Raw genomic sequence first — 144,179 nt, forward strand, 5'->3', positions numbered from 1 at the left:
GAGAGAGAGAGAGGGGGGGGGGGCAGACAGATACAGAGAGAAAAGGACAACAACGGAGAAGGTAACCGGTGTTCATGTTTATGAAAATCAGCTCTTAGCTAATTAAAAATCCCAGAAAAGATATTATTATTGCTCTAGCAAAACCTAAATATCCGTCTGCTTGTCAACATCCTGTAACTTTAATTCGCAGAGTGATCCTTTTAAAGAGATGGGAAAGTTTGAAGCATATGTACCCGACACTGTGTGTTATTGCCAAAAATAAAATAAGATACTAAATAGAAGTTAAGAAATTTTAATGTTGCTGATTTACAAATACTATTTTCAATGCATAAGAACTTTTTTATCTCCGATCTTTATTGTAATGTAGGTTTAGTGTAATTGGCCAGCTCTACAGAATTTATTTATCTAAAATGCAATGAATATGCAAAAATTTCGTTTATAAAAATTAAATCATGGAAGGAGGTTGTATATGTGGAAGATATTTAGGGACAATGAAAAGTTTCAAATAGATTACGTAACGATAAGAAATATATCGAATCCATGTTTTAAACTACAAAACATTTCCAGGGGCAGAGAGGAATTGGGGCGATAATTTATTGGTTTTGAACTGCGAATTCAAACTGATGAAACTGTTCAAAGGCAGGGGGGTGGGACCAGGATAAATCGGAAGAAACAGAGGTTGCTGAGAGTTTCAAGCGAGACGTTAGGTTACAACTGATTGACACAGGAATAAGGGACACAATAGAAGACTAATGGATAATCCTGAGGAATGAAATAGTTAAGACAGCAGAGTACAAAATAGGTAAAACATAAGAATCAAAATATTCTTACACAAGAGATATTAAATACAACAGACAAGAGGAGAACGAGCCTTGTCTCTTAACATACGCTTCATTTAGACGTCCGCCCAATAGCCAAACTTATTAGAGGTATTTCATGATTCTTACTGAAAATTGTATATTTTTTGGTCTTCAAAGTTACTGTAAATCAATATTTAGTGGACAAAAATATGGAAATTGTATAAATTATGTGATAACATAATAGCTTTAAACAATAATATGACTCCCTCTCTCTGTGTCTCCTCTCTCTCTCTCCCTCTCTCTCTCTCTCTCTATTCCCCTTTCTCTCTCTCTCTCTCTCTCTCTCTCTCTCTCTCTCCCTCCCTCTCTCCCCCTTTCTATGTCACTCAATCTCAATCTATGTCAGAGCGTGCCAATTGAGTGTGTGGCAAGTCATCTCATACATGTGCTGCTTACCCTCTTTGTTCAATGCTCGGAAGGATTCATTGAAAGGGGACCGGCCGGAAGTTAGTATCTGATTGATTAGGTGATTATAATATTAATATTTCACAACGGATAACGCGGGGGTGGGCTCAAGCAACCAAGTGGGCAAGTAATTAATTTCGACGCTCTAACATAATCTATATTTTCTAATTTAAGCTTCATTCCCGCCAGATTATCATGACTCAGACATTTAAAAATGAAACTGAGAGTGTGGCATTACTTTGAAATATTGGTAAGCGATGTTGTTTCATTTTCTGCCACTACTTGGTGGTTATTTTATTGAGATTACTGGACATGTGAGTTTTGGAGGAAGGCTTTGCGTTTTCCGTGTGGCCTCGGATCTTGTCGTCAGCCGAAGGCAGACAGTGAACATCATTAGGAGTGGTCATCTTCCCCAGGGAGATGGGCAGTCCTTGTGGAAATGAGGTTGTCGCCTTCTTTGTGATCTTCTGGCCCAGCTATGGACACGTAAACCTTGCTGCCATTGTGTTCACCAGAGAATTATTGAGTATGATCTTGTTGCCTTTTCTGCACTAACGCCGCAATACCGACAGGCCACCATAAGAGAGGTGGTTACCTTCCCTCCAAAATTTGGTCATCCAATGGAACTGAGTCACTTCCATCAGAGACTGATCAATCGAAGAGACACTGCTCTAGGTCTCATGTTAGTTAATGTGCATTTTATGCTCCAGGAGTGGGAAGTTTCTGCTGGATTCCCCCACGTTTTTTGTGAAATAAGAATATTTTCATCTTTCACATTGTTAATAGCATTGCGACATCCCCTCCACGTAGAGGTTTTGTGAAAGTAGAGGTTTACAGAGGGAGAAGTAAGTGTCGGCAATTCGTGTTCCTGTCTCTTTTGCAAATCGTTTCCAGATGGCGTCTGGTACTGATGGGTGCGCACTTTGCTGATCTTGAAGAAATTTAAGTTTGACAATCTGTGGTAGCACTATCCTACTCTGAGCAGCTTGCTGCTTACTCGTTTTGGCATGCAGTTTGATTATGATTTGTGATTTGTCTCATTACCGTTGAAATTGTTAGCTGCCCAGATAAGAATAACATGTTGCATTTTCTCCATGCCGTGTTCTAGATAACTTGGTTCCTCCTCATAGTGTTAGTGTCATTTTGTTTCAATCAAATCCAGATTTTTGGAAAACTTTGCTCACTGTAAACTACTTGTGTGTTGTGTCCAATAATTAGAGCACATAAAAATCATTATACTCAGACTTGATTGAAATTATAAACCCCTTTAAATTGTTCTACAACTTTTCCATAGTTATGCGGCCCACTAATAACGAACATAACCTGTTGCACAACAAAGCTTGTTGTTCTCACTGTGACAGTGTTATCGTTGTGCACAGTGACCAAACTCAACGATCATTTGCTTTTCAGTTAGGGTAACGAGCATTGTACACTCTCGACTTGTTTCATTATAAGACTGTTAATTGATTAGGGAGAGCAGTGTCGAGTTCCCTGTGTGTTGTTTCATGGTTGTTTGGCTAACGACGCGGTAGTATTCAGGCGTAATAAGCATTAACATTTTATAGCAACACCACAGCGTAACGTGCGTCGAGGGTCACTATTCACGTAAACAGCATAAACTTTCAACAGAAAGTTCAAAATGGCTAAACAGGCCTGGCTAGAGCGCGAATGCTAGGCTTCAGAAGCATACATAACTAGGAGAAAGATAAATGATACCTATAGGAAGCTTAAAAAAGCATTCCGAAGAAGGAGCTGCAAGAGTATTGAGAACTCAGATGGCCGGCCACTCTGCGGTTCTAGGCGCTACAGTTTGGAGCCGAGCGACCGCTACAGTCGCAGGTTCGAATCCTGCCTCGGGCATGGATGTGTGTGATGTCCTTAGGTCAGTTAGGTTTAATTAGTTCTAAGTTCTAGGCGACTGATGACCTCGCATAGTGCTCAGAGCCATTTGAACCATTTTAGAACTCAGATGGCATGCCAGTACTAAGCAAACGGGGAGAAGCAGAAAGGTGGAAGGAATATATTGACGGTCAGTACAGGGTAAATGATCCAATAACAAACAAAGAAGGGAAAGCTGGAAGGTGTAAGAAGTATAGAGAGGGACTGTACAAGTGAAATGACTCTGAAGACAATATATAGAAAGCATAGAGGAAGTACGACGGGCGTTCAATAGGTAAAGCAACATATTTCTTTTCTGAAAGCATTTTCGTTTCATTCAGGATTCCAATCCATCATATTATTCCCCACTCTTTTGGCTAGAAAACCCTACTTTCAACACAATCTCCATTCAGTCCAACGGCCTTACACCACTTTGTATGGTATTGTATTGTATTGAACTGGGGACCTGGAAACGACAGAGAGGCTTCATCCCCGCCGTAGGCCTCAGTGGTTCACAACCCAAAAACGGGCTACAGAGTCCTCTCACCCCACCACCGCTCCACACTGAACCCAGGGTTATTGTGCGGTTCGGTCCCCAGTGGACCCCCCGCCCCAACGAACGAGTGTAGCCGCGAATGTTTGCGTGGTGTGGAAGAATAATTATGGTGTACGCGTACGTGGACACAGTGTTTGCCGCAGCAATAGCCGACATGGTGCAACTGAGGCGGAATAAGGGGAACCAGCCCGCATTCGCCGAGGTAGATGCAAAACCGCGTTAAAAATCATCCACAGGCTGGCTGGCACACCGGACCTCGACACTAATCCGCTGGGCGGATTCGTGCTGGAGGCACACCTTCTCGCCAGGGAAGCAGTGCGTTAGACTGCACGGGTAAACGGGCGGGCTTACACCACCTCACTGGGAGGTCCTGTATACCTGCAGGTCGACGTCGGAACCAACGTCTTGCTGAATCAGTGATCTCCCCATCATTCACGCACTGCTTCCTGCGGAGTGCGTCCTTCATTGGACAAACAGATCGAAGTCGGAAGATGCGAGGTCCAGAGTGTAGGGTGGGTGAGGGAGAACAGTCCAAAGAAGTTTTGTGAGCTCCCCTCGCGTACAGAGACTTTTGTCAGGCCTTGCTTTGTCATGGAGAAGTTCGCTTCCATTTTGTGGTGACGGACATGCTGAAGTCGTTTCTTCAATTTCCTGAGGGCAGCAAAATACACTGCAGAGTTGATCTTGCACAATGAAGGAGGACATCAAACAGAATAACCCCTTCACAGTTCTAGAAGGCCGTCACCATGACTTAACCAGCTGACGGTGCAGTTTTGAGCATTTGCTTCGTAGAGGTCGTGTTGCGCCGTTTCATCACCTGTGATGCCGCTCGACAAAAAATTGTCACCATCAGACTGTTACAGTGCAAGCGTTTCCGCACACATGGTCCTTCGGTGCAGTTGTGCAGCGAGGTGTTTGATTGTGATCCGTCGATCAACGTGAATGGGAGTGTCCTCGCATTCCAACACTTCAGGGGTCGCAGCTGTGTGAGGCCGGCTAGCAAGCGGAACATCGGACAGGTCTGCGCGATCTTGTTGTGGTGATAATGCCTTACCCAACGACTCCCAGTGCTTTCGTTCACTGCCAGTTTTTCATAGACATTCTGCAACTGCCTATGAATATCTATGATGCTCTGGTTTCTGGATACATCGGTTCCCGTAAGATCACCGAAGTGAAGCACTGTCGGACGTGGCCGGCACATGGATGGCGTGACATCCAGTTGCCATGCGCTGTTGCCATTTTTCGGGGTGCACTCAGCCTCGTGATGCCAATTGAGGAGCTACTCGTCCGAATAGAAGCGGCTCCGGTCAAAGAAAACCATCATTACGACCGGGAGAGTGGTGTGCTGACTCCACGCCCCTCCTATCCGCATCCTCAACTGAGGTTGACACGGCGGTCGGATGGTCCAGATGGGCCACTTGTGGCCTGAAGACGGAGTGCCGCTGGTTTCTCGCCAAAAGGAACTCAATCACAGCTCTTTGCGTTGGAACGCAAAGCCACTTTGAAGACTACATATAGCGCCGCCACAGGTCGGAACTTAATGGAACCATAGGGGCTGCAGCGAGAATATTCCACTATGTTCCACAACAAATTTTGGATTTTTACTACAGTTACTGACCGAGGGAAAATGTGTTGCATTGTTTATTGAACGCTCCGCCTAGACTAAGTTGAGATGGGAGATACAAAACTGCGGGGAGAACCCGACAGAGCTCAGAAGCACCTAAGACGAAACAAGACCCCTGGAGTAGAATACATTCCCTCAGAATTTCTGATATCCTTGGGAGAGCCAGCAATGACAAAGCTATTCCACCTGAAGTGCAACATGTATGAGGCAGGGAAACAGATTCAGATTTCAAGAAGAATGTAATAATTTCAGCCCCAAGGAAAAGAGGTGCTATCAAGTATGAATATTACCGAACTATCAGTTTAATAAGTCATGATTGCAAATACTAACTCAAATTATTCTCAAAAGAATGGAAATACCTATAGAAACCGAATTCGGAGAAGATCAGTTCTGGTTCCTGAGAAATGTTGGAACATGAAATGCAATACTGAGGCAGCAAAGGACTTGGAAGAGGAGTTGAATGGAACGAATTGTGTCTTGGACAAAGATTATAAGATGAAAATTAGCAAAAACTAAACAAGGCTAATGGAATGTACTTGAATTAAATCAGACGATGCTAGGGGACTTCGATTGCGCAGTGACATAGTAAAAGCAGCAGATAAGCTTTGCTATTTGAGCAGTAAAATGCTGTAACTGACGAAGGGAGTAGACTGAGTGTAAAATGTAGACTGGTAATGCGAAGAAAAGCGATTCTGAAAAAGAGAAATTTGTTAACAACGAATGTAAATTTATGTGTCATGAAATGTTTCTGAAGGTGTTTGTCTCTATTGTAGCTTTTTAAGGCAGTGGAAGTTAGCAGTTTAGACGAGAAGAGAACATAACCTTTTGAAATGTGGTACTACAGAGGAATTCTGAAGTTTAGATGGGTAAATCGCGTAGCTAATGACGAGTTACTGAATGCAACTGAGGAGAAAAAACCTCCAATATAGCATTGGAGGAAAGGCTCAAATGGCTGTGAGTTGCAGAAGTTACTCTGAGATGAAGGAGCTTGCACAGGATAGAATAGTGTGCAGAGCTGCATCAAATCAATCAGTGGACTGAAGACCACAACAACAACATATTATCTCTTCTAACGACGAAATCTGAAACAGTATGGTCAACCCACGTTGTCGCTCAGGTTGAAAAGATTAAAAATAAACGAAATCAGAAGCAGATTAAAGTAGAGGCACAGAACAGAAGAATGTGCAGTGCCTCCAGTCGATATCCGTCGTAAGGTATGCCCAAGAAAAGAGAGCATCGGTATCTGGAAATAGCGTTTCAAAAATTGGACGATATATTTGAATTGCCTCTTCTAATGGTTTAGAAATACATTCTCTGCAAACGTACCTACACATTTTAACACAACGAACTTGCAGGAAATGTGTCTGTTACTCAGATAGTTTCACTAATGACATTACAGCTACCTGTTTAACCTGTTAAAATGTTTTTGGTGCTACAGGCTGAACAACAGCTTCACCAGCAGTACAGCAAGAGCATAGTAGAGAGTTCCAGTCTGTTAACTAGGAGCGTGGTCAAAAATACCTCCATAGTACTTTCAGAGCCCAATAGAGGGAGTCTTTGTCCTTCATGCAATGTCAATAAAATATTAGTTTATTTTGAATTCTTGAATGAGGATTGTACAAGTTTTCTGACAGTTTAAACCCACAGATTTATATGTGCTTCATACCCACTGCCAAACTTTGGTTCATTGACAAGAGTGAAGACAGGATACTGCAGGACGACAATGATCCGAAGCATCGCACAAGGCTTTGCAGCGACTGTAAAAAGAAGACGTGTGTAGGTACTGGATTAGCCCTCACACTCGCCTGACGCTTATCCTATTGAAAATGTATGGCCGCACATAAGAAGAAGCTGGAGAAATGAAAGACCTTCACTTTGGAACGGCTGTCAATGCAAAATCGACGCATTTGGAGGTCTCTTCAACGCGAATGCGTGGAAATCTTGGTTTCAAGCAGACCTCGAAGGTGCCAAGCAATTATCGACGCTGAGGGTGACTGGACGTATTATTAATCGTAACTGCATTTTTCTTTTGGTCATATATGATGATGTATACGTTTTAGTTTTCTTTCAGATAAATTTGTCTACTGATTAACCCGATCACCATCTTACTTAACAGATTGTATATCAGTGCACAGAGCCACTGGTGAGGTGTCCTAATAAATCGAAGCGTAACGTGTTTGGCAAAACAAATTCTGCCTTTATTCAATTGCATACAGACGGTCCTAAGCTAACAATTATACAAAGGGACTATATATAAGATACCTGTACTGAACTTCTGCCCGAACATTTTCTATGGAACAGAATCACTCTTCAGTTGTCCGCGAATCGTGGTCTTACGGTAGCGTTATCGCTTCCCACGCAAGGGGTCCCGGTTTCGATTCCCGGCTGGGTCAGGGATTTTCTCTGCCTCGAGATGACTCGGTGTGGTGTGTCTTTCATCATAATTTCATCCTCATTCACTCGCAAGTCGCCGTAGTGGCTTTAAAGAACTTGTAGAGCGGCGGCCGAACCGCCCCGCGAGGGTCTCCCGGCCACCAATGCCATACGCTCATTATTATTACTTTGCAGTTACACAACAGGGAAATTAAACGCAACAGGATATGTATACGCAAGTGACTAACGTTAAGTCCCTAGCAGTGAAACTAAAGTTCACATAAGGAATAATATTCCAAACAGTTCCTATTATCTCCTGCATAAATGAATCAAATTAAAAAGTGACCAAGCAATGGTGTTCATTCAAGATAACAACAGGTTTATTGCCAAAAAAGAAAAGCAGGAGTGACATTGGACATGAATAGGTAGAGACATGCTTGATTACATACAAGCTCCTGTTTAACGAGATGAAGTACGTATTGATGTAAGGTTGACAATGTTGGGAAGTGGTGTATAATTAACTTCTACTCAGACTTTAACTATTGATAAGGCGATCTGACTGACTATTTCGTCTGATAGTGGTTGTGAACTGGAAGTTATCACGATGTGCATAAATTGGACAGCAACTGCTGCTGTTTGAAAGTGCACGTCGTGGATGGTGGAACTTCACCTTAAAGGTTCCGAATGTGCCGGAGCTGCGAAGTGCGGCGACCAGTGCGCCTCTGCATGGACTGGGCCTCCGTCTCCTTCTGTCGTTCCAGGATCCGCGACTGTCTCTCCCGATCAAACCCGAAGATAGGAGAAAACTCACCTTGCGGCCAACACCTAAGCGAATAAAAACATCAGGCCAAAGCCTGAATCGATCTGCTAATGGTCACAGCTCAAATCTCTCTCTCCAACTTCTCAGCATCTCCACAATCATCACCAAAAACATTCCATCTGGAGTACTTTCGGAAAACTAAAACAACCATCCACAATGCGGCAGCACTTCAGTACATCAAATGCATAATTCACAGCCCTCAGTACAGCCTCCGTGCCATAGAACCGGCGTCCGCCAGTGCGTCTTGCGCGACACCATTGGCGTCCCAGTCCAGACGCCGTTTTCCCCGCTCGGAATGGAAGCAGCGTGGCACTAGTGCCTACGTGACTTTAAAAAATGACTGTCCCAGCCCCACTGTGTCCGACGTCCTGTCATTTCTGCCAATTTCATCCTCCATGGTGAAGGGATTTTACGATACTAATAGATACGAATTTCACAGGAAGGGCCACAGGAAAACATCAGGAAGTTACCTACAGTATCTGAAGAATGCACTCTCCCTGACAGAAAACAATTGTCTGGGCGCTGGTCCATCGCGACTTGGCTAAAGAAGTTGGAAAAGATTGTGCCACAAACCCTGGGACCAATTACTGTGGCCCACTGAGACCACCTCCTCTGCCGGTGGCTAGGTGACCCCGGCCGCTCAGCTAGTGTCCGCCAGCGTGCGTAACTGCCCAGTCAGTCTTGTCACTTCTGTGCAATTAACTTTGAATGAACTCAGTACACAACCACTGCCAACCCTCTTTAATAAACATCATATAAATCACTGTGTCATCCAACTCGATACAAGTGACCTAACTGCATGGGTCCACATGAACTGAATTAATAAAGTGAAAGAAAGTCAAATCCATAAATTTTTGAGTGGAGAGTGCTGCATTTAAATCACGGCAGCAGGAAATAGGCTAGAAAAAATTCGAGCTCCATTTTTACTGTTACGTTAATTACTCAGAACAAAGGATGGCGAAGACTAGGGTTCAACTTAGCTATCCTCAAAACAAAAACGAAACATAATGATCCAACACCCAACACGCAAACAACATGAGGGATCCCAACAAATATTGACATATATACTTCACTGCTGAATACAGGCTGAAGGCTATGCTAAATGTGGTTGTCTCTTTCTATATAAGACTGAAAGCATATGAGACACAGTTACACAATCAAACATAGATGGAGGTATCCAGCATGACAACACCCTAGCTCCTTTACTGAAAACAGAGTAGAAATTTTCTAATACAGTTCATAAAATATACTGAAGGACCTCTGCACTTCTACAAAATATGGTCTCCCAGATTGCAAACGGAAGAAGTACAAAATAAATTAAACTGACAGAATGTCCAAACAATCGATAATGACATTCTCAGCATCACACACATACTAAGAAGGCAAACGCAACAAAATATGTGTGTGAAAACTGAAATGTGAAATGTGTAAACAATAACGAAAAGTGGACAGATGCGCAAGTACAAACTGTAAATTAAGGTATATGTTGACCGAAAATGAACATAAAATTAAATGCAAACAAACAATCATGTGATAAACGTGTGTGAAATATGACATATGTAAACAATATACAAAAGTGGCCAGGTGTTCATGTAGAAGCTGTAAATCACAGTCTTTGGACAAGACATATACATAAACATATAAAGAAATGCAACCAAATAATTGCATTAGAAACATGTAGAACTATAAATTGTGTCATAGAGTAAATCATATTAACTATGCAACGACAATCGCAAGTAATGAAATAAGCAAATGATATCCAAAATTATTAATTACACATGAGAAGAAACTACAGCAGTGTCATGACTGTGGGTTTATTGTGAACAAAATGCAAAATCATTTATCAGATGCGCACATCATAAATGTAAGTCTAAGAATAGTGTAGGTTGCAATAAAATACTAAAACATAAGAACAACATGTTACACAAAAATGGAAAAAATGAATTGTCACCAAGTTCAACCTGAAACATTACAGTCATAGCACTTAAGGGATCTCAAGAACCCATCCAAACCATCATTACCTTGTGACTGTAGCATCAAGAAAGTGTAACACGTCTTCATAACCATGATTTTACTCTGAGTGTAAATTTCACGTAAACGAAGTGCTGAAATGGAGCTAGAACTTCTGGGCAGATGTGCTCTTTAGAGTTCTTGGGCATCCTCACAGTTGTACATCTGGACATAACACAGCTATGGCCAGAAATATACATGCTTACTGCCCGCCTGTGGCAGCATGGACTGGGATGATTGGCTCTCGTTAACATAGTGGCAGAGCAGCACCCGAGAGTTAAAGTTGTGACAGTCTGGCGGACAGTAGGACTGGCAAAACATAGTCGTTCCTTGGCAGCAACCTGTCTAAAATAAAGTTTATTTATTTATTTATTTATTTACACGTCTAGTTCCGTAGGACCAAATAGAAGAGCAAATCTCCAAGGTCATGGAACGTGTCAGTACATGAAATTACAACATAAAATTAATAACAAATAAAATAAAATGTTTATGCACCCATAAAGTCAAGCCATGAGTTTAAGTTAACGCAATCAACAGTATAACAAAAGAATCAGCTTAATTTTTTAACGAACTCCTCAACAGAATAGGAGTGACCCATGAGGAAACTCTTAAATTTCGATTTGAAAGCGCGTGGATAACTGCTCTTTTAGAATTCTTGTGGTAGCTTACTGAAAATGGATGCAGCAGTATACTGCACACCTTTCTGCACAAGGATTAAGGAAGTTCGATATTAATGTAGATTGCAAAATGGTTCAAATGGCTCTGAGCACTATGGGACTTAACATCTATGGTCATCAGTCCCCTAGAACTTAGAACTACTTAAACCTAACTAACCTAAGGACATCACACAACACCCAGCCATCACGAGGCGGAGAAAATCCCTGACCCCGCCGGGAATCGAACCTGGGAACCCGGGCGTGGGAAGCGAGAACGCTACCGCACGACCACGAGATGCGGGCTGTAGATTGGATTTCTGCCGAGCATTGACTGAGTGAAAGCTACTAATTCTTGGCAATAAGCTGATATTGTTAACAAGAATCGACAGTAAAGAATATATATACTGAGAGGGCAATGTCAAAATACCCTCACTAGTTACTGCCCGAACTGCCAGTTTCTGAGCCAAAAATATCCTTTTAGAATGGGAAGAGTTGCCCCAGGACATAATACCATACGACATAAGCGAATGAAAATAAGCAAAGTAGACTCATTTCCGTGTCTGACGATCACTTACTTCAGACACCGTTCGAATAGTAAAAATGGCAGCATTAAATCTCTGAACAAGACCTTGAACGTGGGCTTCCCACAATAGTTTACCAACTATCTGAACACCTAAAAATTTGAACTGTTCACTTTCACTAATCATACGCCCATTCTGTGAGATTAAAACGTCAGGTTTCGTTGAATTGCGTGTTAAAAACTGTAAAAATGTGATTTAGCGTTAGTCTATTTTCTAAATGCCATGAAATATTTTAGAATTACCCGTAATACTGGAGGGCATATCATTTATATACGTATGGAACAGGAGTGGCCCAAAAGCTGATCCCTGAGGCATCCCCCATTTGATCATACCCCACTCAGACTCCACATCACAGCCGTTCTCAACACTGTACATAACGACCTTTTGCTATATGTTGTTAAGGTAAGAGGTGAACCAACTGTGAGCTGCGCCCCATATTCCATAATGGTCCAACTTCTGCAGCAATACTTTTGTGATCTAGACAATAAATCGCCTTAGTTAAATCAAAAAATATACCTAGTGTTCGAAGCCTTTTGTTTAACCCATCCAGTACCTCAAAGAAAAGATAATATAGCATTTTCGTTTGTTAAACGACTTCTAAAGCAGAACTGTACACTTGATAGCAAATTATGTGATATAAAATGGTTAATTATCCTTATATTTACAGCCTTTTCAGAAACTTTAACAAACACTGATGGCACAGAAATAGATCTAAAACCGTGTACTTTATCCCTTTCTCCCTTCTTATAAAGCCGCTTTACAACTGAGTACTTTAAGCATTCAGAAAACTAACCATTCTTAAAGAAAAAATTACAAATATGGCTAAGCACAGGGCTAACATGCAGCACAGCACTGAAATATTCTGCTAGATACTCCATCATATCCATGAGAGTCCTTAGTCTTCAGTGATTTAATTATTGATTCAATCTCCCCCTTGTCAGTATCACAGAGTAGTATTTCAGACACCAGTCTCGGAAATACGTTTTCCAGGAGAGTTATATGATTCCCTGTAGAAATTAATTTTTAATTAACTCACCAGCAGTGCTCAGAAAATGATTGTTAAATACTGTACATATATCTGATTTATCAGTAACAGAAATACTTTCACTACGAACTGACTATATAGTCGACATTGTACTGCTGACCCTTCCTTTACAACTGACCATATGTTTTTAACTTCATCCTGTGAATTATCTATTCTATTTACGTACCACATACTCATTGCCTTCCTAATAATATTTTTAAAGCACCTTACAGTACTGTTTGTAATGGGCTACTGTAGCTTGATTCTGACCACTTCTAACATTCTGATAATTCCCACTTTGTTCTACACGATATCCTCGTCCCACTAGTCAGCCACCCAGGCTGCCTTTTATTGCTAGTACCCCGTTTTGAACGTTCTATTGGAAAGCAACTCTCAAAGAGCATGAGAAATATCTTAAGGAAAGCATTATATCTGTCATATATGTTATCGGCACTATAAACATCCTGCCACTCTAGTTCCTTAACGAGGTTTAAAAAGCTGTCTACTGCCGCTGGATCGTGGCTTTCCTACATAGTTTGTGATTATATGTGACATTTTTTGAGTACAAAAGCCTTTTCTTGTTAAAATTTGTACAACGGGGTCTGAAAGGCCATTTACCCTTTTACTAACAGAATGTCTATCTAGGAATGAAGAAAAAATAAAAACATTGTCTATGGCTGTGCTACTGTTCCCCTGCATCCTAGTTGGAAAAAACACAATCTGTATCAGATCATAATATGATTTTAGGAGATCTACCAACATCCTTTTTCTTGCACAATAATATACAAAATTAATATTGAAGTCACCACATATAACTAATTTATGGTACTTCCTATAGAGTGAACCAAGAGCACTCTCTAGCTTGAGCAGAGATGCTCTGAAGTTAGTGTTAGGATACCTATAAAATACGACAATTAGAAGTTTAGTTTTCAACTGCCCATACACTTCATTCAAGTATCTGTTCAGTGCAGTGTCGTGATACATCTACGGACTGAAACGGGACACTGTTTTTTTAAGTACATGGCTACTCCCCCATCTCGCAAGGACCTCCTTGAAAAACAGTCAGCTAATCTGCATCCTGGTAATCGAACCCTCTGAATTGTCAGATTATTTAAATGGTGCTCCGATACACCAGTAATGTCAGAGTCAACATCTATAAACAGTTCATTACCTCTTATATTTTGATGAAATTCCTTCGGATATTTTGATGAATTCCTTCTCTACTTGGATACCTGACCACACTGAAGGTGATTCCTTAGTTAAAGGAACTTCCTATAAGCAGGTATACATATCAGCTGACTTCAGTCTAAAAAAGATGCAGCTCTAACACCAAATACTATAGGAATTTTTCCATAAGTGATCCCACCACCACCACCCACTACACTGTCACCTATAAGCTTTGCCAGCCTCCCCTTCCCATACCTGCTGAGCTGCAGGCCATGCCTAGTGAAACCCGATCTATTGATAGACTCAAGTGGCACCACTACAGTGTGACCCATGCCCTCTGCTATCAGTGCCTTCTCCAGCCCCATGTTAACATGCCTAAGAGCTGCATTAAGATGAGGCCGATCATGACGCTGAAACAGTTGCATGAAATTCACATTAGTGCCACCAGTTTGTGTAGCTATCTTTACCAGGTGACCATCTACATCATATTTCCCGTCTCCAGCAAGACTATTCCCTGCTCCACCCACAATCACTACCTGATCCTCTTTCGTAAAATTTCTGCATATCGCCCCTATGGTGTCAATCACCTGAATCAACCCTGCACTAGGCTTCACAATGCTAGTGACCTGGTACTCACACCCCAACACTTCCTGCAACTGCTGGTCCACACCTCTACCGTACGAACTCCCTAGCAGCTGAGGACTGCTGCATGTTTCCTACACCTACAGCTACAAGTGTCTCCTCTCCACTCAACTCTGACAGTTGGCCAAATCTATTGCATATACGCAAAGTACAACTGTCTGAATACCACCTCTTCCTCGCTGCCTTTTTGCCAACTGCCAGTTGTCATTCCCCAGCACCCTTCACCCTCCTCAACCTTTCTAGTTCCTCCTTTGCGCGCTGTAACTGCACCTGAAGGACACAGATCTTACACTCCTCTATCAACTTATTTCTACTACAGATTCTGCATTCCCAGGAGAGAATTTCGCTGGAATGCCTACTGGCTTCCCCACTACATTACCCCCAATGGAAATACTTTGAACAAATCCCACAACGTAACCCACTATTCAGAAACCTACGACAAAGCCCACATTTATCACTGTTGGTAAAATTTTGGAGTTACGGAAAAAAACTAAACGTCTACGTTACCTAAGTTCAATTACACCAGTAGAGCTATTTATAGAACTAACACTAGTGGTCTCGAAATTCTCCCTCTCCTGAGAAAGCAACAAGTTTTGTTAGTACTGCTAAACAACAACTAATACCAATACCGACAAAACTTCACACAATTTATTAGCTAAAACCAAAAATTAAAGCGGCACTGGAACACTCAACGAAGTTAAAACAGTGAATGAAAATTTTACTGAAATATTTCAATAGGAACAATGAGAAGCGTCAGCTGAAAACTATCGCACGAAATTTAATAAACGACTTCAACGCACAGAACACTCTAAAAAACACAGTGAGCAAACGTTTCCAAAAGTTTATTAAACCGTTATTTCGCCAGAAACAGCACGAAACACCGTTGAAAACTACTAAATTTAATAACTGTATAACAGTACACAGACAACTTTGTCAGACAACAAGTTTGTTTTTGTGGCCATCCTCCGCAGCAAGCAAATAATACTTGTTTTGTAAATAAAACTGCCTTTTCCTGCTGTTAGTTAGTTTATTTATCCCATTCGCGTATCGCCTTCTCCTGTTCTAAGGCATCATCAGTGGATCAATAACGATACAGTTTTGTTAGTTTTAGATTATCAAACAGTTCACTTCGCGATTTTTTGGTAAAAAAAGTAATTACTTACGATTTGCTGATCTGTGTTTCCTCACGTCTGGTCTGGAGGTCGCACTACCATTTTTATCACTGCCGTATAATCACATCATTGTGTTCTCGGCTTCCACACGCTGTTCACCATGTTTCTCACTCTTTTTTTGTGGTGGACTATTGTTCCTTTGTCACTCGATATAACTATTTTGTCGTACACTTTCTGGTATATGTCAGCAGGTATACAGGGTGGTCCCTTGATCGTGACCGGGCCAAATATTTCACGAAAAAAGCGTCAAACGAAAAAACTACAAAGAACGAAACTTGCTAGCTTAAAGGGGGAAACCAGATGGCGCTAAGGTTGGCCCGCTAGATGGCGCTGCCATAGGTCAAACGGATAACAACTGCGTTTTTTCAAAATAGGAAACCCCATTTATTATTACATATTCGTGTAGTACGCAAAGAAATATGAATGTTTTAGTTGGAGCACTTTTTTCGCTTTGTGATACATGGCGCTTTAGTAGTCACAAACATATGGCTCACAATTTTAGACGAGCAGTTGGTAACAGGTAGTTTTTTTAAATTAAAAGGCAGAACGTAGGTACGTTTGAATATTTTATTTCGGTTGTTCCAATGTGATACATGTACCTTCGTGAACTTACCATTTCTGAGAACGCATGCTGTTACAGTGTGATTACCTGTAAATACCACATTAATGCAATACATTCTCAAAGTGATGTCCGTCAACCTCAATGCATTTGGCAAGACGTGTAACAACATTCCTCTCAACAGCGAGTAATTCGCCTTCCGTAATGTTTGCGTATGCATTGATAAAGCGCCGACGCATGTCGTAAGGCGTTGTCGCTGGATCACGATTGCAAATATCCTTGAACTTTCCCCACAGAAAGAAATCCGGTGACGTCAGATCCGGTGAACGTGCGGGCCATGGTATGGTGCTTCGACGACCAATCCACCTGTCACGAAATATGCTATTCAATACCATTTCAACCGCACGCGAGCTATGTGCCGAACATCCATCATGTTGGAAGTACATCGCCAATCTGTCATGCAATGGAACATCTTGTAGTAACATCGGTAGAACATTACGTAGGAAATCAGCATACATTGCACCATTTAGAATGCCAGCGATAAAATGGGGGCCAATTATCCTTCCTTCCATAATGCCGCCCCATACATTAACCCGCCAAGGTCTCTGATGTTCCACTTGTCGCAGTCATCATGGATTTTCCGTTGTCCAATGATGTATATTAAGCCGGTTTACATTACCGCTGTTGGTGAATAACGATTCGTCGCTAAATAGAACGTGTACAAAAAATCTGTCATCGTCACGTAATTTTTCTTGTGCCCAATGGCAGAACTGTACACGACGTTCAAATTCGTCGCCATGCCATTCCTGGTGCACAGAAATATGGTATGGGTGCAATCGATGTTGATGTAGTATTCTCAACACCGACATTTTTGAGATTCCCGATTCTCGCGCAATTGATATGATATGCGGATTAGCCGCGACAGCAGCTAAAACACCTACTTAGGCGTCATCATTTGTTGCAGGTCGTGATTGATGTTTCACATGTGGCTGAACACTTCCTTTTTCCTTAAATAACGTAACTATCTGGAAACGGTCCGTAAACTTGGATGATGTCGTCCAGGATACCGAGCAGCATACATAGCACACGCCCGTTGAGCATTTTGATCACAATAGCCATACATCAACACGATATCGACCTTTTCCGCCATTGGTAAACGGTCCATTTTAACACGGGTAATGTATCACGAAGCAAATACCGTCCGCACTGGCGGAATGTTACGTGGTACCACGTACTTCTACGTTTGTGACTATTACAGCGCCATCTTTCACAAAGTGAAAAAAGTTGTCCAACTAGAACATTCATATTTCTTTACGTACTACAAGGATATGTAATAGAAATGGGGGTTTCTATTTTTTTTTTTTAAAAAAAAGGCAGTTGGTATCCGTTTGACCTATGGCAGCGCCATCTAGCAGGCCAACCATAGCGCCATCTGGTTTCCCCCTTCAAGCTAGACGAGTTTCGTTCTTTGTAGTTTTTTCGTTTGATGCTTGGCGCGGTCACTATCAATGGACCACACTGTATATCAGTTACAGTGTAACACTTGTGAAGGCACATAACAGGGCAAACAGGAAGAACATTTGATGTCAGATACAAAGAACACATGAGAGCCTGGAAATATGGGACAAACCACTCCACATTTGCAGAGCACCTAAGAGAAAATGATCACAAAACAGCCGCTAGAGAAGATGACATGAAAATAATTAGAATAAAGAATCCTATCCATGCAAGAGAATTACCACATACAGAAAACCAAAGCAGAGGGGAAAGACCTGTTGAATGACCAAGTACACATGTCAAGCAATTCATTATTTACACTAACAGATAAAATAATAGAATAACCTTTTCAAAAAGTATTCATATATTAATACTGTCCAATATAATAATAATAGAACCTAACATCTTTACACTCACTCACCCATGAAACCCTCCACAGAATATTGAAACGAAAAGTTAAATCAGCTGTCTCCAAAGATTTCAACCACTCGCTAACAGCTTGTACACCGACCTCCCCCCCCCCCCCCCCCCTACTCCCCCCCACAAAAAAAACCTTGTCGGCTCTATCCCCTTATCTATCTTACTCATACACACACACACGGTATAAACATCATAAATAGAAGTTAGTCTCGAACATATACTTCGTTAGGTTGGCAACAAATAGGTAAACATACCAAGGAAGAAGAAACACCTAATGGAGTCGCAATATTTACGTTGTCAAAAACAGTGTACGAGAAAATAGTTGTATCGAGTGACAAATGAACAATAGTCCACCACAAAAAGAAGTGAGAAACATGGTGAACAGCGTGTGGAAGGCGATAACACAGAGATGTGATTATATGGCAGTGATAAAAGTGACAGTGCGACCTCCAGACCAGACGTGAGGAAACGCAGATCAGAGCAAATCGTAAGTAATAACTTTTTTTTTACAAAAATCACGAAGTGAACTGTTAAATAATCTAAAACTAACAAAACTGTATCGTTATTGATCCCACTGATGATGCCTTAGAACAGGAGAAGGCGAGACGCGTATGGGATAAATAAAGTAACTAGCAGCAGGAAAAGGTAGTTTTATTTACAAAACAAGTATTTATATGCTTGCTGTGGGGGATGGCCACGTAAACAAACTTGCCTATCCTTTTGACTCCACGACACACTCTACAGGTACAAATTTCCAGTTGTGCCCTAAAGACAACGCACACACTTTTTGGAGACGTCATAAGCGCGCTCTTTCGTACAGAAACAATGATTCTAAGCGAAGTCATGAGAAGGCAGCACACGTCACATTTGCAAAACATGTGGATGCAGTATGACTGACCGCAAGCCAGCCTTTCAAAATGCAATCAAGAATTGAAGGCTATCATTCGTGTAGTATGTGTATAACTTATGTAACAGAGTACCAGAACTACATCAAGAAAGCTGAAAAGTGATTCTTACCTGTTTCACTTCGGAAACTTCACAAACTTCTACTATGTGTTTCTGATACAACTCTGAGGAAAACTACGACAGTGGCTTGCTGATCAGTATCGTCAACTGTAAGGAAAACAAGCTGCGCTCCCCTTTGGAATTGGGCACTCTTTGGTAAATTTACCCTAATTAAATTAAAATTATCTGACTTCATATTAGCTCTACATGCCAAAACCTAATCCTGCCAGACACTGATTTAGACTCGATATTTGTCCAGCATTATTGGCCTGACTGTGTCGCAAAAAAATCGAAAGCAGTTCTGAATCCTAACAGGAATGACAATTTACACTACTGGCCGTTAAAATTGCTACACCACGAAGATGACGGACAGGAAGAAGATGGGGTTGATATGCAAATGATTAGCTTTTCGGAGCATTCACACAAGGTTGGCCCCGGTGTCGACACCTACAACGTGCTGACATGAGAAAAGTTTGCAACCGATTTCTCATACACAAATAGCAGTTGACTGGCGTTACCTGGTGAAACGTTGTTGTGATGCCTCGTGTAAGGAGGAGAAATGCGTTCCACCACGTTTCCGACTTTGATAAAGTTAGGATTGTAGCCTATCGCGATTACGGTTTATCGTATCGCGACATTGCTGATCGCGTTGATCGAGATCCAATGACTGTTAGCAGTATATGGAATCGGTGGGTTCAGGAGGGCAATACGGAACGAAGTGCTGGATCCCAACGGCCTCGTATCACTAGCAGTAGAGATGACAGGCATCTTATCCACATGGCTGTAACGGATCGTGCAGCCACATCTCGATCCCTGAGTCAACAGATGGGGACGTTTGCAAGACAACAACCATCTGCACGAACAATTCGACAACGTTTGCAGCAGAATGGACTATCAGCTCGGAGACCATGGCTGCGTTACCCTTGACGCTGCGTCACAGACAGGAGCGCCTCCGATAGTGTACTCAACAACGAACCCGGGTGCACGAAGGGCAAAACGTCATTTTTTCCGATGATTCCAGGTTCTGTTTACAGCATTATGATGGTCGCATCCGTGTTTGGCGATATCGCGGTGAACGCACATTGGAAGCGTGTATTCGTCATCGCCATACTGGCGTATCACCCGGCTTGATGGTATGTGATGCCATTGGTTACACGTCTCGGACACCTCTTGTTCGCCTTGACGGCACTTTGAACAGTGGACGTTACATTTCAGATGTGTTACAACCCGTGGCTCTACCCTTCATTCGATCCCTGCGAAACCCTACATTTCAGCAGGATAATGCACGACCGCATGTTGCAGGCACTGTACGGGCCTTTCTGGATACAGAAAATGTTCGTCTGCTGCCCTGGCCAGCACATTCTCCATATCTCTCACCAACTGAAAACGTCTGGCCAATGGCAGCCGAGCAACTGGCTCGTCATAAGACGCCAGTCACTACAGTTTATGAACTGTGGTATCGTGTTGAAGCTGCATGGGCAGTTGTACCTGTACACGTCATCCAAGCTCTGTTTGCCTCATTGCCCAAGCGTATCAAGGCCGTTATTACGGCCAGTGGTGGTTGTTCTGGGTACTGGTTTCTCAGGATCTATGCACCCAAATTGCGTGTAAATGTAATCAAATGCCAATTCTAGTATACTATATTTGTCCAATGAATACCCGTTTATCATCCGCATTTCTTGTTGGTGTAGCAAGTAGTGTGTACAAAGTGTCTCATTTAGTGAGAAGGTATGTGGGGTAGCTCTACTGATCTTCTGCCCCAGAATATTCATCCATCAGTTAGACTTCCGTGAAATTAAACGAGACATGATATTTATCCGAAAATGACTTATTTTGGGTCCCTAGCAGAAAAACTGAAGTTGACACAATTAAAAAATAACGCCTATTATCCCCACCATAAATGAATCAAATTACAAAGGTACCAAGGAATTGCAGCTTCTGAAATAACAAATGAAACTGAAGTCAACAATTGATTTATTACAAATAAACAAAAATGACGTTGGATATGAATAGGCATAAACAACCTCGTTTATGTACACACTCCTGTTAAATGAAATGAAATATGGAGTGATACGCGGTTGACGAAGTTGGGGAGTGGTGAAACATTAACTTCGACTGAGACTATAACAACGGGTAATGCAATCTGACTGACTACAGCGATTGCCAACATAAAAACTGCAAGATACCTCCTTATGCCTTCCCCCATGAACCATGACCTTGCCGTTGGTGGGGAGGCTAGCGTGCCTCAGCGATACAGATAGCCGTAACGCAGGTGCAACCACAACGGAGGGGTATCTGTTGAGAGGCCAGACAAACGTGTGGTTCCTGAAGAGGGGCAGCAGCCTTTTCAGTAGTTGCAGGGGCAACAGTCTGGATGACTGACTGATCTGGCCTTGTAACAATAACCAAAACGGCCCTGCAGTACTGGTACTGCGGACGGCTGAAAGCAAGGGGAAACTACGGCCGTAATTTTTCCCGAGGGCATGCAGCTTTACTGTATGATTAAATGATGATGGCGTCCACTTGGGTAAAATATTCCGGAGGTAAAATAGTCCCCCATTCGGATCTCCGGGCGGGGACTACTCAAGAGAATGTCGTTATCAGGAGAAAGAAAGCTGGCGTTCTACGGATCGGAGCATGGAATGTCAGATCCCTTAATCGGGCAGGTAGGTTAGAAAATTTAAAAACGGAAATGGAAAGGTTAAAGTTAGATATAGTGAGAATTAGTGAAGTTCTGTGGCAGGAGGAACAAGACTTCTGGTCAGGTGACTATAGGATTATAAACACAAAATCAAATAGGGGTAATGCAGGAATAGTTTTAATAATGAATAGGAAAATAGGAATGCGGGTAAGCTACTACAAACAGCACAGTGAACGCATTATTGTGGCCAAGATAGGAAGCCCACACCTACTACAGTAGTACAAGTTTATATGCCAACTAGCTCTACAGATGACGAAGAAATTGAAGAAGTGTATGATCAAATAAAAGAAATAATTCAGATAGTGAAGGGAGACGAAAAATGTAATAGTCATGGGTGACTGGAATTCGGTAGTAAGAAAAGGGAGAGAAGGAAATGTTGTAGGTGAATATGGACTGGGGCAAAGAAATGAAAGAGGAAGCCGCCTGGTACAATTTTGCACAGAGCACAACTTAATCATAACTAACACTTGGTTCAACAATCATAAAAGAAGGCTGTATACATGGAAGAAGCCTGGAGATACTGACAGGTTTCATATAGATTATATAATGGTAAGACAGAGATTTAGGAACCAGGTTTTAAATTGTATGACATATTCAGGGGCAGATGTGGACTCTGACCACAATCTATTGGTTATGACCTGTAGAATAAAACTGAAGAAACTGCAAAAAGGTGGGAATTTAAGGAAATGGGACCTGTATATACTAAAAGAACCAGAGAGTGTACATAGTTTCAGGGAGAGCATAAGGGAGCAATTGACAGGAATGGGGGAAAGAAATACAATAGAAGAAGAATTGGTAGCTTTGAGGGATGAAGTAGTGAAGGCAGCAGAGGATCAAGTAGGTAAAATGACGAGGGCTAGTAGAAATCCTTGGGTAACAGAAGAAATATTGAATTTAATTGATGATAAGAGTAAACATAAAAATGCAGTAAATGAAACAGACAAAAAGAAATACAGACGTTTAAAAAATGAGATCGACAGGAAGTGCAAAATGGCTAAGCAGGGATGGCTAGAGGACAAATGTAAGGATGTAGAGGCTTATCTCGCTAGGGGTAAGATAGATACTGCCTACAGGAAAATTAAAGAGACCTTCGGATATAAGAGAACCATTTGTATGAACATCAAGAGCTCAGATGGAAACCCAGTTCTAAGCGAAGAAGGGAAAGCAGAAACGTGGAAGGAGTATATAAAGGGTCTATACAAGAAACGATGTACTTGAGGACAATATTATGGAAATGGAAGAGGATGTAGATGAAGATGAAATGGGAGATACGATACTGTGTGAAGAGTTTGACAGAGCACTGAAAGGCCTGAGTCGAAACAAGGCCCCCGGAGTAGACAACATTCCATTGGAACTTCTGACGGCCTTGGGAGAGCCAGCCCTGACAAAACTCTACCATCTGGTGAGCAAGATGTATGAGACAGGCGAAATATCCTCAGACTTCAAGAAGAATATAATAATTCCAATCCCAAAGAAAGAAGGTGTTGACAGATGTGAGAATTACCGAACTATCAGTTTAATAAGCCACAGCTGCAAAATACTAACGCGAATTCTTTACAGACGAATGGAAAAACTTGTAGAAGCCGACCTCAGGGAAGATCAGTTTGGATTCCGTAGAAATGTTGTAACACGTGAGGCAATACTGACCCTACGAATTATCTTAGAAGCTAGATTAATGAAGGGCAAACCTACGTTTCTAGCATTTGTAGACTTAGAGAAAGCTTTTGACAATGTTGACTGGAATACTCTCTTTGAAATTCTGAAGGTGGCAGGGGTAAAATACAGGGAGCGAAAGGCTATTTACAATTTGTACAGAAACCAGATGGCAGTTATAAGAGTCGAGGGACATGAAAGGGAAGCAGTGGTTGGGAAGGGAGTAAGACAGAATTGTAGCCTCTCCCCGATGTTATTCAATCTGTATATTGAGCAAGAAGTGAAGGAAACAAAAGAAAAATTCGGAGTAGGTATTAAAATCCATGGAGAAGAAATGAAAACCTTGAGGTTCGCCGATGACATTGTAATTCTTTCAGAGACAGCAAAGGACTTGGAAGAGCAGTTGAACGGAATGGACAGTGTCTTGAAAGAAGGATATAAGATTAACATCAACAAAAGCAAAACGAGGATAATGTAATGTAGTCGAATTAAGTCGGGTGAGGCTGAGGGAATTAGATTAGGCGATGAGACACTTAAAGTAGTAAAGGACTTTTGCTATTCGGGGAGCAAAATAACTGATGATGGTCGAAGTAGAGAGGATATAAAATGTAGACTGGCAATGGCAAGGAAAGCGTTTCTGAAGAAGAGAAATTTGTTAACATCGAGTATAGATTTAAGTGTCAGGAAGTCATTTCTGAAAGTGATTGTATGGAGCGTAGCCATGTATGGAAGTGAAACATGGACGATAAATAGTTTGGACTAGAATAGAATAGAAGCTTTTGAAATGTGGTGCTACAGAAGAATGCTGAAGATTAGATGGGTAGATCACATAACTAATGAGGAGGTACTGAATAGAATTGGGGAGAAGAGGAGTTTGTGGCACAACTTGTCGAGGAGGGGGCACCGGTTGGTAGGACATGTTCTATGGCATCAAGGGATCACAAATTTGGCATTGGAGGGCAGCGTGGAGGGTAAAAATCGTAGAGGGAGACCAAGAGATGAATACACTAAGCAGATTCAGAAGGATGTAGGTTGCAGTAGGTACTGGGAGATGAAGAAACTTGCACAGGATAGGGTAGCATGGAGAGCTGAATCAAACCACTCTCAGGACTGAAGACAACAACAACAACAACAACAACAACAATATCATCGCTAGTCTGACTGACTCTTCTGAACTCTACATGTCATGTGTGGTCTGGCGTCTCCTTACCAGCAACAGGCCCCACGTTCAAACTAGTCAATTTCCTAAAAAACACGCTCAGAGTGTCGTTGCGCGAAAGTTTTAGGGAGACATGACTTAGGACAATCAGACACCACACAGAATGTTAGAGAATGGCGACCCTGCCATCATGGTAAAATACCATGACTGAAGGGCGACCACATGCCTAACTAGGTCAGAAAAACATCTTGTTGAAAAATTTTTGTAATACAAATTATTTTCCTAAAGTTATGAATTGTCGAAAACAGTAGCTGCAGCGATAGACAGTAAAAAAGTATTCAATAGAACGTGAGACATTCTAGCAGAGACAATAGCATAATTAAGTTATGAATTTTAATATTGTTAGAAATAAGTTTTCTCTCCAATGGAAGCGCACAGGTGGCGGATACATCGTTGACAAGTTCGTTCTGACCCTAAAGTAAGTGAATGGATTGTCAAGTCGTGTATGCAAAAAATTTATGAAACGCGTGAGATCGTATTAGCGCATGCTGACACGAAGTACGGCGCGTGAATTGCTTTTAAAACAGAAAATAAGGGATTCGGAAAGATTAGCAATGGCAGATCGAGACCTTGACCGAATTGAGGTAGAGACCCAGCATTAAAATGGACAGAGAATACAGGACAGTACAACAGACGATGCAGTATCGCGAGAAATAGGACAGATAACGCACCATAACGAGGATAATGTACGTCAAGGCATAGAAAACGTAAGTCAGCATCGACAGAGGAGCAGGAAAGTAGAGAGACAGTCGATGAAGATTCTAACTTGCGTCTTGAGTACGTAGAACCCATAGCACAAATAATCAGAGCTTCCTCACCACAGAGTACAAGGAATGCGAGCAGAAACGTGTCACCGCACAGTTCAATGCAATCGGTTGCGAACCAACACTTGGGCGAAAACACAGAGCGTAGGACATTGGAAGAAAACGCAATAGGACCCACCAATCTGGCAGAATTATTACAATTAATGACGGAAACCATGACAAGACAAAATAAAGAAATTGCGAACCAAATTAAAATTCAGACTGCAGAAAAGACGAAACAAATTGCAGAAACCACGAGACAAATGCGTGAGATTAAAGAACAAAACAAAAAAATTCAGTTACACCTAAGTCATATTGAAGACGAGGCAAAAGAATCTCGAGAAGTGACAGGAAACTTAATAACAAGTCACAATCAGTTGAGGACAGACATAGACAAGTGAACGTACAAACATTGCGTAATGACACTCAGGACGAGATCAAAACATTACGTAACATCACCCAGGGAGAAGTCAAGAAACTATAGAAACAGATAAACGTAATTACTAGACAAGCAGCAGGTACAGCGCGTGAAATTTTTGAAAACAGTGTGTTACACAAACGTATCACAAAAGCAGCGCTGAAAAGATATCATAACCGCATGGTCAAAATAGAAGCGCAAACGAAGCAACAAATTCAGAAATTGCGAACAGAGTTGTTGCAAACCATTGAAGAGCGTAGTGAACAGGATAGAACAAGCACTGAGTCTTCAACCACAACGGTATCTGTAACAACACCGGAAAAACAAGCAATTAACTAAGATACCATGCATTTTCGATTCCAATCACAGGCGGAAAATAAACATGCGTGAAATCAGACAGCCTGCACCGCAACAGACACGTTTCGAAATTCTTGATGAACAAACGGCACCACAAACACATGCAGAACCACAAATGTATGTTTCAAGACAGTCTGGATCGTGCAATGAAGCGGCAAGGTTAGCCAGACAAGATACCGAACCAATACGCGACAATGGAAAGCCAGTTCGCGAAGAGTACAGTGCAATGCATTCAGCTACACGTTCAAAACCGATGGAAGAAAATTACTGTGTACCACTTCAACGATACTAAGCAAGGGTACGCGAAAGTTACAGTGGACAATATCCAATGGATCTACCATAACCGGAAAGAACGACGGGAGGAATGATCAGAAACAAAAGTGGCGAAGAATCACGAATTTCTTGTGGAACTATGACGAAGTACGACAACGATCATTTCTAAGGGCATCACACACATCCATGCCCGAGGCAGGATTCGAACCTGAGACCGTAGCAGTCGCACGGTTCCGGACTGCAGATCCAACGGAGATCAGCGTGCTTCGTTACAGGATCATTTAGTAATCGCGAAAGCGTCACGGAGATCACAGATAAAATCCAGTGGAAGACTCTGCAGGAGAGACGCTCAGTAGCTCGGTACGGGCTTATTGTTGAAGTTTCGAGAACATTCCTCCACCGAGGAGTCAAGCAGTATAATGCTCCCTCCTACGTATATCTCGCGAAGAGACCATGAGGATAAAATCAGAGAGATTAGAGCCCACACAGAGGCATACCGACAATTTAAAACCTGGTTCCTAAATCTCTGTCTTACCAGTATATAATCTATCTGATACCATTTAGTTTCTCCAGGGTTCTTCCATGTATACAACCTTCTTTCATGATTCTTAAACCAAGTGTTAGCTATGATTAAGTTGTGCTCTGTCCAAAATTGTACCAGGCGGCTTCCTCTTTCATTTCTTAGCCCCAATCCATATTCACCTACTACGTTTCCTTCTCTCCCTTTTCCTACTACCGAATGCCAGTCCCCCATGACTATTAAATTTTCGTCTCCCTTTACTATCTGAATAATTTGTTTTATTTCATCATATATAACTTCAGTTTCTTCGTCATCTGTAGAGCTAGTTGGCATATAAACTTGTACTACTGTAGTAGGTGTGGGCTTCCTATCTTGGCCACAATAATGCGTTCACTATGCTGTTTGCAGTAGCTTACCCGCATTCCTATTTTCCTATTCATTATTAAACCTACTCCTGCATTACCCCTATTTTACTTTGTGTTTATAACCCTGTATTCACATGACCAGAAGTCTTGTTTCTCTTGCCACCGAACTTCACTAATTCCCACTATATCTAACTTTAACCTTTCCGTTTCCGTTTTTAAATTTTCTAACCTACCTGCCCGATTAAGGGATCTGACATTCCACGCTTCTGATAACGACATCCTCTTAAGTAGTCCCCGCCCGGGGAGGATGCCATCATCATTTAATCATACAGTAAAGCTGCATGTCCTCGGGAAAAATTACGGCTGTAGTTTCCCCTTGCTTTCAGCCGTTCGCAGTACCAGCACAGCAAGGCTGTTTTGGTTATTGTTACAAGGCCAGATCAGTCAATCATCCAGACTGTTGCCCTTGCAACTACTGAAAAGGTTGCTGCCCCTCTTCAGGAACCACAGGTTTGTCTGGCCTCTCCGTTGTGGTTGCACCTACGGTACGGCTAGATGTATCGCTAAGGCACGCAAGCCTCCCCACCAATGATTTCAATGTCAGCTCAACTGCACACCCTGTAAAAGAATCTTAATACTAACTAAATTTAGTGGAAGGGGTTCAAGGCTCTCCTATTTTTAGTTAGCTGGTAAAATAACGTCGAAAAAGCATTTAACTTTACCATTGGAAATTTTATTCTACTCACAAAACAAAGTTTATAAATTGCACTATTGATAAAAGGAAATATCTTAATACAGGATGATAAAAACCAACTGCGTTCAACAAAAATGTGAACGAATATTCCCTGAGTGTGTTTCCAAGTTCTACAATGGATCGAAGGATAACCTATGCTATATCATATCTATAATCTAGGTTTAAATTAAGTTTCACAAAAGAGAAAACTATCAAAATGGTCTACGGTGACCCTCAATTATCTTTAATTACTTATCTAACATGTCGTGAATTACAGTGGCTGATGTGGCTTCTCAATAATTACATAGTAGAAAAATCATCGCGTTTCAGATTTTAACTTAAGTAGCAAATGTGAACACCATGAGCTTCAATTGACGATCGACACTAGTATTACGTAAAAAGGGGATGTAACAGATGAGACTTCTGCAGTTCTGAGTGAAGCTCAAAAATTGCGGCATCCCGTGCGTTCATTACCTTGTCAGTGTTCGTCAGGGGGCGGCGGGCGGCACAGCTCCACGCACCTCGCCGTCTCGGAAGCAATTCTGGTTCAAATGGCTCTGAGCACTATGGGACTTAACATCTATGGTCATCAGTCCCCTAGAACTTAGAACTACTTAAACCTAACTAACCTAAGGACATCACACAACACCCAGTCATCATGAGGCAGAGAAAATCTCTGATCCCGCCGGAAATCGAACCCGGGAACCCGGGCGCGGGAAGCGAGAACGCTACCGCACGACCACGAGCTGCGGACGAAGCAATTCTCTCCTAACTTCTCCTTACTACAATTTACCGAAGTTGGTTAAAAAAAACTATCTGGCTGTGTTTTCATCTGACCAATCAGGGCCTCAGTGTTAACCTCAAGCTCCGCCTACAAAAATTCTGCCTATCCAATGAGAAACGTTATACTTTTCGTGGTGGGGCAATGTTTTTAACGTTTCCAACGTAACAGAGACGCGAAAAGTCTCACGCTAAAACTTGCAGCTGGTGTGGCCCTTTTAGTGTTATCGTAAGATCTATACTGTTCTTCTGGATGGCTCTATCTTTTAATATGGACTGGGGGGGGGGGGGGGGGGTGGTCCTGGTGGTTGACTAGTTACGTGGGTGTCCGTCCCTTATCGTACGGCCTTCTAGCTTAACACGGTTCTGCTCTCGGTTCTGTTGACGTTTCTTCCCTCGGAACTGCGTCTGTTTCACGGTGGAAAGGTATGACACGCATTTAGCCGTTCTTGTGTTAGTCTGTGGTATTCCATTTGCTCACTCGTTGTTCGTTTTGCGTTGGTTAATTTAATGTCAGGATTTATTCGGAGCTATGTGACATACGGCCAGATTTGCGTATAATGTCAGGGTTTTCATGGAAAGTGTTGGATTTGCCTGACACCTTACAACATGGTCTAGAATACATTTGGCAACTATGTGACCATCGATTTACATCCTGGAGATGTTGAAAATTGTCCTGCTAAATTCACTTGCATTTCCTTGTCTAAATAATCTGAATGATTTTCACTTAAGGTGTAACACTGAGTTGTCAAATTTATCATTCGATTCCAGGAAGATCATTTCACACGGACTCTATAACTAATCTCTTTTTTTAACATTGCGAATTATCTGTGAGCCGGCCGGAGTGGCCGTGCAGTTCTAGGCACTTCAGTTTGGAACCGTGTGACCACTACGGTCGCAGGTTCGAATCCTGCCTTTGGCATGAATGTTTGTGATGTCCTTAGGTTAGTTAGGTGTAAGTAGTTCTAAGTTCTAGGGGACTGATGACCTCAGATGTGAAGTCCCATAGTGCTGAGAGCCATTTGAACCAATTATCTGTGCTAGCAATCAAATATCAAAGATATCGTATTCTACTTTGGCCAAGTGGTAATGTGACCAGTTTATGAAGGGAAGCTGCTCTAGCTCCAGGTTTTAATCTCGCTGTGGACATAGACAAGTTGTCTACTTTTTACTTCTACCTGTACGGCCTTACAGGTTTCCAGATCGATAACCAGTAAGGAAATCTTAACTTCTCCAGGTTAACACTTATCGCAATCTCGATTTAGTACCCCTAGGTTGAAAGGCAAAAAATTTAAGAAACTGGTGCGTTGTGCCCTTGTTAAAACCTATATTTTTCTGCTTTTTAATTTTTCAGACTTTTGTGAACGCACAGTTCGATTGATTGTGTGTGGTATTCAATAACCAAGTTTCAATTTGGGTATACTCGAACAGCCACATTGATATATCTTCGCGATAAACCCTAAATTCTTCTTGGATATGACACAGGACTTCATATAGAAACAGAACATGTCAGGATCAATGCATGGTGTCTTGCGCGGACTTATATTACAGATACTATTTGTTTTATTAAATTAGACTTTTCTCGTAAGGGTATCGTGGTAAGTTATAAAGCATTTCTATTAGAACATTGCATATTTTATAGCGCTTCTCGTTGGAGAGAAGTTAATCGTCAATGACACGTTCTCTAATACTTCCTGAAACAGGTTCATGATGCTCAGGCAGTTTTGGTTTCCACGCCTGTAGTAATGAATTGGTTCGCAGATAAAGATATCGTCAATCCAAGTTTAAAGAAATTTTAGTGTTGGTTGTCCGATAAGGAGCGAGAAAGGTAAATGTGTGAGAGCGCTAAATCAGAAAAATAAATGCTCCAGGGACTGCTTTCCAGCCAAGCTACTGGATAGCTTCTTTTGTGGAATCAGTAAAATGTAGACTGGCATTCTCGTACAGCAGCAACACTTGTTACGGTTTCCTTGGTCGCTTGTCGTATGTTGCGATCTTCAGGCGTCTCAGTTGTTGGCCAATAGATGCATAACACATTTTGAGCACTGGTGCTGGCCTCTACTTCAGATACTTTTTGTTAGGACCAACTATTACTTTCTTTTTACGAAGTTAATGTGCAGTGGTTCAAATCCCCCTCAGACCATCCTGATTTAGGTTTTTCATCTTTCCTTTAATCTATGGAGGCAAACACTGAAAACTTTCCTTCGAAAGGGCACAGTCGATTTCCTTCCCCGTCTTTCCCAGTCGTGACTTCCGCTTCGTCTCTAATGATGGTTGCAATTCATCACATTCGTGGCCGGCCGCGGTGACCGTGCGGTTCTAGGCGCTCCAGTCTGGAACCGCGGGACTGCTACGGTCGCAGGTTCGAATCCTGCCTCGGGCATGGATGTGTGTGATGTCCTTAGGTTAGTTAGGTTTAAGTAGTTCTAAGTTCTAGGGGACTGATGACCTCAGATGTTAAGTCCCATTGTGCTCAGAGCCATTTGAACCATCACATTCGTCAGGAATCGGGTGGACCATAGAATCAAAGCCAGATACCCTTCTTGAATACAGCAAATTCTGCGCGTCAAAACGATCCTTATTGAGAGGAGATGAGAAAACTATTTTGTCCTTTTTTTTCGTCGCCCGTACCCCATACACGACATATATGTTTCCAGTTGACTCTTCTGCCTGCAATGCAATCCACAGAGAAGAAAATTTCACAAATGGTGAAATTTTTCATCGTTTCACGCTTACTTTACTAGCGCTTCAACAACAATTATCATAACCGTCAAATGGGCAACATCCAAAAAATCACCGCTACAATAATTATACAGGATGACAATTATTGGACTATATGAAAAAACTTAAATTAGTTACAAACTACAGCGTGCATAACTTTATTGAACATGTAAACGTCACTACAGATATTCGGTTTTAGGTTATGACATGTTCGATATGCCTGCCATCGTTGGCGATGATGTGGCGCAAACGAATAGCGAAATTCTGCATGACCCGCTGAACTGTCTGAACTTTGACGCTGTCGATGACCTCATGCATGACTGTTTTCAGCTCAGAAATGGTTTTGGAGTTACTGTTGTGCATCTTGTCTTTAATATAGTCCCTAAAAAGGAGTCGCATGTGTTCAGATCCGGAGAATATGGCGGCCAATTGAGGCCCGTGCCAGTGGCCTCTGGGTTCCCCAGAGCCAGAATGGCGTCCACAAAGTGCTCCTCCAGGACATCAAACACTCTCCTGCTTCGATGAGATCGAGCTCCGTCTTGCATGATCCATAATTTACCTTATTGAAATCAGGATCACTTTGATAATGGGGATGAAATCATCTTCCAAATATCTTAACGTACCGTTTGGTAGTCATCGTGCCATCAAGGAATATCGCACCGATTATTCCGTGACTGGACATTGCACAGAGCACACTCACCCGTTGAGGGTGAACAGACATCTCGATCACGAAATGCGGATTGTCAGCCCCCAAATGCTTATTGACGAACCACGAATAAAAGTGGGCTTCGTCGCTAACCACACCATACTAATTCCCATCATGCCCCAAGGCCAACCATGCAGTCTGAACGTCCTAACGCAAATCGTTCACAAGTTATGACGATTTTATTTCATATAGTTCAGTAATTGTCACCCTGTAAGCGACGATTGATAAATATACCTGGGTGACGACATCCTAAACAAAACCTCCTCGAACTTGTGTACCAATCTTCTTCTTTCAGGTAAATTTTGCCCTGGTGGATTTTATACTTCAAAATTCTTCACATAATATGCTGCTCGAAAAAGGTCACTACCCACTTTCCTACGCAAATATGCGTTTCGGGAAAGTGAAGAAAAGATTGTGCTAGAAATTTGGCCTTTGCGTCTACACTGCGCCAGATTTATCATTAGACGTAAAATTTTTATCCCACCGGAGCAGTTCAATTTCAAATAGCTTTTTTACACCAAACATTTTATGTTATTAATGAACCAATCCTCACAGAGCACTTATTTTTACCATATTTGGACTTGAGATGTGTAAAATATGGTTGTGGACTGCAATTCGAACTCAGATCTCCCCTTTCGCCGAGTTGGACTCCTTCGAGACGATCCAGTTTTATCGTTTCGTTGTTTCCACAATATTCCTAATTCCTCATAGCCTCCAATAAAGGCGCGCGTCTGGGATCAAACCCTGCCTGGGGGTAAAAGTTTCCAACGTGTCATTTCAAGTTTTAGCATGCGCATACGGAATTAATAGGTGAAAAATAAATTCACTTTTAAAGTTTCCCCATGCGTTGTCAACAATAACGACTGATGCTCGTATCGACTCCAGGTCAGGGATAGAACTTTTCATCGTCTGCTCCTAGTTATTGCTGACAAAGAGTTCGACATTCAACCACTGTTCGTGGTAGTCAACAACGATGATGTGTGCAGGGTTCGACTCGCATTCAGGACAGAACTTTTTGTCACATCATTTCCACTTCAAATTCACATGGTATACTGCCAAAATAAACTGATATTTAACGTCTACCCGTGGCTATAAAATAAAGACGATATGTACTGGCTTCGAATCCCGGAATTGCAAAACTTTTTATTCTCGTCATTTCGTTTTAAATTATCTCTCTGCTGGTGAAAAATTTCGATATCTAACGGTTAATTGTGCTTAATTTACAGTCCGATTAGATGCTAGGTTCGAATCCCCGCCCAAAACATACGTTACATAATGTCATTTGAAATTTAAACATGCACACACTTTGTCGCTTGTGATTGACACCATATTTACGATCTTTCATGATTAGTTAACGGGAACAATAGTAGCTGGATTGAAGGGTTGGATCTGCGTCCAGTACAAAAGTGCGTGTCATTTATTCCAAGTAAAAAGTTGTTTTTTGGTAACTCGTTTATTATAATAAATTTGAATTTACACTTATTAAGGACTGTATCATCTCTAATAACCTGTATGGTAGCCATACAAAGCAGTGAAAAGTAGTCTCTTGTAGTAATCATTTTGTATAGTCAAACGACTGCACCGGAAGGAGGGCAGAGGACTTACAAGACATTTGCTTTATGTGGGTGGCACACAAATCAGGCGGAACGCAACTCAGATCACTCAGATTCTTTTGAGTGTGATAGTACATATACACAAAAAATATAAATTAGGAGTAAAATGCAATCTAAATTTATGTCTGTTAACTCCATGATATAGATAACAGAGTAAAAGAAATAAATTGTTTTATTAATAACAACTTTTACATTTAAATTCCCAGCCCTTCATGGCATAGCAAGCTTATAATGTCTTAGGTTCAACCAATGCATAGCTACCCTTATACAAATACTGAACACCTTGTCGTCATGGTTACCACACAGGACTTGCATATGATAGAAGAAGGGCTCAAATCTCCGTTAGGCCATCCAAATTTAGGTTTTCTATGGTTTCCCTAAGCTGTGTAATGCATTGGCTTCGTTTGAATATAACAAAGACGGTGTTTGTACAATTTGAGCTGGCATTCCATCCCTTATTACCTCTTCGTCGACGAATCGTTAAATTTTAATCTTACTTCTCCTTCATTGCATAAACAATGATAATAAACAATGCAAAAACAAATAATGTTTCAAGAACCAATCTGAACTATACCAGATCATAAAAAGAAAAGTAGTTTTCTAGTAAATTTTATGTTACCAAGAATTCCAGAAAAAGAAATGATTATTATGCAGTAAAATGGGCAAGGAGTTACGGAAGAGGTTGGTTAAATGCTTCATGTGGTGTGATGTTCCGTGGACTTCTGCAAGCTGGACATTGAAGAAGAGAGGTTCAAATGGCTCTGAGCACTATGGGACTTAATATTTGAGGTCATTAGTCTCCTAGAACTTAGGACTACTTAAACCTAACTAACCTAAAAACATCACACACATCCATGCCCGAGGCAGAATTAGAACCTGCGACCGTAGCGGTTGCGCGGTTCCAGAGTGAAGCGCTTAGAACCGCTCGGCCACCCTGCCCGGCTGAAGTAGAGAGGAAGAGATAAAATTGAAGCATTCAAGAGATAAGTGAAAAAAGTGAACAGTGAAATTATTGAAAGAGTAAAGGAACAAAGGTCTCTTCTAAACCTGGTTAAGGAAAAGAGGAAAAACTAGGTGAGAAGTACATAGTGTAAGCGCCCCGGTGGTCCCGGTCGCCTACGGTGGACTGGATGCCGAGCGGTGACCTCTCCAGTTGTCAGGATGCTAGGAAATGACTGTGGACGCGTCAGAAACGCCAAAGAAACATTATTGATTCAGAACACCTTTATTCCTGCCGAGTGCAATGTGGCCTGCGTAACGCAGGCTGTCTGAGCATGGTGATATCAACGACCTTCCCCGAGTCCTCGCTGACTCGGAGCGATGACACCAGCTCTGGGCCTCAACAGTCTTGCTAGCGCAGCGACGTGCGCTGTGACGTAGCGTGGAATGCCTTACTTCGTACTTCGGCCGAGCGTGGCTGGCGGCGCCCGGCTGGCCGGCCGGCTCGGCGGCGGACAGCAGGAGGCTCCGGGTTGGAGCCCCGGCGCTGTCGGCACGAGAGGCGTTCTCGTAGTGTGAAGTGCACTCTATCCCACCCTGTCTTCTTCCCTGCTCCTACTGGTGGCTCGTCCGTGGTGGACGGGTGGAATGGGCTGCAGTCCCCCAGAGTCATCGGCTCACCCGGTTGTGACGGCGGATGCACAGGGCCTAGGCCCCGCCCGATCTCGACGACGGCTCACTGATGTGGTCAGCATTAGCGGCGATCGAGTCTGCCGCGATGTCTGCTAATCCTGGGTTGATGATTGACAGTGGCAGCAGAGAGGACCAGAGCTGGTACTGTCCCCTCACGTCTGTTGCTGGATGGGTCGCCCTTACTGCATCTCCTTAATAAAGCTTAACATGTCGATCACCGAACTGAGCAATACGCACCGACCCAGTACACATCTAACTGCAAGTGCCTTGTTGCTATAAAAGCTAGCGTATTTAAAGAAAGTACGAGCGACGTCCTGACGTCATGATCGTTTGTAATGAACGCATTCGTTCCACTTACACTGCTGGTTCATCTGTCGTACTCGCCCCTTAGGTGTTCTTGCGACAAAGTTACGTATTGTTACGGCAGACTTACGCGAAGTTGTGAAATGCAATACAGCTGACACTATACCTTTCTCTTGCACTCTACGAAAGTCTCCGTCTGACACAAACTCGTGTGCTAAGCAATTCTCTCTCGACTGTTGTATGTAACCAGGCCATTGCCCTTGCGTGACGACACATTCCGCTACGTGTTCAAAATGGTTTAAATGGCTTTGAGCACTACGCGACTTAACAGCTGTGGTCATCAGTCGCCTAGAACTTGGAACTAATTAAACATAACTAACCTTAGGACATCACACACATCCATGCCCGAGGCAGGATTCGAAACTGTGACCGTAGCAGTCGCGCGGTTCCGGACTGAGCGCCTAGAACCGCGAGACCACCGCGGCCGGCCGCTACATGTGCAATCCTCTTACCTCTTGGCTAACCTACTGCCTCTGGCTCTCGGCATAGGCAACGAAACTTCTACAACATTCCACGTTCCCAACTCTTTACTATTTCGCAACACTACAATAGCGAAGAAAATGAATGCTAACAACTGCTACAGGAAGGAGAAGAATAAAAATACTGGATGAAGTGAAAAGAGCAAGATAGCAAACTATGAAGCAGCTGTCCTGGAACTAGGTCAGATGGAGACAGCAGTGATTTCAGGAACCGGCCAACAAGCAGAAAACCTTATTATGATAATAATGATGGAGCAAAGGAAACTTCATTGGCATATCTCCAACTAGCCTGCAGTTTAATTTTTTATACCACAACAAGCTGTGATGTTTCTCATCAAGATATATGCCACAGGGTAAGCTTTACAACCTCTGATAAAGGCAGGCACTGGCAAAGATTTCTTCTTCAGATTAAGGTCTTTGGAAAAACAATGCCAGCGAACTAGTCACTATTCTGTGACTCGAGAAGCACACTGTAAGACAAAGATAAATAAAGAAACCATGCACAACGAAGGAATTGTCTGAATAGGACTGAAATTAGTAGATATGATTTACATTTGCAGACAAACAAGTGATTACGTTTTCAGAAAAACTGGATGGTTTATTCAAGAGAAAATTGAGCAAGTCAGTAACGGGTCGGTCCACCTCTGGCCCTTATGCAAGCAGTTATGCGGCTTGCCATCGAATAATAGAGTTGTTCGATGTTCCAGACTGAAGCGCCTAGAACCGCTCGGCCACCTCGGCCGGCTATTTGTAATTGTACATAGTTTGTGGTTCCCAAAATAAAGCTATGCATCATGACTTTTTAGACAAATTAACACTTTCAATCCTCATCTGATAAAAGTACGTCGGCAGCTACAAATGTGAAGAAACTGTCCCGGCGGGGTCAGGGATTTTCTCTGCCTCGTGATGACTGGGTGTAGTGTGATGTTCTTAGGTTAGTTAGGTTTAAGTAGTTCTAAGTTCTAGGGGACTGATGACCATAGATGTTAAGTCCCATAGTGCTCATAGCCATTTGAACATTTTTGAAGAAACTGTTGTTGACTAAAAATATTTGCTATCTTTCAGTAACCTTATATTTTAATATAGTGTATAACAATACACGGAAAAGGACGGAAGCCAGAGAGTCGTAGTAAAATGACGTAAAGCTGTAGTGCATTGTTGTTGAGAGACGCCGAGAGCAGGTTTAGCCGCCTAATACAAAAGGTTTATCTTTCCTTCGTGCACAGTTTTTCCTTCGCGAAGTGTAAGTGTTGTCTCTTCAGATGTAGTGTACCTGATAATTGTTATTTGTTGTTGTGGTTTTAAGTCCGAAGACTGATTTGATGTGGTTCTCCATGTTACTCCTTCTGAAACTATTTACTGTAATCTTCTCTTTGTCTCCCTCTACGATTTTTACCTCCCACACTTCCCTCCAAAATTAAATTGTTGATCTCTTGATGTCTCAGAATGTGTCCTATCAACTTACCTCTCCTTTTACTCAAGTTATGCCACACATTTCTTGTTTGCCCAGTTCTGTTCAGTATCTTCACATTAGTTACGCGATCTACTCAATTAATCTTCAGCGTTCTTCTATAGCACCACATTTCAAAAGGTTCTACTCTCTTCCTCTCTGAACTGTTTATTATCCATGTTTCACTGTCATACATTGCTAGACTCCAGACAAATATCTTTAGAAAAGACTTCCTATCACTCAAATCTTTATTCGATGTTAACAAATTTCTCTTCTCCACAAACGCTTTTCTTGCCATTGCCAGTGTGCTCGGCCATCATTAGTTATTTTGCTACTACTTTTAGTGTGCATCTGCTTGCCTTTCATCGCACTCGACTCTTATAACTACGGTCTGCTTTTTGTGTAAGTTGTAAATAGCTTTTCGCTCCATGTATTTTGGCCTGTTCCCTTCAGAATTTCGAAGAGAGTATTCCAATCAGCATTGTCAAAAGAATTTTCAATGTCTGGAAATGCTATAAACGTAGGTTTCCTTTCCCTTACGTACGTTGCAAGAGAAGTCCTCGGTTCAGTATTACCTACATTTCTCCGGAATCCAAACTGATTTTCCCTAGAGCTGACTACTAACAGTTTTTCCATTCTTCTGGAAAGAACTGATGTTAGAATTTTGCAGTTATGACGTATGAAATTGATAGTTCGGTAATTTTCACACCTGCCAGCAGCTGAATCGTGTCAGATCTCTCTGACTAGTCTGCGCTCTTACAAATTCAACGAAAGAAATCAAAATAAAGAGACGACTGATTGATACTGGGGCAAGGCGCAGCAATTGTTTGTGGTTCGTGTGTCACTGGTTCTCTGTTACCTAAATTTTATGATTCACATTACCCTCATGTGTTGACAGTTCGTGTCAAACAAACACTGAACATAAAATTCAAGATCTGTAGTGCTTTTGCTTAAGGCGGTCTGCAAAATATATGTAGTTCTACTGTATTTCAGTAAGCCGACGTCACGTTGTTTCAAAGCTCCTGCAGGCGTTTCTAAGTGTATTCCATGATAGTCCAGGCAGTTGGAATGATAGACTTATCTTTAGGTATTTACCTGCGTTCAGTATTAATCTACATCTGCGTGGATACTCTGCAAACCACATTTAAGTGCCTGGCAGAAGGTTCATCGAACCACCTTCACAATTCTCAATAATTCCAATCTCGTGCAGCGCGCGGAAATAATGAACACCTATATCTTTCCGTACGAGCTCTGATATCCCTTATTTTATCGTGGTGATCGTTCCTCTCTATGTAGGTCGGTGTCAACAAAATATTGGTGATTGGAATTTCGTGAGAAGATTACGTAGCAACGAAAAACGCCTTTCTTTTAATGATGTCCAGCCCAGACCCTGTACCATTTCTGTGACACACTCTCCCATATTTCGCGATCATACAAAACGGCTGCCCTTCTTTGAACTTTTTCGATGTACTGCGTCAGTCCTATCTGGTAAGGATCCTACACCGCGCCACAGTATTCTAAAAGAGGATGGAAAGCGTAGTGAAGGCAGTCTCCTTAGTAGGTCTGTTACATATTCTAAGTGTCCTGCCAATAAAACGCAGTCTTTGGTTAACCTTCCCTACAACATTTTCTGTGTGTTCCTTCCAATTTAAGTTGTTCGTAATTGTAATACTTAGTAATATTTATTTGAATTTACGGCTTTTAGATTAGACTAATTTACCGTGTAACCGAAGTTTAACGAGTTCCTTTTAGCACTCATGTGGATGACCTCACACTTTTCGTTATTTAAGGTCAACTGCCACTTTTCGCACCATTCAGATATCTTTTCTAAATCGATTTGCAGATTGTTCTGATCTTCTGATGGCTTTATTAGTCTTTAAACGACAGCGTCATCTGCAAACAACCGAAGACGTCTGTTCAGATCGTCTCCCAAATCGTTTATATATATAAGGAACAGCAAAAGGCCTATAAAATACCTTGGGGAACCCCAGAAATCACTTCTGCTTTACTCGATGACTGTCCGTCAACTACTAAGAACTGTGACCTCTCTAACAGGAAATCACAAATCCAGTCACATAACTGAGACGATATTCCATAAGCACGCAATTTTACTACGAGCCGCTTGTGTGGTACAGTGTCAAAAGCCTTCCGGAAATCCAGAAATACGGAATCAATCTAAAATCCCTTGTCAGTAGAACTCAACACTTCACGGGAATAAAGAGCTAGCTGTGTTTCACAGGAACGATATTTTCTAAACTCATGTTTAATCTTAACTGTAATGGCCTCGTGTTCGACGAGGCGCTGGACTCCAACTCCGTTTTGGGATGTAAATCTGCCTCAAATTTTTGTAAGTTGTATTTATTCCTCTGTCTTTAAATGTATCGATCTTCTGATATGCGAATCATTTATTTCTGCTTGACCATATTATTGTGAGAAGGCACGCGTTATAGTTGCACCAGAAAACGCAATTCACATAGGCTTGTGAAGTGTTAGGATCCCTCCTCCACCCGCCCCATTTGACATTCAACTTGGGAAAGAGTCACAGCTATACTCGTAGGGCAGCAAGGCAGAAAGTACGGTAGAGAGAAAGAGAAAGAGAGAGAGAGAGAGTGATTCAGAGAGAGCGAGAGCTAGAGCGGGAGGGAGGGAAGACTGGGACGGGACGGGATACGGAGTCTGCTTTGTCCCGTCGCTACCTGTAGCCTGTAGCCTCCAGCCTGTTGTTACCTGATTAGCGCGGATTACTCGAGCGCTCGGCCGCCACCGGAATATTTATTGAGGTTCCACAGAGGGGGGCATCAATTAATTAAAGCATCCTCTGTGGGGCAGGGGGTTTCCCACGCATGCGCACTGGTGCCCTCGTATTGATCCCCGCCACTTGCCGCCTGCGACGGACAGGAGCAGCTCACCACAACAGCCTCCGTTCCATTTCTTCCTCTACGCGCGTCGTAAATTAGGGTAGTTGTGGCTCGACATATCCTTTCGCAACTACAAACGTATTTTAACAAAGCCACAACTGGTGAAAAGATGAACATGTTTTGTGTGTGCTGTTTCTAGAGCATTGTCACTCATTTCCAGGAACGCTTTTTGCCGGCCGGGGTGGCCGAGCGGTTCTAGGCGCTACAGTCTGGAACCGAGCGACCGCTACGGTCGCAGGTTCGAATCCTGCCTCGGGCATGGGTGTGTGTCATGTTCTTAGGTTAGTTAGGTTTAAGTAGTTCTAAGTTCTATGGGACTGAAGACCTCAGAAGTTAAGTCTCATAGTGCTCAGAGCCATTTGAGCCATTGAACCAGGAACGTATTGGTTCTGTTACCGCAAAATTATATTGATACATATCTAAAACATGCCACTTTATCAAATCGAGTTGGTTGCGGACAGATGTAGAGTCACATGTTTTCGTGTTATCTCTTGATGAAATTCTTTTGCGTGTATGAGGGCCTGGCTCGGACTTTTGACAGGCTCAGGTCCAGTAGCATTTGCTAATAATGAGTATAAACGCATATTTTAAAAACTGATTAAAGGTGAGTAGTAGCGGTATTTCGTACCTGAATTACGGGGATTTTAATCTCCAAGGATTGAGGCTTGCTATACTGTTCTTAACTTCATTTTCCGTCTGTAATTAAATTGAAGTTCGGTTGCACCACCAGCAGTCAAATGTGTCATATTTTTAGCACAACATGTTTCGGGTCTACGTTCTCCCATTATCAAATACTATCAAATGTGGAAACCAATAAATAAATTTCAATACGATACGTACCGACCATCATCGGAAATATTTGTCTTCCTGTAGTATAACATACCTCAAAGCTTCTATGCCAATAGGCACTGTCAAAATTGGATACCTAGCAGCTACATCTACATACATACTCCGCAATCCACCATACGGTGCGTGGCGGAGGGTACCTCGTACCACAACTAGCATCTTCTCTCCCTGTCCCACTCGTAAACAGAACTAGGAAAAAATGACTGCCTATATGCCTCTGTACGAGCCCTAATCTCTCTTATCTTATCTTTGTGGTCTTTCCTCGAAATGTAAGTTGGCGGCAGTAAAATTGTACTGCAGTCAGCCTCAAATGCTGGTTCTCTAAATTTCCTCAGTAGCGATTCACGAAAAGATCGCCTCCATTCCTCTAGAGACTTCCACCCGAGTTCCTCAAGCATTTCCGTAACATTCGCGTGATGATCAAACCCACCAGTAACAAATCTAGCAGCCCGCATCTGAATTACTTCTACGTCCTCCCTCAATCCGACCTCATAGGGATCCCAAACGCTCGAGCAGTACTCAAGAATAGGTCGTATTAGTGTTTTATAAGCGGTCTCCTTTACAGATGAACCACATCTTCCCAAAATTCTGCCAATGGACCAAAGACGACTATCCGCCTTCCCCACAATTGCCATTACATGCTTGTCCCACTTCATATCGCTCTGCAATGTTACGCCCAAATATTTAATCGACGTGACTGTGTCAAGCGCTACACTACTAACGGAATCTTTTAACATTACAATATTCTTTTTCCTATTTATCTCCATTAATTTACATTTATATATATTTAGAGTTAGCTACCATTCTTTACACCAATCACAAATTCTGTCCAAGTCATCTTGTATCCTCCTACAGTCACTCCACGACGTCACCTTCCCGTAAATCACAGCATCACCAGCAAACAGCCGCACATTGCTATCCACCCTATCTAAAAGATCATTTATGTAGATAGGAAACAACAGCGAACCTACCACACTTCCCTGTGGCACTCCAGATGATACCCTCACCTCCGATGAACACTCACCATCGAGGACAACGTACTGGGTTCTATTACTTAAGAAGTCTTCGAGCCACTCACATACTTCGGAAGCAATCCCATATGCTCGTACCTTAGTTAGGAGTCTGCAGTGGGGCACCGAGTCAAACGCTTTCCGGAAATCAAGGAATATGGCATCCGTCTGATACCCTTCATGCATGGTTCGCAAGATATCATGTGAAAGAAGGGCGAGTTGCGTTTCGCAGGAGCGATGCTTTCTAAAGCCGTGCTGATGCATGGACATCAAATTCTCTGTCGCAAGGAAATTCATTATAGTCGAACTGAGAATATGTTCGAGAATCCTGCAACAAATCGATGTTAAGGATATTGGTCTGTAATTTTGAGGATCTGTCCTTCTACCCTTCTTATATACATGCGTCACCTGCGCTTTTTTCCAGTCGCTCGAGACTTTACGTCGGGCAAGAGATTCGCGATAAATGCAAGCTAAGTAAGGAGCCAATGCAGTAGAGTACTCTCTATAAAACCGAATTGGAATCCCATCAGGACCAGGCGATTTATTTATTTTCAACCCATTTAGCTGCTTCACAACCCCATGGATGTCTTTCACTATGTCCTCCATACGGGAATCTGTACGAGACTCAAACGGCGGTATGTTTGTACGATCCTGCTGCGTGAAAGATTTCTCAAATGCTAAATTTAAAACTTCAGTTTTCGTTTTGCTGTCTTCCGTTGCCAGGCCAGACTGATCAGTGAGTGACTGGAAGGATGCCTTCGACCCCCTTACGGATTTTACGTAGGACCAGACTTTCCTTGGGTTTTCAGCAAGATCTTTTGCTAAGGTATGATGCTGGTAGTGGCTGAATGATTCGCGCATCGCTCTTTTTACAGCAGCACGAATCTCTACTAACTTTTGCCTGTCCTCATTCTCCCTATCTTTCTTGTACCGCGAGTGCAACTGCCTTTGCTTCCTGAGCATTCTCCGAATTGCGCCGTTAAACCACGGTGGGTCTAACTTGCAACGTCAAACATAAAGCTCTTCTTGGAACATCTCATGCTGGCGTGTTATACTCTCAAAGCACAGCTGTAAACTAAAGGCAGCCGCTATCTTTGGTGCCGGCCGGAGTGGCCGTGCGGTTCTAGGCGCTGCAGTCTGGAACCGAGCAACCGCTGCGGTCGCAGGTTCGAATCCTGCCTCGGGCATGGATGTGTGTAATGTCCTTAGGTTAGTTAGGTTTAATTAGTTCTAAGTTCTAGGCGACTGATGACCTCGGAAGTTAAGTCGCATAGTGCTCAGAGTCATTTGAAACATTTTTGAGCTATCTTTGATAGGTGAAACCTTTAAAGCATGTTATACTACAGGATGATATAAATATTTTATATGATGATTAGTGCGTGTCGCATAGCCATTTATTGATTGGTTTCCTTGTTTGACAGCATTTGATAATGGGATGATAATCTCGCAACTTGTAGTATTAATACAATCACACATTTGACTACTGGTGGCGATATATTCTCAGTAACGATTCATAAGACAGTTATAAGATGGCTTCACAACAGGTAAATCAGAGCTAGTAAGCTGCTACATTGCAGTCTTCCATTTTATCTTCTATTCTGTGAAATCAAGTAAAATTGCCATATTTTTGAATAAGGCTATCAGGTGGAAATATGTTTTCGCTTAATTCTCTTGTTCGTATGGGGACAAAATCTTCATTCATGATTGCAGCGTCTTCACTGCAGTGGTAAATGACAGCTATTGAACATGCCCCCTCTCCCCCTCTTCCCCCCCCCCCCCCGAGTCTCTCTGCCCCCCCCCCCCCCTCCCCCGAGTCTCTCTGCTGCTAAGTCAATGTCACCATCAGCTTCAGACGTCTTGAAAGTATTGATACCTTCTCTGTCATCATGTAACACTGCTTACAGAATGAACTAAGCATGCAGTAAACGCAGTCTTATTAAATTACTATAATAAATGCCAGGTATACAATACCTGATCAAAAGTATCCGGAGATACGTATGTAAGATATAACTGACCACTAGATATCACGAGAGGAGGATAGCAACAAATTCTGCTGTTCCTGCTTCTCTACTGACGACCCAACACGGGTTGTTCAAAAAGTGTCTCCGCAGTGCCGTATGATTGTTCGCCTACCTGGGTTGCTTCCCTTCAAGTGTACTCTCCCAGCATTCCACTGTTCCGTTTATCTCAGCCAGCGTCCGCAGTATCGTTTGTGTGTGTCGTTACGTGTTGACGTGAACGTCTAAGTTTAGTTCCTTTGTTCGTTTGTTTCGTTTTTGTCACTGTTACAATGCAAACCATTGAAGAACGTGTGTTTTTAGACGATCAAGTTTTCAAATCTGGCGGTAAATACACAGTTTCAGTTCGTGAAACATTTAATTCAGTTTGCCCGGAGACAACAGTTCCACAGCGCGATACTGTGTGAGATTTGATTAACAAATTTCGAAGTACGGCTTCAGTGACAGATGCACCGAGAAGTGGTCGTCCTAGCGTTTTGTCTGAGGATAAACTACTCGATATTTCCGATAAAATGTCCACGAGTCCGAACAAGTCAGTAAGAAAACTCGCCCAGGAAATCGATGTTAGTGTCGGAACGGCCCACACAAATGTAAGGAAAAAATTAGAACTTTTCCCATACAAAGTGACAGTCGTGCAAGAACTGAAAAATAAGGACCATGGCAAGAGACTGCATTATTGTCAATGGTTCAGAAATTTCGTTCAACAAAATGGAAGGGATGGTTTTAATGAAACGCTTTTCACTGATGAGGCGTGGTTTCACTTAACCGGGTACACGAACTCGCAAAATTCTCGTATGTGGAGTACTGCAAATCCATTGTGTATTCGTGAGGAACCACTTCATTCTGTGAAAATAGGAGTTTGGATTGCAATTTCTAGACGTCGTATTGTGGGTCACATATTTTTCAACGAAACAATAAACGCACAACGATACTGCACTGATATTCTCTGCCCATTCATAGGAGAAGTTGTCTTAAGTGAAATACTGAACGATTAAAAGAAAACAGCCCTCAGTCACTAATTTTTAATGAATTTAACCGGGTTTCGACACTGCTAGAAGTGTCTTCCTCAGAATTTAAACAAAAGAATGGTCTATAACAGGGCCACAGAATTATAACTAAAAACGCATGATACAAATTATAAGTACGGGATTATCGTGAAAGACTGGCAGTACTTATACGTCATTTATAAAACAATAAATATACAAAAAGGGCATTAGTCACAAAGATTTTTAAGATAAAAAACTGTGATGGCGAGCCACTAAGGGCTGCTCGTTACTTCCGTGGTGCAGGTTGTATACGGACCACATACGAGAATTTTGGTTTAAATTATGAGGAAGATACTTCAAGCAGCGTCGAAACCCGGTTAAATTCGTTAAAAATTAGTGACCGAGGGCTGTTTGCTTTTAATTGTAACTATTCACGGTCTCTGAACGTGCAGCACTGTACAAAATTTTTGAAATGATGAACGGTTATTTTGAACAAGATGGCGCAATCGCGCATACAGCTCACGTTTCAATGTCACTGTCTGCTGATGTTTTTGGTGATCGCATAATTTCACAGGGTTTTGGCCTCCACGATCGCCTGACTTAACACCACCTGACTTTTTCTTCTGGGGTGCAGCGAAAGCAACTGTCTATAAAAACCGTCCAAAATCCATCAATGATTTGAAAACTGCAATATCCACGTTCACTGCTTCTGTTACAGGAGAAATGTTACAGCTTGTGTTTGGAAACATGATTAGACGAATTGAATTGTGTATTCAACAACAGGGGGGACACTTTCAACGTTTAATGTGAAAATTTGTAAGTAAAAATGAATATTCAATAAATTAATACCTTGTATTTCACTGAGTTTCATTTCGGTGTATTCACAGAGGCATACGGCACGGGCGGCTAGCAATCATACGGCACTGCGGAGAGACTGTTTGAACAGCCCGTGTTGGGTCGTCAGTAGAGAAGCAGGAACAGCAGAATTGGTTGGTGAGGATAGCTTAGTGACTTCTAATGTGGACTACTCATACATTGGATGTCACCTGAACAACAGATCCATCAGGGAATTTTCAACCTGTGCAGAGCTGCCCAGCTCTAATGTTGGTGATGTGATTGTGAAGTAGAAACGCAAAAGAAGAATCACAGTTAAACGTATACCAGGCGGTCCTGTCGAACTGACGGACAGGGACAGTTTAACATTACGGAGGATGGTTCCCAAACATCGCACGACATCGGCTGAAAGAACGACTGGTGAGTTCCAAAATGTTACCAGCAGTCCAGCTAAATCAATGACTGTGCTCGACAAGTTAAATAGAATGGGTTTCAGTGGTCGATCAGATCCTCATAGGCCACGCATTTGTGCAGTAAATGTTTAGCGATGCTTCAGGTAGTGCAAACAGCGACGCTACTGAACAGTGAATGAACGAAAAAGAGTGATTTTGAGCAATGAATCACTCTTAACACCATGGCAATCCAATGGAAGGGTCTGGTTTTGGCGAATGCATGGAGAATATTCCTGCCATTAGTGTAGTGCCAACAGTCAAGTAAGTAGGAGGTGGTGTTACGGTGTGGGCGTATTTTTCGTACTAAAGTTGTGGTCACCCTATTGTACTGAAGGAAGCACTTAATGCGGAAGGATATGAACAATTTTACAGCATTACGTACTGCGTACAGTAAGGGAACACTTTGGAGATGATGCACGCAGTCATAAAGGAGCATAAGTGAGGCGGTGGTTTGTGAACAAGAACATTCCTGAAACGGACTGGCATGCCCAGAGTCCGAACTGCAACCTACGGAATACCTTTGGGAAGAGTTAGAATGTCGACTTCGCTCCAGACTCAAGCGTCCAACATCTCTATCTTCTCCGGTTTCAGTTACTGAGGAAGAATGGGCTGTCGTTCCTCCACAGACACCTCACTGAAAGTGTTCCAGCGGGGTTTAAGCCATCATAAAGGCGGAGGGTGGACATATCCCACATTACTGTCTTCTATACTAGTGGCCATTAAAATTCCTACACCACAATGATGACGTGCTATAGACGCGAAATTTAACCGACAAGAAGACGATGCTGTGATATGCAAACTATTAGCTTCTCAGAGCATTCACACAAGGTTGGCACCGGTGGTGACACCTAAAACGTGCTGGCATGAGGAAACTTCCCAACCAATTTCTCATACACAAACAGCAGTTGACCGGCGTTGCCTGGTGAAACGTTCTTGTGATGCCTCGTGTAAGGAGGAGAAATGCGTACCATCACGTTTCCGACTTTGATAAAGGTCGGATTGTAGCCTATCGCAATTGCGGTTTATCGTATCGCGACATTGCTGCTCGCGTTGGTCGAGATCCACTGACTGTTAGCAGAATATGGAATCGGTGGGTTCAGGAGGGTAATACGGAACGTTGTGCTGTATCCCAACAGCCTAGTATCACTAGCAGTCGAGATGACAGGTATCTTATCTGTATAGCTGTAACGGACCGTGCAGCCACGTCTCGATCCCTGAATCAAAAGATGGGTACGTGTGCGAGACAACAACCATCTGCACGAACAGTTCGACGACGTTTTCAGCAGCATGGACTATCAGCCGGAGACCATGGCTGCGGTTACCCTTGACGCTGCATCACAGGCAGAAGCGCCTGCGATATTGTACTCAACGACGAAACTGGGTGCACGAATGGCAAAACGTCATATTTTCGGATGAATCCAGTTTCTGTTTACAGCATGGTGTTGCATCCGTGTTTGGTGACATCCCGTGAACGCACATTGGAAGAGTGTATTCGTCATTGCCATACTGGCGTATCACCCGGCGTGATGGTATGGGATGCCATTGGTTATACGTCTCGGTCATCTCTTGTTCGCATTGACGGTGCTTTGGACAGTGGACGTTACATTTCAGAAGTGTTACGACCCGTAGCTCTACCCTTCATTCGACCCCTTCGAAACTCTACATTTCAGCAGGATAATGCACGATCGCATGTTACAGGTCCTGTACGGGCCTATCTGGATACAGAAAATGTTCGACTGCTGCCCTGTCCAGCACATTCTCCAGATCTCTCACCAATTGAAAACGAGCAACTGGTTCGTCACAATACGCCAGTCACTACTCTTGATGGACTGTGATATCGTGTTGAAGCTGCACGGGCAGCTGTACCTGTACACGCCATCCAAGCTCTGTTTGACTCAATGCCCAGGCGTATGAAGGCCGTTATTACGCCAGAGGTGGTTGTTCTGGGTACTAATTTCTCAGGATCTATGCACCCAAATTGTAATCACATATCAGTTCTAGTATAATATATTTGTCCAATGAATACCCGTTTATGATCTGCATTTCTTCTTGGTGTAGCAATTTTAACGGCCAGCAGTGTATTAGTGTAAGGTTATTCCTGATAAACAAAGTGGATTACTGCCTTCAGTCACTTCATGAATTTTGTGTTGTGCTGATAATCACAAGAGTTTTCAGAATGTCTCACTTGCAGGTGCTTATTCTTCTATACAGTTTTTTTCTTTGTGAGGAATAATCTTTCATTCACACATACTTCTCCACAGCTACTGTATAATTGAGAAATTGTTATTAGCGCAGGCCGCGGTGGTCTCGCGGTTCTAGGCGCGCAGTACGGAACCGCGCGACTGCTACGGTCGCAGGTTCGAATCCTGCCTCGGGCATGGATGTGTGTGATGTCCTTAGGTTAGTTAGGTTTAATTAGTTCTAAGCCTAGAGGACTGATATCCTCAGATGTTAAGTCCCATAGTGCTCAGAGCCATTTGAACCATTTTGTTATTAGCGCATTTTTCCACCAGAGACTCTCCGGAGGCGACATTAAGTAGTCCGGGGAATATTCGCCGATTTCGCTCCGAATAACGTTTTTTAAAATAAAGCAGGCTTTGGCGAGATATTTGAAATCTTTTTTTGTCTCGTCAATTAAGCGTTCTCATTCGTGTTGCCTTTCTTTGTATATATTCGGTGTCCTCTGTTTTTCTAACCTGGTGTTGATCCCCTCAGAATTGAACACAATTCCAGGAAGCGCTGTGCCAGTGCTTCGTAAGCGATCTCTTTCATAGGCTAAGTATTTCCAGTGCCCTACCTATAAGCTACCTGCCGTTTCCTTTAGTGGTTTGTTGTGATCCAATATTTATTGATTTTATAGTAATTTATTTTATTGTTTTATCATTTAGAAATAACATTACGGAACACCGTACGCTGCAGTTTAAATTATTCTTTAGCGTGCGACCGGTCTCGGTTAAAGACCATTACCCAGCACAGTTTGCATTAAAAGCAAGACCCACGCACATTATGTTTAGGCATTGTGTTCTTTGTTGATATACACAGGGTGATTCAGAAGGTTGCGCACAGAGGGAACAGGTGACAAAGGAGTAGAAAGGCAACAGCTTTGAAACAGGAATTTATGGTCTTCTAAGCCTGAATCAGTGAAATCTTTGGAATGTCAGGGTCAACGAGGACACTCAATGTACACGTGTCTTAAGTTCAGGAAAGATAATGTGCTGTTTCTGTGTAATTATAACTGAATGTAACTCGACAGAGCACCTTGATTATTTATTCAAAAATGTTCAAATGGCTCTAAGCATTATGGGACTTAACATCTGAGGTCATCAGCCCCCTAGACCTAAGTAACCTAAGGAGATCACACACATCCATGTCCGAGGCGGGATTCGAACTTTCGGCCGTAGCAGTCACGCGGTCCGGACTCAAGCGCCTAGAACCGCTCGGTCACAGAGGACGACCGATAATTTATTGCTCAAGTACTTGGGGCGTTCAATAAGTAAGGCAAAACATTTTTTTTTCTCCTGAAAACAGGTTGCTTTTATTCGAGATTCCAATACGCCACATAGCATTCTGGCTACAGACCCCTCGTTTTCAGCACATCTCCGTTCAGTGCGACGGCCTTACGCCACCTCACTGGGAAGACCTGTATGTGTGCATGGAGCTACTCTACTGGTCGACGTCGGAGCCAACCTCTTGCCGCATCAGTAACCTCCACATCATCCTCGTACTGCTTCCCGCGGAGTGCGTCCTTCATTGGGCCCAACAGATCGAACTCGGAAGGTGCGAGATCCACACTGTAGGGTGGATAAGGAAGAACAGTCCAACGAATGTTTGTGAACTCCTCTCGCGTGCTGAGATTTGTGTGAGGCTTTGGGTTGTCATGGAGAAGGAGAAGTTCGCTTCCATTTTTGTGGCGACAGACACGCTGAAGTCGTTTCTTCAGTTTCCTGAGGGTAGCAAGCCGGCCGCGGTAGCCGAGCGGTCTAGGCGCTTCAGTCCGGAACCGCGCGACTGCTACGGTCGCAGCTTCGAATGATGTCTCGGGCATGGATGTGTGTGATGTCCTTAGGTTAGTTAGGTTTAAGTAGTTCTAAGTTCTAGGGGAATGATGACCTCAGATGTTAAGTCCCATAGTGCTCAGAGCCATTTGAAACAGTTTTTGAGGATAGCAAAATACCCTGCAGAGTAGATCGTTGCACAGTGAAGGAGGACATCAAACAGAATAACACCTTCAGTGTTTCAGAAGACCGTCATCATTACATTACCGGCTGAGGTTGCAACTTTGAACATTAGCTTCGGAGGAGAGGTGGTGTGGCGCCGCTCCATGGATTGCCGTTTTGTTTCCAGTTCAAAGCGATGAACACCCCTTTCATCGCCTGCGATGGTGTTCGACAAAAAATTGTCACGATCAGCCTTGTACCGTGCAAGCGGTACTGCACACATGATCCTTCGTTGCACTTTATGGTCTTCTGTTAGATGACGAGGAACACAGTGGATTCTCACGTTTGGGTAACCCAACTGGTAGGCGAATGTGTCGGCACTTCAAACAGAGGCATCCAGTTGTGCAGCGAAGTGCTTTTATTCACTGCCAGGCCACCGTGGACGTTCTGCATGCGCCTGTGAATATCTGAGATACTCTCGTTTTTCGCCAAAAGGAACTCAGTGATAATTCTCTGCTTCAAACGCATCTCCATTACAGACGCCAATTTGAACGCTATACATAGCGCCACCACCGATCAGAACTTTATGGAACAATAGGTGTTGAAGTAGGAATATTCCACGATGTCCCACAACAAATTACATTTTTTCAACCGAAACTGGCCGATAAGAAAATGTGTTGCATTGCTTATTGAATGCCCCATATATGAAGGGCTTATTTCAATAGTGGTACAAATCAAATGGCTCTGAGCACTATGGGACTCAGCTGCTGTGGTAATCAGTCCCCAGGAACTTAGAACTACTTAAACCTAACTAACTTAAGGACATCATACACACCCATGCCCGAGGCAGGATTCGAACCTGCGACCGTAGCAGCAGCGCGGCTCCGGACTGGAGCGCCGAGAACCGCACGGCCACCGCGGCCGGCAATAGTGGTACAAGTCCAGTTTTGTTCATTTTAAGATACAGAGTCCTAATGTTAAATGAGAGCTGAAAAATCTGCAGTTGAGATACCAGAAATATTCAAGCATATGGCTTCTTGCTAGAGATTAACCTTTCTTTCTGTTTGTTTGGATCATTAATGTCAGAAGCACTATAATCAGCCGCGCCGAATTAGCCGAGCGGCGTGAGGCGCTGCAGTCGTGGACTGTGCGGCTGGTCCCGGCGGAGGTTCGAGTCCTCCCTCGGGCATGGGTGAGTGTGTTTGTCCTTAGGATAATTTAGGTTAAGTAGTGCCTAAGCTTAGGGACTGATGACCTTAGCAGTTAAGTCCCGTAATGTTTCACACACATTTGAACATTTTGAACACTATAATCAGAAAAGTGCAGGCAATGGACTTGTACCACTATTGTAATAAGCCCTTCATATGTGACGTACTTATCACTGCACATCCCATGTGAGATCGAAATGTATGGCCATCTCTCTTCCCTGATCAGATGCCTCTCGATTTTTCTCTTCTTGTTGGTGCGTATCAAGGGACTCGTATACGTAGAACCATTTCCCAACGAAGAAACACTTCTCGCCAAAATACTTGCAGCGTCTGATGTGGTACGAGCGATGCCTGGCGTACTTGCTAGAGGGTGCTCATAATTTTCTACTAATATGTTATGCCTGTACTGAATTCGATGATTGCCGTTTTTAACACCTTCTGCAATGAGTAACATTCATGAGTAAACAATAGATTATCTTTGCGGAACTTAGTAGGCGTTTCTGCATTGATTATCCTTGTTGTTGCTGACATTCCACTGTCTCAGGATTATTTCCAAGGCCATAAGCCCCTGTTCCAATGTTGTTATATTTCGACTTTTCCACCAACTCCTTCAAAATTATATGAAGATGGTATCTGTTCTTTCGGAAAACACAAGGGTATGCAAAACTTCAGGATGAAGGTAACTTTCGTATGATGTGTCGCTGCCAAATAATATAGCTCGGTGAAACTTGGCCCACACGTTAAAAAAAACTGCTAAAGTGTAGCGCAGAAGGTAACTGAAAAAAAACAAACGGAAATGACACTTTCATTCAAAGACAGTGATTACACTGAAGCCACCGCGATTATGTTGGTCGACTGGACATTGAAAAAGAGGGACATGGTTCTTAATAGGGTGTATGGTTACCACGGACAGCAGTGAATGCTCTGCAACGCGCTCCCATGCTGGACACAAGGTTTGCACGGAGTTCTTATGGTGGAGGGTTCCATACCCCCACCAGCGTGGTTGACAACTGCTACGTAGATGCTTGTTAGTGCATATGGACGTGCTACAAACGTCTCCCCAATGCATTCCACATGTGCTCCGTAGGATTTAAGTCGGGGAATGGGCGGGCTAGTCCACTCGCCAAATATCTTCTCCTTCCAAGAGCTCGATGCAGTCGCGCATTGCCGTCCATAAAAATGGTTCAAATGTCTCTCAACACTATGGGACTTAACATCTGAGGTCATCAGTCCCCAAGACTTAGAACGACCTAAACCTAACTAACCTAAAGACATCACACACATCCATGCCCAAGGCAGGATTCGAACCTGCGAACGTAGCAGCAGAGCGGTTCCGGACGGGAGCGCCTAGAACCGCTCGGCCACAGAGGCCGGCCATCCATAAAAATGTCAAGGCAGATTGCACTCTCGAAAAGACGCACTTGGGAAGGATTACAGTGTCACAATATCGTTGACCGTGTGTGTAGCGTATTCAAAGACTTGGAGGTCAGCAGGCCCATGCAACATTATATCTCCCAACACCGTAACATCTGGATACCAGTTTTAGACAATGCTAGACGTACTTTCATACGAAGAGAGGTGGGAGCACGTAATGCGCCCAGGAAAACTGTCGAACCTGACCATCGTCCAGGTTTTATGACGGCCCAAGGCATAGTGTTGCATGGGCGTACTGACCCCCGAAACTTTGAACTCGGTACACACTCTGATTAACGTTATCGCGACGCTGTACTACTTCAGCATGTGCGTCTTTTCAGAGGTGCATTCACCCTTGACTTCTTTTGGGGGAAAATGAACGAATGCATAGTGCAGCGGAGGCGGAGGAGATCTAGGAACGAGAAGATATTCGGCGAACGTTCTGATCTGCCAGTTCCGTTAGAGTACGCGTGCGACGCTATGAGGAGACATAGAGCAGCACATATGTTGTTCTTTCAGCCATTAGCCGTGAGGTTTGTTGCTTGACAGCTATCCTCTTCATCTCAACGTAACTGCCGCCTTCCACATCACTGACGGCCAGCCTTATTTACTCATTTGCAGGCCTACCCCTGCTATTCTACCCTCTCACTATCCCTTCCACTATAGTTTCCTATGCCCGTCTATTATAAGCGTTCTACACATTATGCATTGTGTTTTCTGTTAGACTCGTTGCAAGACGCCTTTATTCCTTTCACAATCAACTGACGTGAGCGCATACAGCCTTCCTAACATAACTTTGCCTCGTCAATATCTGGAATTGCAACTTACTGAATACAGAAATGCACTATTTACCTGTAAATGAATTATAAATTTTGGAAATCTGTGATAAGGTTTTATGGGACCAAACTGTTGAGGTCAACGGTCCCTAAGCCTACACACTACTTAATCTAACTTAAACTAACTTACGCAAAGGTCAACACACACACTCATTCCCGAGGGAAGACTCGAACCTCCGACAGGGGAGCTGCACGGACCGTGTCAAGACGCCCCTAGACCGCACGGCTATCCCGCGCGGCTAAATGAATTACAGATTATATGCAAGCAAAGCAGAGGGTACATTTCTGCAAAGATACCGATGCAATATGAATTTTCCATGCATTTTGTGTAACCTGGGCGTATTAATCACTTGGCAGTAGCCATAAAGCTCAAAACTGGCTGACCGTTTTAGGCTATTAAATACAGTCCCGTTATGGAATTATGTCACTCAATAACGTTTCAAACGCTTCTAATCGTTTCATTTTGTCTTCCCCTTTGTCCTCGTTTCAGATATCTGCGGTTTACTATTAGACAGCTAAAACTGTTTCTCGAGAACCAGAACTTCCATTACTTCCAGGGTGCTGTAATTCTCACAAAACCTTTGCTGCTACGGTCCCAGGTTCGAATCCTGCCTCGGGCATGCAACTGTGTGCTGTCCTTAGGTCAGTTAGGTTTAAGTAGTTCTAAGTCTAGAGGACTGATGACCTCAGATGTTAAGTCCCATAGTGCTTGGAGCCATTTGAACAATTTTTGAATTTTGTTCAGAAGAGTACTAGGCTGTTCTGACGATCACGTGAAGGTCGCATGTTTTTTGCTTTTTGTTCGTGCCAACCCCCGCAGGCGGTTCACATGATTACGGCATGCGATGCTCGTGGACCACGCACACCAGGGAAGCGGCACCACCTCAGAGTGAGCCGGATAAGAAGTGATGGGTCGCAATGAATGGTGTGGGAATTTGCGCAAAAAACCTGAGAATATTTAACATTTAGGATAGAATATCAAAAGTGGTAGAAAAACGCGAGTATTACAAACAGAATAACGGAACCAGTTCTGTTCGACAAAATGTCGAACTTGATTAAGCTATGCTTCACGGAGTTCTTGCCAAGTCAGATTTGTTAAGTCTCGCGCTTTCGGCGACTTACTCCGTCGTCACCGTCGTAAGCTAGAGACTGACAAATCTGAGGCGGCAATAACTCCGTAAAGCACTTATTCAAGAATGTCGATGCGAAAACCCACGTTCTTATCGCTAATCAATATTGTGCATTAAGTACTTGTCTTGTATATTGACAACTGATGCCGAGAAATAAAGTGAAAATAATAATAATATATAACTTAAAACGTATGACTGTGGCTCTTTTCTTTCATCTAAAAATCAGTTTCCAACAAATTATCAGTATTGCATGAAACCAGGGCTTACCAACACATTGCAGGTGAAACGGAGCATATTATTCGCATGCTCCAAGTGACACTTCTTCATATGTAGCAGGCAGTTCATGACACGCTTCGACTATATTAACTATGGAATCCAGTGCTTGAGAATAAATATTGTATGTCGCAGAATCTTTCATTAACGATTCCTTTTGTAGTCGTCTTACGCCATAAAAATAGAACCGTTGCGGAAATAAACAGTAAAACTGACATTTGACGGACATATACAGGGTGTTTCAAAAATGACCGGTATATTTGAAACGGCAATAAAAACTAAACGAGGAGCGATAGAAATACACCGTTTATTGCAATATGCTTGCGACAACAGTACATTTTCAGGCGGACAAACTTTCGAAATTACAGTAGTTACAATTTTCAACAACAGATGGCGCTGCAAGTGATGTGAAAGATATAGAAGACAACGCAGTCTGTGGGTGCGCCATTCTGTACGTCGTCTTTCTGCTGTAAGCGTGTGCTGTTCACAACGTGCAAGTGTGCTGTGGACAACATGGTTTATTCCTTAGAACAGAGGATTTTTCTGGTGTTGGAATTCCACCGCCTAGAACACAGTGTTGTTGCAACAAGACGAAGTTTTCAACGGAGGTTTAATGTAACCAAAGGACCGAAAAGCGATATAATAAAGGATCTGTTTGAAAAATTTCAACGGACTGGGAACGTGACGGATGAACATGGTGGAAAGGTAGGGCGACCGCGTACGGCAACCACAGAGGGCAACGCGCAGCTAGTGCAGCAGGTGATCCAACAGCGGCCTCGGGTTTCCGTTCGCCGTGTTGCAGCTGCGGTCCAAATGACGCCAACGTCCACGTATCGTCTCATGCGCCAGAGTTTACACCTCTATCCATACAAAATTCAAAAGCGGCAACCCCTCAGCGCCGCTACCATTGCTGCACGAGAGACATTCGCTAACGATATAGTGCACAGGATTGATGACGGCGATATGCATGTGGGCAGCATTTGGTTTACTGACGAAGCTTATTTTTACCTGGACGGCTTCGTCAATAAACAGAACTGGCGCATATGGGGAACCGAAAAGCCCCATGTTGCAGTCCCATCGTCCCTACATCCTCAAAAAGTACTGGTCTGGGCCGCCATTTCTTCCAAAGGAATCATTGGCCCATTTTTCAGATCCATTTTTCGATGATCGTGTGATTGCTTTGGGCTATCCGAAACATACAGGAGGCGGCGTGGATTGGCCTCCCTATTCGCCAGACATGAACCCCTGTGACTTCTTTCTGTGGGGACACTTGAAAGACCAGGTGTACCGCCAGAATCCAGAAACAATTGAACAGCTGAAGCAGTACATCTCATCTGCATGTGAAGCCATTCCGCCAGACACGTTGTCAAAGGTTTCGGGTAATTTCATTCAGAGACTACGCCATATTATTGCTACGCATGGTGGATATGTGGAAAATATCGTACTATAGAGTTTTCCAGACCGCAGCGCCATCTGTTGTTGACAATTGTAACTACTGTAATTTCGAAAGTTTGTCTGCCTGAAAATGCACTGTTATCCCAAGCATATTGCAACAAACGGTGTATTTCTATCGCTGCTCGTTTTGTTTGTATTGCCGTTTCAAATATACCGGTCATTTTTGAAACACCCTGTATATTAACAATGCAGTTGCCTTACCTCTGTGCAAAGAGGCCTCGGATACCGACCGACTACTGTGTCATACTCAGCCGACAGGCGACATTGGATGCGGGTATGGAGGGGCGCGTGACCAGCACGCCATTCCCTCAGCCGTTGTCAGCTTTCGTGATCGGGGTTACTACATTTCCTCCTCAGTCAAGTAGCTCCTCAGCTGGCTTCACAAGGACTGAGTGCACCCCGCTTGCCAACAAAGATCTGTAAACCATCATAGTCACCCATCCAAGTGCAAGACGAGCACAACAGCGCTTAACTTTGGTGATCTGACGGGAACCGGTGTTACCTTTGTGGCAAGACCGCTGATCCGCGGTTGTTTTTTGACCTCTCCTAATTTACTTTCTGCTACCCCTTCCATTATTCAATAAAGTTGTTCCGTGAGGATTTTTATGCATGTGCCATTACACTGACCGTGTGGTACCTTTCGCATACTACTTTCTTCAGAAGCGTAATATGCTACTGCCCATTAAACTTGCAACATCTTGAAGAAGACACGAAACAAACGTCAAGGGTATTGTGTGCTTAGATAAGTAAATTATCAGCATTTCCGCGCAGTTGCACAGAGTAGAGAAAGGCAGTTTACATACTGGTATATGAGGACAGATTACATAGTTGCTTTCTCAATCAGAAATCGTATTTAAATGTTGACTGGTTGTGAGAATATCATGTTGTGCCATACGAAATAAGGTAAAACGTCAATCAGCAACTGCCAGAATTCTACAGGAGAAGTATCGAGGTCGATCTAGACAGCAGTTGACCATTCTGCGGTATTGGTGTTTACGTTAATAGAGGTCCCGAGACTGTCGTGGAAATGTGGAATCGATGGGTCCAGGAACCCCATATTCAACCCCTGCAGGATCTCAGTAGTCCCGGTGACTAGCGCCCGAGAGGAGAGACAATTATTCTCTCAGCCGTGCAGAATTGCACAGCCTTGTCACGTACGTTAAGTCAGGAAATATGCTTCTTTGTATCAAGAAAATTATCCAATAGGACACTGCGACGACATCTGGACCACCATCTGTCAGCATGAAGAACAATATTACGCCTTCGTTTGACGTGGCAGCATTGGTGCAGCTAACAATTGTTGGTTTGAGATGAAAAAAGACCAAACTACAGGCTCATCAGTCCCTAGATTAAGTCCTTCATCATACTATGGACCCATTGTGTCAACAATACCGCCCCTGATTCATATACACTGCTGTCCATCCAAGATGCAAAACCAAGAAGGACTGGAGATATAACAGCCGTATTGATCTGGGAGATAACACGTTGTACGAAGATTATGTGATTAAAAATACTATCCCATGTGAAGTGAGGAAGATGATGAAATCAGTATTGAGTGTTGCCTTCACTGTTGGATATAACAGCTGCTGCACGCCTTGGCATTGAATCAAAGAGGACCTGGAAATGTGTTGGAGTACAGCAGTCCATGATGCTTCCACGTGTTGCCAAAGTTGATCTGGTGTAGCACAGGGTACTGTATCCTGGGCCAGGTGTTCTGCTATCAACGATCAGACGGTTCCGATAGGCGAGAGACCAGGAGAATGGGGAGGCCAAGACAGCAATGCGATCCAATGGGCGACGAAGAAGTCTTGAACATTGTGTGCCACGTGTGGTCGTGCATTAACCTATTGCAGTGTAGCTGTTGGCAAGCCCCGAAGGTATGGAAGGACAACAGGCTCCAGCACTTCAGAAATGTAACGCTGGCAGTTTAGTGTACCAGCACTGCATATTAGGGAGATGCGAGTGTGGAATTCAATACCACAACAAACCATAATACCGGGTGCAGGGCCGGTATGGCAATGCATAAGGGTGCAAGCTTCCTACTTTCAATTGTAATCAAAACTTTAATAAAAATGGGAAAGGTAATGTTAATCAGAACACTTTGAGGAGTTGTAGTCCAAATAACAATAGATTTATTCAATCTTAACATCAAAAGACAAGAAAATGGCTAAAGAAACGCCACACAAACATTTTTATTTGACAAACGCTTTCACTAATATTCCGTCTATGGTGAACAAAGTGATCAGCTGGGGATCATCGGATCATCACACGACACTAACCAGAACTAATTGCTTTACTTGACTTCATACATGTGAATCTGTGGTATGGTCCAAAACCTACGCTACTATCAAGCATCTATACTCTACTATTCCATGTAGAAAAATATGGTTCGAAAGAGCAGGGTGCTCAAAAGCATAGGTTGGACCCCTACGCCGTAGCAGCGAATACTTTACCCTCCTGCCGGTAAGGGTGGCACACCACGATGCGCTAGGCAACTGGAGTCATGGACGGCAGCAATCTGTTGTTAATGGCACGCGCTCGAAAAATGCAAGTACGCAGTCTCACGTTCGACTAATTCAGAACACAGGTACTTCCCCATGAGGCTCTGAAACCCCGGTGGATTCCAGTGTGCAGGTGGACCCGTTTGCTGACCTGCCAAACCAATTTGACTCCGTGTCACGACTATGCGTGACAGAATATGTCAAATGTTTAGACGGCCGAATCAAAACAAATAAGTACACCCACTCATCACTCGTTGTGTACATAATACTAGAATCAGTACCTCTGACGGCTCAGATGGTGACTGGCACAGGCTCTAAGTGGCACACTAGCAAAGGACACAAGTCTCACTGTTTAGGTGAAGACTTGCAGTTCTTTACTAGCGAAGCGCCCAGTACAAGAGTGTCTTCTTCTCTTTCTCTCAGCTTTCCTCGCCAGCTCGGTAGCATAGCACATTAACATCTTAGACTACTCCAACTTCAGTACAGGCCAAACACGAGCCGGAGCGCCACAGTCGAAACAGGGAGACTTTAAAGAGACTTTAAAGTTAATTGGAAGAAAAGGAAAAAAGATTCAGTTTCGCGGCCTCTTTCCCACGGTCTTACACCACGTCTTTTGCTAAAAACATGACCTGGATGGAACCACAGCCCTCCATAAATAAATCGTTATCTCCCTAGTTGTGTACATTTCGAACTTTGCAAAGAACGGCCATAAACTCCCTGAAAGCCTTATGCCTTCACAAATATGTTGTGTACCAGACTCTGCGCGTCTGGGCGCCACTGATCTGTCCCACGGAAATTCGCAGAAACATGCAGTCGTCTCATCGGCTTCCTGCCAAGAGAAGGGCCCATCCCGTGCTTTATTGCCGGTCATCAATGCTCTGCCCATTGCAGCAGCGACTCCTCGGCGCTAGTCAGCCTACCTGGATGCGGCCGCCGACCGACCGGCGCCATCCATTGTGTCTGCACAATGACACCGAGGAAGTCGGCAGTCCGCAATTATTTCACCCAGGTTCCGCAGACGAAATGCTCCCCTCAGCCCTCTGCCGCCTTACGCTTTTACTGCAGTCTTTTAAAAGCGGCACCCTCTTCGTTTAAACACAGGTAAAGCTTACTGCTATTGTTTCATTAGAGCACACAAGCAAGAGCATTAACTACGGCCAACCATTTCATCATATGAAAGTAGTCAGATCATATCGAGTTACACTAATCAAGTAACAAAGATCAACTTCCCTAAGAACATTACGCAGCATAACAGCCGGCCGGAGTGGCCGTGAGGTTCTAGGCGCTACACTCTGGAGCCGGGTGACAGCTACGGTCGCAGGTTCGAATCCTGCCTTCGGCATGGATGTGCGTGATGTCCTTAGGTTAGTTAGGTTTAATTAGTTCTAAGTTCTAGGCGACTGATGACCTCAGAAGTTAAGTCGCATAGTGCTCAGAGCCATTTGAACCACTTGAGCAGCATAACAGTGTATTAGAAGTGAAAGTGCTCTGCAGTCTCTCACAACCTCCCCGTTCCTCTCAAATTCATTCTTGGGGAGTGTCACACTGTAAAGTGTGACACTCCCCAAGAATGAATTTTGACACTTCAGTTGGCTCATTATCAAAGAAATATACATGAATCAATCTTTGTTCACCATAAAACCCAGCATGATGTTATACCCTGTCTTTACCACATTCAACCAGGTGTCATACATACACTATCTGCTGCGTGCCTACAAAATTAAAGTGCGAAATAAAAACGTGATGGTGTACCATCGGGTAGTATTCTTGAAGACCCAGACATAAATGACAGTTACTAAACCGTTATAGGGTCATGCAGACATTTATCTACTTATTCATCCTGAATTGGGGCCAAAGAAGTTTATTTCTCTAACCAGAATATAATAATGTTCTCTTGAGGATTCTCTGCCCCACGGAAAATTACTACTCCTGCTCAATTATACACTTGACTGCATTCATTCCTTGATAGAACATCGATCACAAACGTTCTCACATTCACCCAGTATAAAAGATACCTAGTTTTCATTTTGCATGGGTTATCTGTTCAGCTTGATTCTCTAATATTTGTCAGTCTGTTCCTTTAGCACAAAGATGCAAGTGCCGACACAACAAAACAGCATATAAGTGACACAAAAGAAGTGAATCTTTACACAAAACAAAAAATAATACATGAATTCATTGAGTGAAAATAAAACTTGATAAGAAAACACAGAAAATACAGGCAATCTTGTAAAAAATCAGAAAGGCACATATAAAATGAACTTAATTGAAAACAACAAATACACCTACCGTTCCTTTCTCAAAGCGTTTAGGGAGTCCGATTTTTAAATTTACAATTGTCACACGAATAAACACTATACTACACATGCCATGTAACAGGTTAGAATTGGCAGCTATGTGGGATGAGTTTGCCAAGATAGATTACCCCCATATCTCGGCATGTACAGTACAGGCAGCACCCTCGGTGTGGCAGGACCTAGTCTGTCAGCAGCAAACAGTGGCGTCTCGATTGCTGACCATCTTGGATGACGTGGTAGTCGGCAATGCGTTGCCGCTGTTGAAGACGTTCATGAGATGACACGGGCAGCATATGGACGCGGGTTTGAGGTGAATCACCTCCCTCCATTGCCGTCTCCGTCGGCCATGTCTCCCGACAAATAAGTACCTCCATTCAGCTTTCTGCAGGCAGCCGCAACCTGCGCGCCCTTCCATTCAGTGGTACGTCCCTCGGGACCTTGGAGTCGAAAGCGGCGGTGAAACTGCTCGTATGACGCCTGGGCACCAGACCTTGACTGTCCCGTCTGCTCAGCTGCCATGGCCGCCCCGGTGTCAGTGACCTCTCCAACTGCCTGATACGTCGCCATCAACTCAGTTCCCATAGTCTGCACAATGGTTACATGGGGACTTAGTGCCGTGTTTTTACAAATATGTTTACAGCATAAATACAGATACTCGTATAATTATAATGAAATTGTAATGGATTGCTTTTTATGCCAAGAATTAAAAAAAATAAAATCGTTTACAGAACTCTTTTGACAAAAATAAAATCTTATTCTATTCTACAATTACTATGTGATTTTATTACAGTAATAATTTTAAATGATTAATTTTCTGTGTTAGTAATCTTAAGTAGTGTGAGATGTTGTAATGTATGATAGTGTAGTGTTAATTTCCCACAACCTTTCATACAATCAAAGTACTAATCCGGCTTAGACTACACATTCACTTCAGTCACTCTCATACCATCTAAGTCTACTAATTGATCATGCAATCCAACTACTATAAAAGATATACAAACTACTAGACTTCCATTACTTTGTCATTATGGTGGCACTAACGCTTGCGTATGGTGTGAATCTCGATGAGTCTCGATATCACCAGTCTGTTCTCTCTCCTACGTGGCAAAACAACCACTGCAAAATTCTCTTTTTGCTGAAACTGACACAAAGTTTTCTCTGGTTGGTGTAAAAATTTTCCACTCCAGCTCCTGGAACAAACAGAAAAAGCACAAGGTATTATCGACATTTGTTATGTACATAGTTCCGTGTAGTCAGCGCGTACACAACTTGCCCACTAGAGCGCGCCCCACTAAGCACAACAGCGCAGACGCAGCGCTAATCCATCTCCGCACTACGAGATGGCGCTGCCTTAGAGACGGACCAAATTCTGCTTCCGCCGATCCGCGTATTAATGTTTAACGCAGCCAATGAGATTGCTGCTAACGTAGAACCTTTTCTCCTCGCGGATCACACTCACGCAGTGATACATGAACACAGGAGGTATTATAAAGAGTGTACAGACCTCCGATTAGTCAGTCTGCATTTGTCTGCACCAGTCTGCATTAGTCTGTACCAGTCTGTACGAGTTCTACATTTGTCTGTACCAGTCTATAGTTAAGATTCAGTCTGCGCCTAATAAGATTACCATATTCCTGAACCTAGCCATGAAGATAAATGTATAGGCACTTTTGTCAAGTATCAGAGATATATGTGAGAATAAGAGTAACGTACCAACACCAAAGGAACTTCAGATTGTCGATTACAAATAGCATCCAGAACCAAGTTAAGTAATTTTTATGCTTGTTATTATTTTAATAAATGTGTGTGAAAATTAATCAAGTTCTGTTTAAAGTTGCTCACCGTCAATCTGCTACTCTAAGCGTGCAAGTGGCATTTCTATCGTCTGACCTAACGGCAGAAGATAAACACCCCACGATAAGACCACGAGACATATTGCTGACACTCGCCTACTTCGTTAGAGCGACAAGCCAAACAATCTGATGGTGTGTGTACTGAAGGTCTTACAGTACGCACACCACAACGTTAGACTGCAAAGCTACATTTCTTCCGTTCTTTACTTTCACGCAAATTGCTCGTGTGCCTAGCTCACTCTACAAACATATACCAAAGTGACTCACACACTCCGTGCTCATGCCAGAAAGTACAAACTATCGCCCAAGATCTACCACTCACGAAAGCCCACACGAATATCATCACACAATAGTGCGGAAAACCACATGCGAAAACCACAACCGAATAACCACAGTGAACAACAATCGCACAAGACGCGATGGCTCACATTCGTAACCACACTCGAATAAAATATCCCATTCGCGAGAAACATCGCAACAAAGGCGACACCCATAGACAAAAAACACACCACAAATACATCGCGGCACTGGCGATGACAATAATCAGCCCACAGCGAAGATACATTGCACTGGGCAATGGTCACAAACCACGGTGAAATGTACAAGAAAGTTAACACGCTTCTCGCGTGGACAGTACACGACCATCCTTCAAAATACCTCACTGGGTCTTGCAAACTTATCTCAACGACGCCTCTCTCACACACTATGCCACGAATGTTCTACCGGATCATACAAGGGGGTTTACTGCAATGCACACACAATAAACAAAATAAATATGATTGTAGCTGAACTCCAAGATGTTACTAGAAGAATTCCGTCCCCAATACTCATGCACTTTTTTCGGACTCGAAGACATAAAATTCTATCGTTGTTGTGACACCCGATTCTGTCGTTATGTGCAAACTGCAAAACTGCTACAAGAACATATTAACTCGCTCGAAATAGGACTCAATGAACAAGAAAGATCCGTCGTGAAATCGGTACATTTCTACTCTCAACAATTGTAATTGGTCAGCTCTGGGATGACCAACTATACATCTATAAACTTGATACACGTTACGAATAAATACTTGTACAGTGAAATTCTAACAATGCCTAATTCTTACGACTAGCAGTAATGGGAGAAGTCTCTATGCTAATTACCATAGTGAACCACAAAAGAACTAAAGAAATGATTGCTGTCCTTAAAACTATTATAACTAAACAAAACTTATGCAACTATGCTTAGGCTCGGCTGTCACCGACCATTAAACTACCTGTGGCTTCCAGCAAGTTTCTTCAAGATCGTCGTATCTAATAACATTGGTGAGGCATGGTCCGAGTTCAGTTGCAGATGCCTCTTCTGCATATTCAAGTAGTCAATGACGCTGGTTATCACTTCTTTGTGCCCCTCGACCTGGGTTCGGTCCTCATATCTCGATTTCCTCGACTTGCCCTCCTCTTCCGTTTCCTCCGTTGTTCATGCGCGCACATCTTCCATTACTATTGAAACCGGATCCACGGTTTCGCCATCCGTTGTTTTGTGGTCTGTAGCCTTTATTCCTCCTTCCATTCCAGCCTCTGTTGCGTAGGACATAACTATTGCGGCTCTCATTCCAGCCTCTTCGTTGTTCAACTTCATTGCTCCCGAAATTTCCCGACCATGAATTTTCGTGTCGATACGCTGCTCCGCGTCACTTCGCCGCTTTTCCACCCTTTCGACCTTCTTGCTCAAATTGATCACTGCCTCTCGTCCTTGCAATGCTATGCGTTTAATCGTTTTCGATGCTTCAGTTGCTATTCGTCTTGCGAAACTTGCTACTGTCTTGGTGCTCTCTGCCGCCGTCTTAGCGCAATCTTTAAACCTTTGATTGCTTTGGTGTTTACTTTACGTAGGTTTTCCTGGAGTTTATTTGCCAATGACTTGTGTTCCTCTCGCATTTGATTAACCTGAGCACCGATATTTTTTATGTCCGTCCACGGTTCAAAATGGTTTAAATGGCTCTGAGCACTATGGGACTTAACATCTGAGGTCATCAGTCCCCTAGAACTTAGAACTACTTAAACCTAACTAACCTAAGGACATCACACAACGCCCAGTCATCACGAGGTAGATGTCCGTCCACGTCTCGTTAATTTTCTCCTCCATTGCTTTTAGTCCATTAATCTTTTCCTCCATTTCTTTTAGTCTATCAAGTTCCTTCTCCAGCTGCTACCTCCCGAATCCACTGTCGCAACAACTGTGCTACTTCGCTCACTGTCAAGGTTGAAGACTTCAGACAAGAGGTGCTGGAAGGTCGAACTTATTGATAGTGCGGAGAAGCGGAATTTTATGAACTGAAGGGAGGACTCTCGCTGAAAATTGCTGCACTTTGAAAGCGAGAAGATGTCGTATTCTACGATCTGAAACGACTCTGAAGAAGTGTAAGCCTAAGCGCTACTGATAGAAATAAACGTAGGCTGAATGAAGGTTTTGCAGTAACATGCAGTCGCTATAGTTTGTGTCATGGAAGATACAGTTCACTGCTATCGCATATTTGATACAAAGAAGGCTAGGGTTTAATGATGTGTCTATGTTGATATGATTATAAAGTACTGCATTTTTAGTCCCCACTAATATGCAGGTTTGCAAGAAGTTCTTTTCATCTCTGATTACGTTCTTAAATCCGTTGCATTACTAAACTAACAATGTCGACAGAGGAATAAAATTAACGATCCGATGTTATTCCTGCACTTTTCTCTAGTTTTTCACTTCTGCACATTTCGCAGGTTATGACGAATTACAGGTAGCTAAGACGTATTTTACACTGTCGGAAAAAATTGGTACTCCTTTTAGAGATTTCGATTTCACTCAAGATTTACTGCTGCAACGGTGTATATAGAGTACATGAAATGATTACATTCACAGATAGATTGCACAAGCGGTTAGGAGGTACTAGGTATCGACCCACGCTGAAACACCACGCTTCCACGGGCGGCAGTGCAGACACTGACTCAGGCATACATTCGATTGTGCAGATGGAGAATACTGCCCTGTGATACGTTATGCCACGCCTGCTCAACCTGTTCACATGGTTCTGTAACAGATCTTCGCTGACAACTAGCACGAATCACTGCTTTGTACCATCATACCCTACACGTGTTAAATAGGAGGCAAGTCCATGTGCTCAATTGGAAGCAAGTCTGGAGATCGTGCTGGCCATGGAAGTTTCTGCGCGTCTTACAGAATACGTTGAGTACCAAGAGCAGTATGTGGGCGAACATTATGCTGTTGGAACAACACATCACGTTCCTGTTGCAAGAACAGCAAAACAATGGGTCTAACAACATCCTGTGGGGGGCTGTCAGCGGTACAGTCAACCTTTTCTTCAGCCAATGGACAATAAATACACGACAGATGACTCTTTGCACTGGTAGTTAAAAACAATAATAATAAAGGTGAAATGAAGCAAAATAAGCACACATACAAAACATGTTGCCAGAACACTGATAAATAAAGAAGCAGTTTCCTGTCAATCGAAATTGGAAGAACCTGCCATGGGACAGAGAGTCAGTTGTTGAAGGGGAAAAGGTTGGCCAGTGAAGAGGGCGGAACTGTGGTGATATAAGGATGGAGGATTGGTGTATTACAGCGATGAGATAGAAGTGGCTGTTGGGACAGAAGAGGGGGTTGAGTAGAGGCAGGAACTGCTGACACTATTAGCTGTTTCGAAAGGGTTGTGGAGAAAAAAAGGCAGAAGCGGAAAAAAGAGTGACAAGTAGAAAGAAAGAAAGCCCTGATAGGGTGGGTTTGTGGGGTGGACCTGTAACTGGTAGGATGGGCAAATGTCAGGGCAGAGTTCATGATCTGGGAGGGAGAGATGAATGAAGTGCTGGGAGAGCATGAGGGAGGAGGGTGTGCTAGAGGAGGGTTGGTGGGATGTGTTGCTAAAGATGCGGCAGCGTATGAGGATTAGGAAGCAGAGGGGAAACGAAAGGATTATGGGAGTCGAGTGTGCGAATGGTGTGCTCTGTTTGGAGGTGTTCATTGTGAGTGAGGAGAGGGGGAATGTGATGAGGTGTAAAGGAACCTTGTGGGGGAAGGTAAACAAATGCGGAAAGCGAGGCGGAATTGATTTGCAGACCCGTGTTCAAACTCTTATGGCTAATTGAAATACAGACACTAGTGAGTGCACACTTCGATTCTATATGGTCTAAATTATGACATTATCAGAGTTGTGAGAGTATATTTGTATTATATGAGGGCATGCAGAAAGGTAATCTCTCCGATTTTTTATGTGAAAAGCCTTAAACAGTTTTAGATAAAACAAGTGTTATTAACTTTTGTGTCGTCTCGTTGACACTGTAGATTCTTGTACCAGGGGAAGCGAGGAGAGGATGTTGTTTGGTGGCTGGTATCCACTTTCTACACCACAACTGTACTGTATGAACAGGGTTATTTATTTATCAGAACAGAAAGCTACTTACCTTTAAGCAAGTTGTTGTGGTACAAACTCTCCCATAATAGTCCACATTAGCCTCACTGATGGTGACATACAGGTTCTGCTATAAACACTACACTCTCGTAGCCAGTGACGTGAACTGACAGACGCCATCCAGAATAGTGACTAAGCTAGTATCTGAGCTGACTGCGACTGCGACTGAATCTGTCTGTGACTGGGTTCACTGTCTGTGACTGACTGGGTGACTGACTAGGGACTAGGCCATCCGGTCCATCGAGGTGATCTAAATACTTGTTGTCGAGAAGGCGTTGGCGGTGCGTTGCTTGGGAGTCTGTGTTTGGCCTCTCCTAGATAGGCGCTCTTGATTCAGCACCTATTATCGATCCTTTGCCGGCTGCGGTGGCCAAGCGGTTCTAGGTGCTTCACTCCGGAACCGCGCGACTGCTACGGTCGCAGGTTTGAATCCTGCCTTGGGCATGGATGTGTGTGATGTCCTTAGGTTAGTTAGGTTTAAGTAGTTCTAAGTTCTAGGGGACTGTTGACCTCAGATGTTAAGTCCCATAGTGCTCAGAGCCATTTGAACCATCGATCTTCTTGCAACCTCTTGCCGACCAGTGTGCTGGCGACTGCTTACAGAAGCACATTAACAGTCTATGTCTTTACTCTTCATGCCTACATATTTTCAGCCCTCTGCCACTAGAGGGCTAAAACTGTAACGTGTGACATGTAAACGTGTAATGTAACTATGTCGGATCGTGAGAAACGATGTGCTGTAATCGAGTTTCGAATTCTACGAGTTCGTCCACACATGGAGCACCGTCTCCTTCAGCATGACAATGCCAGACAATACACGAGTGTTTATCTTGCATCTTCACTGAAGATTGTAGATTCATTGCCCATTTAGGTACGCCGGCACAACAGTTGTGCGTGTTTGGTCAGAGAGTTAGCTGCTCTCCGTAAACTGAGTGGATGTATCAACTGTGAGCTTGAAGGGGTGTCTTGGGACGTCCACCCCGAACAAATGTAACAAACAAAATGAGATCAACATAAAAAAAATGCAATGATGAACACAACTGTCTAATAAGTAGGAGATCCAGGTTCGATTTCCGATACCGCACACATTTTTGCTCGTCGCCGCTGCTTCCGCATAAAGTCCCGATGCAATTGATATAAATAGTTCCTCTCATTTCGTTTCCTTTCTCCCCCTTACACCTTCAATTTACATAAGAATAATACTTGTTATTCATTATGCAGATTGTGGGCAGTCTCCACGGGAGTGTCAACAAATATTCCTTTGCGATCTAGCTGGGGAAAATGGAAGAACTGGTGGTTGTATATTACTGCATTTTTCAAGGAAATGTAAAACTTTGTCAAAGTTATGTTCATCTTATAACATCCACACGAAAACTTTTTCTATGTGGACGTGTATACTCTACACAGGGTACGTCTGGTATCACAACTTTCCACCTACTCCCCCCCCCCCCCCTCCGCCATTTTCCATTCTATTAACAGAAAAAGTGTAGGAATAATAACGAGCTCCTCGCCAGACCATGAAGGGCCAAGGGTTGTCTACCGGCTGTCCTGTCATCCTCTGCCTTTCGGCGTCATGTGGATACGGTATAGACGGACATGCGGTCAGCACACCACTCTTCCTTGCAACCTTCCCAGACCGTGGAGTCGATACTGTTCGGTCAAGTATCTCCTCAATTGGCATCACTAGGCTGAGTGCACCCCTTACCAGTCCTCCGTCCAAGAAAATATCCTTGGCTGGACTGGGAATCGAATCTGGTTCCTTTGTATGGCATCCATCTATGCTGAACACTCAGCTACAGAAGCAGACCATAGGAAAAGTGACTGTAAAGCTGCAGATGAATTCTATATTCTCCAATTTTCCCGTCGTGATCATTTCACATCTCCGTGGTGCACAACTCCTCTCTTGCAGCGTCTGCCGCAGGAGTATGTTCAGCATTTCCGTAACGCTCTCCTGCCAAGTAAACGAACTCGTGTCGAAACGCGCCGCACTTCGTTAGATCATCTCTGTCTTTTCTATTAATGTTACTTGGTGAGAGTCTCAGACTGAAGAGCAGTACTCAAAAATCGTTCTTCCAATTGTTTGTACGCCGCTTCTTCCTATGAATCTCAGCTTGGCATCTGATTTTTTTACGGTTTGTTTAATGTGGTCACTTCACTTGAAGTGGTTAGACACTGGACTCGCATTCGGGAGGACGACGGTTCAATGCCGCGTCCGGCCATCCTGATTTAGGTTTTCCGTGATTTCCCTAAATCACTCCAGGCCAATGCTGGGATGGTTCCTCTGAAAGGGCATGGCCGACTTCCTTCCCCATCCTTCCCTAACCCGATGAGACCGATGACCACGCTGTCTGGTCTCCTTCCCCAAAACAACCAACCAACCAACTTCACTTTAGGTCGTTAGATACTTTACAGTGGTTACTGTTTCCAGTGCACTGTCACCTACAGCGTAATCTTGCACTAATGAATCTCTTCTCAATTTTATGCTCAATACGCTACTTTTGTTTATGTTTCCTCGTCTGCGACATGCTACGCAAACATTTGGAAAACGTTCTCACACCAGAACATGAGATTTCCTTTAGACGCAGACGGATGAGACACACGAATTCCGTCCCGGAGGAAGTGATGGCGTCAGAAGAGGTATCCGGCCACCAACTGTCACTAACATTGCTAAAACCCATATAATAACGCCTACCCTGAAGAGAAATGCGCAACAGGCAAGGAAGAAGAAAAATGTGTGTGAAATCTTATGGGACTTAACTACTAAGGTCATCAGTCCCTAAGCTTTCACACTACTTAACCTAAATTATCCTAAGGACAAACACACACACACCCATGCCCGACGGAGGACTCGAACCTCTGCCTGGACCAGCCACAAGGAAGAAGAAGATTTAACATTTATTTACCTTCCAAGTCAACTCCTATTCGCTCACCAATCGTCGATCTTTTGCAGATCTTCCTGCACAATGCTACAGTCTTGTGGCGTTGCAGCCTTCCTATACACAAAACACCATAGTCCACCATATCTCCACGGATCCTCCAACATTAAGCACTGGATAACTGATACAAATTGTAAACAGTAGCGGGCCTATAACACTGCCTTTGCGTACTCTCTGAATTACCTTTATATTTGACGAAGTTGCTTCGCTAGAAAAGATGTGCTGAGTTCTATCTACAGTGAAGTCCCGTATTCAGTGACAAATGTGGTCCGGTACTGAGTAACCTCGTTATAATTAGAGTGGTCACAGAGGTCCAGTGAAAAGCGGTTCCAAATTAACACATTAGCATATCTACCAAGTTTCGGTGCCATACGATAACTACACCCTACACTGTATTATCAGAACGAAATTTTCCCAGTGCAGTGGAGTGTGGAGTGTGCGCTAATATGAAACTTCCTTGCCCTACCGAAGTTCGAAATCGGGACCTCCGCCATTAATGGGCAGGTACTCTAGTGACCCAGCTACACAAGCATGACTGCCGACAGCTCCTCACAGCAGTATCCTTTCTTCCAGAAGTGCTAATCTTTGAATTATCGCAGGAGAGCTTCTGTGAAGTTTGGAAGGTAGGAGACGGGGTACTGGCGGAAGTAAAGCTGTGCGGGCGGATCGTCAGTCGTGCTTGGGTGGCTCGGTCGGTAGATCACTTGTCTGCGAAAGCAAAGGTCCCGAGTTCCAGGCACGGTCCACCACACAGTTCTAATCTGCCACGAACTTTCAACCGGTATTTTGTTCACTAATTATTCGGGTGAATAAAGCGTGGGACGGATCACGTGAAAATGGAGTTGAATTGCGCAACTGACGCCAGCAGTCAGCGTTCGGTAGGGTAGCGCGAATGAGTAATTGAGCAGTCGGAGGGGTTGGTGCGGTGGGATGGAGCGCAATTAACGGTGTGGTGGCTGGGCGGCAGGCATGAATATTTCTGCTCTTTCTTCTACCCGTCACGTTCTTTGACGCGGATCTTTACTTTCGTGTATATGTGCTGCATTATTCTGTGTCAGCTGCATACGGCCTATGCGTACAATTGGAGAAAACAGGGAACGAGTTCTTCTTGTATCGAGAAGTGCTTACTGGCGCCACCAGCCAGGCAATGGTCAGCTGCACACAAGGCGAAAGCAGTCCACTCTTACGGCAAACAACGACAGCTGTTGCCACCGATCTGACGCGCACGGGACATTTTGTGTATACAACATATTATTAAAAGTTGAACGTTATTATCTATTTCTAGAGACATGAGGTAACAGTTGTTACATTAAATCGTACTAGTGTAGTTGCATCCGACACACTTTATAGCAACAAAATTACTAAAACACGTTTAGCTGCCATCGCAACATAAAGTATGGTGGACAGAATGTTCTCATCTTACTTTACAATCATCCTGTTGGTGCCCGTTTGCCTGTCCCATCAAAACCTGCACTTACACACATTTCTGGATCTCTTCATCAGCTGTTTGCTCGGACCACATTAACTTGAAACCACACCAACTGACTAGCAGAACCTATACGATTCTGTATTCGCGGATGCACTTTGTTTATGGCGCACTCTACTGAGCAGAGTGGTTTCTTGCTGTTTCTGCACTTTCCAAGCTACCGCTACAGAATTATTCCTGTTGTCTGTTACACCTCTGAAGCACTAAACAGACACTGTTCTATACTAATGTTAAGAAAGGCCTATAAATGAGTTAAAATTCAGTATTGCTACCCTCCATTTGCATGTTCGCAACATTTTCGTATTTAATTTAGTTAACTAACATCTACTTCTACACCATGTGATCAAAAGTATCCTACGGTCGCAGGTTCGAATCCTGCCTCGGGCATGGATGTGTGTGATGTCCTTAGGTTAGTTAGGTTTAAGTAGTTCTAAGTTCTAGGGGACTGATGTCCTCAGACGTTAAGTCCTATAGTGCTCAGAGCCATTTGAACCATTCGAATCATCAAATGTATGTGGACACCCCGAAAAATATACGTTTTTCATATCAGGTGCATTGTGCTGCCACCTGTTGGCTGGTACTCCATATCAGCGACGTCAGCAGTCATTAAACATCGTGAGAGACCAAAGTGGGGCGCTCTGCGGAACTCACGGACTTCGAATGTGGTCCAGAGGGTTCAAATGGCTCTGAGCCCTATGGGACTTAAGAACTGAGGTCACCCGCCCCTAGAACTTACAACTACTTAAACCTAACTAACCTAAGGACATCACACACATCCATGTCAGAGGAAGGATTCGAACCTGCGACCGTAGCAGTAGCGCTGTTCAGGACTGAAGCAACAAGAACTGCTCGACCACAGCGGCCGGCTCGAATGTGGTCAGGAGATTGAGTGTCACTTGTATCATAAGTTTATACGCGAGATTTCCACACTCCTAAACATCCCTACGTCCTCTGCTTCGGCCGGCCAATGTGGCCGAGCGGTTCTAGACGCTTTAGTCTGGAACCGCTCAACCGCTACGGTCGCAGGTTCCAATCCTGCCTCGGGCATGGATTTGTGTGACGTCCTTAGGTTACTTAGGTTTAAGTAGTTCTAAGTTCTAGGGGGACTGATAACCTCAGATGTTAAGTCCAATAGCGCTCAGAGCCATTTTCCTCCGATTCCGATGTTATAGTGAAGAAGAAACGTGAAAGGACATGTACAGCACAAACGCGTACCGGCCGACACCGTCTGTTGACTGACAGAGACTGCCGACAGTTGAGGAGAGTCGTAATGTATAATAGTCAGACATCTATCCAGACCATGGCACAGGGATTTAAAACTGCATCAGGATACACTGCAAGGGCTATCAAAGTTAGGCGGGAGGTGAGAAAACGTGGATTTCATGGTCGAGCGGCTGCTCATAGGCCACACATCACGACGGTAAATGCTAAACAACGCCGAACTTGGTGTAAGGAGCGTAAACATCGGACGATTGAACAGTGGAAAAACGTTGGGTGGAGTGACGAATCACGATTCACTATTTGGCGATCCTATGGCAGGGTGTGCGTATGGCGAAGTACCGGTGAACGTCATATACCAGCATGTGTAGTGCCAACAGTAAATATTGGAGGCGGTGGTGTAATGGCGTGGTCGTGTTTTTCATGGAGGGAGATTGCACCCCTTATCGTTTTGCGTGGCACAATCACAGCACAGGCCTACATTGATGTTTTAAGCACCTAATTGCTTCCCACTGTTGAAGAACAACTCGGGGATAGTGGTGGCACCTTTCAACACGATCGAGCACCTGTTCATAACGCACGGCCTGTGGCGGAGTGGTTACACGACAATAACATCCCTGTAATGAACTGGCCTGCACAGTCATGACCTGAATCCTATAGAACACCTCTGGTATGTTTTGGAACGCCGACTTCGTGCCAGGCCTCACCGACCGACATCGATACATCTCTTCAGTGCATCACTCCGTGAAGAACGGGCTGTCATTCCCCAAGAAACCTTCCAGTACCTGACTGAGCGTATGCCTGCGAGAGTGAAAGCTGTCATCAAGGCTAAGGGTGGGCCAACACCATACTGAATTCCATTATTGCCGATGGAGGGCGCCACGAACTTGTAAGTCATTTTTAGCCAGGTATCCAGGTACTTTTGATCACATACTGTAGCTCCTGCAGAATGACAAGCTTCTTTCTTTTCCTTTCATTGTGATATATTTGTAAGACTTCCTCATGGGCATTTAAAGCGTGTGCAGTTGTATGGATGAGATCAGCTACTGCTAACTTGTCGTTGAGTCTCCCCAGCAGCAGCAGTTTCTGTATCTACACCAGATTACGTTTAGGCTTTATTCTCAGGTCACTCTGGGAAAAAGTGAATGGTATGTGCTTAATAGTGTAGATTAACATATTGTCAATATTTGAATGTTTTCCGGACAGTAGTGTCGCGTGTCCCAGTGCTGTTATGGGTGTGTCCATAAATGTGTTCGTTCTGGAATCTCATTGACTGGAGTAGAATTGCACTGACTGATGGGTCCCGCTTCGAACTGAGCCCCGATGACCAACGAAGACTTGTCTGGAGACGACCTGGACAGCGTTGGAATATCAATCTGACTGTCTCCGGCCATACGGCCCGACAATCAGGAGTGATGGTAGGGGATGACATTTGCATTTATAGCAGGACCAATTTGGTTGTCATCCGCGGAACTTTTACTGCACAGCGTACGTAGACGACATTCTACACCCCGTTTTGTTGCCCTTCATGGTGAGCCATCCTCGGCTTACATTGCAACAAGGTAATGCCCGGCCAGACAAGACAAGAGCTTCTACTACTTGTCTTCGTTCTTGGCAAACCCTGCGTTGGCCAGTCATGTCGCCGGATCTCTCTCCGACTGAGAACGTTAGGAGCATTACAGGCAGAGTCCTTCAACCAACCAGGGATTCTGACGATTTAACGAGGCAGCTGAGCAGAATTTGGCGCGATCCCTTGAGAGGACGGCCAACAACTCCATCAATCAATGCCGAGCCGAATACCTGCTTGCATAAAGACCAGAGGCGGACCAGGGTGCTATTTACTTTTTCGATTTGTGAAGCTCTTTCTTAGGGCAAATCATACACTTTTTCCTGAACTGATAATCATTTGTTTGTCTGTATATGTACACCACAACTACCGATTTCCGTCCCTTTCGGGCAATTTCTTCTTGGTGCGTCGGTTGGTTCCTTTTTTGTCTCTTAGAGTGTATACCGCAAAGTTAGATTGAACACTGTTGGTGGAGGTGCGTTTATAGCCGGAAGTAATATGATAAAATCTACTGAAATTCCGAATCCGTAATGATTTTGGTGAAAATAAGTGGTAAAGGTGGATCAAACATGCAAACTGGATGTTTTTATATAGCCCTACCTCAGGAACAGTAGCGGTGCAACTTGGAGAACGTAGCGTATAAATTTCCTGTTGATGTTAGGGTGTTAAGGTGAGATTTCAGCTTAACAGCTATCGCCTGGGAGACTCAAGCTATTAGGGCGGGAACCAGGGGCAAGAAATCGTGTGAAATTTTTCTGTATGCCTTATTCAAAAATTATCTTGAGCTGTTTATCAGATAACAGACTCATGAAGGTAATACTTTAGATTCAGTTGCGACAAACATACCAGATATTTCAACTCAGATGACGTATAGTAGGAAGTCAGTGATCATATGACCGATATAGCATCACCGAATTGGGCTGTAAATATGAATACAGAGATAGAGTGGAAGATATTTCTGATCAGTAAGTGCGACAAAATATAGAGCTAAGATTACTTGAGCGGACAACATGAAACATACATCTTTGAGACTGAAAATATTGAGAACAATTGGACAAAGTTCAAGAGCATTGGACTGTAGTCCTAGACAGTATGTACCGAACAACGTTGAGAGGGATGGGTAGCATCCGCCGTGGTTCGTCAGACGAGTTAGAAGGCTACTCCGAAAGGAAAGCGAGGTTTACTGCCTACTTAAACCAAAGCCTCAGAGATAAACAAAAATTTGTCAAAGCCAAAATTAGCTTAAAGAGGCCATGTGTAAAGTGTTCAACGAATTCAAATGTACACTCCTGGAAATTGAAAAAAGAACACATTGACACCGGTGTGTCAGACCCACCATACTTGCTCCGGACACTGCGAGAGGGCTGTACAAGCAATGATCACACGCACGGCACAGCGGACACACCAGGAACCGCGGTGTTGGCCGTCGAATGGCGCTAGGTGCGCAGCATTTGTGCACCGCCGCCGTCAGTGTCAGCCAGTTTGCCGCGACATACGGAGCTCCATCGCAGTCTTTAACACTGGTAGCATACCGCGACAGCGTGGACGTGAACCGTATGTGCAGTTAACGGACTTTGAGCGAGGGCGTATAGTGGGCATGCGGGAGGCCGGGTGGACGTACCGCCGAATTGCTCAACACGTGGGGCGTGAGGCTTCCACAGTACATCGATGTTGTCGCCAGTGGTCGGCGGAAGGTGCACGTGCCCGTTGACTTGGGACCGGACCGCAGCGACGCACGGATGCACGCCAAGACCGTAGGATCCTACGCAGTGCCGTAGGGGACCGCACCGCCACTTCCCAGCAAATTAGGGACACTGTTGCTCCTGGGGTATCGGCGAGGACCATTCGCAACCGTCTCCATGAAGCTGGGCTGCGATCCCGCACACCGTTAGGCCGTCTTCCGCTCACGCCCCAACATCGTGCAGCCCGCCTCCAGTGGTGTCGCGACAGGCGTGAATGGAGGGACGAATGGAGACGTGTCGTCTTCAGCGATGAGAGTCGCTTCTGCCTTGGTGCCAATGATGGTCGTATGCGTGTTTGGCGCCGTGCAGGTGAGCGCCACAATCAGGACTGCATACGACTGAGGCACACAGGGCCAACACCCGGCATCATGGTGTGGGGAGCGATCTCCTACACTGGCCGTACACCTCTGGTGATCGTCGAGGGGACACTGAATAGTGCACGGTACATCCAAACCGTCATCGAACCCATCGTTCTACCATTCCTAGACCGGCAAGGGAACTTGCTGTTCCAGCAGGACAATGCACGTCCGCATGTATCCCGTGCCACCCAACGTGCTCTAGAAGGTGTAAGTCAACTACCCTGGCCAGCAAGATCTCCGGATCCGTCCCCCATTGAGCATGTTTGGGACTGGATGAAGCGTCGTCTCACGCGGTCTGCACGTCCAGCACGAACGCTGGTCCAACTGAGGCGCCAGGTGGAAATGGCATGGCAAGCCGTTCCACAGGACTACATCCAGCATCTCTACGATCGTCTCCATGGGAGAATAGCAGCCTGCATTGCTGCGAAAGGTGGATATACACTGTACTAGTGCCGACATTGTGCATGCTCTGTTGCCTGTGTGTATGTGCCTGTGGTTCTGTCAGTGTGATCATGTGATGTATCTGACCCCAGGAATGTGTCAATAATGTTTCCCCTTCCTGGGACAATGAATTCACGGTGTTCTTATTTCAATTTCCAGGAGTGTATAATTCTATCTACCGATCTGACAAGAAAAGCCAGCCGGGGTGGCCGAGCGGTTCTAGGCGCTACAGTCTGGAACAGCGCGACCGCTACGTCGCAGGTTCGAATCGTGCCTCGGGCATGGATGTGTGTGTGATGTCCTTAGGTTAGTTAAGTTTACGTAGTTCTAAGTTCTAGGGGACCGATGACCTCAGAAGTTAAGTCCCATAGTGCTCAGAGCCATTTGAACCATTTTTTGACAAGAAAAAACCCAGTAAGCTTTGGTCTTAGGTTGAATCAGTAAACGAATCAAAGCCATCTGTCCTGACACTGTGACGACAATGGTATGACAAAGAGAAGGCAGAATAATTAAATACTATTTCCAATATTGTTTTATTCAGGAAGATCATGCAGCGGTTCCTTCTTTAAACAGTCGCAAGAATGACCAAATGATAGATGTCAAAATGAGTGACCAAGGGGTAGAAACGCAACTGAAATAGATTAACAGAGGAAAGGCGACCGGGCCTGATAGGGATACTTGTACGAGTCTACGTAAAATATGTGAAAGAACTAACTTTTTTTCCAGAAGCGGTGCACCGTAGGTCGCTGGAAGATAGAAGCGTTTCTAGTGTTGGAAAAAAATTGTAGGTAATTCCCGTTTTTAAGAATGGTTGTCGAACGGGCTCAGAGGACTATTGGGCAATATCGCTGACGTCAGTGTGTTGCAGAATTTTGGAAGTCGTTTTATATTTGTGTATTATGTCACTTCTTGGGATCAGAAATCTCCTTTGTAAGAATAAACGTGGATTCTACAAACGACGACTATGTGAAACTCAGCTCACTGTTTCCCCACGAAACCCAGAAGGGGCTTGATACCGTCCTCCATGCCGATGACGTGTACCTTGACTTCCAGGAGGTTTTCAATACAGTTACTGTAGCCTTATGAATGAAATAAGACCCTACTGAATATCAGACTAGCTTGGAAATTGGACTGAAGAGTTCCTAGCTAAACAGGTCCTGTCATCCGTGCGTGCTCCTTGACAGGGAGGGGCGCCGAAGGATCGGCGACTAGAGTCGGTGTGAGGGCCTGCCTGGATGTGGTTTTTAGACCGTTTTTCACATTTCCCTAGGTGATATCTAAGTCCCACCGCAGCTACACGATTCGCAAACGTGTAGAAAACTTTCACTCATTTTCACTTGCATAATGCTACGCGTAGGCAGTTGGGGTTCACATATTCCGTCCCGGGAGGGGAACGGAGTGGAAACAGGAAGGGCATCTGGCTGCCCCTTAAATTAACCATACCACATCCATTAATAACCATGACGACCCTGCACCGATGCGAGGTAAAGACACAAGATAAAGAAGAAGAATTCTTAGGAAAAAGAAGAGCTCTCGTCATTCTTAAAGGATATAATTCTTCAGATATTAAGGTAACTTCGGGTGTACCCCTAGGGAGTTTTATAGAATCATTATTTGTCAGAATATATGGATAAGCGGGCTATCGGATAGCATAACAACTCCATGAGGCTCTTGGTGAAGGATGCTGTTATATACTGAGAAGTCGTAAAGCCAGAAAATTATAGCGAAATGCAACAAGACCTGCAGACGATCGACACCTGGTGTAATGGATGCAATTTACGCCTCAGAATAAACAACAGTAACATATTGCGCATAAATGTGCGACAAGATCCATTACTACATGATTAAACGACTATAGAACAAGCGCTAGAAGCAGTCACATCCATAAAGTATTTACTATTATTCGTACGGAGCGATTTAAAATGGAACGACCGCATAAAACTAATCGAAGATAAGCAGATCGTATACCGAGACTCACTGAATGATTCTTCAGGAAGAATAGTCCACCCACGAATCAGTAAGCTTCCAAAACTCACGCTCGTCCGGTTCTTCAGTATTACTCAACAATCTGGCCTTCCTTTCCCCCATGAACGATGAACCATGGACCTTGCCGTTGGCGGGGAGGCTGGCGTGCCTCAACGATACAGATAGCCGTACGGTAGGTGCAACCACAACGGAGGGGTATCTGTTGAGAAGCCAGACAAACGTGTGGTTCCTGAAGAGGGGAAGCAGCCTTTTCAGTAGTTGCAGGGGCAACACTCTAGGTGATTGACTGATCTGGCCTTGTAACACTAACCAAACTGGCCTTGCTGTTGTGGTACTGCGAACGGCTGAAAGCAAGGGGAAACTACAGCCGTAACTTTCCCGAGGGTATGCAGCTTTACTGTATGTATTTGCAAGAGCAGTTGAACGGAATGGACAGTGTCTTGAAAGGAGGATATAAGATGAACATCAACGAATGCAAAACGAGGATACTGGGATGTAGTCGAATTAAGTCAGGTGATGCTGAGGGAATTAGATTAGGAAATGAGACACTAAAAGTAGTAAAGGACTTTTGCTATTTTGGGAGCAAAATAACTGATGATGGTCGAAGTAGAGAGGAAATAAAAAGGAGACTGGCAACGACAAAGAAAGCGTTTCAGAAGAAGAGAAATTTGTTAACATCGAGTATTGATTTAAGTGTCAGGAAGTCGTTTCAGAAAGTATTTGTATGGAGTGTAGCCATGTATGGAAGTGAAACATGGACGATAAATAGTTTGGACAAGAAGAGAATAAAGCTTTCGAAATGTGGTGCTACAGAAGAATGCTGAAGATTAGATGGGTAGATCACATAACTAATGAGGAAGTATTTTATAGAATTGGGGAGAAGAGGAGTTTGTGGCACAACTTGACTAGAAGGAGGGATCGGTTGGTAGGACATGTGCTGAGGCATCAAGGGATCACCAATTTAGTACTGGAGGGTAGCGTGGAGGGTAAAAATCGTAGAGGGAGACAAAGAGATGAATACACTAAGCAGATTCAGAAGGATGTAGGCTGCAGTAGGTACTGGGAGATGAAGAAGCTTGCACAGGATAGAGTAGCATGGAGAGCTGCATCAAACCAGTCTCAGGACTGAAGACCACAACAACAACAACAATCTGGCACCCATACCAGATAGGACTGATAGAGGAAACAGAGAAGGTCCAAAGAAAAGTAGCTCGTTTCGTCACAAGTTCATTTACGAGCAGTAAAATAACGAAAGTATCGCTGAGTTACTCATGTAACTCCAGTGGCAGATACTAAAAGAGGTGTTGTGCATTGCCGTACGGTTTATTGTTAAAATTACAGTAAACGTATATTCTTATAAGAGTCAACCACCATATTACGCTTCTCCCCAGACATGTCTCGCGAAAAGAGCCTGCAAGTGAAATCAGAGAGATTCGAACTCACAAGAAGGCTTACCAACAGTCGTTCTTCCCGTGGTCCATTCGTGACTGGAATAGAAAAGGGGGAACGTGGCAGAGGGGCATAAATAATATGGAACTGAGCGAAGAGCAAACAACTGTCTTCAATAAAACATTTCCTGGTGTGTAAAACTAAAGGTTTGTGCCATTATCCACAGTGTACATAAATCGCTTGGCAAACTGAACATATTACCGCTTCAACCATTTTGCTTTAAGCTTATAGAGAAGGAAACACACAAAACTGACGTCTTAAGTACTACACCTAAGTCGAATGTTCGTCCGAAGCACTCTATTCGCCTAAAGTGATTTAGGGAAGAGCGAAACACGTATATTACAATACACTGACGACTTTCTTACTTTTACACGAGCAGGAATATAGAACTGTTACATTTCATTCGGCTCACTTGCTCGCGATCGTTCTTGTTTATTTAAAAATTAAATGGTAAATTATAGCGTTGTAGCTTAGTAACATTTACCATTCCTTACAACACCGCGCTTTAGATTCAAAGCTATCATCTTTAGATTCTCAATGTTCAAGTTGTCTCATCACAACTAATAAAACAACAACAGCAGCCATCATAACACAAGATATGACTGAGAAAAACTCCACAACTCACGAACTGGATAGTCCTCTCTCAATCAGGAAATTATCATTACACCAGATAACTGTATTGTCACAGAGACCACAAGGGTACTTACGCGGAAATTCAGTGGAATTGGACAAATGGAAGTCGTACGAAGTAGAATTGTACGATTCACCCGAAACAAATATCTGTAAATTTGGACTGATTCAAACTTGGGAGATTCGATCTATAAATACACCGTAAGGTTTCGTTGCTTGACCCCTGATGGTTATCTTGAGCCCAAGAAGGCAAAACAAATTTCTGTGTAGTGTCGGAGGCAGCAGTTTCTGATCCATACCCAGTTTAATGTTTTTTTATAACGTGAAGCTTTTAAACATACTGTTTTAAAAAGTTGTTAACATAACTTTCGGAAGTGAGTTACTTGAACCCATTGTTTTTCTCGCGTGATTAGAGCTTAAGTAACCCTGAAACACATTTCTAATTTTCAATTCAGATTTTAATGTGGGCCGAAATAGCCCATAAAATAAATTCATTTGCAAAACTAGAATGCTGTTTGCAAAATGCACTTTATTAATAGATTTTCTAATAATTACCAAACAAAATACGAGGGTGTCCTTTCGAATGCATGGAGCCCACAGACATAGCCCGGAAATGGGCAAGAGTGAAGGATATTTTGTTCTACAAATGGGAAGACTTTGTTGAAAAAGTAAAATCTCCAAAACATGTGAAGAAAGGTCTTTTTACAGGCACTTTGAAGCACACCTATAGAAATACTTAAAATTATCCCCAATTTTTGAAACTTTTATGATAAATTTTGTTAGATAAGATGCCCTAACATAAAAACATGTGTTAACAACACTTCGTAAAATATTTTCTCGGTCATTTCTCAGAATTACATGTGTCATTCACTTGTTGATTTTTATCCTCCATAGTAATGTCCCTAAACCAAACTTCTTTTTTTAAAATCTGTAACTCTAAAACATTCCTTTAATTTTAAATATCAGTTCTACTTGCACAAAACAATACAAATGGTTATTCAGTCACTGAGAAAACTATTAGGTCCAAGTTAGCAAACTGTAAGAAAAAAAATGGACCCAAAGTAAATTAACTTCACAGCAAATTAATACGTGAAGAGAAAGTAAGCATTAAGAGTGATTTCCTTGAAAATATTGTGTAGTTTTGCATAACTTATGTGATGTAAAAAATATATTATTTATGCTTAATACTTGAAAGAAAATAGGAAAAAATAGAAGTTTGGGCTTAAGTAGCCTTAGTCTGCGGTTCTTATATTTATGTAAAGTTAAATAAAAGCTTGTCCAAAGTTTTATTCAAAGCAAGAGGATAAATTTCACTTTTTCGATTTCGAAACGGATGCGACCGGCCTCGGTCTGGTGTTGGTATCTGAAAGATAGCCTTTCAAAATAAGTTTAATGAATTTCATACTGTTTACTATTACTTCTTGTACATAAAACTGTAATACTCAACGTAAGGAGATCAATGCCACCGCTCCTAAATAAAGCAGTTCATTTTCTATAGCAGAACGTCAGGACACAATGATATTTGGAATTGCTTGCTAAATCTCTCGTGAGAATATGTTCCCATACCAAAATTTTTGGGGACATTTTTAATGGTGCTTAGGAGGCAGATTGAGGCATCTGGTTCCCCACTTTTGAGACAGAATCTTTTAAACAGAACCATATTCGCCTTTCCTGTGCTCCGATAGGAGCATTTCTCAGCTGATGGACATGTATGTCGTCCAAAGAGCACCTAATTAAACATTCAGTCTCCTTTTTCATCACTTTGTCTTCTCAGCTCATCGTCAGTTAAAAAAGTTAACCGAAAGCAGTTGTGTCTGTTAGTTAACGTACTGATTTTACTAAAAATTAACAACACGCGACACTTTACGCTTGAAAGCAGCTACCGAGCGAATTTACGCAGTTGTTAGCACACTGGACTCACATTCTGGAGGATGATGATTTAGATCACCGTGCTGCCAACCAGAGAAAGGTTTTCGTGATTTCCTTAAACCGCTTAACGCAAATTCCGAAATCGTTCTTTTCAAACGGCGCGTGGCCGATTTCCTTCCCAACTCTGAGCTTGTGCTTTGTATCTAATGACCTTGTTATCGACGGGACGAAAATCTCTAATCTTTCTCCCTTCCCTCCAACTCAGATTTTCCATGTTACACGCTCAAGCGTAGTTACGGCAAGATCCATGACTACTTGAGCTTTTGTTGGACAGTACCTTCAACTGCCTCGACACTACACACCTTGTTCCTAAACGGTGGCAACTGAGAGACTATGAACCCGTTAAAGAAAATCTATTCGCAGTCACGAATATGAACCAGCTTCGCCTGTATATTGGAATGACGACGACGACTCAACTCGGATTTCTCGCATTACGCGAGCGGTAGAGTTAGCCTCTTCGGATATCCGAGCACGAATCACGGCTAGACGCAAACGTCCATACGTCGTGGTCCATATGTCACAACTTGCACTCGTACGGTACGTTATTCCCTTCAAGGAAGAACACATTTATTGATAGTGGTGTGCCTGGTATTGGCGAATAAATACGAAACAGGAATGCCTGTGTTATTAAGAAGTACGATGCGATGTTATTTTGAACATGCATGCATTTCTGACCGTGTTTCGTACTCTGTTGGTCGAAGAAGTTAAGGCGATCGCTGGTGTAGAGTGGGCAATCCGGGTTCGGATCCAGTCTGGCACAAATTTTCATTGTCGTTGCGCCTATATACAGCCGAAAGTGGTTCATATTCCTTCGGATATGGCTGCGTGTCTGAAGGAACATTGCTTCGTACTTCTTAATAATACAGGCACTGCTATTTCGAGTTTCATATGAGCTCACTGATAAACGGGGTGAGACTACTCAAAGCGTATCTGAATAAAAAGGAAGAAAGAAAAAAAGAAAACGACATTGGAGGTTTTTGGTGGGAAGTTGTGCTGTGGAGGGTCAAAGGTCATGGTATTAGTACATGTAGTACTTGTGTTTGTGAGTTTTACATGTTTCCATCTGTTTGATTTCGAAGCCAATAATTTAGAGATGTGTTGATATTGGACGCAGTAATCGATGTGACGTTCTATTTCCCTATTGAATTATGTAAACAACACAGAGTTTCCCAAACCTTGGGATCAAAGCTCTAAAGGCCGCAGAGCATCTTACGTTGAGTACTTTGAGATAAGAAATTAACAACCGAAAATCAATATTGAAGTTTTAATTGTCATTAGAAACTTATACCTTGAAACTTTCCTGGCAGATTAAAACTGTGTGCCGGACCGAGACTCGAACTCGGAACTTTTGCCTTTCGCAGGCAAGTGCACTACCATCTGAGCTACCCAAGCACGACTCACGCCCCCTCCTCACAGCTGCACTTCTGCCAGTACCTCGTCCCATACCTTCCAAACTTCACAGAAGCTCTTCTGTGAACCATGCAGAACTAGCACTCCTCGAAGAAATGATGTTGCGGAGACATGGCTTGGCCACAGCCTGGGGGATGTTTCCAGAATGAGATTTTGACTCTGCAGCGGGGTGTTCGCTGTTATGAAACTTTCCTAACAGATTAAAACTGTGTGCCGAGCCCAGCTTCTGTGCAGTTTGGAAAGTAGGAGACGAGGTACTGGCCGAAGTAAAGCTGTGAGGGTGCTTGGGTAGCCCAGATGATAGAGCACTTGCCCGCGAAAGGCAAAGGTCCCGAGTTCGAGTCTCGGTCCGGCACACAGTTTTAATCTGCTTGGAAAGTTTCATAACAGCGCACACTCCACTGCAGAGTGAAAATCTCATTCTGGAACCTTATACTCTGTAGTAACAACTTAAGCCCACAACAATCGTCTACAGTCTCAATGCATGCACATGAAACATCCCTGTGTCGCTTCTGCTTCGAGACTGGTAGCTAAAACTCATCCGGAAGGTTTCTCTTTAGTTTGCACTGGCGTTTCATACACAGCGTTTTCACATAGCCAGTGGCGTTGCTAGGTTATGGCAGCCGGGTTGAGTGACCTGGTGAGAGCGTAGTTGTGTGACGGGAGAACAAATGAGCGTGTGAAAAGAAATAGTGAAGGGTCAAGGGGAACAAGAAGGGAACAGATCTGAAGCCACTAAAATGAGAAGAGGGCTAAGATGTTTGAAACGAAATCTTGAGAAAATTCAGCGTGGACTTTGTTGAGCATCAGTTCCGTAAGACTTCTCTCTCCTAAGTGCAGATACGCTTGTTTCTTGTTTTCTGTTTTTTTTTGTTTTTGTTTTTAGCTACTAGGTGGATCTAGCTAAGCTACCGTAGCGGGTGTATTTTGAATCTGAATAGCAATGGAACAATGAAAAACGAATCGTATATTGTTTTATGACAAGCGCCTTTGGTCTGTGTGTCGTTCGGTGCTTTGAACGGTATTATATAAAAAATAATTATTGAACTGTGTTCCAGGGTATAAACAGGGTAGTCACCGACGAGGATTAAACGAAAAAAGAGAGGAGATGTCGAAAAGGTGTGTGTGTGTCGGGGGGGGGGGGGAGGGGGGGGGTGCTAAGGTGTGGTGCAAAGTACACGTTTGCTCTGGGCTCCAGTTTACCGGTACCTAATCATTCCTGAGTTTGACATGGAAGGGATAGGAGGTTAGAGTGTAAGATGTCAGGCAAATCCAACACCTTACATGAAAACCCCGACACGATAAGCAAATCCAGTAGTATGTCACATAGCTCCGAATAAATCGTGACATTAAATTAACCAAAGCAATACGAGTAACGAGTGAGCAAAATGGAATACCACAGACTAACACAAGAATGCCTAAATGCATGTCGTACCTTCCCACCGTGAGGCAGATTCAGTTCCGAGGGGAGAAACGAGGACAGAAGCCGAGAGCAGAACCGTGTTGAGCTAGAAGGCCCTACGATAAGGGACGGACGGGCCAGCCTACCTGTACAACTACCACCCGCACGTTTTAGTGTGAGACTTTTTCGCGTCTCAGGTACGTCAAGGACCACCCCCAGCCCATGTTAAAAGCTAGAGCCCTCCAGAAAAGCATATAGATCTTACGATAACACAAACAGGGCCACTACCACCCGCAAGTTTTAGCGTGAGACTTTTTTGCGTGTCTGTTACATTAGGACAATCCTCCAGCCCATGTTAAAAGATAGAGCCCTCCAGAAGAACAGCATAGATCTCACGATAACGCTAAAAGGACCACACCAGCTGCAGGTTTTATCGTGAGACTTTTTAGCATCTCTGTTACGTTGCAAACTTTAAAAACATTGCCCCACCACGAAAAGTATAACGCTTCTCATTGGATAGACAGAATTTTTGTAGGCGGAGCTTAAGGTTAACATTGAGACCCTGATTGGTCAGATGAAAACATAGCCAGATAGTTTTTTTAAACCAACTTCGGTAAATTGTAGTAAGGAGAAGTTATAAGAGAGTTGGTACCGAGACGGTGAGCTGGATGGCTGGTGCGCCGGCCGCTGTCGCCCTGACGCTGCCTAAACACCGACAAGGTAATGAACGCACGCGATGCCGCATTTTTGAGCGCATAAGGCTTCACTCAGAACTGCAGAAGACTCATCTGTTACACCCCTTTTTGCGTAATACTGGTGTCGATCGCTAATTAAAACTCATGGTGTTCACATTTGCCACTTGAAGTTAAGATCTGAAACGCGATGATTTTTCTATTTTATAGTTACTGAGAAGCCACATCAGCCACTGTAATTTACGACAGGTTAGATTAGTAATTAAAGATAATTGAGGGTCAATGTAGACCATTTTGATAGCTATCTCTTTTGTGAAACTTAATTTAAACCTAGATTATAGATGTGATATGGCATAGGTCATCCTTCGATCGATTGTAGAACTTGGAAACCCATTCAGGGAATATTCGTTCACATTTTTGCTGAACGCGGTTGGTTTTTACCATCCTGTATTAAAACATTTCCTTTTATCAGTAGTGCAATTTATAAACGATGTTTTGTGAGTAGAATAAAATTTCCAATGGTAAACTTAAGTGCTTTTTCGACGTTATTTTACCAGCTAACTAAAAATAGGAAAGCCTTGAACCCTTTCCACTAAATTTAGTTAGGATTAAGATTCTTTTACAGGGAGGGCAGTGGAGCTGACGCTGAGATCATTTAGTATTTGGTTATATCATCGCTAGTCTCACTGAACTCTTCTGAATTCTACACGTCATGTGTGGTCTGGCGTCTCCTTACCAGCAACAGGTCCCAGGTTCAAACTAGTTAATTCCCTGAAAAACACGCTCAGAGCGTAGTTGCGCGAAAGTGGTAGGGAGACACGATATAGAACAATCAGACACCACCATGAATGTTTAGAAGAGTGTTAGGGAGGCAAGATTTCCCTATCGTAAAATAGGCTTGGCGAAGTGGAATATGCCGTTTTAACGGTAAAGGCTGCCTCTCAACCTCTCTCTCTTTCTTTTTTTGGTATAAATTATGGTCTTTCCAACAGTGTGAACTGTTTGTTTGAGGAAATCGCCTGGTAGTTAAGTTGTTACCATTGCTTATTGTGGAATGGTGAAATGTCATGAAATGTGCAGCCATGTAGCTTAGGATGCGTCCTGTTTACCTCCACGTGGACAACGACGGATGCTGGAGTTTTTCAGTGCTTGCTAAGTGGTGAGATTTTTAAACGAATGGGACGTGCATTTTACTTGATTCAGCTGGATCACTGCATCCAAATTGCTATTTTATGTTAATTGAGTAGCTATTTTTAGGACGTATTATGGTTGTAAAATCAGAGAGAAAACATGTGTTAACTATGCTGTGATGAAGTTTATAATAATTTTTTTCTTTTATGTTAGATCAACTATTTTCTTCCTGTTAATATATGATGATTGCTCAAGTGTTTACTTTTGTGTCTGAGCTTCAGATTTGGCTCTCTGAGCACTATGGGACTTAACTTTTGAGGTCATCAGTCCCCTAGAACTCAGAACTACTTAAACCTAACTAACGTAAGGACATCACAAATATCCATGCCCGAGGCAGGATTCGAACCAGCGACCATAGAGGTTACCCGGTTCTAGACTGTAGCGCCTAGAACCGCTCCGCCACCCTAGCCGGCGCTTCAGATTTTTATTTGAGTTACACAGCTTTTTTTTTTTTTTAATATTGCTTGAAGTCCTCCCGTCTTCGATTTTTGTAAGCAATTCTAATCTTTCGAAAATACAAAAAAATTATGTTACGTTAAAGAAGTAGGTAAATTTAGGAATTATAGCTGAGACAGGCAAAAATAGGTGCTCCCGTGGAAAATTAGATGAAAGTGCATCAGTTCTGTCACTGTCGTAGTACTGTTATACTGAAATGAAAATGCTTGCAGAAGACAGACTAGCATGGAGAGCTGCATCAAACCAGGTTTTGAACGGGTAAGATCATTACAGCATTTGCAGTAACTTACTTTCGCTGTGAACTCATGAGGAAATCGGGTCCCGAGAAATCGTAAAATTGACGTATTCATTTTTCAAATTGGATGGAAATTGAAGTGGGTGTAGAGGAATCGCCTGCAGCGGCTGTCGGAGGGCGCAGCTGAGAGGGGGCTGCACGGCGGGCCGGCCCAGTGCTCGGTCGATGAGCGGAGCCCCCTATCCCCTACCCGTACACGCCACAGGCAATTACCGCCCGCGGCCACGGCGGCCAGCCTCAATACGCCGGGGGATCAGGCGCCGCCATCAATTACCAAATTATAAACAAATTAATTTCCCTATTGCCTAATGGAAACGGAGAGATCTGCGCCAGCTAGGGGCTTCGTCGCTCTTTCTATTCAATTATTCGCCTACCCAGAGTGCGGAAGAAAATTTACGTCGGCACCACGTGTACGCCATCAAAGTTTATGTACGGAAAACAGGGGGGAAAGGGATTTATAGATTGCTTGTTCATTCCAACATGTAAAATCATACAATATGTCAGACAGGTTCAGTGCGACCTAAATAAGCTCAACACACTTTCGGAAAAGCTTATAAAGCCGATGGAAACTGTAAATGAAGGTTTCTTTTTCATCTACTAGTAGGCATACACACTACTCGCCAATAAAATTGCTACACCACGACGGTGACGTGCTACAGACGCGAAATTTAACCGAGAGGAAGAAGATGCTGTGATATGCAATTGATTAGCTTTTCAGAGCATTCACACAAGGTTGGCTCCGGTGGCGACACCTACAACGTGCTGACATGAGGAAAGTTTCCAACCGAATTCTCATACATAAACAGCAGTTGACCTACGTTGGCTGGTGAAATGTTGCTGTGGTGCCTCGTGTATGGGGGAGAAATGCGTACCATCACGTTTCCGACTTTGATACAAGTCGGATTGTAGCCTATCGCCATTGCGGTTTATGATATCGCGACATTGCTGCTCGCGTTGGTCGAGATCCAATGACTGTTAGCAGAATATGGAATCGGTGGGTTCAGGAGGGTAATACTGAACACCGTGCTGGATCCCAACGGCCTCGTATCACTGGCAGTCGAGATGACAGGCATCTTATCCGCATGGCTGTAACAGATCGTACAACCACGTCTCGATCCCCGAATCAACACATGGGGACGTTTGCAAAACAACAACCATCTGCACGAACAGGTCGACGACGTTTGCAGCAGCATGGACTATCAGCTCGGAGACCATGGCTGTGGTTACCTTTGACGCTGCATCACAGACAGGAGCGCCTGCGATGGTGTGCTCAACGACAAACCTGGGTGCACGAATGGCATAACGTCATTTTTTCGGATGAATCCAGGTTCTGTTTACAGCATCATCATGGTCGCATCCGTGTTTGGTTACATCGCGGTGAACGCACATTGGAAACGTGTATTCGTCATCCCCATACTGGCGTATCACCCGGCGTGATGGTATGGGGTGCCATTGGTTACACGTCTCGGTCACCTCTGGTTGACATTGACGGCACTTTGAACAGTGGACGTTACATTTCAGATGTGTTACGACCCGTGGCTCTACCTTTCATTCATTCCCTGCGAAACCCTACATTTCTACAGGATGTTGCACGGCCGCATGTTGCAGGTCGTGTACGGGTCTTTCTGGATACAGAAAACGTTCGACTGCTGCCCTGGCCAGCACATTCTCCATATCAAGGCCGTTATTGCGGCCAGAGGTCGTTGTTCTGGGTACTGATTTCTCAGGATCTATGCACCCAAATTGCGTGAAAATGTAATCACATGTCAGTTCTATTATAATATATTTGTCCAATGAATACCCGTTTATCATCTTCATTTCTTCTTGGTGTAGCAGTTTTAATGGCCAGTAGTGTAGTCCTAAAATGTGGGATGGAGATACTTCTCATACACAATCATTTCTTACCTTTCCTCCAAAATAAGTTTTTTATGGTCATTCCAACTTACGTCACTCTGGGCGGTTGCTCTTAGCTATTCCACGAATGTTACTGTTTCCGGTAATTTATCGCCAACAGTGTAATCGAACACTAATGAATGTCTTCACCAACTGATGTCTAATAGCTTAGATTTATATACTTTGAAGATTAACTGCCTGTCGCTGTACCAATCACAAATTCTTTGCAGGTATTCCTGCTTGCGCTATTTTCTGCATTCTTGTGGCCGGCCACGTCAAGCGGTTACATATGCACCAGCTTTCGAACGAGTCCTCCACGTTATTGTCAACTGGTGACCGTCACGCTGTTGCTTCTTCCACTGAGTGTTCAGAGAACGATGATAGACAACACCACAGTCAGGATGCTGCTGAACGTATTTGATAAAACTTCATGTACATTGAGACCATAACGCCATTCCTTTTGATCTTGTCTTAGTTAAGCACTTCAAAAACCTTATTTCGACTTTAACACCTATTTTTGCCCGTTTTAGCTTTAAATTCCTAAAGAGTACATATTTCTTCAATATAACATAAAATTCTTGCATTTTCGAAAGATTAGAATTGCTTTCAAAAATCGAAGGTGGAAGGGCTGAAGGGGAACGGACTCTCATTGTAGGAAATCGAAGCCACTGTCAAATTTTAGTTAGCCACTCGGCAGACTAAACTAGTACGTAGTGTATTGTTGGAATGCGAAAAGGTCAACTAGAGTCTAGTCGTATTAGAATGTGGCTGTCCGAGTTTCCGCACTGTACGACAGATGGAAAGATTATATTCTCCCAAGCATGCAACAAAGAAGTTCAGGGTTATGTTTTCATGCTCCTCAGTTTTTCCTGCCATTTCGGAATTGCGAATTTTTTCTCGTACCTTTCGACAGCAGAGCATTAGTGAAGCAGATCATTTTGTAAATACTGTTAAAAATTATACTAAGAGAACCCGGGATTCAGTTGTTCTCTTTTATTAAAATTTTTACGTTTTTGAGTTTAATTTTGATATAAAAGAGCAGGTAAAAATGTCTTTCCTGTGGGGCAAAGCATGCATGTTTTTAAAATTACGTGCCAAGTTTAGATTTTTTTTAAAGTCTGAGTCATAACAAAAATCACTTCAGTAACAGGATAGTTGGAAAACTAAAATTGCTAAACTGTATTGCAGTTTTTTATTTTATTTTGCTAAATTTAAGTGCCGGTGTCCTTAACAATACTAAATACTTTTTAGATGCAGTTCTGTGTAGCATCTTGTTTCATCCTTGTATTAGGTTTCGAGTGATAAAAAGTCGGCATGCGGAGGGAGCGCTACACTAGGCAAATGTTGAACTAAAATCATAATTGAAGTAAACTCTTTAAAGAAAGACATCTGATGAATTCACCCAAAAGAACTACTTCTGCAGTGACCTGTGCCACGTTATTGTGGCAACAAATAACCCTTTTCGAAAACCAGAAAGTCCTGTTTTCCTAGAAGCACTGAGATCAGTCTGCTCCTGCAGAGTCAACAGAAAACTATGTGTATTCAGCTTACACTGACGAACTACACGCTGACGAACTGCTGACTGTCTTGGCTGGTACGCTGGAAATTTATCGGTGGGAAGTTGCATCAGGATGTGCCATCCAGGGCTTACTTGATTTGTTCAAAACACCTCCCAAAGACTAGCCAGCAAATAGTGGGGCAGATGCTTAACAACAGCGGAATACTACAATAAGCATTTCCCAGCTGTGCAGAAGGTATTACTCATAGATCCCTCGACCCAACGGGATTTGGCTTATACGGGAGCCAACTACACACTTATGGCAAGAATTATTTCCGAATTAGAAGGCTCTTGGAGACCTGTATATGAATACATACATTTCTTTGCTGGATGACGTTAAAAAAGGAAATTAATGAAGCGCCAGGTGAAGTGGGAGAAAAGTACGGGCAAAAATGCAAAAGATATTCCAGAAAAACAGCGGCCTGAAGGACTTATGCGCAAAAGCATACATACTTAGCGGAAAATTCAGCTCCCCTGATTGGAGCATTCCTGTGCAACAAGTGCCGAAAATAAAGTACGCCCCTATCACATCTGTTGATATAGAACGTTTCTTCTGATACATAAATTATTACTTACTGAAAAACATAGAAAAGATTTTAGTTATTTACTGCGAAGCCAACTATGATCTGAATGTTTGAAACCACTGTTTATCCGCCATTTCTTAAATTTCATGTTGTACATATTTCAACGTATGGCTATATGTGTTTTATACGGTATTTTTGTCTTAGAAAAACTAAAAAATTATAGGATGGGTTTGAACATTAAAATAGGATAATATTTGCTGTGTTGTGAAACTGTGCGTATTTTCATTTTCCTTGTTTTTAATGAATAATAATATGCCCATAATTCGCCAATGTGTATTATACATTATGTTTAGTTTTTCTGCATAATACTTTTTAGGGCCTATTTTAGTTTTTACACAGACTAAATGAGGTACTGAACGGACCTATTTTAGACCCCCAAAAAGCACTTTTTAAGACCTAAAAATCCACGTTCTAGTTATTACCCAACACATGAATTTTTTTTCAGTCTAGAATTTTTTTGTTTCCGTAGAGACTTTCAGGGTGAATGTAGGGACCTTTCACATGTCCTGTAGGGATATGGTCGAACATGAGTTGACAACACTGCGGTGTTGTGCTTCGGCTCGGAGGGGTCGCACGCAACTGCCTCGTGGACAGATAGCATGAATAATTTGGTAGAAAGGTAATGAAGAATTGAAAGTGGTATGTCGCATCGCAGAAGAAAGGTGCTTGAGTAATTTAGTTACTTCATTGAAGAGCGCACGAGATTAACTACGAAAACTGTGCTTGAAACGGTGTCGTGTTTGAGAAACAGTACCTGTCACGGAGAAACATACTGATAGTGGAACGTAAGCGAAAACGATTCCATGATCAGTGATTATCTATTTAATTAGTGTGGAAACGCAATGTAGCAATGATTACTTCAGTGTGAACGTGATACAAGCTTTAACTCGAGATTGGGCGAGCATAGGTATTGTTAGGGGCAACAAAACAAAGTAATTCGACTTGTACCGTTGTCTTTTCAAAGTGACACTTTCCGTTATTTAAATGAATAACTTTAATATTTGAAAAGTATAAGACACACGCACTCGTACTAAGCACATGGTCAGGTTTATCTCATTACGTAGGGTGTTCTCTATGTGAAGCTCCCACACTGGAGTCCAGTAGTCCGATATCTGTCAAATAAAGAAGAAAATATACCGTTAACTAACTGGAACTTTACACGCTCTGTTTCACACTGATATGGTGAGCACATACGCTATCCTGGCCGAACTGTCCCATACGTGCTCCTCGGCAGTCTTCTGATCCTTCAGAGAGTATCTTATTTCTGAAAGGCTGCATTATCTAGTCGTCTTCCGCATTTATCTAGGAGTAGTCGCATGTGGTATGTGTCGCAGGGCTGAAGTACATTGCCTTGCGAGAGGCAATTAGAGACCGTAGCACGAATGTCAGTTAGGAAACGCGTGGCCAAGGCTGAAGCCACAGTAGATCGCAGGACTCTCATGCTGCTACACATATCTGGGTGAGATCGCCACATATTCTTGTCTTTAAAAAATGTTCTCCACTCGTGTTTCACTTGCGCTTTTTACAGGACATATTGTTTTCGAAACAAGTCTTATGCGGAGTAATTTCATCCGTCACAAGTTTATTTAAATTGTAATGCAACACATTATCCCTCTCTGTTAGCTTCGGAAACGTGGACAGATGTGTGTAACAATACCCAGTTGTGCTTCTCACTTCTGTGAACCTTTGTGGTAATCAGTCTTCCTCTCTCTCAACTACCAATGCCGGCAGGGTGGCCGAGCGGTTCTAGGGGCTACAGTCTGGAACAGCGAGACCGCTACTGTCGCAGGTTCGAATCCTGCCTCGGGCATGGATGTGTGTGATGTCCTTAGGTTAGTTAGGTTTAAGTGGTTCTAAATTCTAGGGGACTGACGACCTTAAAAGTGAAGTCCCACAGTGCTCAGAGCCATTTTGTTCAACTACCAATAAGCAGATTATTCTGATCATGTTCTTTTTTGCTTATGTAGTAAAATTAGGAACTTCATGGCGATGTGCAACATTTGAGACGGTTTACACTTGCCCGTATAGGGCTACCTATCATGCAAAGTCTTTGAACATCGGATTACCTTTATAAAAGTATCAGTCAGCATTCATGTATTCATCGTACTTCCCTTTGTTAGAGCAAGAAACCATCTGGTTCGGCTTGTTCGCAACAGTACTGAGTTTGAGTTGACTCTTTCTGCCGTTTAACGGCACCTTACCTACAGCAAATGTACAGGCTTTTCTTTTTCGCCATACGCTGTGCTCAGTATTATGAGACATTCTCAGCTCCACGTAAAATATTGGTGCCATAGTTTCTCGCTGAATGCAGTTCCGAAAGCAGCAACGACGTCGGATCAGCGGTCTATACAGTTTCATCTATAATTATTAGGGTTTAGAAAGTTCGTTTCCTTGGTAGTGATTTTCATATTGTACCAATGACAAACACTTTTGAATTACACTTGTCATCGTCTATAAGAAGGAACTCAGCATACGAAGCATTTATTAGCGTTACAGAATTCCATCCTAATATTAGTTAATCTGTTTCCTTCAGAAACACATCCGTAAAAATTACGTTTTATTTGCGAAAGTTTAACCATCTGTCGCTAAACAGTTCTCCCCTACCAGCAGTTTACGCAACGACATCACAGACACAAAAATAAACATGTGAGCAATCACCATACATTAACAGGAAGTAACAGGAAGTAAATAATAGATCTAACACAAAAGAAACAAATTATTATAAACTTCATCACAACATAGTTAACACGTGTTTTCTCCGCGATTTTACAGCCATAATAATAAGACTATGTCCTAAACATAACTACTCGGTTAACATAAATTAACAATTGGGATGCAGTGATCTATGTGAATCAAGTAAAGACGCATGTTCCATTTTTTTTAAAAAGTGCCATCACTTAGCAAGCCTTGAAAAATTCCAGTATCCGTCCCAGTCGATGTGGAGGGCGACAGGTCATCACATAAGAAAGATAACTGCTTACGTCACGATATTTTACCATTTCGTAATAAGTAATGTTAACAACTTAACTAATAGATGATTCCTACAAACAAACAATTCACGCTGCTACAAGCACCTTAATTCATACAAAAAAAAGGAGAAAGATTGAGAGGCAGCCTTTATCATTAAAACGCCATATTCCGCTTCCCCTAGCCTATTTTACGATAGACGGGGAAGTCTTGACTCCCTAATATGTCTAACTCAGGAATGATTAGGTCCTATGAAACTGGAGCCCAGGCAAACGTGTACTAAGCACCACCACTTGCCCCCCCCCCCCCCCCCACCTATCCCGAAATCTCCTCCCTTTTTTGTTTAATCCTCATCGGCGCTTAGCCTGTTTATACGCTGTTACACATTTCAGTAATTCTTTTTTGTATGATACGGTTCAAAGCACGGAACGACACACAGCCGAAAGACGGTTGCATACTACCAATTCGAAAATCGTTTTTCATTGTTCCATTGCAATCCAGATTCAAAATATATATGCTACATTTTCGCTGCGGTGGCTCACATGGACCAATCAAGTAGCTAAAAACAAGTATATCTGCACCAGGGAGAGAGAGGCCTTATGGAAATGTTACTCAACAAAGTGCATGCCGAATTATCTCAAGATTTTGTTTCATACATCTTAGCCCTCTTCAAATTTTAGTGGCTTCAAATCTGTTCTCTTCTTGTTCCCCTTAGCTCTTTACTTTCTTCTCCCGCACTCGTTTGTTCTTCCGTCACACGACTACGCCCTCACCAGGTCTCGCAACCCGGCTGCCATAAACTAGCAACGTCACTGGCTATGTGAAGACGTTGGGTATGAAACTCCAGTGGAAACTAAAGAGGAACCTTTCGGATGAGCTTTAGCTACCAGTCTCGTACCTGAAGCGACACAGGGATATTTCATGTGCATGCATTGAGACTGGTAGTCAGTAGTTGCATGTTTAACTTGTTACAACAAGATATAAATTTCTAATGGCAATTAAAACCTGAATATTGATTTTCGGTTGTTAGTTCCTTACCTCAAAGTACTCGGCGTAATATACTCTGCGGCCTGTAGAGCTTTGATCCCAACGTTTGGGAAACTCTGCTTAGTTTACATAACTCTATAGGGAAACAGAACGTCACATCGATTACTGCACCCAAAATCAACACTGTTCTAAATTAATTACTTCAAAATTAAAATGGAGGAAACATGTAAAGTTCACAAACACAAGAACTACATGTACTAATACCGTGACCTTTATCCCTCCACAGCACAACATCCCCACCAAAAACCTCCAATGCCGTTTACTTTCCTTTTTTTAAATTCAGATACGCTTTGAGTAGACTCACCCCGTTTAGCAGTGAGCTCATACAAAACACTAAGTAGCAGTGCCTCTATTTTTAAGAAGTACGATGCAATATTCCATCAGACTCGCATCCATATCCGAAGGAACGGTCCTTGCATCTATCAAGAAATGGAGAAAATGTATTCGCAGATGCGAATATGAACCACATTCGGCTGCAGATTGGAGTACCGACCTCTATTTCCCACTTTACTCCTTCGGTCATCCGAGCATGAATCACGTCCCGACATGCATGCATGTTCATAAAAATACCGCATCGTACTTCTTAATAACACAGGCACTGCTATTTCATACACTCCTGGAAATTGAAATAAGAACACCGTTAATTCATTGTCCCATGAAGGGGAAACTTTATTGACACATTCCTGGGGTCAGATACATCACATGATCACACTGACAGAACCACAGGCACATAGACACAGGCAACAGAGCATGCACAATGTCGGCACTAGTACAGTGTATATCCACTTTTCGCAGCAATGCAGGCTGCTATTCTCCCATGGAGACGATCGTAGAGATGCTGGATGTAGTCCTGTGGAACGGCTTGCCATGCCATTTCCACCTGGCGCCCCAGTTGGACCAGCGTTCGTGCTGGACGTGCAGACCGCGTGAGACGACGCTTCATCCAGTCCCAAACATGCTCAATGGGGGACAGATCCGGAGATCTTGCTGGCCAGGGTAGTTGACTTACACCTTCTAGAGCACGTTGGGTGGCACGGGATACATGCGGACTTGCATTGTGCTGTTGGAACAGCAAGTTCCCTTGCCGGTCTTGGAATGGTAGAACGATGGGTTCGATGACGCTTTGGATGTACCGTGCACTATTCAGTGTCCCCTCGACGATCACCAGAGGTGTACGGCCAGTGTAGGTGATCGCTCCCCACACCATGATGCCGGGTGTTGGCCCTGTGTGCCTCGGTCGTATGCAGTCCTGATTGTGGCGCTCACCTGCACGGCGCCAAACACGCATACGACCATCATTGGCACCAAGGCAGAAGCGACTCTCGTCGCTGAAGGCGACACGTCTCCATTCGTCCCTCCATTCACGACTGTCGCGACACCACTGGAGGCGGGCTGCACGATGTTGGGGCGTGAGCGGAAGACGGCCTAACTGTGTGCGGGACCGTAGCCCAGCTTCATGGAGACGGTTGCGAATGGTCCTCGCCGATACCCCAGGAGCAACAGTGTCCCTAATTTGCTGGGAAGTGGCGGTGCGGTCCCCTACGGCACTGCGTAGGATCCTACGGTCTTGGCGTGCATGCGTGCTTCGCTGCGGTCCTGTCCCAGGTCGACGGGCACGTGCACCTTCCGCCGACCACTGGCGACAACATCTATGTACTGTGGAGACCTGACGCCCCACGTGTTGAGCAATTCTGCGGTACGTCCACCCGGTCTCCCGCATGCCCACTATACGCCCTCGCTCAAAGTCCGTCAACTGCACATACGGTTCACGTCCACGCTGTCGCGGCATGCTACCAGTGTTAAAGACTTCGATGGAGCTCCGTATGCCACAGCAAACTGGCTGACACTGACGGCGGCGGTGCACAAATGCTGCGCAGCTAGCGCCATTCGACGGCCAACACCGCGGTTCCTGGTGTGTCCGCTGTGCCGTGCGTGTGATCATTGCTTGTACAGCCCTCTCGCAGTGTCCGGAGCAAGTATGGTGGGTCTGACACACCGGTGTCAATGTGTTCTTTTTTCCATTTCCAGGAGTGTATTTATTCGCCAACACCAGGCCCTCCACTCTCAATAAATGTGTCCTTCCTGGATGGGAATACAAGTACCGTACGAGTGCAAGTTGTAACATATGTAGGACGACGTAGGGAAGTTTGGATCTGGCCTTTATTCGTGCTCGGATAGCCGAAGAGGCTAACGCGACCGCTCCCGTAACCCGGGAAATCCGTGTTCGAGTCCTGGGCCGGCACAAATTTTCGTTGTCGTCATTCCAATTTACAGGTGAAGCTGGTTCATATTCGTGATTGCGAACGGATTTTCTTTCGTGGCTCATAGTCTGTCCGTTGCCATCGTAGAGGAACATGGTGTGTAGTGTCGAGGCAGTTGAAGGTACTGTCCAACAAAAGCTCAAGTAGTCATGGATCTTGTCGTAACTACGCTTGAGCGTGTGACATGGAACATCTGAGTTGGAGGGAAGGGAGAAAGACTAGATATTTTCGTCCCGTCGATAACAAAGTCATTAGATACAAAGCACAAGCTCAGAGTTGGGAAGGAAATCGGCCACGCGCCGTTTGAAAAGAACGATTCCGGAATTTGCGTTAAGCGGTTTAAGTAAATCACGAAAACCTAACTCTGGTAGGCCGCACGGCGATCTGAGTCATTATCCTCCAGAATGCGAGTCCAGTGTGCTAACAACTGCGTAAATTCGCTCGGTAGCTGCTTTCAAATGCAAAGTGGTGCGTGTTATTAATTTTTAGTAAAATTAGTACATAAAATACGTTAACTAACATACACAGTTGCTTGCGGTTATCTTTTTAACTGACGATAAGATGAGAAGAGAGAGTGATGAAAAAAGACGACTGAATGTTTAATTAAATGCTCTTTGGACGACGTACATGAATCAAGTAAACACCATGAAACACTAAATATGCAGCACACACAGTGTTTCTGCGGGCACAGAGACGTACATTTACCGTTGGGCAGTCGGAGTGACCGCGCGGTTTGGGGCGCCATGTCACGGACTGCGCGGCCGTTCCCGCCGGAGGTTCGATTCCTTCCTCGGGCATGAGTGTGTGTGTTGTTCTTAGCATAAGTTAGTTTAAGTAGTGTGTAAGTCTAGGGACCGATCACCTCACACACATTTGAACATTTGACACTCGGAATGGTACAGTGGTACAGGGAGGATTTCCGCCACGCAGTGCGAACCCGAAATCTGCCGTCTCCCTGTTTCCGCAGTTAACCAAAAAATACTAAAGACTATTGAGAAAGGATAGCAATATTGCTCTAATGGTTATCGAAAGAAGATACTGACTTTGAAATTTATTTTTCTGTATAATTCTGGGTCTTCTCTATGCTTTCCTTTATGTTGAAAAAATTATGTTCGAAGATTATTTATATGATCTATTTCTGTGAGTTGTCCGTAACAGCAAAGAGAAACTTCATACATTTAAGACAGTTTTAACAAACAAAACATTAAAATTCATGTACTGAGAAGTAAATACTTTGTTACATAAGTTTTGAGTCTGTAGGGAACGGGCTTTCATACCAATATACCAACAAATTATGGTGTTCTGATTCAAGTTTTGTGCGTACTTTTACGTTTATTATGTCTACCAGCAGAAAAATGTTCCTATCGTAGCACAAAAAATGGGAATATACTCCTGTTTATAAGATCCTGTCTGAAAAGTGTGGTACCAGCTGCCTCATTCCATTTTCCTCAGCACCATTAAAATGTTTCCTGAAGAATTTTGGGATGGGAACATATTCCTCTCTTTTTAACATGCAACTCACCACTCGCTCTTACAAGCTTCCTTAAGTGTAACTCGCTGAGTCCCACTAGCCCATCGCAGTAAGTCGTTCATATTCATCCACTCCCACTTGATCATTTCAACTCACTCATTCAGCTCAACTCATTTTTATTACATCTTTGTTTCTTTCTAACTGTCACTGTGTCCTGTCTGTGTTACTACTACGGTCTGCTCTCACTGCCGCTGTCTTCCTTTTGCTGTCTCTTACTGCTACTACCTCATTAATGCCTTCCCATTTACACTGCTATTTTCTCCATGTCTCTTTCTACGCACAACTACTATCTAAAAATGGTTCAAATGGCTCTGAGCACTATGGGACTTAACATCTGAGGTCATCAGCCCCTAGAACTTAGAACTACTTAAACCTAACTAACCTAAAGACATCACGCATGTCCATGCCCGAGGCAGGATTCGAGCCTGCGACCGTAGCGGTAGCGCGGTTCCAGACTGAAGCGCCTAGAACCGCTCGGCCACTTCGGCCGGGCAACCACTATCTACTATCTTCCAGTATGTATGTATGTATTGAACCTTTAAGTATTTCCAGAACCATCAATTAAAATTTGATTAACGTTTCCTTTAACGAAGGTGATGCAGTTAAGATTATTTTGCGTAACGAAGTAGAGAGCGGTTCACGTCACGTGGAGCACAAGGACGAGGGCAGAGGACGTTCTCACGGACGTCATGGAAACGGAAAAGGAACGTCACAACTTCACTCCGTCTTGGATTCGCTCGCCTCTGATGTTCTATGTTTCTTTTCAAACGGAGAACAATGAAATCAAATTATGTTACACTATTGACATCAAAATTATGAACATTGCATTTATACGTACCTGCTGACGTTGTTTTACTATTTGTAATAGCCCTCTGATTTATGGATGTGGATTGTTAGGAACCAGCCACCCTCCAAAACACACCAGCGATACTGATATTGCCTGCAGTCGGTCGCTTTCCTTGACCCTATCACACACGAGTGATTTAGCAAGCAGTTCCGAACGTCATTATGTCCTGAAGTTCTGATATGAAAAATGAACTGCTTTATTTAGGAGCAGTGGTATTGACCTCCTTAAGTTGAGTATTGCGTGCAAAAAAAAAAAAAAAATAATAAACGGTATGAAATCCATTAAACTTGTTCGGAGAGGCTATCATACAGATACCAACACCGGATCGAGGTCGGCCACATCCATTTTGAAATCGATGAAGTGAAATTTGTCCTCTTGCTTTGAATAAAACTTTTGACGAACTTTTATTTAACTTCACATAAATATAAGCACCGTAAAATAGGGCTACTTAAGCCCAAAGTTTTATTTTTTCCTATTTTCTTTCAAATATTAGGAATAAATAATAAGTTTGTTCACATCACGTAATTTTTTCCAAAACTACTCAATGTCCTCAAGGAAATAACTCTTATTACTTACTTTTTTCCCCGGATTAATTTGCAGTGAAGTTAATTTACTTTGGGTCCATGTTACACTTACAGTTTGCTTTTTTCAGTTCAATGCTTTTCCCCAGTGACTGAAAAACCGTCTGTATTGTTTTGAGCAAATAGAACTGAAATTTTATATTAAAGGAATGTTTTAGAGTACAAAATTTAAAAAAAAGACTTTGCTTTAAGAAAATTACTAAGCAGGATAAAAAGCAACAAGTGAATGATACATACAGGGTGTTAAAAAAAGGTACGGCCAAACTTTCAGGAAACATTCCTCACACACAAAGAAAGAAAATATGTTATGTGGACATGTCTCCGGAAACGCTTACTTTCCATGTTAGGGCTCATTTTATTACTTCTCTTCAAATCACATTAATCATGGAATGGAAACACACAGCAACAGAACGTACCAGCGTGACTTCAAACACTTTGTTACAGGAAATGTTCAAAATGTCCTCCGTTAGCGAGGATACATGCATCCACCCTCCGTCGCATGGAATCCCTGATGCGCGGATGCAGCCCTGGGGAATGGCGTATTGTATCACAGCCGTCCACAATACGAGCACGAAGAGTCTCTACATTTGGTACCGGGGTTGCGTAGACAAGAGCTTTCAAATGCCCACATAAATGAAAGTCAAGAGGGTTGAGGTCAGGAGAGCGTGGAGGACATGGAATTGGTCCGCCTCTACCAATCTATCGGTCACCGAATCTGTTGTTGTAAAGCGTACGAACACTTCGACTGAAATGTGTAGGAGCTCCATCGCGCATGAACCACATTTTGTGTGGTACTTGTAAAGGCACATGTTCTAGCAGCACAGGTAGAGTATCCCGTATGAAATCATGATAACGTGCTTCATCGAGCGTAGGTGGACGAAACTAAAATGAGCTCTAACATGGAAATTAAGCGTTTCCGGGCACATGTCCACTAACATCTTTTCTTTATTTGTGTGTGAGTAATGTTTCCTGAAAGTTTGGCCGTACCTTTTTGTAACATCGTGTATAATTCTGGGAAATGACTGCGAAAATATTTTGCAAAGCATTAACACACGTTTGTATGCTGAATCGTTAGGGTATCACACAACAAATATCGACACGCAAACATCGAAGATACTTTCAATAACTGCAGATAATTTTAAGCATTTATGTAAGGTGCTTCAAAGTGTAAAAAGAGCTTTCTTTACATATTTTAGAGATTTTGCTCTTTCAGCAATGTTTCTCCTCCATTTTTAGAACAAAATATCAGTCAATGTTGCCCATTTCCAGGATGTGTTGGTGGGCTCCATGCATTCGATTAGGACACTCTCGTCTATTATTTGGTAATTATTAGAAAGCCCTTTAATAAACTGCATTTTACTAACGGCATTGTAGTTTTCCAAACGAATATAATTAGTATCGCCTTTGAAAGTTATAAATGTGATTCAGGGTTACTTTAGCCCAAATCACGGGAGAAAAATAATGGGCTCAAGTAGCGCACTTCTCAAAGTTATGTTAACAAATTTTTAAAATAGCATGTTTATAAGGTTCACTTTATAAAAACATTACACTGTTTATGGATCAGTAACTGTTGCCTGTGGCAACACACAGTAACTTTGTTTTCTTTTTTGGGCTGAAGATAACCATGAGGGTTCAAGCGCTGACAGCTTATGGTATATTTTTTGATCGAATCTCCCATGGTTCAAGCAGCCGAAGTTTACAGATATTTGTTTCGGTTGAATCATACAACTCTACTTCGACTTCCATCTGTCCAATTCCATTGAGTTTCTGCGTAAGTACGCATGCAGTCCTTGTGACAATACAGTTATATGGTCTAATGACCATTTTCTGATGCAGACAGGATTATCCAGCTCGTGAGATGTGAATGAGACACCAGTGGACGATTTTAAAGTGAAATGAGGACTTTCTGTCCTGTACATTTTATATTATGATGGATACTGTGCTTGTTTTAATAGTTGTGATGGGACAATTTGAACACTGAGAACAGATGTTAGCTCTGAATCTGAAGAGCGTTGTTATAAATGATGGTGAATGTTGCTAAGGTATAATGCGATTGCTTACCATTCAATTTTTAAGTAAACAAGAATGAGCCCGAGCAACTGAACCGAACCACGAGGGTTGAAACTTTAATAGTGGCAACCATTTATTTACAGCTCGTACAAAATAGATACATGTTTCAAAGTTTTACTGATCTTCAAAGTAGTCACCAGCATTACGTATAACCCGTTGCCAGCGATGTGAAAATCGTAGGATACTCTTAGCAATGCCAGTTTTGTTGACACTTCGAGCGTCTCGGTCTATTGCCCGACGAATTTGTAGCAGTTCTGAAGCGAATGGCGTGAAGTGTTTCCTTCAGTTTAGAAATCGAGTTGAACTCAGGAGGGCTTAAGTCATGGGAGTGCAGTAGGTGGTATAGCTCTTAGCACCCCCATCAGTCAAAGAAATCAGTAACAGCTTGCGCTGTACGTGCTTGAGCATTGTCCTGCAAAATGATGGTCAGGTCCTGCAAAAAGTGTCATCACTTCTGTATCTATTCTGTTCATTCTTGGAACAGAACCTAGTACTAGCTTAGAGACAGAAGTGATGACACTTTCTGCAGGACCTGCAGAACTGCTACAAATTCGTCGGGCAATAGACCGCGCCGCTCGAACTGTCAACACAACTGGCAATGCTAAGAGTATCCTACGAATCGCTGGCAACGGGTTATACACAGTGCTGGTGACTACTTTGAAGGTCAGTAAATCTTTGAAACATGTATCTATTTTGTACGAGCCGTAAGTAAATAGTTGCCACTATTAAAGTCCCAACCCTCGTAGATGTAACACTTATAAAATCCTGCTCTTGTACAAATGAAAAGTCGTCAGTGTATTGTGATATACGTCTTTCGCACTTCCCTAAATCACTTTAGGCGAATACAAGAATGGTCTTGGTGGAGACACAGTGCTTCGGAGGAACATTAGACATGGGCGTAGTACTTAGGCCGTCTGTATTGCATGTTTCTTTCTGTCGAACATTAAAGTCAAATGGTTGAGGGGTGAGCTGATGTTAAGTTTCCCAAGCGCTTTATGCACACCGGGGAGAGTGCCCCAATCATTTAGTTTTACGTACCAGGAAAAGTTTTATTGAAAACTGTTGTTTGCTCTTGTTCAGCTCCAGAGATTGCATCTACACTACGTCTATATTCCCGAATCCACCTTATGGTTTTTCGTGTACTTTATGCCCCTCTGTAAAGTTCCTCCTTTCCTATTCCAGTCGCGAATGAACATCGGGAAGATCGACTGTTGGTAAGCCTCCGTGAGTTCGAATCTTTCAGATTTTACTTGTAGGCTCTTTTTGCGAGACATTTTGGGGAGAAGCAATATAATGATCGACTCTTCCAGGAATGTACGTTTACATTGATTTTAACTATAAACGACACCGCAATGCACACCTCCCACAAGCGTGTGCCACTGGGGTTAGATGAACAAATCCGCGGTGCTTTCGTTCTTTTACTGCTGGTAAATGAGCAGCTTGTCACAAAACATAGTACTTTTCTTTTAACCTTCTCTGCTAACACTATGAGTCCTGTCCGGCGCGAATGTTAGACTGTTGAGCAATATTTAAGAATCAGACGAGCGAGGGTTTTGTAAGTTACCTGCTTCGTGAGTGGACTGTCCTTCCTGAAGAATCATCCAGTGAGTCTCAGTATTGTATCTCCTTATCTGCGATTAGGTTTTCCTTTTTCAACCGCTCCGTACGAATAATACAAGATACTTTATGGATGTGACTGCTTCCAGAGCTTGCTCTATAGTCGTTTAATCATGTAATAATGGATCTTGCCGCTTATTTACGCGCAGTACATTACTGTTGTTGATCCTGCGGATAAACTGCCATCCCTTGCAACAAGTGTCGATCCGCTGGAAGTCTTGTGCATTTTGCTATAATTTTCTAGCGTTGCGACTTCTCATTATGTAACAGCATCAGCCACGAAGAGCCCCATGTTACTTCTCATGTTATCCCATAGTTCCCTTGTCCGTATATTCGGACAAATAATGGTTCTGTAAAAATCCCTTGGGGTACACCCGAAGTTACCTTAATGTCTGAAGAATTATCTCCTTTAAGAATAATATGATCTGCCGCGCGGGATTAGCCGAGCAGTCTAATGCGCTGCAGTCGTGGACTGTGTGGCTGGTCCCGGCGGAGGTTCGAGTCCTCCCTCGGGCATGGGTGTGTGTGTTTGTCCTTAGGATAATTTAGGTTAAGTAGTGTGTAAGCTTAGGGACTGATGACCTTAGCAGTTAAGACCCATAAGATTTCACACACATTTGAACATTTCAATAATATGATCTCTTCTGTTTCCAAGGAAGTCTTCTTCTTCTTTTTCGTTTCTTGTGTCTTTACCCCGCATCGGTGCATGGGTTGTAAACGGATGTGGCACGGTTAATTCAAGGGATGGCCGGATGTCCTTCATGTTGCCACTCCGTTACCCTCCTGGGACGGAATATATGAACCCCAACTGCCTACGTGTAGCATTATGCCCGTGAAAGTGAGTGACAGTTTCCTAAATGTTTGCGAATCATGTAACTGAGGTGGGACTTGGATACTACCTAGGTAAATGCGAAAAACAGCCTAAAAACCACATCCAAACCGGCTGTCACACCGACCCTTGTCATTAATCGTTCAGCGCCCCTCTCCGTCCGGAAAGTGGCGTTGTAGCACGCACGAATCAGTTTGCTAGGAACTCTTCGGCCCAGTCTTGGATTTTCAGTACTGTCTTAATTATTCATAATGCTACAGTAACAGCATCGATAAGGATTGAGGTCCGCAGCTCGTGGTCGTGCGGTAGCGTTCTCGCTTCCCACGCCCGGGTTCCTGGGTTCGATTCCCGGCGGAATCAGGAATTTTCTCTGCCTCGTGATGACTGGGTGTTGTGTGATGTCCTTAGGTTAGTTAGGTTTAAGTAGTTCTAAGTTCTAGGGGTTTTCGTGGGCAAACAGAGTGCGCTGAGTTTCATACAATCGTTGTTACCGAGCGAGGTGGCGCAGTGGCTAGCACACTGGTCTCGCATTCGGGAGGACGACGGTTCAATCCCGCGTCCGGCCATCCTGATTTAGGTTTTCCGTGATTTCCCTAAATCGTTCCAGGCACATGCTGGGATGGTTCCTTTGAAAGGGCACGGCCGACTTCCTCCCCGTCCTTCCCTAATCCGATGAGACCGATAACCTCGATGTTTGGTCTCCTCCCTCAAACAACCCCAACTCAACAACCGTTTTTTGCTGATTCAACGTTGATTCTGACAGAGGAATTTCTGGTCTCCAGAAATGCCATAATACGCAAGTATAACACATCTTCCAAAATTCTGCGACATACTGACGTCAGCGATATTGCTCTATAGTTTTGTGCACCCATTCGACAACCCTTCTTAAAAACGGGAATTACCTGCACTTTTTTTCCCGTCACTATAAACGCTTCGCTGTTCCAGCGACCTAGGGTGCACCACCTCTGTAACAGAAGCTAGTTGTTTCACATATTGTATGTAGACTGGTATAAGTACCCTTATCAGGTCCAGTCGCCTTTCCTCTGTTGATCTATTTCAACTGCGTTTGTATCCCTTGCTCACTTACTTCGACATTTATCATTTATACATTCGTGCGACGATTTAGAGGAGGAACCGCTGTATGATCTTCGTCGATAAAACAATACTGGAAAAAGAAATTTAGTATTTCGGCAGTCTCTTTGTCATCGTATGTTTCGATACCATTGTGGTCACATAGTGTCTGGACAGATGGCTTTGATTCGTTGACTGATTCAACCTAAGAACAAAGCTTACTAGGTGAAATGGTACAGTACCGCCCGACATTGAAAATAGGTACAACATTCTTCGTTATTCTTGTCAGAACATATTTTTTGTAATAATAACTAAATTTCATTTAATACTAGTACTAAGTTGAAATACTTGTGAGTGCTAAAGTTAAGCTGAATTACTGGTGTGTATACTATAAGTTGGAAATTTTTAAGAAATGGCGTGTGCAGCACTTGAAATTGGAGACGAGCACTTCCACGTGGTGATTACTGTGAGAGGCTCAATCTGTGTATGAGACAAAGGAAAAGAGAAGTACTCGTCCAAGTTATCAGTTGAGGACTCGCGTGTGTGACGAATATGATCTTAATATTACTTTGCGTGTTATGTTTCCGTGTGACGCTAGATTCAACCTCTAATACTCTGAGAGAGAAGCAAGGTGAGTCAGCCAGCTATCCAGCAACGCCACTTGGCTTGCATTGCACAGGAAAACTTGCATATATCCTCCAGAGTTCGTGGTAGGAATTATGAATACGATCTTAATATTACCTTTGCGTGTTATGGTCCGTGTGGTGTTAGATTCAAACTCTGGTACTCTGAGAGAGAAGCAAGGTGAGTCAGCCGTTTATCCAGCAACGCCACTTCGCTTGCATTGCACAAGAAGACGTGCAAATGTCCTCCAGAGTTCGTAGTAGGAGAGAAAAGTTACGAAGTGGGGCAGTGTCATGTGAAACTGGGATGAATAGTAATTGAAGTGGGAAAGCTGAAATTGAAGTGATTCTAACGTTGTGACTATTCTTTGTGATATATTATATGTTGCCAGTGTGATGTATTTCATGTAATTTAAGTATGTGTGGTTTGCATGGGAGAGTAGCATGAAGGGTTCAGAGGCAGTGCGTTATGCATGTTCATTTTTGTACCGCTCGGTCTGGAGTAAATTTTCGTGATGATGGGTGTGAGAGTCGAAGTGTGAGATATAGCAAAAGATCCACAATCCTATCCAGAAAGTGCACTGTGGCGTTAGATAATTATGAGACCATAAGATAGAGAATCACCACCCACTGGGCGGAGTTTCTCATGTGTAATTTTTGTATAAAATGTAATGGTGTGTTTAGGTTATCTTTGAATCATAATAGAATTCATCGGAATAAAAAAGATAGTGAAAAGAAAAATGTTGGTGGCATTGTTCTTCGAATAGTGTGTAGTCATGATACCCAGAATTTATAATGTGTACGCCATTCATATTCAGTGCGATGGCCACGTGTTGGTCAAAGCCGTTGGGTAAGAAAGAAAATGTGGTATTGTCAGTGTGTAGTGAACAGTCAGAGTTGTGTAAATTACTAATAGTCAGGTGTCCGTTATCCGTTCCCGTTGCATAATATTCGAACAGGAGAATAATTTGTAGCTTAACTGTGGGTACTGGAGCTCATAATCAGTCATTGATGTTTCTCGAGAAATAACAACAAATCCACTCGCCTGGCAGACACTCATCTTGCAGGCCTGACTGCTTGATGCCACAGTATGAGCAAGGCATGTGGGTGCCTCTCACAGGTTTTTTTTCTTTTCAGTTGGGTAGATAGAATTATGTATTTGAATTCGTTGAACGCTTGACACATGAGTCTCCTTAAGCTAATTTTGGCTTCGATCAAAGTTTTGTTTTTCTCTGCGGCTTTGGCTACGTTTAAGTATGACGTAAAACTCGCTTTTCTTTCGAAGTAGCCTTCTAACTCGGATGTCGAACCACTGTGGATCCTACACATCCCTAACAAAGTTGCTCGGCACTTTCCTGTCTAGGAGTATTGTCCACTGCCCTTGAACTTTGTCCAGTTGTTCTCAACATTTTCAGTCTGAAAGATGTATGATTCATGTTGACCGCTCAAGTAATATCATCTCTATTTTTTTCGCACTTTCTGAACAAAAATATCTTCCTAACTGTCTCTACATCCCTATTTACAGTCGTATTCAGTGGCGCTATAACTGCCATATGATCATTGACTTCCTCCTATACGTCAACTGAGTCGAAATATCTGGTATTTTTGTCACAACGAAATCTAAAGTATTACCCTCACGATTCTGTTATCTGATAAACAAATCAAGATAATTTTTGAATTAGGGATCTAGAACAGTGTAATACGATTTCTTGCCCCTGATACCCGCCCTAATCACTTGAGTCTCCCAGTCCATAACTGTTAAGCAGAAATCTCTCCTTAAGAGTGTAACATGACCAGGAAATTTATACGCCACGTTCTCCAAGTTTCCTCTCAAATGTTGCGCCGCTACTGTTCCTGACGTATAAAAACATCTAGTTATCATCTTTGATCCACCTTCAACACTAACATTCACCAAAATTATTCGGAATCTCAGTAGATTTTGTCGTATTATATAAAAATGCCTCTACCAACGGTGTTCAACCTAACTTTGAGATGTACACTCTAAGACAAAAATAAAGAAAAAAGAACCAACCGACGCACCACGAAGAAATCTCCCGAAAGGGACAAGAATCGGTAATTGTGATGTACATGTACAGACAAACATATGTTTACAGTTTCAGAAAAATTAGATGACTTGTGTGGTGTCGCCGCAAGGCACCACACTTGCTAGGCTGTAGGCTTCAAATCGGCCGCGGTCCGTCAGTACACATCAACCCCCGAGTCGCCACTGTCGACGCTAGCAGACTGAGCGCCGCCACTCGGCTGGCCTTACGAGACGAGGAAGCGCACTGGCCAGTTTACAGCCGAATGGTTCACTTGTTATAGCTTCAGAGATCTCATTTGCAGAGACGCTAGTCAGCATAGCCTTCAGCTAAGTCACTAGCTACGACCTAGCCAGGTGCTACATACAGTTTATGCACTGACAATTGAGCTATATGTGTGAAGCAATCAGAATTGTAAAGAAGTATTCGCTGTTCAGTCTGTAACTGCACTTGTTAAATGATTGTACAAAGTCAAGATCGACGTTCACTGCTAATGCTGAATTAAAGCTAAGTATTTAATTGTATTCCTGTCTACTCAATTTCTAACCACGTAAGATGTTCCAGATACATCCCGTCAAGTATAGTTCATTGATCCTCACGTCAGCCTATGTTCAAATGGCTCTGAGCACTATGGGACCTAACATCTGAGGTAATCAGTCCCCTAGAACTTAGAACTACTTAAACCTAACTAACCTAAGGACATCACACACATCCATGCCCGAGGCAGTATTCGAACCTGCGACCGTAACGGTCGCGCGGTTCCAGACTGAAGCGCTAGAACCGCTAGGCCACACCGGCCGACTCAGCCTACGTGATCAAAGCGTGCAATTAATGGCCACACCTCTTGATCAGACGAAGAGTGAAATTGCAGGACTCAGCCGGGTCACACTTTTTCCATGCGGCCCACAGTTCCGCCTCATACATAGCAATTTGTTCTAGAGAAAGAGCTTCACAAACCGAGCAAGTAAATAACGCGTTGGCCCACCTCTGGTCTTTACGTAAGCAGTTATTCGACTTGGCATTGATTGATAGAGTTATTAGATGTTCCCCTGAGGGATATCGTGCGAAATTCTGTTCAACTGGCACATTAAATCGTCAAAATTCCTATCTGATTGAAGGACTCTGCCAATAATACTCCTAACGTACTCAATTTGAGAGAGATCCAGCGACCGGGCTGGCCAAGGCTGGGTTTGACAAGAACGAAGACAAACAATAGAAAGTCTTGTCGTGGGCGAGCGGGCATTATCTTGCTGAAATGTAAGGTCAGACTAGCTTCCCATGAAGGGCAACAAAACGGGGCGTAGAATGTCGTATACGTACCACTGTGCAGTAAGATTGCCGCTGTTGACAACCGAAGTGGCCCTGCTATGAAAACAAATCACACTATTCACTCCTGGTTGTTGGGCCGTATGACAGGCGACAGTCAAGATGGTATCGCACCGCTGTCTGGGGTGTCTCCAGACAAGTCTTCGCTGGTCATTGGGGCTTAATTAGAAGCAGGACTCATCATTGAAGACATTTCTACTCCAGTCAATGAGATTCCAGATCGAAGACGTTCGTGGAGACGCCCCAGATCGCAGTGGGATTGCGAGACACTACCGCTCGGAAAACACGCAAATCTGTTATGACAAGTTGATCCACACTTTTCAACACCGTTAAATATGGATATACTATTCACTTTTTCCAACACTAACCGTAATCTTGTGTACATACAGATACTGCTGCTGCTGGGGAGACTCTACGGCAAGTTAGCAAGAGCTGATAGCGCACATATAACTGAACACGCGTTAAATGCAAATAAGGAAGACTTAAAAATATTTCACAATGCAAGGAAAGGAAAGAAGCTTGTTATACTGCAGGAGCTACAAGTAGTTGCCAGTTAACTAAAGTAAATTCTAAAATGTCGGAATCTTGAAGACGGAGAGTAGCAATACTGAATTTTTAACGCCTTGAAAGACCTTTTTTGATGTTAATATAAAACAGTGTCAGTTTAGTGCTTCACAGATGTACCAGGCAATAGGAATAATTCTACAACTTCGACCCTCTGGCCGTAGCTCAGAAAGTGCACGAGGAGCAAGACACCACTCTGTTCAAGGAGTTGCGCTTGAGCAGCGGAGGCGCGGGCATCTCTGGTGAAGCGCGCTACCTGTGCTTGGCCAGAAGAGGTGTGAAGCTGTGCATGGACTGTGGCGTGACGGTAAGCAAATTGTCGTGCGTCGTTATAACGGCACAGCAAAACTGTCGTGTCCTCGCGTCACAGAATGGGCGGAAACTGGCAGAAGAAGAAGGCAGACACAGAAAAGAAGCCTTCGACACCGCAATCCACCAGGAATGCGGAACGGAAGCACGACGAACGTCATACACCTCTCCCCCCTCTGTACATTCAGTGCAGTAGAGGATCATGGACAGAGATGTATGATATAGCCAACTGCTGAAGGGAAGAAGTAGGCGTAGAGTTGCTGGACTCAGACGCCATCTTCCAGCTGCAGGCAGCGAGCGTGGCCGACCACCGCGCACTGAAGAGCGCTGTGGCCGCCCTAGTTGTTGATCTACCAACTGTGGAGAAGACGACCGCGCCGAAACAGCGCGAGAAGGCCCTGAGCAGGCGGCTACCTTGGATCTGTGATGAGAAGACGATCCAAGAGGGGCTGTCACGTGCCGGATTCCGGGGTGCAACTACTAAGTTGCACAACCGGATAAATAAGAAGAGGCCGCCGCTGTACATCGCCGTAGTGGAAACTGCGACGGTTGGCAGCGATATCTTCGGGATGAGGAAGCTCTTAGGCTTTCCTGTGACCGTCGAAGCTCTTCCCCTAGGCATAGACCCTAAGCAACAGTGCTTCAGGTGCCAAGCTGCGACACCTGCAATGTGACAGACGACGAGAAGTGGCGCCATCAGGCAACTGGAATACCGCGCCAGTGAAAGTGGCGCGGGGGATTAGCCGCTGGCGGCAGCACAGCAGGCGCCGCAAGTGCAGGAGATGCGGCCATGCTGGCGGCCGCGGCGGAGGAGGCGACTGCGCCTTCAAAGCCGCCACGGACGCAGATAGGGCAGCTGTTTTAAGGCCACCCTGTCTGCAGAGACGGAGGGGGCATGCAGCCAACTGCGGCAACTGCCCTCGCAGCTGGCGCCACAGGTGAAGAGAAGACACCTGCCGCCGCTCCCCTTATGGAGCAGCCGGCGGGAAACCACAGTGTGACGGACACACAGAAGAAGAACATGGGTGCCGCCGCCGGAAGCCCATAGGTTCCGAGCACCTTTGCTCCGACGAGTGAGCTAACAGAGCGATCATGACGCTTTTTCTTCAAAGGCTTGGGCTACGTCGTCCGCAACACAGGGAAAACTCAACCGCGGCCCTCACTGAGCTTGTCAGCGCAGCCAACGAGTGAGGAGTGGTGCCATCACGCGACCGTACATCTCCGAGCTTCGACGCTCGTCCACCAGACACCGATGGGCGACCTGGGCCTTCCGCAGCGCCAAGTCACCACTGACGCATCGCAGCAGGGGGCTCTCACAGCTTAAACCGCAGCACACCGTGCTGCAGCACCGTAACGGACTGATCTCTTATGACGAACATACGGCTTGACACAGTACCCGCTTGCATGATACCCGCTTCTAACCTAATCCATCCTTGCATGGCCTATCGCAGCCAGCAAAACATCCGCTACTGCTCTTACTACCCAACCTTACTATCGCAGAGGTTCTTTTCCCTTGGCGCTTACCTTGGCACTTTATCACTCTGCCCTTCAGACCGCTACCCTTCTCTCAGTCGAATGTGCCGCTGACATAGTGCATCCGCTGACATAGTGCATCCGCGACTACAGAATCATACAGGTACTGCTAGTCAGTTGGAGTGCTTTCAAGTGAACGTGATGTGTAAGTGCGAGTTGTGATGGAACTGGCAAAAGGGGTCGAACAGGACGATTGTAAAGTAAGATGTGGACTTTTGTTCACCATACTTTATATTGTGATGGCAGCTATAAGTGTTTTAGTAATGTTGGTGAGATGTTTTTAACATTGGTAGCCCGATGCTCACAGCCTAGAAACTGTAAAAGCGCTGCAATGTTATGTGAACACTGTTATAAAGTGTGTCGGATGCAACTAAACTACAACGATGTAATATAACAATTGTTATCTCACATCCGTAGAAATAGATAATAACATGTTTAACACGCTAAACGTCATGTACGCCTCAGATCGGTTGCAACAGATGTCGGTGTTTTCCGTAAGAGTGAACTACGTCAGCCTTGCATGCAACTGACCATTTGTGTGCCTAGTGGCACTTTTAAGAAGTTGTCAATGCAAGTAGAACTCGTTCCCTGTCATCTCCAGTTGAGCGCAAAGGTCGCATGCAGCTGAAACAGAATAATGGAGCATATATACGCGAAATAAAAGAGCCGTGTCAATGAACGTGACAGGTGGAAGAGGCAGAAGAAATGTTCACGCCTGCAGCCCAGCCACCACACCCTTCATTTCGCTCCATCCCACCGCACCAACCCCTCCGATTGCTCGATTACTCACTCGCGCTACCCTACCGAACACTCACCAAGTTGAAACTTCCTGGCAGATTGAAACTGTGTGCCGGACTGAGACTCGAACTCGCAAGGTTCGCAGGAGATCTTCTGTGAAATTTGTAAGGTAGGAGACGAGATACTGGCAGAAGTAAAGCTTTGAGGACGCGGCGTGAGACGTGCTTCGGTAGCACAGATGGTAGAGCACTTGCCCGCGAAAGGCAAAGGTCCCCAATTCGAGTCTCGGTCCGGCACACAGTTTTAATCTGCCAGGAAGTGTCATATCAGCGCACACTCCGCTGCAGAGTGAAAATTTCGTTCTGGACTCACCAAGTTGACTGTTTCCAGCAATTGCTGGCGTCAGTTGGGCAATTCAGTTCCATTTCGCGTGGTCCGTTCCGCCCTTTATTCAGCCAAACACTTAGTGAACAAAACACAGAGTGAAAATTCCTGGCAGATTAGAACTGTATGCTGGACCTTCGCCTTTCCCGTGCTGCTCTAACGACCGCACTACCCAAGCACGACTGACAATCTGTCCGCACAGCTTTACTTCCGCCAGTACCTCGTCTGCTACCTGCCAAACTTCTCACAAGCTCTCCTGCAAAACTTGCAAGACTAGCACTTCTAAAAAGAGTGGCTGATAAGAGTAATGCTTTCGTAGCTCTGTCGTTAGTGCATGTGCCCCAAAAGGACAAAGGTCCCAAGTTTGAGTCTCGCGATAGCACGTATTTTTAATTTGCTACGAAGTTCCATATCAGCGCACACTCCGCTGTAGTGCGAAAATTTCATTCTGAAAATACCAGGTAGTTATATTTAAAGTTCAGTTATTCGCGGAGGTCCAGTGTGGGCTGTAATTATCGTATGGCAGCGAAACTTGGTAGATATGCTAATGCGTTAATTTGGAATCGATTTTCGATGGAAAAAATTAGTTCCAATTTGGCCACCAGATGCAAATTCGGCGCTGTGCAGCATGTCGTCGACATATCTGGTGCTCATATTGAACAAATGTGTTAAGTGGTGGTTCATAATAAAATCAATATATGCCTTTCTCACTTGTCTGACCTTTTCTGGCCATGTCCCATTCCTTATCCATTACATATGGAAACATTTATATACGTCTTTATTGCATTCACAGTGCCATATTTGCAGCTGGTGGCAAAAATTGGAACCAAGTTCTGTATTTAAACATCACAATATCTACCAAGTTTCGCTGCCATACGATAATTACAGTCCACACTGGACCTCTGGAAACGCTTTAATCATAACCACCCAGTACGAGTTTACTTAATATTGGACCAAGTTTGTAACTGGATACAGGACTGCGTTGTAGATAGAACTCAGCACATCCTTTCTAGAGAAGCAAGCCGGCCGCGGTGGCCGAGCGGTTCTAGGCGTTTCAGTCCGGAACCGCGTGACTGCTACGGTCGCAGGTTCGAATCCTGCCTCGGGCATGGATGTGTGTGATGTCCTTAGGTTGGTTAGGTTTAAGTAGTTCTAAGTTCTAGGGGATTGATGACCTCCGATGTTAAGTCCCATAGTGCTCAAAGTCATTTGAACCATTTTTAGAGAAGCAACTTCCGCAAATGTAAAGGTAATTCCGAGAGTACGCCAAGGGAATGTTATAGGGCCGCTTCTATTTACAATTTATATTAATGATCCATTGTATAATGTTGGAGGATCCGTGGGGCTATTCTTGGACGATGTTATTTTGTCTATAGCAAGGCTGCAACGAGACAAGACTGTAGCGAAATGCAGGAAGATTTGCAAAAGATCGACGATTGGTAAGCGACTGGCAGTTGACTTGGAAGCTAAATGAATGTAACATCTTCTTATTTCTTGTCTCTTTCGCATTTCTCTCCAGGGTCGGCATTATTACATGTTTTGGAAATGAATGCGGTCAGTTGGGTAAAAGAAATGGCGATACACTACATGTACCACGACGGCGAAAAGGGAGTCTTCGATTTGATCAACGAGTTCCTGGTCTTAACGAGCAGAATAGGACACCGGAAGTTTGTGGACCCACCGCCCAGCTGGGATGTGCAGGGTATGAGAAGCAGTTGACATGCAGACTTGATGTTTCTACGATTCCCGTATTGTCACAGAGAGAGTCTCCGACTGTGTGCAGCGGCCCCAGACTATCCGACGGTTGACGACTAGCCGGCCGCTGTGGCCTAGCTGTTCTACTCGCTTCAGTCCGGAACCGTGCTGCTGCTACGGTCGCAGGTTCGAATCGTGCCTCGGGCATGGATGTGTGTGATGTCCTTAGGTTATTTAGGTTTAAGTAGTTCTAAGTCTAGGGAATTGATGACCTCAGATGTTAAGTCCCATAGTGCTTAGAGCCATTTGGAGCATTCGGTTGACGACTGGTAATGCCCACTGAAATGACGACAGCCTCTTACTAGCCGCCTGCTTCGATAAAGTAATCCCAGCGTGCAAGATCGCCCTTGAAACTTCCTGGCAGATTAATACTGTGTGCCAGACCGAGACTCGAACTCGAGACCTTTGCCTTTCGCGGGCAAGTGTTCTACCGACTGAGCTACCCAAGCACGACTCACGCCCCGTCCTCACAGCTTTAATTCCGCCAGACGCGGCGTGAGTCGTGCTTGGGTAGCTTAGTCGGTAGAACACTTGCCCTCGAAAGGCAAAGGTCCCGAGTTCGAGTCTCGTCCTGGCACACAGTTTTAATCTGCCAGGAAGTTTCATATCAGCGCACACTGCGCTCTAGAGGGAAAATTTCATTCTGGAAGATCGCCCTTTTTCTTCACATTATGGTCAATTTCTGGCGTATGGCTTCCTTGTATTTGATGATTATTATACAAAAAATAAAAATGTGGTGGTGCGCTTCGGTGGTAGGAGGAGAGAGGCGTCATGGCCATGCCTCGGATTCCGACCCCTGCCCGCCTTGCCACCTCCAGCCCGCCGCTGACTGTGCTCCTCAGTTACACACTGCTGGCCATTAAAATTGCTACACACAGAAGAAATACAGATCATAAACGGGTATTCATTGGACAAATATATTATACTAGAACTGATATGTGATTACATTTTCACGCAATTTGGGTGCATAGATACTGAGAAATCAGTACCTAGAACAACCACCTCAGGCCGTCATAACGGCCTTGATACGCCTGGGCATTGAGTCAAACAGAGCTTGGATGGCGTGAACAGGTACAGCTGCCCATGCAGCTTCAACATGATACCACAGTTCTTCAGGAGTAGTGACTGGCGTATTGTGACGAGCCAGTTGCTCGGCCACCATTGACCAGACGTTTTCAATTGGTGAGAGATCTGGAGAATGTGCTGGCCATGGCAACAGTCTAACATTTTCTGTGTCCAAAAAGGCCAGTACAGGACCTGCAACATGCGGTCGTGCATTATCCTGCTGAAAAGTAGGGTTTCGCAGGGACCGAATGATGGGTAGAGCACGGGTCGTAACACATCTGAAAGCTAACGTCCACTGTTCGAAGTGCTGTCAACGCGAACCAGAGGTGACCGGGACGTATAACCAATGGCATCCCATACCATCACACCGGGTGATACGCCAGTATGGCAATGACGAATACACGCTTCCAATGTGCGTTCACCACAATGTCTCAAAACACGGAAGCGACCATCATGATGCTGTAAACAGAACCCGGATTCATCCGAAAAAATGACGTTTTGCCACTCGTGCACCCAGGGTCGTCGTTGAGTACACCATCGCAATCGCTCCTGTGTGTGATGCAGCGTCAAGGGTAACAGCAGCTATGGTCTCCGAGCTGATAGTCCATGCTGCTGCAAACGTCGTCGAACTGTTCGTCGAGATGGTTGTTGTCTTGCAAACTTCCCCATCTGTTGACTCAGGAATCGAGACGTGGCTGCATGATCTGTTACAACCATGCGGATAAGATGCCTGTCATCTCGACTGCTAGTAATACGAGGCCGTTGGGATCCAGCACGACGTTCCTATTACCCTCCTGAACCCACCGACTCCATATGCTGCTAGCAGTCATTGGATCACGACCAACGCGAGCAGCAATGTCGCGATACGATAAACCGCAATCGCGATAGGCTACAATCCGACCTTTATCAAAATCTGAAACGTGATGGTACGCATTTCTCCTCCTTACACGAGGCATCACAACAACGTTTCACCAGGCAACGCCGATCAACTACTGTTTGTGTATGATAAATGGATTGGAAACTTTCCTCATGTCAGCACGTTGTAGGTGTCGCCAACGGCGCCAATCTTGTGTGAATGCTCTGAAAAGCTAATCATTTGCATATCACAGCATCTTCTTCCTCTCGGTTAAATTTCGCATCTGTAGCACGTCATCTTCTTGGTGTAGCAATTTTAGTGGCCATTAGTGTATAAAAGTGGGGTCAACATAGATATGTGCCATGCAGAGGATCTGGATTCGATTCCCGGTGCTGCCAAGGATTTTTTATTGGATAGAGGACTGATACGGGGTGCACTCAGCCTCGTGAAGCCGCCGACTGAGGAGCTGTTTGACCGAACAACAGCGGCCCCACGGCCTGGAAAGGTTGAAAGGGGGAGCAGTATGCTCGCCACATGCAGTTCCATACCGCATCCGCATGACGCCAGAAGGATTATGATAACAGGACAGCCACTAGACAACCATAGGATCTTCATGGCCTGGCGAGGAGCTTGTTATTATTTCTACACGTTATTCGGGGACAGAAAGGGAAAGTGGGGGAAGGGGAGAGGTGGAATGTTGTGATACCAGAAGTACTCTGTGCAGAGTATACATGTACATATTGAAAAAGTTTTCATGTGGGCCTTATTAGATGAACATTACGTTGACAAATTTATACAACCACCAATTCTTTCACTTTTCCCAGCTAGATAGCATAGAAATATATGTCGATACTCCCATGGAGACTGCCCACAATCTGCATAATAAATAACAAGTATTATTCTTATGTAAGTTGAAGGTGGAAGAAGGAGAAAGGAAACTAAACCGAAAAAAATAATTATATCAGGTGCCTCGGGACTTAATGTGGTATCAGCGGTGACAAGCAAAAATGTATGGGTGATCGGTACTCGTACCCGGGATCTCCTACTTACTAGACAGCTGCGTTCACCACCGCACCTTTTTAATGTCTCTCTCATTTTGTTCGTTACATATGTTCGCGGAGGACGTCCCACTCAAAATACCCCTTCAGGTTCACCGTTGATCCAGTCACGCAGGTTTTTCAGGTTTTTATTTATTTATTTTTATTACTGACAGCAGCTAACTCTCTGAGAGAACACGCTGAACTACTGTGCCGGCATACCTAAATGAGCAATGAATCTACAATCTTCAGCGTAAATGCACATTTATGTTGAACCTCCAACATCAATTTAAAATTAGTGAGCATGGAGGACGTTAATGGGGGCTGGGGATAGGTGGCGCTAGATGCGAATGTGCGTCGGAGGGGAGTGTGCCGAGATAGTCTGTGCATCTGCGATACACTCAGTGTCTGGGTGGAGCAGTGGCTAATATAGCTGCCTACTAAGCAGGAAATCACAGGTTCGAGTTCCCGAGTTCCGTGCCGGCACACATTTTCAGTCGTCGGTGCTGACTTCGCAAAAAGTTCCGATGCAACTAACATCATTAGTTCCTTTTCTCTCCGTTTATTCCCCCCTTCCCACGCCCCCCCCTCCCCTCCACCTTGAATGTGCACAATGTGTATCACAGTTGCGGTTTCTGCATGATATCTGCTCGTTCGGACATGCATTCATTTAAGATTTGTTCTATCAGTACGCCATGACAACCCAGCAACCTTGAACAAGGTGTTTCTCAAAATATTTAACATAAGCCTTTCGTATGCCGCTTTAGTATTCTACACATTTCCGTAAATAATCTAATATGTTATTCCTGACGAGGAGAATTGAGAAAGAAAGGAAAGAAATTTCGGAGTTTATCGTTTCGTCGACGTCCAGTTCATTAGGAAAGAAATTTTTTACATGAAAATTCTTTAAGTTGCTTTTAAAATAATACAAAATTTATTAACATTCTACATCTATATTCGTCATGTCTACATATTTATTTCTCAACATATGTGCCCTGGCGACGAACACATTTCTCCTAATGTGACACCGGCTTGTTGATACCGTCACTGTAGTGTGTTTGACTTTGTTGACAGAGCCACGACCTCACCTCTGCTTGAATCTCTGTCAAAGTGAAGTCCTCGAAAGTGTTCTTCTATGTTTTAGAAACAGATAAAAATCGGATGGGGCCAAGTCGGGACTGCATGGAGGATGATCGATGACAGTGAATCCAAGGCGTCGGTTTGGTGCAGATATCGCAGCGCTTGTATGGCATTTTAATGCGGAAAGAGAGGGTGCTCCATGTGAAGACGAACTCGCCAACTTCGAAACTCGATTACAGCACTTCGTTTCTCACGCGCCGACATAGTTACGTTACACACCGACATATCACATGTTAAAATTCGGGGCCCTCTAGTGGCTGAGGGATGAAGATATGAAGACACGAAGAGTAAAGACGTAGACTGTTAATAAGACTTGTTTTACCTAAAAAAAATTTAACACTTTTCACATAAAAAATTCGGAGAGATTACTTTTCAGCATTTTCTCATATGGTACGAACATACTCTGACAATGTTATAATTTAGACGATATAAAATCGAAGTGTCCAGTAACTATGCCAGTATTTTAATTAGCAATAGGCCAGCGAGCACTTGTCTGCAGATCAACGCCGCGCACTCCACCTCGCTTTGCGCTTATCCTTCAAGGATCCTTTTCCACCTCATCAAATTCCCCCCTCTCCTCAGTCACAATGAACACCTCCGAACAGTCTACAACATCTGCAAACTCGACTCAAATAATCATATCGTTTCCCCTCTGCTTTCCAATCCTCAAACGCTGTCGCGCCTTCACCAACACATCCCACCAACCCTCCACTAACACACCCTTCACATGCTCTCCAAACGACACTTCATCCATCTCCCCCTCCCAGATCATGAACTCCGCCCCGACTTTGCCCATTCTGCCAGCTATATAGGTCCACGCCACTCAACCCTCCTTCTCAGGGCTTTCTCTCCTTCTCCTCCCCACATTTCCTTACTCCTTTTTTTCCCCTTCTCCCTTCCTTTCTCCGCCAACCTTTCGGAACAGCTATTAGTTTCACCATTTCCTCCATCTATTCCACTTCCTCTTCTGTCCCAACAGCCACTCCTACCCCATCCTCCATCCTTATACCACCACATTCCTACTCTCTTCACTGGCCAAACTTTTCCCCTTCGACAACTGACTTCCTATCCCAGGACAGGTTTTTCCAATTTCTAGTAACAGGGAAGTGCTTCTTTTACACATCAGTGTTCAGGCAACATGTTTTAAATGGTTTGATGTTAACTTTTATTTTTTACTGTTTTAACTACCAGCGCAAAAAGTTCGCCATTGGCTGAACAGCTGAACAGCGGGTTGCCTGTACCGCTGGCAGCCCCCATCTCCCGCCATTTTGGGCGGAGGGGGATGAAATAACAACAAAGAAAAGATAAATTCTGCAGACCATGACTGTCTTTTGGGGACGAGTTTTTTAATCATTTTTCTTAGTGGGAGGTCTTTTCCATTCGGTCCATGTCTTGTGGTTGCCGATTCTGATTATGGACTCTGGAATCTTGTCGCATTTGGTGTTGGTAGCCGGTACGCTCAGCCTAAGAATACGCGGTTTTACCTAGTTGGAATGTTGTCTGCAGACGATAAGGCTGCAAGATCACCCACGTGCGCTAGCTCTCAGCTATGCGTCTGGAAAGTATCCTGTGTTAAAAAAAAACCATGTAATTTTTTCTTGAATCCAGCCAAGTATCATAATTTCCATACCACTTTTTTCCGAAAGTTAGCTGAAAAACTTGGAAATTGCTATTCATAAACACTTCAAATAAAATTTTCCTTTGATTCGGTTCTGGAATTGGATAGAGTAAAAGAAGACGACTAGTGTTTAAACTCGAAGACGAGGTCGCTACAGACGGAGTACATCTCGGATTAGGGAATGGTGGGAAAGAACCAGCCCGGCACCCTGCTTAGGCGATTTAAGAACCCTCAACCCGGTTGGTTGGACGCGAATTGGGATCGCCGTCCTCTCGAATGCAAGTAAAGTGTTTTTAATCGCTGCGCCGCATCGCTCGGTAATGATTCGAAAGTTTCCGAGAACGAATTTAATAAATAATCACAAAAATTACAGATAAGTTACAATGTTTTGTACAGATTTGCATGTGCTAAGATGAGACATCTTCAGAGTCGCTACAAGGCTGTCAATTCCAACGAGGAAATACAGGGTGCTCAGAAACAGTTTGAAAAGGTTCAGAATGGCTCTGAGCACTATGGGACTTAACGTCTGAGGTCATCAGTCCCCTAGAACTTAGAACTACTTAAACATAACTAACCTAAGGACATCACACACATCCATGCCCGAGGCAGGATCGAACCTGCGACTGCAGCGGTTGCGCCGTTCCAGAATGTAGCGCCTAGAACCGCTCGGCCACTAAGGCCGGCTGTTTGAAAAGCTTGTAAAGGTCTTGCAGAGCAAGTTTTGCTGAGATGCAATTCTCAAGAAAAAAAATTCTATACGCTGCGCCGTTTTCGAGTTAATTGGCATTAAAGTTAGACAGTCAGGTGGTTGCGGCGCCAAATTCAAGCGGCCCGCCTGGGACGTTGTCGCTAAACGTGTCTTTCGTTTGGTTTTCTAAAACCGAACAGGAGAGCAATACAAAAATTGGACATGGTGCGGTAGTAAAGATCGAACTCGAGCCAAATGCTGAGCTGCCTCATGCGCTATCATCTAAGCCGTGAGAAAAATTGACTCTAGTTCTATTTGCGGGACCCTTGCAATTGTGCAACAATGATCTGATTTGCTAACTTCCATGCTAATTAATAACGGTAACGGCACAACGTATCGAACTTTTTTGTAACAAGTATCTCTCAGCACAACCTACCCTGCAACACCCTAATGAGCATTTCAGACTGTTTCTGACCGCACTGTAGATTTCAGTGGTTATTCTCTAGCGCGAATAGTTCACAACGATCTGACTGGCGCCGGCCGCGGTGGTCTAGCGGTTCTAGGCGCTCAGTCCGGAACCGCGCGACTGCTACGGTCGCAGGTTCGAATCCTGCCTCGGGCATGGATGTGTGTGATGTCCTTAAGTTAGTGAGGTTTAAGTAGTTCTATCTTCTAGGGGACTGTCGACCACAGATGTTGAGTCCCATAGTACTCAGAACCATTTCAACCATCTGACAGTCACACTTTGCAGTACTTTGTCCCGATTAAGGCAGTGGGTCATATCTAAGATGTGCATAACTGGCAGGAATCAAGCGAGTTGGCCGATAGTGCTAGCTGACCTCGATAGGATGTTATTCCTTGTGCCGTCAGACTCCATTTTACACACTGTCTACATCCGTGCTCGCTTCTGCAAGATGGGATGGAAATTCCGATCACGTATTTTCCGAAACAATCTCCGACACTGTGCGTGTATCAAATATTCTTTTCGTTGACAGAAATTTGGAGACTGTCTCCGCCACACGGACACGTGGCACTTCTCTATGTTTTCCAGCCACGAGCGACTGTTGGGGCTGTGCCAAAGGCAGCTGAGGGCCAACTCATCGCATCTATTAAGTGTGTCAGGAATTCTCAGCTATCTGGAAACAAAACATGCTACAACGCTTCTGCAGAGTCGATATAGCGCCGTCTACTTTGTCTTCACAGCATATAATTAGATACCGCATGAGTACTACCGCAGCCCTGCTCCACCACTAAGTTGTCTTTAAATAGGGCGAGGGGCAAAAATTTTTCATCTCAAATAACTTCTGACTCACAGTAGTACAGTGTAGCTTAGTTATATACTGACGACTGACAGCCATATTAAATTATTCACAAACAACAGATATTCGATTTACTAGAAACATATCAAAATTTGTGCTGGATCGAGACTCGAACCCGGATTTCCTGCTAGTCGAGAGCACTCACCTGAACCACGCTTTCTTTCTTTCTTGTTTTAATTATTATTATTGATGTAGTACTGGCTTTGAAACTGTTATTATTTGCAACTGATGCACTACATTGTACTTCGAAGAACGAAGGTTTATTTGTAACAGAAAAAGTAAACATTATCTCTGCCCCTGTGACAGGTATGAGATTGAGGAGATTTCTATATTTCCATTCCTCTCGAAAAAAGGAAAGATCTTCTTGATAGTTTCTCCCCTCAAATTATTAACAGCAAAACAAACTGGTACACAGATAAATACCCTTTTTGGTAAGGGAAATATTGTCCCTCCTGTTCCTTGAGAGGAAAAAAATAACGTAACAAAAAAGAAAATAAAACCGTCTTCTGGATATTGTACGGTCTCAATAATTTCTTAAAAGATTCGTATGGATCTGAAGTCAACATAAAGAGCAATATAACCAATAATATCGAATTACTTATAATTTATTAGTTAACCGTTGATTATTATATTCAAATGGTTCAAATGGTTCTGAGCACTATGGGGCTTAACATCTGAGGTCATCAGTCCCCTATAACTTAGAACTACTTAAACATAACTAACCTAAGGACATCACACACACCCATGCCCGAGGCAGGATTCGAACCTGCGACCGTAGCGGTCCCGCGGTTCCAGACTGAAGTGCCTAGAACCGCTCGGCCACATCGGCCGGCGATTATAATGTTCAGCATATTTACAAATGATCATTTATGGTCATTATGCTGTCTGAGTGTAATGTGTTCGCCGGCCGCGGTGGCCGAGCGGTTCTAGGCGCTTCAGTCCGGAACTGCGCGACTGCTACGGCCGCAGGTTCGAATCATGTCTCGGGCATGGATGTGTGTGATGTCCGTAGGTTAGTTAGGTTCAAGTAGTTCTAAGTCCTAGGGGACTGATGACCTCAGATGTTAAGCCCCATAGTGCTCAGAGCCATTTGAACCATTTCTTAAAGTGTTCATTTTGGACGTATTCTATGAAAGTGGCATGCCTGTTCTACGTTCTAACGATGCTGTGTGGACCATGACCCACGTTGCAGCGTTATTTTTGCTAGTGGTTATCTCAGTTTCTGTCTTTGAAGAACCTCCAAGAGATCTCCCAATTGGACGTAGTACCAACACGACCTAAATCACAAGGTCTTACAACTCTCTGACAATACGCGAGTGACGTCATCAAGTTCAGGTATATAGCCAGTGCCACCTACCGGTAGCAGCACGATCTAGATGCTTGTAGAAATGCTATGTGGAGCCGTGTAACATCTGTTTCGCAGCCGTATTGTTGCTGAGTTGAATTCGCTTGTGAAGTCGTTTGCTTTTCTGCTCTTTGAGGTGTATACTGCCTGTAGCAGTTCAGAAGTGATCATCACCATGGTGAATAAGTGTTGTGTGCCTGGTTGTGGTGGTAACTACGACGACAGGAAGAAGGTTCACATTTTTAAATTTCCAGCTGATGAGAACACGTGAAGGAAATGGTTATCTGCGATCAAAAGAAAGGACTTCGTTCCTGGCAAGCATTCTGTGGTGAGTACCTTTCATTAAAGCCGTACTCATCGACGAAAGTATATGGAATTTGGAATTTGAGTATCAGTACAAGTTTTAGCGACATGGGAGTAGTATAAAATTTTTCACTTCGTAGGTCTGCCATCTGCACTTCTGCGAAGACGATATATTGTGGGAAGTACAAGCAGTAGAATGGAAAACTGTCGCTACGCTAACCGCAACACTAAGCAAGACACAACTCTGACAAAACGCAGTCCCAAGCAAGTTTCCTAACTACCCTTCGTATATTTCGAACGCGATGCTAAATACATAGCTAACACTTGGTTTAAGAACCATGAAAGAAGGTTGTATACATGGAAGAACCCTGGAGATACTAAAATGTATCAGATAGATTGTATAATGGTAGGACAGGGATTTAGGAACCAGGTTTTAAATTGTAAGGCATTTCCAGGGGCAGATGTGGACTCTGACCACAATCTATTGGTTATGACCTGTAGATTAAAACTGAAGAAACTGCAAAAAGGTGGGAATTTGGGGAGGTGGGACCTGGATAAACTGAAAGAACAAGAGGTTGTAAAGAGTTTCAGGGAGAGCATAAAGGAACAATTGACAGGAATGGGGGAAAGAAATACAGCAGAAGAAGAATGGGTAGCTTTGCGGGATGAAGTAGTGAAGGCAGCAGAGGATCAAGTAGGTAAAAAGACGAGGGCTAGTAGAAATCCTTGGGTAACAGAAGAAATATTGAATTTAATTGATGAAAGGAGAAAATATAAAAATGGAGTAAATGAAGCAGGCAAAAAGGAATACAAACGTCTCAAAAATGATATGGACAGGAAGTGCAAAATGGCTAAGCAGGGATGACTAGAGGACAAATGTAAGGATGTAGAAGCTTATCTCACTAAGGGTAAGATAGATACTGCCTACAGGAAAATTAAAGAGACCTTTGGAGAAAAAAGAGCTACTTGTATGAATATCAAGAGCTCAGATGGGAACCCAGTTCTAAGCAAAGAAGGGAAAGCAGAAAGGTGGAAGGAGTATATAGAGGGTCTATACAAGGGCGATGTACTTAAGGACAATATTATGGAAGTGGAAGAGGATGTAGATGAAGATGAAATGTGAGATACGATACTGCGTGAAGAGTTTGACAGAGCACTGAAAGACCTGAGTCGAATCAAGGCCCCCGGAGTAGACAACATTCCATTAGAAACTACTGACGGCCTTGGGAGAGCCAGTCCTGACAAAACTCTACCATCTGGTGAGCAAGATGTATGAAACAGGCGAAATACCTACAGACTTCAAGAAGAATATAATAATTCCAATCCCAAAGAAAGCAGGTGTTGACAGATGTGAAAATTACCGAACAATCAGTTTAATAAGCCACAGCTGCGAAATACTAACACGAATTCTTTACAGACGAATCCAAAAACTAGTAGAAGCCAACCTCGGGGAAGATCAGTTTGGATTCCGTAGAAATGTTGGAACACTTGAGGCAATACTGAACTTACGACTCTCTTTCAAATTCTAAAGGTGACATTGGTAAAATACAGGGAGCGAAAGGCTATTTACAATTTGTACAGAAACCAGATGGCAGTTATAAGAGTCGAGAGACATGAAAGAGAAGCAGTTGTTGGGAAGGGAGTAGGACAGGGTTGCAGCCTCTCCCCGATGATATTCAATCTGTATATTGAGCAAGCAGTAAAGGAAACAAAAGAAAAATTTGGAGTAGGTATTAAAATCGATGGAGAAGAAATAAAAACTTTGAGGTTCGCCGATGACATTGTAATTCTGTCAGAGACAGCAAAGGACTTGGAAGAGCAGTTGAATGGAATGGACAGTGTCTTGAAAGGAGGATATAACATGAACATCAACAAAAGCAAAACGAGGATAATGGAATGTAGTTGAATTAAGTCGGGTGATGGTGAGGGAATTAGATTAGGAAATGAGATACTTAAAGTAGTAAAGGAGTTTTGCTATTTAGGGAGTAAAATAACTGATGATGGTCGAAGTAGAGAGGATATAAAATGTAGACTGGCAATGGCAAGGAAAGCGTTTCTGAAGAAGAGAAATTTGTCAACATCGAGTATAGATTTAAGTGTCAGGAAGTCATTTCTGAAAGTATTCGTATGGAGCGTAGCCATGTATGGAAGCGAAACATGGACGATAAATAGTTTGGACAAGAAGAGAATAGAAGCTTTCGAAATGTGGTGCTACAGAAGAATGCTGAAGATTAGATGGGTAGACCAGATAACTAATGAGGAGGTACTGAATAGGGTTGGGGAGAAGAGAAATTTGTGGCACAACATGACCAGAAGAAGGGATCGGTTGGTAGGACATGTTCTGAGGCATCAAGGGATCACCAATTTAGTATTGGAGGGCAGCGTGGAGGGTAAAAATCGTAGAGGGAGACCAAGAGATGAATACACTAAGCAGATTCAAAATGGTGTAGGTAGGTTGCAGTAGGTACTGGGAGACGAAGAGGCTTGCACAGGATAGAGTGACATGGAGAGCTGCATCAAAACAGTCTCAGGACTGAAGACCACAACAACAACAACAACAACAACATGCTAAATACCAGAAAATCTCCTTCTGAAAAACGGGAGAAAAGGGAAGCTGCTGCACTGAGAGCATCCATGGAGGACAGTATTAAATCTCTAGAAGAATATAATTAGAAGTTTTCCTTCAGTTCATTTCAAGAACTGATAAAGAAGCTTGACTCTGTCACTTGTAGTGAAAAGTGGTCAAAAGCAGTGAAAGATTCATATATACTGTTTTTCTTATGTAGATACTCAAAGAACACCACATCAAATTTTGTACATAATTATTAATCAGGAACTCAGTGTAAGCATTTAGGTTAATGGTTGTGAAATCACTTCCAAGAAAGATTCAAAAACTGTAAGTAAAATCCATGCTCTAGAAAATATTATAATATTTGTTGAAAGTTTAGTGTGCAAAAAGGAAGAAAAACATTTTCAAGATATCATTATTGGTTTGTCAGGTAACTTAGAATGTGAGGGGAAAACTAAACCTGCTGTTGAATTCATAAGAAGCCAGTTTCAGTTAAGCTTTCCACCTCCTGAGAGACATAGGTTTCCTCCCCATATTTTAGTATTTGGTTCTTTGTTGTTTTTTATTTCAAGCCATGCTTACAGATTCATATGGAGCACTGTAAATATTATTCTGCCTCATCCTAATACTATTAGAAACATCTGCGCAAATATTAATGTTGATCCTAACAGTGCAAACATTCTAGTTTACATTAGGGAGAAAGTATCAAACCTGAATCATCATGATTGTTTAGTATCATGTTAGATGAAACACACATTCAGCCAGCCATGGATTACAAAGGAGGAAATTTAGTTGGTATGGCACATGTTACCACTTCTCTTGCAACAACTGTTCAGGTGTAATTTCACCATTTAAGTATGTTGTCCAGATCTTGCCCATAAATAAAATGACTGCTGACCAGGTGTTCAATGTAATAAAAAAAGTATTGATTGGGTTGGAAGAGTTAGGTTTAAAGGTTATTTGTATTTGTTCTGACAATAATTCAATTAATAGAAAAGCTGTTAGTAATTTTGCAAATCCATCACAACTTAATATTGCTTATCCACATCCTTCAGATTATTCCATACTCTTGTTTTATGTTATAGACCCAGTACACATTAATAAATGCATCAAAAATAAATGGCTGAATTTGAAAGATGAACTTCTGATATTTTACTTCCCCAGCTTCGAAAACACATTTGTGAGAATGCAAGCTTCATTTTCTGCAGTTAGGTCCATATTTGACACTGAAACGAACAAATTATTGAAATTTTGGTATGGTTTCAGTATGAAAGCTCTGTGGCCCTCTTCATTAGAAAAAAGGAAAAGCTTGTTTGTCAAATTTTCAATGACGATATCAAGTGTAGTTTAGTGGAGTAGGGGCCTACAAACAACATAAAAAATTATGAAGGAAGTGCAGAATTTATTAAAATAATAAGCAAATGGTGGAAAATTGTGAATGTTAAGTCCCCTTTGAAAGGTCTTAGAGAGGAAATGCAAAAGCCTCTAACAAGCCACTAGTATGATGTGAGGTGTAAATTTCTAGAAAAGTTTCTAAATTGGCTGCACAACTGGCGCTCTATGGATTTCTCAAGTGTTAAGCTCAGTAAGGAAACACACTTTGCACTCAAGCACAGAACATACGCATTATTAGAGCTGAGAATGTATTGCCTGTCAGAACTTAAAATGTCATACTTGCTGCCTGGAAAATTTCAGACTGATGCCTTCGAAGTTAGGTTTGGATTGTATCAATGGCTGTCTGGATCCCAGAACCATGTGTCAATGACGCAAATATTTGAGGCAGAGAAAAAGCTGAGATTATAAACTCTGTTAGAGCTTTCTTTACAAGGTGACTCAGCTAAGAAAATTGTAATTAGATCCGTACAAAGCTGTGATCCGTCTGAATGTCTTGATGTTGCCTGTGACATCTCAGCATCAGGTATTTTTAAATGAAGTGTTAGTGTGATTTGGAACTTTTCGGTCCAGAATTACCAGTGCTTACATTCATTGCTGGAGTCTGTTAAAGTGTGGTAACTGTGCTCAGTTTTTAACAATGTGACATGTGGTGCTGAGCGCAAACTAATTAAAGCTCTTGATAGAGGTGGCTTGCGATACCCACAGAAAATGCCATTGCTGATAGTAAAGTATTCTTTTTGATTCATGCAAAAACTATCATCAGATGAACACTGTGATTCCTTTCTCAGGCTTCAGAACCAATGGCAAACAGCATGTAAATTAATTCTTGATTGTGTCATGGCCAATGATGATTTTGCAGTAGATGTCTGTGACAAACATCCAGCACAGGAATTGTGTAAATCTGTTGTTTGAACAGGTGTTATTATTTTGCTTAATAACTATTGTAAAATGGAAAATGACAAGGTGCATAGGTCATAAAACAAAAGAAAACTGAAAACTGTGGTGAAAGGACATATTTTAAACAAAGAAAGTAAAAAGAATAAACAAACAAAGTAAAAAGAAATTTAGATAATTTTCATTAGTAGTTGTTCACTTTTGTTAACTTCACTAAGCAACATGTAAGAACTACAGAACATGTAAGCTCTCCCTATTTATATCTTCAACTCTGATGTTACAACACTTTCACCATTTTCAATATATTGAGAATATACTTTGTGTCTAATATGTTACTGTAATGAGTATTACTGTGTGGAGTGTAGGATGGTGAGTGAGCTGTTAGGTGTTAAGAGGAAGGACAAGTGTATCTATTATATTAAATTTCAGCCTCCAGTTGCATAAGCAAAGAAACTTTACCTGGGTTTTAGCTATAATAATGTAGCCTTCTTCAGAAATTTCACACTATAAAATAAATTAAAACATGCCACATATTGGCCTCGTCAGACTTAAAATTTTAGTACTACTGTTCACAGTCATAAGACTGCGTCACTTCTACTAATGTTTTGCCGGTAGGTCACATCAACAGGCCAGACAGGTGGGCCGCGGGCGATGAGTCGTAACTGGGCGTCGTGGGCAGCGACGCAGCGAGCTCAGCTGATGGTCGCGCGTAGGCGCGTGCGGAGTAATGCAGACTTAAAACCAGTAAATGTTAACTGAGATTATTATGGAAAACATTAAGTTACTGAAGTTACCGTTCCATAGAAGGCAAAAGACATATAAAAAGTGCACTGTGCATGAGTATCAATAAACATTATTTGTAACAACAGTTACAAATGTTGAAACTTCCTGGCAGATTAAAACCGTGACTCGAACTCGGGACCTTTGCCTTTGCGGGCAAGTGCTGTACCAACTTTTTTTTTTCATTTTGTTCGTTATTAATCGTTCTGTTTGGTCGTTGCGGACGTCGCAAGACGTCCTGTTCAAGTTCGATGGTTGATCCTTCCACTCAGTTTTTTTTTTTATTACAGAGGCCAACCGGTTCTCTGACCGAACAGCTGAGCTACCGTGCCGGCAAACTGAGCTACCCTAACACGACTCACGCCCCGTGCTCGCAGCTTTACTTCTGCCAGTACCTCGTCTCCTACCTTCCAAACTTTACAGAAGCTCTCCTGCGAACCACGTGACATTGCCATGGCTCGGAACTCAACCCCTGCCCACACTGCCTCCTCCAGCCTGCCGCTGACTGTCCTTCTAAACAAATACATTTAAAAATAGAAAAAAGCTTGGAAGGCTGCGGCGTTCGTGGAGTATTGACAGTGCATGTGGCGAGTTCTAGATGTGTTTATTTGTGTTGTTCCTCCGACAAAAAATGTTGTCAGAGCATAAAAAGATAAAAAAGTGGTAGAAAAAACGGTAAGGCGACCGATCGCGTTCAGCGGAAAACATAGAAAAAAAATTGTAAGTTGATCGCTCGTGATAAGTAGAAAATCCGGGTTCAAGCACCACTCTGGCACAAATTTTCGCTGTCGTCATTCCATTTTACAGCTGATGGTTGTCTATATCCACAACTGCGAATTGATTTCATATCGTTATTTACATTCTAACAGTCTTTGCAGCAGGTTTGTGCCCACATCAGATGGGCACTGGGGTGGTGACGTCGTGCTCTCAGACGTCGGTGCACGAAGCGTTCTACATCTACATCTACATTTATACTCCGCAAGCCACCCAACGGTGTGTGGCGGAGGTCACTTTACGCGCCACTGTCATTACCTCTCTTTCCTGTTCCAGTCTCGTATGGTTCGCGGGAAGAACGACTGTTTTGAAAGCCTCCGTGCCCGCTCTAATCTCTCTAATTTTACATTCGTGATCTTCTCGGGAGGTATAAGTAGGGGGAAGCAATATATTCGATACCTCATCCAGAAACGCACCCTCTCGAAACCTGGCGAGCAAGCTACACCGCGATGCAGAGCGCCTCTCTTGCAGAGTTTCCCACTTGAGTTTGTTAAACATCTCCGTAACGCTATCACGGTTACCAAATAACCCTGTGACGAAACACGCCGCTTCTCTATCTCCTCCGTCAACCCGATCTCGTAAGGAGCAATACTCAAGTATAGGTCGAACGAGTGTTTTGTAAGCCACCTCCTTTGTTGATGGACTACATTTTCTAAGGACTCACCCAATGAATCTCAACCTGGTACCCGCCTTACCAACAATTAATTTTATATGATCATTCCACTTCAAATCGCTCCACACGCATACTCCCAGATATTTTACAGAAGTAACTGCGTTGTGGTGATGCAGTCTGGCTGCTACTACGTCTAGCGCGGCACAGCGGATCAAGAACCTTGTGACGTCTGCCTATCCAGGCTGCTGGCAGAAGTGGCTGAGCTAAGGGGCTAGGTGGGACAGCCGAGCTATGCAGCATGTGAAGCTGGCTGGTTGGCGTCGTCTGGCGCTGGCAAGCGCCCAGGGGCTCGGTTGATGGGAGGGCACCTTTTCCACCCTCGGTCCATGGATGCTGCAGGTGCCCCCCCCCCCCCCCCCCCCTCCCGGACTCCAGAAGCCGAGACTGCAGCGGACACGAACTTGGTGACTCGTCGCTGCAATGAATATCCTGGCTGCACGGCCTGTATTTGCACTCACAAAAGCGTGTTGTTGTGTGGCTGGCGTAAAATTTCGTGTACACCTCGTGCCGAGTTGCCGCTGGTTTCGAACACCCGCTAGTCACCGACCGACAGGGGCTGCGGCGCCTAAAGGGCGCTGATGCGGAATGCCGTGCCAACACACAAAGCCCTTTTGTGTATAGCTCACACCTTTACACACCATATAAAACAAAGAGCTTAACGATAACTGTCCAACGATTGGTTGATAATTCCGGGTTTAAAATACGGCAGAAGGAGAGATGAAGCCTCGTATTTAAAACAGGAACATCACGCAGCCTTACCACCATTTTAGGAATGCAAGCTTGCCGGCGAAAAAAATGGTGACGCACCACGACGAAGGAATTATCAGAAGCGAATAGAAGTTTGTGGATGTGGTATACATGTATAGAAAAACAAATGATTACAATTTAAGAAAAATTGGATGATTTATCCAAAAAAAAAAGAGCTTCACAAATTGAGTAAGGCAATAACGCGTAGGCCCACCTCTGGCTCTTATGCAAGCAAGTATTCAGCTTGGTATTGACTGATAGAGTTGTTGGATGTCCTGAGGGATATCGTGCCAAATTCAGCCCAGCTGGCGCATCAGACTGTCAAAATCCTGGTATGGTTTGAAGGCTCTGCCCATAATGATCCAAAATTTCTCGATTGGGGAGACGTCAGACAATCTTCGTGGCCATGGTAGGGTTGGGCAAGCACGAAGACAAGCAATAGAAACTCTCTCCATATACAGGCGGGCATTGTTTTGTTGAAATGCAAGCCCAGGATGGTTTTCCGTAAGGCCAACAAAACGGGTCGTAGCATATCTTCGACGTACCACTGTGCTGTAAGGAACAGTGGATGACAACCAAATTGGTTGTGATATGAAAATAAATGGCACTCCAGGCCATCATTCCTGGTTGTCGGTCCGTCTAGTGGGGGACAGGTTGGTATCCTACTGCTGTCAGCGAGATCGTCAGACATGTCTTCGGCCTGGAATCTCGTTGACTGTTGTAGCATGGTCTTCAGTGATGAGTGCTGCTTCGAAATGAACCACGATAATCAGCAAAGACGTTTCCAGATACTCCTTTTGCGATCTAAGGACGGTTACCGTTCTTGTCACGCCGGAACGAACATGTTTGCAGTTTCAGTCGATCACACCGGCGTGAAAGTTAGAACTGCATTCTAACTTCCATCCGAAGTTGCAGTGGACATGTTTATTGAAGCTTTCTAGATATTCAACAGTCCTCTATCATAGTGTGGAGTAATAGGCAAGTTTTGAGACTTACCAAGTGCTTAATGGCTTGCGCCAGATTCGTATCAAACTCTTAAAGCAGATACCATTTTATGTGTACACTGGAGGGTGTCGTTCCATCGTTCAATAAGACGGACAACCGAGGACCTGCTCGGGTTGCGGACAGGAGCGTCACATTTGACCTGAGTGCCTCCAGCGTCATCTATTTCAGCTCTCACGTGACGACCAGCAACCTCCACCAAAGATGGTGTCACGTATGTGGAAGCGCTCAAAGACGAAATGAGTGACACCTCTGGCAAGGTGTTCCCTGTTTAGTACCTGACCACCCTCTGACGACAATGACGATGGACCATCTGCAACAACACCACGATGACCCACAACAGTCATGGTGTCCAGGTTGCTCTATTTAGACATCTGCTCAATTGTTAGACTTCAAAGCAAGTGTGCAAGAGGATCGTCTAGAGCAGCAGTCCTCATTGGACGTGGTGATGTGGAAAGAAAACAGTTGTTGCCGAAGAAGCAGAAGAAGAGACAGCTGATGGTCCACAAAGAGCAACAGTTTGGAAGACAGTGGGAATGGACGAGGTCTGGATACAACAACAGACGTCAACGGAGTCAGAAGCCTACAGACTATTCCACCGACAGCGGGCGATAGAACGGGGGAAGCGATGCCAAAGAATGGTGATCATCCTGTGTGCCGTGGCGACCGGCTCCAACAGAGAGCGCCCACATCTTTCAGTTGGGGGGGGGGGGGGGGGGGGGTGGGCTCAGGAAATGGAGCAGTGTCGAAAAATGCAAGATGGTTTCCACTGGGCTCAGGAATTGGAGCAGTGCCGAAAGATGCAAGATGGTTTCCACTGACAGAGAGTCACAAGAGAGCCATGACTTCAGCAGTCAACCAAAGAGGAAGCTTCGCAGATATGCAAATCGATGTTAGTTAGAGCACCAACAGATCCAGCTGATTCCAGTGTCATAGGATTATCGCATCGTTATGGTAAACGTCAGTGGTATTAGCAACCTGATTAAAGTACAAATCCATAATAAAGATATGTTGCAGGCATAGGACATGGGCATTGTGTTACTTCAGGAGATACAGAACACTGCCCCACTGGAGTTTTATGGATACGACGTTTATAGTTTAGCGGGAGACGAAGGTGGCGACGCCACAGTTATTCTGTTACGGTAGGGAATAGTGGCGGAAGACGTGAGCTACTTACCATCAAAATGTAGTGTTGCGGTTACTGTACGAGACACGCATTTGGTGTCTGTGCCCCTTCGGGCTCGACGAAGAGACACAAAAGGACAGCCTTTTATATGGCGGATGGGACACCTCTCTTTGGAGGACATATGGAGAATTACATCGTCGGCGGATCTTTCAATTGTACCCTACAGCCCATGGATCAGAGCCTGTATTTCGTTCCCTTCCTGACGCTGCAAGCTCTGGTCCAGGACTTTTCTATGCATGGCACCGATGGAACTGCAACACGGCGACCGCCACGGGTGCAAATACATCGCGAGGCATTCGACAACTTGCTTAGACAGAATCTATATGAATTGTGGGCTACGTACGGCAACGTTTGATGCTGAGGTATGGCCAAAGGCCTTTACAGACCACCGGGCTTGCATACGCACTATCGCCCTTCCACAACGGAGGACATGGCGCAGCAGAGGCCCTTGGAAGCTTAATGTCGCGTTCTTATGGTAGGACACCTGGGACACTTGGGAGATTGAAGACATGTGGCACCAATGTCTACGGCGTCAATGACGTACGATTCGGCACTTAAGTGGTCTCTCCGCAGTGCGAAACGGACTTAACAAGTGCTTTTCTTAAAAATGGCTGCGGAAAGTCACAGTGGTATTGGACAAACACCAAATTTTACTTCATAGCCCTACAGAAGCTGGTAACACAACCTCCATCCCCTCCGCATCGGATAGCTGTTCACCACGTAGGCTCAACTGCTGTGACTTACGACTATCAAGACGGAAGAAGTCAAGGTATGTGAGAGAATGCTCGATGGGTTACCTATTGAACGACCATCGTTATACTGTACTGTGAGAGAAAGGCGGCAACGCCGTCGAGCACTCATTAGGGAATTTGAAGCAAACGAAGGTATTGGGATCACATCGCAGTGGAACATTGTACGTGCGTTTACGGAGCATTATCGCAATTTCTGCGAAGAGGACCAATTGGACGAAGCAGGAATTGCAAACGTACTCCTTGACATACCGGCCATCGACCACCCCACTGATATGGACGACCTCTTGGCAGAAATTACGCAGGACGATTTGGAACCTGCCCTGAAGTACGGTACTTCCAACAAATCATCTGGATGAGACAGGTTCCAGATTGAATTCTACAGAGCCTTTGTTCCTCTCATGGCACCAACGTTGACATGGATATACAACGAACGGCTGACACTTACGTTCCAAATCCCCTCCGAGGTCACGGAGGGTACTCTAGTTTCATCTCAATCAGATGAGAACCTTTTGGCTCTGAAGCAAAGTCTGCTCATCAAGTCGCCTGCCTGAGAAGTCTACCTTTCAAGACAGTGGAACACTAAGTAACTTTCTGCAGTGCACTTCCGACAAGGAGGACTCAATTATCTGTGTTTTTCTAGCGTCACGTGGTTTTTATTGGCTGAATGATAAACACTGCGAGCGCCGACCAGTAAAAGGTTATTTTAAAAGACGTTGGACTCTCTACCTTACTCATTTAAGGTGGTTCACCGGTATAAAGTTTGCTATGGTTGGTGCTCCAAAACTGTGTCCTACACTCTCCCTCTTTCTGTCGACATTTGCGTGCAGCCAATAAGGATGGACCTTTGTGGGCACAGCTGTATTTCTTACTTCCACTTCTAAATTGCTTATATTAAGCAATGGTAGCTGTTTTTACATTTCGTTAAACACCTTTGTCTTGCAGGACCTGAGCGTGGTAGCAGTTTCACACCATCTTCAGGGGTGAGCATAATTTTTCTGTTGCCATTTCTCTCTCTGAGGCGTTATCTTAACGGCCTGTGTATTTCCGCGAATTCTTACTACCTGTCTTACCGTCCAGAATACGAGTTTTTCCGAGACTCTTCCAAAACAGCATGCACCCGCCGGACCACACACAGCTCGCTACAAACAGTCTCCGTTGCCCCTGTTCAGCCTAGAGATACAATCCGCACTGCGACTTTTAGTGCATCCGGCGCCCAGTCGATTTTCCTAAAAGCACTGTCCAGTCTGACCGCGCAGGGAGATCCCTTGAAATTGTTCGAGCAGTCCAGTAAACCTTCCATGTATTCTGCTGTAGGTGCTTTATCTACCAGTTTATGACCCACAGCGCGTTCCTTCTACTACAGCCAAGTGAAAGATGCTTTCATAGAGGCTTATGGTTTCGGTGTACATGCACTTCAATATAGGAAACTGTAATCTATGTAGTTAAGTACTGCCGATCGTTGGTACTGATTCATATTTCACTTATCAGTGAGGATTAATTTATTCTGATTTGATTTGTCTTTTTATTTAGGATTTACGTCGGTTACGGGACAATTCGGGAATAACGGTCGCGTAACAGCAGGGACTAAACAGAATCTGACTGGAGGCTCGAGATACTAGCAACGCAAGGCGATGTTGGGTTTTTTTCATGAGACCTTCATTGTGTAGACGCACAGAGACTATAAATATCTATAATGAATCAGAAGTTATGAAATGTATTCCCAGATTCCGATTGCGGTTAAAAAACAGCTATACGTTTTAATAGAAACCTACGAAAATTTCTGCCGGCCTGGGACTTGAATCTACATGTCCCGCTTGCCGCGAGCGGTCGCCTTATCCACTTCTTTTCTTTTCACTTGAAGTATGAATTAAAAGACGACATCAGTCACAAATTTTCGTGTTTTATTAAACACGAGATGCATTTAACACCCTGTGGGTCCATCATCAGGTGTAACTTGTCTTACTACATGATGTATTTTTGCTCTTGAATGACGTGAAATGCATATTCCTGTCACGAGAAGGTTTGATATTAGATTATGAATGCGGAAAATATGTGCGAAATAGTGTACAAAATGGACAGTGTAAACTTACCATATAATCGAAGAAAAAAGGTTTTAACTCTTTAACACCATCATAGATTCTTTTCTGCATCCTGTCCATGCGCATCACTTCCTCAACAGGTACATTTGCGTACACAAGTTTGTAAGCACTTCCCTCGACACCAAGTAGGTGTTAACTAATTCGTCCTTTTGCAAACACACACACCCTGCTCATTCCTATTGTCAACAATCACCAGAAAGTTTTCAAACGCCTTCAGTAGAAAATTACAATTTTTGTGGTAGGTTGGAGTTCGAATCAACATCGAATACTGGAATATTCTAAATCACTAATGGCATGTTCCGTGGTGTTTAATATGTAGTACACGGTAATTCTCTTTAGCCAATGTACTGCATTTCTCTTCTTTCTCGGTTATGAGTGTTGACAGGGTAAAGCAACGACATCATAGAAATTGCTTGCAGGCGTTGCGTTGGGTGAAGACCAATAAGTGGCAGAGCAGTTCCCACACTTTATTCGCCGCCCTGCAGACTAGCTGCTGGATGCCTGTATCATGCATATGGCAGGTCTTGTACAACGGCGTTGCAGCGTGCAGCGAGGTGGATGTTGTGCAGACGTGACTGCGTCGGGTATTTGTCATTCACATAGTAGTACCGTGTAGTCCGCGCCGCCATCGATAAGTTGGGGGGGGGGGGGGTTAGGGGAGTGTATATTATATCAGACTGCTGCATTCAGGTCCAGAATGAGATTTTCACTCTGCAGCGGAGTGTGCAATGATATGAAACTTCCCGGCAAATTAAAACTGTGTGCCGGACCGAGACTTGAACTCGGGACCTTTGCCTTTCGTGGGCAAGTGCTCTACCAACTAAGCTGTGAGGCCAGGGCGTGAGTAGTGCTTTGGTAGCTCAGTTGGTAGAGCACTTGCCCGCGAAAGGCAAAGGTCACGAGTTCGAGTTTAGGTCCGGCACACAGTTTTAATCTGCCAGGATGTTTCATATCAGCGCACATTCCGCCGAAGAGTGAAAATTTCATTCTGTGAAGTAGAAACAAGGCTGGAGGAGGCAATGCGGGCAGGGGTTGAATTCCGAGCCATGGCAATGTTGTCTCCTCCCTCCTACCACCGAAGTGAGCTGTTATTTTTTTTTTTTAATCGACAAATACAATGGAGCCATACGCCAAAAAGTATGACGATAATGTGGACGAAAAAGGGCCACCTTGCCCGCTGGTATCAGCTTATCGAAGCGAGCGGCCAGTAAGACACAGTCGTCATTTCAACGGCCATCACAAGCCGTCAACCGTTAGAGTGTTCGGGCCTCTGTGCACAGTCAGAAACTGTTTCTATTATCATATGGAGATCGTGGAAACATCACGCCTGAAAATCACACCCGGCACAACCCAGCTGGGCGGTGAGTCTATGAATGACGACCCCAAATAGTTTGCAAAAAGGTTTCGGTATTGTGTTCTGTTCATTAAGACCATGAACTCGTCCACCATGTGTTGCCACAAATCGAGGACTTCCTTTTCGCCGTTGCTGTACATATAGTGTATCGCTATTCCTTTTACCTGACTGACCGCGTTCATCCGGGTCATCTGGAATAGACTGTGTCGGGATGAAACAAGTCCAGAGGCATAATCGAAGCAAAGGGGCGGCGTATGAGGAATGACCAGCATCTGGCGGAACAGTTTCCAGCAATCGCGTTCGTAGCCAGAGTTCAGTCTGTGTTCATCCTTACCTAGCATTGCTCAGCGGGGCCACATTAGCTCATCAGTTAGGTGAATGGAATGTAGCCTTCGTCGAGTCGGAAATTTCTCGTTAGTGACCACGTACCACCTCCAACGGTCCTCGCCTGACCGTCGTAGATAACTATCGCTCGGCAACCAGCGATCGTAAGATACGACGGTGCAGTTGAATACGGACCTGTTGCACCTGCTTGAGGACAGGGTAAGTTTCGAAGGTCTTCCATTTTTCGACCAAATGGTCCGATGGAACTTCAAATGGTAGCTCAAACACGCGCACATTTTGTATTCCCAATCCAATACATTCAAGTGTTACCACATCCACGTTCCCGTCAGAGTGGCAGAATCTGTAACTTTCCTTCGAGCGTCTGAGAAGTTTGTCACAGTCCTCATGGTCAGCGAACTTGAGATATACAACGATGGAGACGATAGAAAAGTGAATACTCAGCAGCTCTTTCGGATCAATATGTATCACGTCGCGTAAAAATCTCTCTACTTCGTGCGCCTTGAGCCTACAGTACGCTACATCAAACTGCAGCTTGATCTTGGCTTTCCGATACGAAAGAGCCATCGGATGTCAGAGCGTCCGGGCACGCTTCATGGCCTGGCCCAAATCGACCCAAACTTCCATATGTCGTCAGGTTGCAAGATGTAGACACCTGGTTGGCGATATGTGGAAGTTCGGGTCGGGCCGTGAAGCATGCTCGGATAGCCTAGGGTAGGTAAGGCTACTGCTTGTGATAAGCAGGAAATTCGAGTTCGAATCCTGGTCCAGGACAAATTGTCAATGTCGTCATTCCATTATGCAGCTGATATTCGTCCATATTCGCAACTGCGAATACATAATGGCTATAGTCATGACAGTGCCTGTTCCTTCGGACATGCATTCATGTCTAAAGGAACATTGCATCGTACTTCTGAACAACACAGGCACTGCAATATCGTAAGTAAATGCTGCTACCGGTATGAGCTGCTTGTGACTCAACTCCACCCACCATCCTCCACCAGAAAACACACATCACACCCTTCACAGATACGAGAGAGTCGAGGTGGGGAAGGGGATGAAAGAGAGAGAACTGTATCGAAATCGTCCATGTGCAACCTTATTATAAGGGGTAGTCAAATAAAAACGAGATGAGGTCCCATACTCCAAGGAGCGTAGGGGACGATGCGGAGGACCCGCACCGCTGTACTACGCAGGGTCCTAGCGGATGTGGTTTGCCATTGCCTTCCTCTGACCGTAATGGGGATGAATGATGATAATGAAGACACAACAACATCCAGTCATCTCGAGGCAGGAAAAATCCCTGACCTCTTCGTGAATAGAACCCGAGACCCCGTGCAAGGGAAGCGAGAACGCTACCGCAAGACCACGAGCTGCGGACATAAAAACGAGAGAGACGGGAAAAATAAGTAAACTGTTTATCATCTGAAAATTAATCAGCATAACTGGTAATACATTAATCCCACTGTGAGACAACACGGTCACTTCATTCATAGAAAAAAGTTTGCTGTTGCCTACAGAACCATGATTGTACCTAATCGTGCATCGCGCACTTCTTCGTCCGAAGCAAATTGACGGACACAAATCGCTTACTACAGGGCTGCAAAAATATAGACACAGCATGAGAAGAGATCAGGACTTAATGGAGGACGTGTCAGGGCTTCCCAGCGAAACCTCTCCAGTGTACTCGAAATAACCTTGGCAAAATGTGGGCGGCAGTTTTCTTGGCAAGTTGTTTCGACTACGCTGCAGACATATCGCTGGGAAGCTTTTACACATCCACCATACAGTCCCGATCTCTCCCTACACGACTTCCATATTTTGGAGCTCTGTAGAAAGACATACATGACCGTCGATTTTCTTCGGAAGAAGAGGTGCACGCTTGGGTCCTAACATGGTTCCGTTGGCAACCGCAAACACGTTTCCTTGAAGGTTCAAATGGCTCTGAGCACCATGGGACCTAACTTCTGAGGTCATCAGTCCCCTAGAACTTAGAACTACTTAAACTTAACTAACCTAAGGACATCACACACATCCATGCCCGAGGCAGGATTCGAACCTGCGACCGTAGCGGTCGCGCGGTTCCAGACTGTAGCGCCTAGAACCGCTCGGCCACCCGGTCGGCTTCCTTGAATGTATTTACCGTCTTGCCCCACAGTGGATAAATATATCAACAGTTATGGCGTTTACTTTTGATATAATCAGTTTACTTGCATTTTTTACATCTTTCTCGTTTTCGTTTGACT

The sequence above is a fragment of the Schistocerca gregaria genome, chromosome X (genome assembly GCF_023897955.1).
Source record: "Schistocerca gregaria isolate iqSchGreg1 chromosome X, iqSchGreg1.2, whole genome shotgun sequence".
In the NCBI taxonomy this organism is placed as follows: domain Eukaryota; kingdom Metazoa; phylum Arthropoda; class Insecta; order Orthoptera; family Acrididae; genus Schistocerca; species Schistocerca gregaria.